The 144,179-nt window shown below is 40.3% G+C and overlaps 1 protein-coding gene across 3 annotated transcripts; it reads left to right on the top strand.

The window, feature by feature from the left end:
- Positions 1-50,380: 50,380 nt before the first annotated feature.
- On the top strand, positions 50,381-121,192 carry LOC18425966 (long-chain-fatty-acid--[acyl-carrier-protein] ligase AEE15, chloroplastic). Of its 3 annotated transcripts, XM_011622046.3 has the most exons (19): positions 50,381-50,813; positions 50,937-51,116; positions 54,895-55,089; positions 69,542-69,656; positions 80,401-80,488; positions 81,324-81,529; positions 87,981-88,099; positions 92,711-92,860; positions 93,334-93,401; positions 95,409-95,514; positions 95,932-96,090; positions 96,230-96,283; positions 96,368-96,448; positions 104,423-104,560; positions 104,798-104,957; positions 119,482-119,561; positions 119,723-119,868; positions 120,665-120,722; positions 120,807-121,192. In XM_011622046.3, the coding sequence occupies exons 1-19, from the start codon at positions 50,700-50,702 to the stop codon at positions 120,897-120,899; spliced, it is 2,310 nt and encodes a 769-aa protein (XP_011620348.2). In that variant the 5' UTR covers positions 50,381-50,699; the 3' UTR covers positions 120,900-121,192. The 3 variants fall into 3 exon arrangements, with proteins under 3 accessions (XP_011620348.2, XP_020517912.1, XP_088725968.1); XM_020662253.2 differs by lacking the exons at positions 93,334-93,401; positions 95,409-95,514 and having other exon boundaries at positions 50,421-50,813; XM_088869842.1 differs by lacking the exons at positions 93,334-93,401; positions 95,409-95,514 and having other exon boundaries at positions 50,724-51,116.
- Positions 121,193-144,179: the final 22,987 nt, after the last annotated feature.

Below are 144,179 nucleotides of genomic sequence, written 5' to 3'. Positions count from 1 at the left end.
GAGCACAAAGAGGACCAAGGTCACCCCTCCAACTGAGTTGCTTGACTCGGACCCGCCTGTGGCGGTCATGACAATGAGATAGGATAGAGGGGAGCTCGAAAACCCCACAGCCCACTTCGGGAATGTCCTGAACAACATCCTAGACAGACTCAAAGGTCTTAAGGACGTGTTGCCAACGCACTCCTCCCATCAAGAGACCAACTCTACCCCCAAACCGCCACTCGGGGAGGAGGAAAGACCTCAACCTCCCCCTCTAGATCCAGTGCCAAGATTTCCAGATCCTCTTCCCTCTTTTGAGGTCCAGCCCGACACAGCCCGTCAAGCGTTGTCGTCGACGTTCACACAAGAGGGCATGCAGCGCATGATCAATAGAAGCATCCAAGAGCTGCAGGTGTCAGAGACGCAGGACAGCGTCTCGTACCAAATGCCCTACCAGCCATCTATTGATTGGGTTCCATTTCCCGTTGAGTACCAAAAAGGGAGATTGTAAATCTTTGACAGCACGGGCTCGCCTCATCAGCATGTAGCCCACTTCATGTCTGCCTGCCAGGAGTCAGCCTCGGACCCCGGGCTGTTGCTCCGACAATTTGTGGAGACTCTAGTCGGGCCTGCCTTCAAGTGGTATGGCCAACTCGGTCCACTCTTGCCAAGAGATGGAACAACTCTTCTATAAACACTTCTATGGAGAAGAGTTGGATGTGTAGGCCATAGAGCTCCTCACCATGGCCCAAAACACGGATGAATCGGTGGGCCAGTACATTCAAAGGTGGAGGGACCTCGCTATGTGCCAAAGCAACCCCATGGGTGAGACTGAGGCTGTGCAAACATGCGTCAGAAAAATGAGGAGAGAAATCTCCTTACACGTCAAGGCCTCCAACCCCACCACCTTCTCTGAAATGATCACCAAAGCAGCAAAAATCGAAAGCCTGCTGAAGCATCATGGCGGAGACCCGGCCCAAACCTCAGAAGGAGTCCAACCGCGGGGTGGCAGGACTAACCCCCATTCTGGTCAGTCAAAGAAGCTGATCTGCGTGGCGGTTACCACCACCTCCCAGCCAGCATTCAATGTGGCACCCCTGCCAACATTGAACACTTCCCGGGGCTTACAGTTGCGAATTCAAGGGACAGTGTAGCAACAACTGCCCCAAAAACAAGACTATAGCAGGGTGCCTGTGCCACAAAGCTACCAACAAACTGAAGAGTTCAAGCGGAGGCTTAATCAGCAGTACAGGTACCAACCCTCCTACGAATGCTGATTGAGCAGGACATGATGGTCCTCCCTCTTAGTAGATGGTCAGATCACGTGGAATGGGTCGACCACCCTAACTACTGTGCCTTGCACCTGATGCTGGGACACCCTGTGGAGGCTTGTTTCCAGCTGAAAGACTACATCGAAGACCTTTCTAGACTACATCGAAGCCCTGATCTAGAAAGGTCAAATCAATTTGGAGGACCTCAAGAAGGCCTTCAAAAACTCCGAGGCTTGTCATATGGTCACGCTCCATGAGGAAGCAGACGACGATGTCCCCGCGATCGAGCTTTCACCCTGCTGGCGCCCGACTCTCTTTGACGTGTTAGTGTAGCACGAGATGATAGTGCCCTGCACTCCCAAGAGACAAGGGCAAGCCCCAACAAAAGCCAAGGTCCATAATGTCGCTATCTCTAGCGGATCAGTCACGACCTATCCCATTGTTGGGGGTTCCAAGATGTCCTTCAAGGGTACATCCAGGATGGATGGATAGCCCTCGTTGACAGACAGCCTTCGCTTTGGGACAGAACCCTCCATGAGTGTCATCACCCCCAACCTAGGACGGGACGAGTTCAGAGTCTTGTCACCAGCACCTCCAAGACTCCCACCAACCGCTCTTCGGTGCTGTGGGAAGTTTACCACAGCCGTGGAAGGGCGAGAAGCGCTAAGAGAAATGTAGCTCACCATGCAGATGCGACACCCACGCTCCAAGCGTAGGAGCCTCATCCGTCCAGGGCAGGAGGGCGCATCGAGAAAACTCAAGTGCACCAATTTGCAACTCTGAATCTCCTCGACATCTAGTCGAGGCAAGGGTCTTGCCCCCTTCTCCCACCTTGCAAGACTTCATCTCAAGGCAAGTCCTCTTTGCTGAAGGAGGTTGTTTTACCATCCTAAGAACCGCTCAGGGTCCATCCCATGCACTATCATCAGTCCCACGGGCGGAACTCTAAGCAAGCCTTACTATGGTCATGGGGCTATGACTCTAAAACTACGTCCTCTAAAAAGAGTATATAATACCCACGCATTAGCGGGAGTCACGAACAACTCTCGAGCGAGCGCCCACAATGACATTAGGAAGGCGAGAGGCAAAATTTCACATAAGAACGTAGAAGTAAAACCTCAGCGGATTGAGCATCAAGAATAAGAGAAGAAAAAGAAATACTCATCTTATTCGCATCGCAATAGGTTACAAAATCTTAACGAACTTCTGGACCCCGCAGACAAAATAAAGGCCTTAAAAAATGATCGAGCGCCTCACGTATCTTCAGCCTCCGCTCTCGCACCGCCTCTAAGGGGCCTCATGAATTCTAAGAAAAGTGAAGAACACCGCCCTCCCAATCTTCAACATCAGCCGCCACTGAGCCTCCATGCTCAATGAGTCTTCTTAGCTCGATCAGGCGGCCTTTGAGGTCCCTCAAATTTGTGAGGTTGGTCCAGTACTCTTACCGTCACTCGATCAGCTGGTCCGCATCTCCCGGTACCTACCAAGGCCACTGCCTCCCACGTCATCAGCTCGGCACACCTCCTACAGTATCTAAAGACCAAGGCGTTGAGCATTGTCAGCGAAGCCATTAACTCAGAGGTGCAGACCTCAATAGAAGAGGCGAGGAAAGAGTTCTGCTCACACATGAGCGAATTCGGCTTTTAGAGCTTTCAGTTGTGCACGCCTCTCCTCCAAAGGATATTGCATGGAAGTTTCTTTCCCTTGCGACATGAACAAAAGAGGAGAGGGATTAACACAGAAAAGAATGAACAGATATTTCGTCAAAGCCTTAGCATGAGAGCCTTGTCAGAAAAGGGCGTGTAGTTGGTGCTGACTTGTGCGGTTGGCAGAGTGCTGGCAACCGAAGAAAGCCCAACTCAAAAGGGGATGATGTATGTAAACACAGGCGTAAGCCTGGGCAGAAGTTAGGATTTTGACTCCGGATCAAAGCCCTGGTATAGAACAAGGACCTCACTTGTGCCTCCCTTGCTTTATAAAGCTGAAGAGAAGTGAAGTATGGCGTATCGCATAAGAGTTGATGGCAAGACATGTGTCCCAATCATGAGGAAATGTCGGCAACACTCATATCAAGACGTAAAAGGCGAGACAACGAAGCACCCCAGGCATGTAAATCAAAGCATCGAACAAGAGAAATGTCACATGGTTCACATGCTCGGTCCTGAGAGCATGCTAGAAGGAAGCACTTTTGAGACGGCACACATACCGTCGTTCAACATCGCTCAGGCACGCGACCTTGCCCCACTCGGCTCGCATAAAGCACGGGCCTACTCAAAGCATTTGGGGCTCACTTCTGCATTACTATACTCTGTGAGCAAGCGAACCATGTTCCTTGTCCCGCCCACATACACAAGATCTTCCACGGTCCTTAAAAAAAAAAAAAATTTGAGGTCTTACAAAAATCAGCAATGACGCATTCCCTAAGGGTTGGGATGAAAACCCGCAAGGGCATCTCAACCATCAAATAAAGGCAAGCGGTAGTAGTCCCACAGGCACGACGAGCACAACAGGCAACTTATCGGCCATCTCTTGCCCCCACTGTCAACCGAGGTGAGAATTGTGGTAGCTCAAGCAAAAGAGAGAGGAATGGGTAAACACTCAAGACAAGCGTGAAAGGCAACAACAAGCGGCTAAGCAAAAAAGGGAGATTTATTTCATGAATATGAAAGATTATAGAATTGTCGTTACAGTAAACAGTAGCTAACGAGGAAGTATGGCCATTCTGGAATGAGTCTCCCGCCTTTTGAGGGCGTGGGGCGGATGCCCCCTCTTAGTTCAATGAAGAAGGGAGAGAGCCAAGCACTGCTCGGTGGGGACAATACACGCGCTAAGCCTAGGCAGGGTGCCCCCACCAGCAGCAACAGCAGGGCCTCTGCGCCTTACATAAGGCCATGGGCCTCACGCCATGGGTCTCGCACAAACAGAGGGGGTTACAAGCCCACCCTTTGACATAGATCCATCGTCGCCTCCACACTGCTGAACACCTTTGTCAGCATGCCTAATGCTCAGACGCACCCCAGAAGCGGGCACCAGGCAACCAGACCCTGCAATGGACATGAATCCTTGGCTAAGTTTTCTCAAGAAAACAAAGTCTTCGTACTGTCTCCACCCCAAGGAGTATCAAGCAAGGAACTTTGCCAGAACATGGGGAAAAGCTGCCCTCACGTTCTCTTTCCTAGCTCCTTCGTTATAAAGGCCATAGGCTCATCAAAACTCACTGCTTCTTGAGCACCACGCTGCCCAACCACCCGGCCATGTGTCATCACAACAGTGCCTCAGTTGACTGCCATTTTTAAACCCTCTCATGCTTCGCCTTCCAGGCCTTACTCACGAAGCACCACAGTCAAATTTAGTGCCTTCCACTCCAACCCCCACGGGTTCCTTCCACTTCACACCCCCCGCGGGTTCCATTAATACTTCACCCCCTGTGGGTTCCACCAATACTTCACCCCCTACAAGCACCCAACATTTCACCACTCGCGGGTGTCTTCCACTTCACCTCCCGAGGGTGCCCAACACTACACCCCCCGCAGGTGTCTTCCCTTCATACCCCCCTGTGGGTGTCTTTCACTTTACCCCCCGTGGGTGCCCAACACTTCATCTCCTGTGGTTGTCTTCCACTCCACCCCCCCGCGGGTGTCTTTCACTCCATCCCCTCAGGGGTACCCAACACTTCAGCCCCCGTGGGTCCCTCAAATACTTCATCCCTCGTGGGTGCCTTCGACACTCCACCTCATCGCGGGTGTCGTCAGCAACAATTCCCGCAAACGCTGCCATCATTGACCTTGTGCAGGCACACCTTGCCCGGGTAGCAACAAAGCCACCCTCTTTGGGGCAACACCCAGTCTTGTGTGGTCACACCTGCCTCAACCACCTGCTGCTCTTTGAACGTATTTTTCAGCACCTTGGTCCCTAGTAGGAAGCAGGTCAATAAAGCCTACAAAACAGTGGAAATTACCAACAGTTTCATAATGGCCCCATAATTGGTCAAGATCTTCATCAGCACTTCAAAAGACCACCCGCCAAGTTTCAATGCAATCAGACATGTTTAAGGCACTGAACACAAAGAAACAATTTCAGCAAAATCGGCCTCTAGCACCTTGAAATGGACTTCGTAACTAGAGCTATATTTTTGGTACATCAAAAAGCTATGAGACCACTTCCATTAAATCCTTCACGGTTGAAAACCCCTATGAGTCAAGTTTCGACTTAATCGGGCACTCCAGGACAAAGTTATGGATAAAAGACTAAAAACGGGTAGGCCGCACACTATTCCCATGTGGCCTCACTGCACCAAAACTTCATTGAAGGTGGCTATTTTTATAGTCATGGACAGTTACTTTCGAGGCCTTACAATTTCGGGGCCCATATCTCACTCTTTTTGAGTGGGATCATGCTCAAATTTTGTGAGCGTGTTTATCTCGTCGAGACGAGCATTTCGATATGCGGTACACCTCGACATGATGTCCGAGCAGGGAGAAAAGCTAGAGAGAATTTGTCGATCCGTGAAGAAGTTGCAGAAAATTCAACTGCGACATGCCTCTCTTGATGGACCAAATCACAACGCTCACACAACGGATCGATGCGAAAATTCCATTGTGTGCGTAAGGTCCGACCGAACCCCATACATGATGGACGGTCAGATTTCATGCACGAAGCCGACGAAGTAACTGAAATTTCGACCGTCGAATTCCAAATTCCGACCAAAACTCAAAAGTTACGTAATCTTCGTTCGGGCTCGGCTCCAAATCGCATTCCTTTTGTTTCTACGCAATCGTGACGGTATGCTCAGTGTGATTCAATGAGGAAATCACGAAGAAACATCAAGGAATGAGCACACAATGGATCCAACGTTTTCAAGATTCATCCAATATTCAAGTCTCATGATCATGCCTAAAAAACATGCTTCATGGCTCGAAGTTGGTATCAAAATGATCGCCATGCTGAGCCCTACAAGAAGAAAATAATCTTTTGATCAAACGGGCATCAGAACAACCTCGCGTTAGCCACGGAAGATCACACAAGGTATCGGGCAGCAACAGGGACTGTTCTGAGATTTCACACATTGTTAGACAAGGGCAAAACAATCCTTTTGCACCAAATTTTAGAATTTATTTAAATTCAATTAAATTGTAATTACCATCAATTTTAGGTAGTTTTTGGGCGTCCACCCATGTTTGGGTCCAATTCTATATAAGCATCAAACCTAAATTATAAAGCACTCTAGGTTCATTCTCGAGATCATTCAATATAAATTTTCATTCTTGTTTGAGCCTGCGAGTATGTCTTGGAGAGAGAGAGAGGAGAGCGAAGAAGAGGGTCAGTATCCTTCTGGCAGGTAACTTTCTCTCCTCCCCTCTTTCTCTCTTCCCCTCTTTCTCTCTCCTCCTCTCATTTCTCTCTCTTTCCCCCATCACTATTGGTGCAAGCTTAACACCAGTTAGTTCTCCTCTCTCTCATTCTCAGTGCCAGTTGGTTCTCCTCTCTCTCATTCCTAGCATCGGGTGGGTTCTCTCTCCTCTTCCTTCATTCTCAATGTCGAGTGGGATTATCTCTCTCCTCTTCATCCCAACATCGAGTCGGGTTTCTCTCTCCTCTTCCTTCATTCTCAACATCGAGTGAGGTTTTCTCTCTCCTCTTTCTCCTTTATCTTAGCATCAAGTAGGGTTTTCCCTCTCCTCTCTTCCTTAACAGTCGGTGGACCCTAGTACTGGTTGGATTCCCTCTTCTCTCTCATCACAGCCAGCGCAGCCTAGCGTCGGTTGAATTTGTCTCTCTTCTGTTGCAGTCGGCGAAGCCTAGCACTGACTCGATCTCTCTCCCTTGATTCTCTCCAATTGCAACTGACATAAGCCTAGCGCCGGGTGGTTCTCTTCTCTTCCTCTCTTCTCATCTGATACAGTCGGTGAAGCCTAGCGCCTGCTGCTTTCTCTCTTCTCTTCTCTTCTGAAACAGTCGGCAATGTTTAGCACCGATTGTATCTTCCTTCCTTCTCTCTTTTATTCTCTCATTTATTCTCCCTCCCTTTGTTTGTTCCCTTCTTCTCTTACCTCATTCTTTCCCCTATAACCACCAGTCTGCTATTCTTTTGTTCGACTAAGAGGGATTGAGGTTAGCCTCTCAATGGGATTCATGTCGTCTAGCCGTAATGTTGGTGTGCTTGGATTACTTAGCCTGCTTTATTTCCACGACAGATTAACCATCATCCTTAGCTAGTCAGTATTAGTGATGATGTCACTTAGTGATCTCGTGAGCCGGTCTTGGTATCGAGTACGTTTTGCTACCACGTCAGGCCAATTACTCGCTAGCTTGATCCTCTCACTCAGTCGGACTCTTCTCTCCCCAGTCTTTCTTCTTTTTGAATGTGCATGCTTGTGTACATCCATCAAAGAGGAAAAGGGTGAGGTCTGACCCACCCATCTTACAACCTTTGCCATATATGTGTGTGATTGCAAAAAACAAGAAGAATACGAGCCAAAGGAGGTGATTCCGAACCAATTTCATTACTGGGGGGATTTCTTCGTGATCTAAGAGGGCACCCACGTGAGCCAAGCCGAATAAGTCCCAAACACACCTTTCAAATTTCTCTCTCACCAGTTAGTAACACATGCCCCCGTTCTTGAACAAGGTTCCCGAGAGAGCGATCTCAGAAGCATCTCGGGTCTTCCCTCGAAGCTAGAGACACGTGCCGCCAGATCATCCAGAATCCGGAGGGCGAGATCGAGGCACCCAACCAGCCGCTACATCAACTTGATGCAGAGCCACAACAATCAGGCTCCACTGTCAAGAGTCATTATACTAGTGACCTCCCCCCTCTCTCCTTAAGAAGCCGGGCACGATGGCAACCATCGCGAATAAAAGAAAAAGAGCTTTAAGCAGACATAGCCAACAAGGCTATAAGTAAAATCGCCTAAAAGAGAAAAAAATAAGGCATGATGAAAACCCGTATGGGCACCATGGGTAAAAATGACAGGCGGGCATGGCCATGAAGCCATGAGTAAAAGATTCATGGGAAAAATCTAGGCACAGTGAAAACCAACAAGGGTGCCATGAGTAAAAGCAGAAGCCAAAAGGGTGGACGTGACCTCGAAGTCATAGGTAAAAATGCCCCAGTAAAAGGATTTGGTGGAAACCACTCTGCTAGCACCATTTCCACTTGACTTGAGCGAAAAACCGTAAGGGCACTTGAATCAACTTCAATCTCCAGCCCCAGTGCCATTCAATAATCTCTGACCTTTATGCCTTCAAAAACCTCTGGCCCCAGTGCCATAAAAACAGTCTCCAGCCCTTGTGCCATCCAAAATTCTCTGGCCCCTATGCCTCAAAAAAAAAATCTCCGGCCTCAATACCATCCAAAAATCTCAAGCCCCAGTGCCATCCAAAAATCCCCGGCCCCTGTAACACTCAAAAAAATCTCTGGCCCAGTGCCGCATCCAACCTAGGCCTCAATGCCGCCATAAAAATGCCAACTTTGTCTTCTCAAAACAAATTCTAGCATCCAGGATGAAGTCTCCCAAAATGAGACAGCCTCAGATGCCCCCTCCCTATCACATCCGGGTAATTCGGGAGATCCCCAAATGGACCAGTAGGATGTGGACCAAAGAGGTATGTTGCCTACCCCCTTTCTTTCTTCTCAAAACAAACTTCAGCATCCAGGGTGAAGTCTCCTAAAATGAGACCGCCTCAGAAGCCCCCTCCCTATCACGTTTGGGTAATTCGGGAGATCCCCAACTAGACCATTAGGAGGTGGACCGAAGAGGTACCCTGCCTGCCCCCTTTCTTTCTTCTCAAAACAAACTTCAGCATCCAAGGTGAAGTCTCCTAAAATGAGACCGCCTAAGAAGCCCCCTACTTATCACATCCGGGTAATTCGAGAGATCCCCAACTGGACCAGTAGGATGTGGACTGAAGAGGTACCCTGCTTTCTCACCAATAACCTGGTGTTTCTGTTTGGATAAGGATAAAGCCCGCAAAAAGGCCCCCGTCAACTGGAACACCAAGACTTCCCCGGGTGGGATGGGATAAAGCCCACAAAAAGGGCCCCCACCGGCTGGGACATTAGGAGTTCTCGTTGAAACAAAAATCGTAAGCCCCCCCAAGGCAGACCATCAACATGATCTCCCAAAAAAGGGATTCTGATGAAACTCGGAGAACTCCCCTCAACAAGGAACCAGACTACTAGAAGCCACTTTGGTCACCCCCCGATCAAGAGAAAAGCTCAGCAAGGTCTACCCCTCTAGGACTGCGCCGAAGCTGGACATCAAGAAAAAAAATATATTTGAGAACACATCTTGGCGAGGATTCACTAGAGGAGCTACGATGTTAAAGTTTTTCGAATGTTGCACTTCTCGCTTCTCTCGAAGCGCAACATCTGTCAGGGCAAGTTGTTGTACATCATTTTTAGCGTACTTTTGAAGCTCACACAAATTAGGGGAGAGCCACCGACAGCTGGGTCCTGCAGGTTCACCAGACACCTGCGGACTAATGTTGTGTCAAAAAACAGAGCATGGGGCTGTGTGACTTGAGTGCGGTGCCATCGCACCAAAGAAGGCCCCTTCAACTATGCAAGTGGCTAAATAACTATACCAGACTGCCGCCATTGCACTCAGAATGTTGGAAAACCCTTGAGGACCAAATTTGGGCTCAATCAGACCTCTCTAAAGGGGTCAACGCTCATGCGGACTTGCAACTCATGGTTTCACACTAGTGCGGCGCGGCTTCACCAAACCAGTCCCCAAAAATGGGGACTGCGACGATGCTTTCCGGTGACGGCTTGCTAACCCATGAAACCTTCCTCTGAAGACAGAGAGAGCTCAAAATTTGATATGTTTTAGATCACGCCAGCCTCGTCATTTTGACCTACTACACACATTGTGGCATGACTCGGAACCACACTGCTCCGAGGAATAAAGTGCTCACAAAACCAAAGGAAGAACCAGCGTTCAAAGGGAAGAAGCATTGGATTCCGTGAAGCATAGCTCGACATCCAGACCTTGGATCACCGCGGAGGTCAGTTCAATGTAACCACCTCACGAAGAGCTACACACTGGTGCAACTCTTGCATTCAATCCAAGGTTCGATGAATGCAAGTCCCTAGGTCACCAAAGTAGTAAATCCTTCCGGTTGTCAGAATCCCTTTTTCCAGTAACCTCCCAAATTAGGAAAATGCACAAATCAAAACCAAATCAGCTCAAACTTGATGCAAAACAAGTGCGACAACCTCATCTCTGACTTGCAAACAGAGCCAGGAGCAAGAATAGCACAGCTCGAAGAAGCATTGACAAACAAAGTTCCCAAATTAGGTCGAACTTTCACCCCGACAGGAAAAACCACTACAGTGCGATTCAAGGGCATCAAAATACTCACAATCGAGAGGATATTGAAGATATGCTGCTAAAATAGTTGAACCATTGCCACAAGTTACAGAACGAGCTTCCAAGGTCTCACAATGGTGGAGCAACCTACATGCAAGGAGGGTTTCATCATTCGTGCAAAAGATCTCAGGGACATTTTTGTCATTTGTGCCTAATTTTAGGTTTACTTTTAATTTCTTAAACTCTAATTAAGCTTGGCTTTTGAGTGTTCACCCCAGTTTACTGAATCCCCTATATAAGAAAGCTTAACCCACTTGTACACTGACCCCCCCCCCCCTAAAGGCCTCTTTTTTTACCATGTTATGCTCCTTTTTTACCATGCTTAGGCCCCGCTTTTGGGCTCTCAATACCTCAAAGGCTGGGAAGAATCAAGGTTAGTTTACGCTCGATTCACTAGTTTGTTTCTTTTTTTTGAGAGCTTCCAATCCCCGCGAGAGAAGATAGAGGAAGATAGAAACCTTTGAGAGAGAGAAGATACCCTTGAGTGCACGATCCCATAGACATGCGGATCAAGTGGGTCATCTTCCCTCTCTCCTGAGCTGAGTCACCCCTTTTCTCTCTCTCTCTCTCACTCTCACCTTCGCGTGCGAGCCCATTCACGCGACAGTCTGCGTCCACCAGCAAGCCCATGAACGTGATTTAACGCACAGACCTTGACCCATGGGTTTCCTCACACCCCATTTAGTGGCCAGTCAGTTCCTTCGGGAGGGTAACCAAGGAGGAGGGACATTTGGATCCCGTTCCAATAGTTTAGAGAGAGGTCGAGAGCTTGAAGAGGGCCCCCAGAGGGCTTTGTAATTGCTTTAAGAGGGCTATCCGCCTGGACGTGTCCCCGAACCCCCCAAGCATTTTCAAGAGCGTTCGTAGTCCAGTCGCATAATCTCTCTCACTGTCTGCACCTATCGACAAGAAGGAAGGCCCGCATGCAATGCACGTGCCAGACCTTTGTGGTTGTTCGCAAGAGGTTTTCCACCTCCTAGCCTGAGGGAAACTAGGACCCCACCGACATCACTGTTGTGCTTGATGGAATGGTTTTGTGAACATCATTCATGAGATATGCAGATATGTGCACGCGGGGTCGATGTGGGGGTCGTTGCCCATGTGCTCATGGAAGCGTGGCTTTGATGCCACCCCGAGCTGAGTGAGAGAGATGCAACATGCTTGGTGAGGCAACCTTTGGGCTGCCCTTGTGTGTGGGGCTAAGTCCTAAGAGACCCAACTTGTCATAGTGAACCAGGGGAGTCATTGGGGCTACCTCGAGATCCAGACCTGGTGACTGAGCCGCTAGACTTTACAAGTGGGTGAGAGGGAGTGGCTTTGAAGCCTCCGTTTTGTGTCGAACCACCTGTAGTGGTGGCTCGAAGTGATTGAGAGTCGGGGGGGGGGGTGGCCGATGGCGACCCATAGAGGCAATGACAGTCACTCTATTAATTGCAAAAGATAGAGAGGTGGCCTTTCAACTACCCCAAGCAATGGTACCGATAAGTGATTTGCTGATAACTGGGTGAATGTTGTGAGGGGTGGTTATAGTACCAACGATGCAAGTGACACCAATGGGTGGGCCGTTGATGCCGATAGATGGGGAGTAGGGGACTCGAGAGGCCCTCCTTGCCCCAAGCTGAGTGAGAACCTGGGATCACGAAACTAGGTAGATGCTCAAGCGAAAAGCAGTGAATGATGTTTGTAGAACTTCATCCCCAGGGGATAGACTCATGAGCATAGGGATAATAAAATCCCCAACCCGGATGTAGGGATTAAATAATCTCGAAGACATGTATGTGTGTGTAAAGAGCAGAATGCTTGGCAAGCAAACTAAATCGATGATGGGGTAGCGATGTCCCCAGTGGAGTCACCAAGTAAGTTGAGCCCCGATCTCATCAAGTCAGATGACCGTGTAGGGACTCGGATTTGGGTCCGGCTCGATATCACTCTCTTGGGAACCGCGGTGTGTGAGGTGCACGTGCGGACAGGTACCAACTGATGGAAAGGATTATGGGGTGTGAGGTGGGACCTACCTCATAATGGGTTTGCGACATGCATGGGTGTTTACGGGCGCCCTCTTAGATCATGATGGAAGGCCCCCTAGCCTGAGGTTGGTTCGGCTTTAGCCCCCTTGCTCGCACTCTGTGGCTCATGAACACACACAAATAAGGTTGGTTAGAAGACCTTGACTTGCCATTAAAGAGATATATATGTAAAAATATGGGGTGATACGAGACTGTTTGCCACTTTGACAACCTTTCGGTGCCGCCTTGTCAAACGGTCTCATATAAGTAAACAAATAAATGAATAAATGGATAGATAAATATAACAATGATGTGGGTGAGATGATAGTATAAGAGATAGTGTGGGGTTTGAAAACAATAGTGAGTTAGGAAGAAAAGGAGGAATTTCATAAGAGATAGGAGGAAAGGGTTTTAATAGAGGAGGACAAGAGAAAGAGAGAGCGAGAGAGTGAAAATAAGGGAGAGAAAGAGAGAGAGATCGAGAAGAGGAGAGGGAGACATAAAATAAGAGAGAGAGAAAGCAAGAGAGAGAGATTGAGAGGATAGAGAGAAGATGAGGGAGAAAGCGAGAGAAAGAGAGAGAAGGAGACAGAGTGAGAGTGAAAGCGAGGGAGAGAGAGGGACAGTGAAAGCAAGAGAGAGAAAAACTGAGAGGAAGAACGAGAGAGATAATGAAAGTAAAGAAAGAGAGAGGAGAGAGAAATTGATAAGAAAAGAAAGCGAGAGTGAAAGCGAGAGAGAGAAAGTGAGGGAGACCAAGAAGAGGAGAGAGAGGGAGAGTGAAAGCAAAAGAGAGAAATTGGGAGATCGAGAAGAGGATAGAGTGAAAGAGAGAGAAATCTGATCAGGCACCTCAATCACGTATCCCGGGTCTGGTAGACCTGGTGGCACAGTCACGGGTTTACGAAGGACCGGGGACCTTTGGGACCGCTCTCTCAAGAACCTTGCAGGGAGGGCGTAAGAAGGAGCACCAACTGATCAAAGAGGAATTTAGGGTCATGAGGCAGGATTTACCTCATGTGGGTCCGTGATACGCTCGGGCTGGCTCGCACAGGCACTCTCTTAGATCATAAAGAAAGCCCCCCAAGTCTGAGACTGGTTCGGGCTCGCCTCCTCTGACCTCCTTCCTTCCTTCCTGTGACCACACACACACATAAGAATATCCAGACAAGTCGGTCAAGGGACCTCGGCTTTGTTCTGTGCGAGCGAGCGCATACACGCACGTCCATGGGGAAAAGTGCAGAGATGATAGAGGAGAATGGGAAGGTGTCACTAATTCCTTATCAATTCGGTGGCCTGACGGTGTCTTCTTAATAAAAAACTCTAGACAATTTGAAGGAGTGGAGAAAGAAGTAAAGAGAGATGAAGATGAGAAAGGAGAGAGGGAGAGAGAAGAAGAGAGGGAATACTAGAAAGGAAAGGTAGGAGAAAGAAGGCGAGGAAAGAGAAAGGAGATCAGGGATAGAGAGAGAATAAAGTAGTGAAGGAGGGATGTGGATGACGGCTTATGCTGTCGTCTGGGAAGACGATAGAAGAGGGGGAAGATGGAGGAGAGAAGCAGGTGGCAGCTTGTGCTATCGTCGAGAAGAATGATGAAAGAGAGAGAAGATTAGAAGAGATATGGATGGCGGCTTGTGCTGCCGTCCGAGAGGATGGTGTAGAGAGAGGGACAAAAGGAGATGGGATAAAGGGATATGTAGATGATGGTTTATACCGAGATGAAAGAAAGAGGAGAGAGAAAGAGGAAAGAGAGGAGGGAGAAAGAGAAGAGATGGAGAAGAGAGGGGAAGAGGGAAAGATGAGAAAGAAGAGAGGGAAAGAGAGGCGAGAAAGCAGAGAGGAAAGAGGGAAAGAGGGGAGTGGAGGGAGAAAGAGAGAAAATGGGGAGAAGAAAAGAGGGGAATGAGAAAGATATGTATGGCGGCTTATGATGTCATCCACAGAAGTGATGCAAGAAAGAGGAGAGGGAAAGAGAAGAGAGAAGAGAGAAAGAGAGGGGATGAAGAAGAGAAGGGAAGAGGGAGAGACGAGAGGGAAGAGAAGGGATGAAGAAGAGAGGAGAAGAGGGAAAGAGGAGATAGAAGAGAGAGAAAGAGAGGGGATGAAGAAGAGGGAGAAGAGGGAAAGAGGAGAGTGAAGAGAGAAAGAGAGGCGATGAAGAGGAGAGGAGAAGAGGGAGAGACGAGAGAGAAGAGAGAGAAAGATATGGGATGAAGAAGCGAGGAGAGGAGGGAAAGAGGAGAGAGAAGAGAGAGAAAGAGAGGGGATGGAGAAAGAAGGAAAGGAGAGAGACATGGTGGCTTATGTTGGCATTTGGAGAAATGATGCAAGAAAGAGGGGAGGGTAAGAAGAGAGTGAAGAAAACGAGGCGGCGGTTAAGACCCACCACTACAGGAAAAGGCTTAAACCGTCGTTCGAGGGAAAGAGAGAGAAGGCAAAGTGCTAGAGGGGATGAGAAGAGAAGGAAGGAAAGGGAGAAAGGGAGAAAAAGGGGGAGTGGGAAGTGAGAGAGAAGAAAGAGGAAAATGATAGAGTTGGCGGCCTAACAGCCAACCCCTTTCCCCGCACTTTGGAAGGGAGACGGTTACCTGATTGGTCTTGACTTGGTAGCTCAGACCAGGGGCAGTGGGCAAAAGTATTCTCTCTCCTCTCTCTCTCTCTAGAGAACAAACGAGATTAACTGCAAAGGGGCAACTCTTTCCTGAAAGCGATCGAAAAATCAAGAGTTACATCAAGTGATCAAGAGATCAACCTGAGATAAAAAAAAATTGATCCTTTAAGTTATTACATGCTGGATATTTATAGGCAACCATGGGAAACATGGGTGGATTCCCAAAAACTAACTAAATTACTAAAAAATACATTTTTTGCTTAATTAAATAAATGCTAAAGTGGGGCAAAATAACGATTTTGCCCATTGATTGTAATAAGCTGAGTAATTTTGGATGAGTCCCTGTCCTGGACATGAGTTCACATGAACCTCTTGTGGCTGTAATGGGGTGCTTCTGGTCTTTGTTCGGCCAAAATAGTATCAGTAACTTAGAAAGCTTGGTGAGAGGATCATTTTGATATAAGTTTTACACCATGAATCGAGGTCTTCGGCTACTAACTTCAAGTGGCAAAATAGTGAAGATCTTGAGGGTTTTGGATCTAAGATCTTCCTTGTTTTCTGATTGTTTCCTTGATTTCTTTGTTTTAGATTGACAAGCAAGTCGTCCTGAACACTTTGCAACAAGAATGGCTCAATTGGTTGCCCAATGATCTCTTTCTCAATTTGGGACTTTTGATCGGAACTTGGATTCCGGTGGCCGAAAACTGTCTCTTCTTGGACCCTAAAATATGATGAAATTGGTTGCATATCATGCGCGAGGTTCGACCTGAATGGAGTTTTCGACCTTGGGGTCATAATGTATCCAATCTTGGGCTGATTGGGTACGCAGGAGCCATGATCCATTCATTTGTTCAAAGGGACTTTCATCGTCAAATTGCTTGCAAATTTTACTTTTTCCATGGTGATCTTCTCTCTTCGATTTCTCTCGGCTCAGGCTACGCCATCGGGTGAGCCATATGTCGAAATAGTCGGGCTGACGAGACGAACATCCTCCCAAAGTTTGGGCTTATTCTGTCTCGTGATGAAGGGGATACGACCATGGAAAGTTCAGCCCAAAATTGGAAGCATAGTTTCCATAAGTGGAAGTTGTTTCTCCGAGGGATTGTGTCCGACCTACCCATTTTTGGCAAGTCGGCCGCAGGTTGCTCTAGGAGTGTCCAAATGACCTGAAATTTGACACTCGGGGGTTTTTGAACCTTCTGAATCCAACGGTCGTGATCTGGTGATCGTTTTAAGCTCAAGGAATAGGGTTGTAGTTGCAGGGTTTATTTTTAGTATGATAGAGACAGAATTCTGAAAACAAATTTGGCGTCTAATCCAACTTAATCTTGTCGAATTACGACAAGACTTAGTAGGCATTCTTAAGGGACACTTAGCCATGTTTTCAGTCATTTTGGGGTCATTTTGGGACCATTAGGAATTATACTCAGAATCAGGGGTTATCGGCCTATCACTTTCGTAGTCCACAAGCATCTTGGTGACTATGGTCTTAGGTCACAAACTGCTCTCTCCTTATGCGAGACGAGGATAAAAAATGCTGAAAAATGCACTTCAACAGCTTGCCCTGCCGGATGTTGCGCTTCGAGAGAAGCGAGAAGGGAAACATTCGAAAATCAAAATTTGTCTTTCGGCTTTCTCATTTCTTCCTGGCCACCGAATCGATGCGACCGCCAAAGGGACAATCGTGTGAAGCTGCTTCCCGGAGGGGTGAACATGGTGTTCTACGAAAGGAGGCCTTACTTAAGGGCTTGTAGACCTAGATCCGTGAGGCTTTGGGGAAGAAGAGACTTTGAGCTGCTGGTGGGGGCATTTCTTAAGGGCTTGTAGACCCACTTCAGCAGCTCATATTTTTTGTTCCGACAGCTGGGGGTCTTTCTTTAAGGCTTGTAGACCCAGTTGGTAAAAATCCGAGATTGTTTGGAAATCAAGGGCCTTGCTCAATGACTTTCTTCCCAATCAGTCAGATTTTGTTTGGGTCTTCTGGTGGAGGTCCATGTTTGAGACCATGTTTTGGATAGGCAGCTAAGGATCCCTTGGTGGGCGTTATTTGCTGATGTGCCAGGTTTTCTTTGATAAGAGGGGTACCTCATTAGGCCTCATCCTATCAGGTCCAGTTAGGGGCTTTTTGTTGACCTGTCGGAAAGGTCTGAGGCCGGTTGGCTAGGAAGGGGCTTTGGTTGACCTGCCCGAAAAGTCTGAGGCCTGTTGGCTAGGAAGGAGCTTTTTGTTGAACTGCCCGAAAAGTCTAGGGTCAAATCCTTAGATCAGATCCACCTCCTTCTTGGTCCTCTTTTGCCTCGAGGTTAGCAGCAGAGCGAAGACCGATGTAGCTTCACTTCATCTTTCTTTCTCGTTGTATACAGATGCTTGTACACAAACGTTGATAATAGAAATGAAACATCATTTTCCTTCGCTTTTGTTTATGCCTTGTGCTTCTTCTTACCTCCATCTTTCAAGGGACTGCAAGCTGTTAAGGGCCCTCCTTGTAGTTATGTTTTCGCGATCGTGCGACCTTTGACTTAGATGCCCTTTTGGGTTTGCATTTAAGTCCTTAAGGTACACGCCATTTCTGGTTTTCACGAAGCCCTGGAATGTTTTGGTGGCACTTTTGCCCGCGGCTTTTACACCACGTCGGCCATTTTCCTTTTTCTTTTTTTTATTTTTTACTCACGATGCCCTCTCGGGTTTTCATCATGCCCATTCTTTATTTTGACTATTTTTGTCCATGATAACTGATGGTGTTATCGTGCATCGTCATTTTTTTTTTGTTTTACGTTTTTACCCATGACAACCTTTCAGATTTTCGTCGTGTCAGTCTTTCTGAAGGGAGAGATGAGAAGAGGCAGAGTACCTGATTTCTTTCCTTGACTCATGCCGAGCAGCTACGGTCTCAATGACCTCGAAGGGACCGATTACTTCCATTTCGACGAGGGGGTCATACTTCATCCTCCTCATGATGTGATGAGCTTGCTAATTGTAGAGACTCCAATCGATGGAGAACTTGGCCTCCGGATGAGGGGACAACTTCGATGTCCCGAACCCATCATGACCCTTGGTCTCCACCACGAACCCTGCTAGAGGGGCCTCCTTCATCTTGGCCTTCCCTTTACAGATGGCCTCCAATTGGTTTTGAAGGCTTTGCACTTCCTTCTTTAGCTCAGCAAGGGCAGCCTGATCTTGATAAACAGGAGATGGGTCCTCATTTGGCCTCTCCTCCACTAAGGAGTTGAGCATGTGTAACACTCTTAGAGAGTCACATAGGTGGGTTAGCCCTTGAATCGGGTGAGAGCTTTCTTCCGTTTTCAGGGAGTCTGGAATGCAGAGGATTCGGAGGTCTGGTTTCTGTGAGACTTCCGCCTCGAGCAGCGGGATAGGGATGTGTAGGACTTTTCGATGGTCTTCCGTGTAGGTGACCCTTGGCGTCAAGGCGTCAATCCCCATGACTTCTTCATGTTCAGCAGACACTGGCTCAGCCACCGTTAGTGGTGGTTCTGGAGGTGAAGAAGTAGAAGGCGAAGCTTCCTCTTCACAACGGATGGGCGACGTCTCCGAAAGAGGATGAGGAGTGTTTGGTTCGATAGAGGTCAAAGGGAGGAGCTTGCCGCTCTTCTCTTCCTCCTTGAACATTCCCAATATTACCCGTCCTACATCCTCGACATCCTCATGAGGGAATATCTCCACCTTCTTCACGGATCTTTGATTGTAAACCTTCGGCTCTCATGGTGGCGCAAGGTCCATGAAGTAGTACTTCGCATCGGTATAATGCGTCTCGATGATAAGGAAAGGTCTTTTGTCGACATAGACCGTGGATTGCCTCCCATCCCGACTGTACTTAAAGCACTAGTGGAGTGTGGATGGAACCACCCCCTGGTCATGCATCCAAGGCCACCTGAGTAACACGTTATAAGAGTTGTCGGTGTTGATTACGTGAAATTGAGCGTAATCATTTAGCTCACCGATCTTGAGATGGAGGCGAATAATGCTGGCCAGCTTTTCTCTCGACTAGTTGAACCCATGATGCTTGTGGGCATGAGGTTATCAAATCCCAATCCTAGGTAGGTAAGAGTCCTCCTTGAAATAAGGTTTATCGTCGATCCCCCATCTAGCATGTTACGTCTGATGGGGTGTGAATGTAGTTCACCGGTCACGAAGAGGCGCCGATTGTGGAATTTTCCTGCCAATAGGAGGTCGTCATCAGAGAAGGTGATGGCCATGCAATTGTTCAGGATTGCAGGATCCACCTCAATGGGCTCCACTTCTGTCTCATATACCTCGAGGAAGGAGAGGGCTTGAATCAGGGCCATGCGGTAATCACTTGAGAGCATCAGGGCATCATAAACGCTGAGCAAGGTTGGGAGCTTCCTTAAGTGGCTGACCACGTCGTATTTGATTTTTCCATCGTCATCCTTTTGAGGTCCTAGGCCCATCACGGATTTTGGTGGTATAGCAAGTGATGGAATGGTTTTAGATGGTAGATGGCTGTTTCGGGGCGCCGGTTGACCTTGTTGTGCAACCGGGGTTGATTGGAGAGGCTAAGGGGCTGAGTAGGTGGAGATTGCGCAACCAGAGGTGGTGTAGGCAGGTTGGGCTGTGTAGTCAAGTCTAGTGTATACTGACTAGGCTAGATAATGGGTGGAGTGGAGGTTGATAAAGGCTGAGGTTTTGGAGGTGGATTGATGTATGGGATCAATGGCCATCCCTGGTATTTAAGGAGTGGCAGTAGATTATTTGGGGTATTTGGGTACGGGACGAGTGGTGGACTCGAAAACTATAGGATCTTTGGCCGCTGGGGCCTTTGCATGAGCGATGGTAACCTTTACCCAGACCTTAAGCTAATTTGAACAGCATGGACCATTCCTCCAGAAATCTGAACCATGTAACACGCTTCATGAGTGTTTTGCCTTTTTTATTCCCCCAACTATTGCTCAGGTGCTGGTGGTAATTGGGATTCTTTTAACTTGAGACCCCTATACTGCCTAATAAGCTCTTCTTCAGCATGAGGAAGCTTCTTATCAGCTCTAAACACCAAGGCATTGTCGACTGATAGGAATCCAGACGCTTTGGCCATCATCTTTCTAAGTCGTTTTCGATGCCGCTTGCTGATATTACAACTCTTTAGCTCGTGATCAAAAGCCTCAAAATTTGGGCACTCCAAGGTAAGACCTGTTGGAAAGGGGTTAGAAGAAGAAGGGTTTGAAGAATATGGGGTAGAAGAAGGGTGAGAGCTTTTAGGGTCATCACGTAGATTGGACCGAGCCAGGTGGCTTTTAACTTAATCACCTGGATTGGACGTGTGTAAGGTATCTTTTAGGTCTTTACCCTGCTTAGAATGTTGAGGGGTTCCTTTAGTGTTGTCACCCTTGTCGGATGATAGAACTCCTTCTTGACCAATTTGTAGGCCTCGATCAGCGACAGTGGCCAACTTGGGGATGAAGTCTTGCAATGTTAGTAGCAAAGGAACAGGCAAGGCGAATTCGACCTCAACTGAGGGCTGAGGGGTCTTCCATTTTTGAAGAGCAGCCCTTAGTGCTCATCTTCTCTTCCCACCTTCCTTAGTTAGCATAATCTTGCTGTGCTCATAAGGCTTGGGTGTTGGCTACTCTTGATGAATTGCTGCCCTTTTCATGGATTTCATTCGACTTCGTCCTCAATAGGTCTGCCATGGTTGAGAAGTGAAGGGCTCGTCCAATTCGGCAAAATCAGGCAGCACGTGACTACGAGGGGCTTGTGCCTGGGTGACCTCCTGGGTGTCGTTTCTAGAAATGGTGACTGGAGCTTCAACCGCGAGGTGCCCCTACGGACCTTTTCTTGCACTAAGGCCCGAAATGCGAAGCATTTAGTCAACTCATGGCCATGTACCTGGCGATAGGGGCATCAAAGGTGCTCAGTCCCTTGGGCGACGTGGCTAGGCTACCTTGATGGTCGCGGCATAATGACCATCTCCTGGATCATCATAGCGAACCTTGTCAGGAGGAGGTCCGGCGGCAGTTCATCAGAGTAATTTGTTTGCACCTCCTCATGGATTGTCACCATGTGGGACACCTCAACCGCCTCGAAAGCCTTTTTGAGCTCGTCCAGCTGAATTTGTCCCCTTTGGATCAAGGCCTTGATATGGTCATTTAGGGTGAAACATTCTTGACTAGAGTGTCCCAACATTCTATGATATGCACAATAATTTCCATGAGTGACAAGTTCAGCCTCTTCAGGCTTTCTTATGTTGGGCATGGCGATCATTTCCTGTTGCAGCAACATCCGAAGTAGAGAGGGGATCTACTCCTTATTGAAGCTGTAAACTTTGTTCCTCATTTCCTCCCAGTAGTCTTTTTGGTCAAGGTTCGAAGGTGCGACACTCTATCCCTCTTGCTTATCCCTCTATTATAGGAATTCTTCGGGTCTGAGATAGTGATGGCGGTAGTAACTATCCCTCTTGCTTATTACTCCAGGAATTAGGGCGGGAGTTGCCGAAATTTTGGTTGTTTCTGCCATCTGACGATTGCGTTTGAAACCCGCCATGACGCTTAAAGAGGCTCTCTATGCGGACTTATTTAGAGATCAGATCTGACATAAAGGTGGGATTCGAAGCTTCAACATGCAGGGAGATCTCCGGCCGCATGTTACACACGCTGGTTTGGACGACGTCGATCTCAAGCATAAAGTTGGTTTGGTATGCAGCTAGATCTCTCTCTCTCACAATGAATCTACTGGCTCTTCTGGCCCTTGGGTCATAGTGAGGAGCTCGATGGTTTGCTCCTCTCTTTCGACTTCATAAAAGTGCTTGTAAAACAAGTGTTCCATCTCTACCCAGGTTTGCACTATGTTTGGCAGAAGTCGGGCATACTATTGGAATGCCGGTCCATCGAAGGTCTCAACGAACTGACAGAGAAGGAGCCTCCCATCAGTAGCCATCTCATGACATGTGAAGGTGAAATGAGCGATGTGTAGATGGGAAAGGGAGCAAATCGATGTAAGAGGGGTAGGGCTTTTGATAAAGGGACGTCTCTCGAATCCCAAGGATCTACCTCCCTTGTAGGCTATGGCTAACCATAGCATCAATGTCATCCTATGTGACCTGGCACGAAGAAGAATGATCATGATAGTTAGGAGGAGGCGGCTACCTTGGAGGCTCTTCGAGTGGGTGGGTAAGCGACAGAGAATTAGCCCCATGGTGAGATGAATTCACAGGGGCCCAAACATTTTCCATTCACTCAACCTTCTCCATCATTCGGCTTATCATGTCCTCAAGCTGAGTCAGCCTTGTTTGAAGATATTTTTCAGCACCATGGGTTCCCGATGCGGAATAAAAGGGAGAAGCCGGTCAATAAACCCTAACAAACGGTAGAAATTTTGACTATCTCAGAATGGCCCCAGAATAGGCCAAGATCTTCATAAGGACTCTTAAAAGCCTCCTGTCACATTTTGTCACATTTCGACATGTCTAAGGTAGTGCAAACTAAGAAACAATTTCAGCAAAATAAGCTTATAGCACCCTGAAATGGAACCCTATAACTGGAGCCCTACTTTCGAAGCATAAAACAGTTGTGGGACCACCGCAATTGGATCCCAGCACGGTTGAAGAAGTTATGGGTAAAATACCAAAACAGGAGGAGCCGCATACTATTCCCATGCGGCCACCCTGCAACTAATCTCCATTAAAGGGGCAGTCACAAATAGTGACTTGTGATGCTCATATCTCATTCATCTAAGATCAGATCACACTCAAACTTGTTAGAGCATGTTAATCTCATCAAAACAAGCATTTTGATATGTGGCACGTCTGGTGACGATGACTGAATCGGGAGAAAAGTTAGAGAGAAGTTCACAATTCGAACCCGCACGTTGCAGAAAATACGCAGGACATCCACCCAATCGAGCGGCCAAATCATAGTACCCGTGGACCTAGTCGACATGGTACAAGTTGCATTACGTGCGTAAGATCTGTGGTTATCACTGAACCGAACCCCACGAGTGATGAACGGCCGGATTTCACATAAAAGCAAGTTGAAGTCACTACAGATTCTGGCCGTCAAAATCCTAAATTGTCAAAATTTCATTCAGGCACCAAATCACGTCCCGTTTGTTGCAATGCGATTGTGGTAACATGCTCAATGTAATTCAGTGAAGAAATCATAGAAAAACATCAAGACGAAGACACACTATCGATCGAAAGTTTTCAAGATCTACGAGAATTTTAAGTTATCATGCCTTTGGAGTGTAATTCATGGCTTAAAATTAATGTCAAAATGATCTTAGCATCAAGCTCTATGCAACGGCAATCATCTTTTGTTCATTTGAATGTCGAATCATCAACGGATCTTCCGAGAAGAATCAAGAACGTCCCTAGTTCTCAATAGGGACTTTTTTGGAATTTCATAAATTGTTAGGCAGGGGCAAATCAATCATTTTGCACCTTATTTTCTTATTTTTTTTAATTCAAATAAACCTTAGTTATCATCAATTAGGATTAGTTTTGGTCTTCCACTTATGTTTTAGCCCTAGTCTATATAAAGACGCTACCTATCATTGAAAGGGAGGCTGAACAAAATCATTGTAAAACACCACTTTCATTCTCTACATTGAGCAATAAACTTTCACATTCTTTCTTGAATTCATGGGTGTGTCTTAGAGAGAGAGAGAGGAGAGAGAAAGTTTAGAGCGGTATCCCTCCCACTCTTAAGGTATTTTCTCCCTCTTCCTTTCTTCTCTCTTTTCAGTTTTCTTTTCCTCTTCTTCTCTCTCTTCTTCTCTTTCTTTTTCCTCGTCTGAACCTTTCTCAGAGGCCATGCATGGTAGTAGTAGTGTCATGCATGCCTCTCTCTTTCTTTCTCCTCCTATAGCTTTGCAGGTCATGCATGGCGATGGCAGTGCCATGTGTGAGCTTCTTCCTCTCTCTCTTTGTTCGTCTCTCTTCCTCAACATAGTTCACACATGGCATTAGTCATCATTGTGCGAAACGCCATATGAAGGAGCACACGGCGAGCCGAGCCACGTTCAAACAATCGGTTGGGCTCCTGTTTTGGTTCTAGGATTGGGCGTCTCGAGCGACGATGTGCATTGCCGACCACAAACTATTTCTCTTTCCTCTCATGGGTCATAGACGGCGATACCTGTCGCCGCCCGTGAAGGGGTAGGGGCATGCCTATCACCGCCCACGGGGGTCTTGCCCTGCCTCGCGTCTCTTGCAGACGGCGATGCTTATCGTCGCCAGTGCGGGTCTCACCCTGCCTCGCGTCTCTTACAGACGGCAATGCCTATCGCTGCCCGTGGGGTCTCGCCTTACCTCGCGTTTCTTGCAGACGGTGATGCCTATCGCCACTTGCGGGGGTCTCACCCTGCCTCACGTCTCTTGTAGACGGCGATGCCTATCGCCGCCAGTTGGGGTCTCACCCATGCTTCGCGTCTCATGTACACGGCGATGACTATTGCCGCTCGCGAAGGGTCGTGGTAATGCCTTCCGCTGTCCACAAGCTTCGTTTGTGTGCTATATGCCTGCTGCAAATAGCAATACCCATCTCCGCTTGTGAAGGGTCACACTACCTTCTCGTGTTGCCGACGACTATGGCTAACACCATATGTAGTTCATTGCCCATCCCTTCGTCGCAAGTAGCAGTGTCCAGCACCGTCTAGGGGCCATGACACTGTTACTCGACAGTTGTGGACGGCGATGCCCAACCCGCCAGGACCTGTCTCCTTTTCCATCTCTTGCCTTCCTTTATTCTCCTTTTATTTTCATGCACCGCATTCCATGGCATCTGGGTTATTCAACCCCTTCATCCGAGTTGGGGATTTTCTCATCCCCGCACTCGTGACCGCCCTGGGGAAGCGAGCTTCTCAAGCCTCGTTGCCTACACTCCTCTTGAGTCGGGACTCATAGCCCGACTCGCAGGTTCTTTCCTGGGTTGGTATGAGAAGGGACTTGAAAGTCCCTAACTCCCCACTTTCTAATCCGGGTGGACCCTCCACCTAGGCCCTTCGCATTAGTAACACATTTGCTACCACCCACAGCATGCACCCTGCTACTGGCAAGTCCCTTGTCAGTCACAGTGCTGAGGTACGCCGAAAGGCTACCCTGTCTGCTTTCACGAAAGGCAAGCAGGTTGGGATTTCTCTTGAGGGTCGTTGCAAGGCCACCCCCCATACTCCTTTACCACACCAAATTTCTTTGTCTAGAGGCTCGACACACCAAGGCGGAGGTCCTGGGGCCTCCACCTCTCACACACATCTAAAGGCTCGTGGTCCGTCCACTCGAGCCATACCTTGGGGAAACCTTCATGCTGCCTTGAGCTCGCGTTCGAGGTTAGACCTTCTCGAGCTGAACCCTGCACGTGCCATGCATCTGCATTCCACAACTCGGGGCAGCGCCAGCTCGAGCACATGGGGTTCAACCACTTCGTCCTCCCTCTCAACACACATGGCTTCACCCTGTGAGCGATGGGCTACCACCCGATCTCTCACAAACACGAGCTCGTGGGTCTCGGCCTCCTAAGGTCAAACTAACATACAGAGCCCAGGCTGACCCCCAAGTCACCCGGAGGGCTGCCTCTAAAGGTACACACACACCAACTTCGCAGGTTCCCCCCCGATCCTGACTCAGGCGGAGTCGCTAGCTGGTTCCTTCTTCTGTCACCTTCCCTTTGCCAAGCCAACACCTCAAGACCTGATATTCAAATATTTTTCCCATAAGAGTACCATCTTGAGTCAGCCGCCTCAGGTCAGCCATGCACTCGGACCTCACAAGGGAACTCGAGGCAAACACTTGATGGAAGATATAAGCTTACAACCTCCAAGGCAGCAGCCTAGATTTCCCTCTATCCTTGGACCTCACTCTCTGCTCCAGCTGATGGATGCAGCCCTCTCATGCTTAAGAAAAATGGGGTAGTTCAAATCTCAGGCTCAATTCTGAATTGAAGTCTATTGCAGCCTCAAGATCAAGCAGAAGAGAGGCCCCTAAGGCAGTTGAGGTTACCACTCTCAATGACCTCTTGCCTCACAATCCCTTCTTCCCTCTTCGGCTTCCAGAACTTGAGCAAGAAGTCTAAGAATATTGCTTAGTGATTACCGTTATCGGAAAAGATCGAGCTGCCAAGAAATCACGGTCCCAAGACCGTCAAGAGCCGATCCTCACACGATCGGCGTACAAGACTCGAGTCCAGTCTGGGCATGCTGAGCACCTACAGATTGACTTGCCGTGCATGACTCGCCCACCTAGGCAGTCCACTACTCTACATGGCTCTAGCCCTCCAAAAGAAGTGGTTAGCATCATGGTGATTGACAAGCCAATTGACATCTAAGAAGAGCGGATGAACAGGCTCGAGGTGATGATGTAGTCCATTCTCGAAAAGATTGATCACTTGGAAGCCTCTAGGCCCCCTGTTTCCCCTCATCATGAGGCTTTGGGGGAGATGAGACTTTGAGCTACTGGTGGGGGCCTGGGACAAGGGCTTGTAGACCCACTTCAGCAGCTCATATTTTTTGTTTCGACAGCTGGGGGCCTTGCTTTAAGGCTTATAGACCCAATCGGTCAAAATCCAAGCTTGTTTGGCAATCGAAGGCCTTGCTCAAGGGCTTTCTTCCCAATTAGTCAGATTTTGTTTGGGTCTTTTGGTGGAGGTTCACGTTTAAGACCATGTTTTGGATAGGCATCCAAGGATCCCTTTGTGGGCGTTGTTTGCTGTTGTGCCAGGTTTGACAAGCGGGGTACCTCTTAGGGCCACATCCTACTGGGTCTAGTCGGGGGCTTTTTTTTGGCTTGGTTGAAAAGTTTGGGGCATGTCGGTCAGGGAGGGGCTTTGGCGAGGCAGCCTTGAAAGGGCTCTACCGCCAATTGTTGTTGGTAAGTTTTGACCTAGTTGCCAATTTCTTGCCGTTGGGGGCATCTTTGGCTTGCCTTCGTGGCTTTCTTGTTTTGTTTGACTTTTTGAGCATGGGGTCCTTTAGCATGGACCCCCATTTTTCCATCTAAGCAATTCTTCTGACTCCTGGGTCTTTTCATGAATGGACTCAGGCTGTTGAAGCTTTTCTTTGAGAGCTCTGTTTGGGTTCTAGTAGCAGACTACTTGATATCGGGGATTTTTCTTGGAATGCAGGCTGAAGCCGCCTATGGAGGCGAGCGCACCATCAGTCTGCTTATTGGTTTAGGCGCCCTTTCGTATTTTCACCTGAACAAGGGAAGTGGCGTTGCAGAGCGGTTTACACCAACTTCCTTCCTTTTTTTATTGGGCTCTTTTACCCATGACATGACAACCATGTCCACCCTTTTCCATTTTTGCTCACGGTGCCCTTTCGAGTCTTCATCGTGCCCGATTTTTTATTTACGGAATGCTCTTACTCATGGCTTTGTGGCCATGCCCGTCCATCATTTTTACTCATGGTGCCTTTTTGGTCTGCCCCATGCCCATTTGTTTTTGTTTTGTTAGGGTGTGTTTAAGGTCATACCACCGAGACCTGGGCAAAGGAGTTTAACGTCATGTGGTCAGGACGTGCACTATCGTTTAGGGTCATGTAGCTTGGACCATGGCTAAGCAGTTTTAGGGTCTTGCAGAAAGGACTGGTGTCACACAGTTTAAGGTCTTGCGATTTGGACCATTGTCCTGCAGTTTAAGGTCGTGCGTCCTGGACCATTGCCCTGCAGTTTAAGGTCGTGCGGCCTGTACCATTGCCCTGCAGTTTAAGGTCGTGCGGCGTGGACTATTACCCTGCAGTTTAAGAACGTGCGGCCAAGACCATTGCATAAATGAGAACACCTCGGCAGCCAGCACACAATATAAAAGGTGCTCACGGCGGTTAAGGCGAGGTAGTGCGCACATCTTCAGAAACTCGAGTGAACAAGTGTGCACTCGCACGCATGGTGGCAGAGGAGCGCGTTAAGTACACATGGTGGTTTGAGTGTGCACATGTAAGGGGCATGTGTAGGGGTTATGCTAGCGGAGGTCTGTGGAAGAGAGACTCATATGGCAGCTTGGTCACACATATGAAATGCAAGTGTGAAAGGGAGGCTCACAGATGGTGCCTAAAGCTCGTGGAAGTACACATACGGGGGAGTTGCTAGGGACTGCAAATGGCAAATGGCTGGGATGTGAGGTCCAGGCCCAAGTTCGAGCTCTAGGCCCGGTGTGACTCGGCCCACTGCAATTTAAAAGGACATCCCGGGCTTAGGTTCGGGTTTTGGTTCGACTCAACCTGATCCATATTGCTCGGAGTGTTACGAGCTCAAGTTCGAGTTTTTCACCCAACCCAGTCTTGCCTAGAGCCGTTTGCACTCCACCACACCTGGCTTCCAAAAACTGCCCTTGGCATTTTCAAAAATGACAGGGCGCCTCTCATTGCTTCGATGTCATTTCCCCTTTTGTGCAGGGTAGGTTTTAGGCAAGGTCATCTATAAGAAGGGTAAAAAACTTTTTACCCTAAGGCATTTTAACAGCGAGAGGTATAGAAGAAAGGGGGAAGCCTGAGTTTTTTTTTTTTTACCAAGGGTACTAGGCGTGAGCAGAAAGTTTCGACAAAGGTTTTAGCAGGGGTTTTATCGGGTTTCTACATAGGGTTATTCCAACGAGAGTGCAGTATTCTGGTGGGAACTTGAAGTGAGCACCAGAGGTTTCCAGGTGGGGCTCCGCTAGTAACACAGGCTCACTACAGTGAGCAGAAGGGTTCTCCGGCGTTGAGCGGGGGTTTTCCAGCAGTTCATCCGGTGAAGGAGGTTATGTCAAAAGCACAGGGAGGTCTCTGACGAAGGATCCGACAGCGAATGTGCCGATTAGGGAACTCCGACAGGAGTTGCAGGGTTAGTGCCCCAGGGAAGGGACTCTGGTGTGTAGTAGGCCAGAGGCGAGGGTGTTCCAGCACGAGAAGCCGGAGGGTCGCCGATGAGACGTAGGGTTAGAGGGCAACCGAAGAGTGGCAGACCATACACATGGGCGAGGACACATGTCGGGAGGCGAAGGTTCATCAGGATAGGCCGAGAGGCAAAGGGTCATCCTGCAAGAGTTGTACGGGGTGCACGGCAGTCGAGGGGTCACCTGTACATGGTGTTGAGTGCATACACGTGGGGTGTGCAACACACGTGTGAGAGACGCGTTGGATCGACGGCTCAGCCAAGAGGCACATCCAGTGGTTTAGAGAAGCACTTTCGGCAGTCTAGGGACGACAATTATCCTTGTGGGTGCATGGAGCATTAGCTGTTGGTGTCAAGCTTTAGCGACCGTTCTGTGGTGATCCGTAAAGCGCGAGGCTCGAGGGTTTTATCAAGGCAATTGAGGCAACAAAGATGGTTTGGCCTAGCTTGCAATGACTAGTGGATAGCTCGGCTCAGATTATAATGGCAGGCCTCCACTTGAACCTCCCATTTGCCTTCCTTGAAGGAGTTCAAGGAAGGGCAAGAGACCTTTTCATGAAGGTGAAAAAGGTTCTTACGGGAGGTGGTCTCTCGAGGAGGAGGCGTAGCTCTGGGGTCAAATCCTTGGATCAGACCCACCTCCTTCTTGCTCCTCTTTTGCCCCAAGGTTAGCAACAGAGCAAATACCAATGTAGCTTCACTTCACCTTTCTTTCTCGTTGTATACAGATGCACAAACCTTGATAATATAAATGAAACATCATTTTCCTTCACTTTTCGTATGCCTTGTGCTCCTTCTTTCAGGGGACTGCAAGCTGTTAAGGGGCCTCCTTGTAGTTATGTTTTCCCAAGAGAAGGAGAGAGAGAGAGACAGAAGAAAGAGGGGTGAACGTGAGGGGGCCGATGGCTTTACCATCGACGAGAGAGAGAGAGAGAGAGAGAGAGAGAGAGAGAGAAAGAGATAGATATAGAAGAAGACTGAGGGGGTGAAGGTAAGGAGACGATGACTTAGCCGTCGGTTCGAATGAGAGAGAGAGAGAGAGATAGATAGATATAGAAGAAGACTGAGGGGGTGAAGGTAAGGAGACGATGACTTAGCCATTGGTTCGAATGAGAGAGAGAGAGAGAGAGAGAGAGAGAGGAAACAGGGGGCTGAAGGTGAGGAATCGACGATTAACAAGAAAGATAGAGAAGAGAGAGAAAAAGAGAGGAAAAAGAAGAAGAAAAAGGAGGTGGGTCAGTAGCTAGGCTTAAGGAGAGAGAGAAAGAGAGATTGAGAGAGAGAAAAGAGAGAGTGAAATTGAGAGGGTGAGGGAAAATAGAGAAAGAAGGAGAGAGCGAGAGAGAAAGAGAAGAAGGAGGTTGGTCGGCGGGCTAGCCACCTGCCTGATTAGGATTAAGAAGAGAGAGAAAGAGAGAGAGAAAAAAAAGAGAGGAAAACCGAGAGGGTGAGGGTGAGGGAGAAAAGGGAGAGAAGGAGAGCGTGAGAGAGAAAGAGAAGAAGGAGGAGGTGGGTCAATGGGCTAGTTGCCATCCCGATTAGGTTTTAGGAGATAGAGAAAGAGAGATCGAGAGAGAGAAAAGAGAGGGAAATTGAGAGGGTGAGGGTGAAAGATAAAAGAGAGAGAAGGAGAGAGGGAGATAGAAAGAGAAGAAGGAGGTGTTTGAATACATTTTTCAACACCTAGGTCCCTGATGCAGAATATAAAGAGGAAGCAGATCAATAAAGCTTGAATATACAATGGAAATTTCAATAATCTCATAATGGCCCCAGAACTAGTCAAGATCTTCATAAGTGCTCCAAAAGGCCACCTGCCAAGTTTCGTCGCACTCCGACATGTCTAAGGAAGTGAATACCAAGAAACAATTTCAAAAAAATTGGCCTATTGCACCCTGAAACGGACCATGTAATTATAACTATATTTTCGGTGCACCTCCATTGGATCTAACATGGTAGAAAACTCATATAGGTCAAGTTTCAACTTAATCAGGCACTCTAGGACAAAGTTATAGGTAAAATACCAAAAAGGGGTAGGCCGCACACTATTTATGTGTGGCCACCCTGCACCAAAACACCATTAAAGGTGATGTTTTCACAGTCACAAGTAGTGACTTTCCTGGCCCATATCTCACTCGATCTGAGACGGATCGCACTCAAATTTTGTGCGCATGTTCGTCTCGTCATGACGAGCATTTCGATATATGGTACGCCCCGTGAAGATATCTGATCAAGGAGAAAAGCTAGAGAGAAGTTGTTGATTCGTGAAGAAGTTGCATAAAAATGAGCAGCAACATGTCTTGCTCAAGCGGTCAAATCACAGCTCTCGCACATCAGATCAATGCAAAACTAATTCCATCGTGTGCGAAAGGTCTAGAGCTACCATTGGTCCAAACCCCGTACATAATGAACGGTTGGATTTTGCACACGAAGGCGATGAACTGACTATAAATTTTGATCGTCGGATTTTAGATTCCGGACAAGACTCAAAAGTTGTGAAATCTTCGTTCGAGCTCCAAATCGTGTCCCATTTGTTGCCACGTGATAGTGACGACATGCTCAGTGTACTACGATGATGAAATCACGAAAAAAAATCATGAAAAGAGCACACTATTTATTTGAAATTTTCAAGATTCATCCAAATTTCAAGTTGCATGATTGTGACTTAAAAACACGATCCATGGCTCAAAGTTGGTATCAAATCGATAGTCATGCAGAGCCCTACAAGAAAACGATCATCTTTCGATCAAATGGGCATTAGAGCAATCCTAGATCAATCATAGAAGATCACGCTAGTTCTTGAGCAACGACATGGACTGTTCTGAAATTCCACACATTGCTAGGCAAGGGCAAAACAGTCCTTTTCAACCCACCTTTAGAATTTCTTTTAATTCAATTAAATTGTAATTATCATCAATTTAGGTAGTTTTTTGGGCGTACACCCATCTTTGGGCCCAATTCTTTATAAACATGCAAAGCCTAATTATAAAGGACCCCTTAGTTTATTCTTCAATCATTCAATAAAGATTTCAATTCTTGCTAAAGATTGTGGGTGTGTCTTGGAGAGAGAAGAAAATAACTGATACCCCTCGATAAGAAAACTTTCTCTCTTTTCCTTTTTTCTCTCTCATCTCTATCTATCTTTCTCTCTCCTCTTTTCTCTCTCATCTCTACCTTCCTTTCTCTCCCTTCTTTTCTCTCTCATCTCCATCTCTCTTTCTCTCTCTACTTTTCTCATATCTATCTCTCTTTCTCTTTCCTCTTTTCCCTCTCGTCTTTATCTCTTCTTTCTTTCTCCTTTTTCTACTCTTTGACCGTTTTTATCTCTCTCGTCTTTCTTTATCTCTCTTTTTCCCTCTCCTTCCCTCATCTCTATTACTCTCTCTTTTCATCCTTTGGTTTATCACTTTTTCCTTTCCCTGTACTTCTCTCTTTTCTCCATTCACACATGGTGAACTTATCGTCTGGTGCGATGTCTTCCTGCTTATGAAACATGAATAGTGAGTCGGGTCTTAGCTTGAGCGGTGGGCCAGGCCTCTATCAAAGTTCCCTGTTTTTCTTCTGTCACAACTGACGGAAACACATCGTTGCCTGTGTTCTTTCTCACTCCTCTCTTCTGAGATAGCCACCTGTGTCGCCTCTCTTTCCACTCATTTGTCACAACCGGCAGAAGCATATCACCGCGCGTGCTTTCTCTCTCTTTCCCCTCGTCTGTCTCAACCGACGGAAGCATATCGCCGCCTGTGCTTTCTCTCTCCTTCCTTTCTTCTGTAACAGTCGTCGGGAACACATCGCTTCTTGTGTTGTCTCTCACTCCTCTCTTACGTCACAACCGACGGAAGCACATCACTGCATGTGTCGTCTCTCTCTTCTCTTTTCTATCACAGTCGACAGAAGCCTATCACTACTTGCGTTCTTTATATCTCCTCTCTCTACTGTCACAACCCACGAAAACACATCACCACCTGTGTTCTCTCTCTCCTCTTCTTTCTCTCATAGACGGTGGAACTTAGCACTGCCTGTGTTTTCTCTTTTCTCTTCTATCACAGACGGTGGAAGCCCATTGTCGTTTGAGTTTTTAGCTTCCCATCTCATTGTCGTATGTGCCTTCTTTCCTCTTCCTTCTCTCTCTTACTTCTTATCCATGCTTTCCTCTCTTCTTCCTCTTCCTCTTTCTTTCCCCTTTATCCTCTCTCATGATCTCCTTCGTCTTTCTTTCTCTTTCCCTCTTTCCTTCTATTCTTCTCTTCTTCTTCTCTCACTACTTCTCTTCTCCATCTTCTCTTTTCTCTCTCTCTCTTTTTGTTCTCTTTTCTTTCTTTTACTCTTTCGTTTGATCAAGAGGGGTTGAGACTAGCATTCCATGGTAATTCTATTGTCTAACAATAATGTCGTTGTGCCAGTCAAAGTTATTGTGCCTGCTTTACTGTCACTGCAGACTAGGCATTTTGTCAAGCTAGTCGGTATTGGTATTGTCATCTAGTAGTAATTCTGTTGAGCCAATCTGAGTTACCGAGCCCGTTTTACTGTCACGTCGGGTCAATTACCCACTTGTCTAGTCATTGTGTCGGTCTCACCGCCTGGCCAAATTCTTCTCATCCCAATCTTAACTCTCTCATTCTTCTCTTATTCTTTTTGAATGTGCACGTCCGTGTATGTTCACCCAAAGACAAGGGGGGTCCCTTGACCAACTTGTCTTGTAACATTTTCCATGTGTGTGTGATTGCAGAAACAGGAGAATACAGGCCAAGGGAGGCGATTCCGAACCAGTTATGTGACTGTGGGGCTTTCTTCATGACCTAAGAGAGCGTCCACGCAAGCCAGCCCGAGTACCTCCCGAACCCACCTTAAATTCCTCTCTCATCGGTTGGTCTGCCTGTGCTTTTTTTTAAGCAAGGTTCTTGAGAGAGTGATCTCAAAAATCTCGAGTTCCCCTGAAACCTGAGATGAGTGCAGCCTGATCATCCAAATCTGGAGGGCGAGATCAAGGTACCTAACCAGCTTGACCACTCCACTGGGGACTTACTACCCCTTCGTCGAGTCGTACTTGTTTGGCTAGTTTCTCTTTTTATTTTATGTATTTCCACACCATATGGCTTCCGGGTTCTGTAACCCATGCATCTAGATCGAGGATTTTCTTATCCCTGCATTCGCGAGTGTCCCTAGGGAACAAGTTGCTCAAACTCCGTTCCCAACCTTCCTTTTGAGCAAAGACCCCATGTCTAGCTCCCAGGTCTTAACCTGGATTGGTGTGAGAAGGGACTTAAAAGTCCCTAACTCCCCCTGTCCTAGCTTTGGTGAAACTCTCGCCAAAGCCCCCTGCATTGGCAGCATGTATGTTGCAGTACACAGCATGCACCCTATCACCGGCAAGTCACTTGCCGATCATATTGCTGAGGTACGCCTGAAGGCTGCTCAGTCCCTTGCTGCAAAAGGCAACGAAGTTGTCATAGCCTCAGTGGGTAGCTGTAAGGCTACCCTTCAGATTCATGCACCACCACAAATCTCTACCCTTAGAGGCTCAGCACATCGAGGTGGAGACCCTAGGGCCTCCACCTCCCGCACACACCATAAGGCTCGTGGGTCATCCACTCGAGCCACACCTCGGGGCAACCCTTATGTTACCTCGGGTCAGCTTCCGTGATCAGACCTCTCAAGGCCAGGTCCCACTCACATTGTGCATATGCATACCACTGCTCGGGGCAACGCTATTGCTCCGTCAACCCGAGTACACGGAAGACGACCTCTTCGTCCTCCTACTCAACACACTAGCACACCCTGTCAGGGGCAGGCTTCCACCTGTTCTCTTACAGACACATGCTCGCAGTCTTCGACCTCCTAAGGCCAGACCACTTGCTCGAGCCCAGGCTGACCCCCAAGTCACTTGTGATCCTTCTTCATGGGGTGCACAAGCGTTGTCGTCACCTCAGGCGTCCTCATGAGTCAACCATTCTCTTGCCTACTCCTCCCTCTTCGAGCGAGCACCTCCAACCTTGGTATTCGAAGACCTTCTCCAATAGTACCATTTTAAACCAGCCTCGTCATCTCGATCATGTCTCTAAAGCCCATAAGAGAACTTGGGGCAAAGACCTCATGGAAGATCAAGTCTTTCATCCTCCTAGACCCAGGTTAACTCCAGTTTTTGGCCCTCATTGTTTGTCACACCTAATGGACATAGCTCTCTCTTGTGCAAGAAGAGCTAACCAGCCACAATCCCGATCACAGTTTTGGTGTGAGGTTCATCAAAAACTTAAGGCCAAACACGATAAGGGTCTGCAAATTCTGACCAGGGAAGCAACCAAGGGGGTCGAGGAAACCAGCTTTGATGACCCTCTTCACCTGAATCCCTTCTACCCTCTTCAGATGACAAAGCCTGAAGAAGAAGTCCATGAGCCATGCACTGTGGTTAGCGTTGTACAAGATGACCCAGCCACTTAGCAGCCACGGTCCCAAGACCGTTGAAAACCGGTCGTCACGTGATCAGCGTACAAGAGTCGAGTCTAGTCGAGGCATGCTGACCCCTTGCTGACCGATTGCCGTGTGTGACCCGTCAAGTTTGCAAGCTCTCAACTGCAATTAAGGCTGACCTCCCAGCGGAAACAGTCAGCGTAATGGTTGTAGATGAACCTTCACGACTCTCAGGAAGAGCGCATGAGTAAGTTCGAAGATATGGTGCTCATAATGATGGAGAAGATTAATCGCATGGACGTCGCACGATAATCAGCTAACCATGAAGTCGATTCCCATCACTCAGATGGTGCACCTCCGAGGCTGCCCCTCCCCTCTGCCTCACATGACAATTTTGTCCCTCACCCCGTCTCACAAGCAGATATTGATGCCACCGGTGACCCATAGCTTAAAGAACAGACAAATTTCGAGAATACAGGGTGCAACGCCTTATCAAAAGCCATACCCTTCTACATTGAACAGGAATCGTTTCCCTCAGATTACAAGAAAGGGAAGTTTCCCCTATTCAACGGAACCACGTCCCGAACCAGCATATTGCCACTTCCAAGCAGCGTGTCCAGAAAAAACGACTGATGGGAGACTCCTTCTCCATCAGTTTGTTGAAACCTTTCATGGCTGAGCCTTTCATATGCTCGGCATCCCCCAAACTCAGTACATTACTTAGGGGGAAATGGATAAATTGTTCAACCAGCGCTTCTACGAGGTCGAGAGAGAGGTTCAAATCATCAAGCTTCTCACCTTGACCCAAGACCCCGATGAGCCTGTGGACCAATTCATATCGAGATGGAGAAATTTAGCCGCTCGCCATCCCAATCCTATGCTCGAGAAGGAAGCAGTTCAAACTTGTGTGCGGAACATGTGACCTGAGATTGCTCTACATGTTGAGGCTTCCAATCAGACCTTCATGTCAGAGCTGATCTCTAAATCGATCCGCATAGAAAGCCTGTCATGCCACCACGGCGGGTCACGACAACAGTCTGTAAGCTCAGGGAACAACTGAGGCAATGGTAGCTCTCGGACTAGCACCCGGGGCAACCAATCAAAAGGAGTAATCAATGCAACTGTCACGGTCAGTGATCCAAAGAAAGCTCCCTCCCACACTTTGGACCTCTCCAAAGGGGTAAGCACAGTGAAAGCACCTCAGGCAGGCAAGCCACAGCCACAGACTCCACTGCTTATTCCCTAGTCTATGGGGATGAAGCAATTTTACCTCTTGAAATTCAAATCCCTTTATTACGTGTCGCTATACATCAAGGACTAACCAAAGATAAGAGAGTCAAACGTCGGTATCAAGAATTGGATGTACTCGATAAAAAGAGGATAGAGGCTCAGTAAAACCTCAAACTCAACCAGGAAGAGGGGTTTTGACAAGTCAGTCAACGTCCGCCCATTCGTCCGTAGGGATTTAGTTTTGGCCATCAAAAGGCCGATTGTTATGCATGGGCAGCGCAAAGGGAAGTTTGAACCCAAGTGGGAAGGTCCCTTTATAGTAAAAAAAGTCTCGCCAAACGGAGCTTGCATACTAGCACATCCTGATGGAGAGGAGGCAATGCCCCTTATCAATGGGCGATACTTAAAGAAATATTGTCCATGATGCATACTCAAGAAAAGAGACTCAATGCAAAGCAAGCAAGAAAGTCCAAGCAACCCTTTTTATTGCATTAAAAGGAGTTACAAGAGGATGGTTACAGGCCAAAAGAAGAAGCCAACTATTTCTGAGTCAGCTTCAATTCATCTGACGAGTATGTCAAACATACAAAGAAGACTTCTCTGGCAAGGAACTGGCTTATGACGGAGAGCATACCCTGTTCACAGTGAATGCCCTTCCATAGAATAACATGGACTTCATTGTTGTAGGACTTGGCTTCCAACGGGCATCATAACCTAGGCCTTACTATTGGTCCCCCACCCTTTGTGTACCCAAGATAGTGTCGTGCAAGACCATCGCTACGCGTGACTCATCGTTGTGCGCACCAATCCCCACATGCAACTCACTGTCGCACGTGAGCAACATTGTGCGCCTCATGATGTTGACCATACACTAATAAGCATCGTTTGAGGCCAGAGCTGACTGTGTCTTCTAAAGGTTAGCGCCGATTGTGCTGTTAACTCCCAACGCCAGGTGTCTTCCTTGAGGATCAGCACTGGCTGCGTATCCTAAGTCAGTGCCGACCATGCTGTGACTGTTCACCTCCTGGTGACTCTTTGTTTTTGTGTCTCCTCAGTTCTTGAGACCCCATCGTTTTCTAACCTAAGACTCTTCGCCTCCCCGATGATTGCACACTTTCCAAGAATGACCGTTTGTCTTCCCTGTGACGGTCCACCTCCAACGACGGTCCGTCTCCCTGCGCCCTTCGGGTTCCCAACGGAAACTCCCTTCCGCTGCCAGAAACCCTCTGCAACTGTTTCCCCAAGTCACCGAAAAACCACTTGCACCCACCAAAAAAATGTCAAAGACCAGCGGAAGACCTTGGGCAAGCCTCTGCTGCAACTTCTGCCCCCTTCTCCCTTCCTCAGAACCCTCAAAATCACGGTCGGAGTTCCCTGTTTTCCCGGTGAACTCCCTGTTTCTCTATAAACTCCTGCAACTCCGGTAAACCACGGCCTTCCTTGCAGGCGTTTTCTTCTTTCTTAGCTGAAACCTGCCCCTGCTTGCCGGCAAACTCTTGCTAATTTGGTCGGAATACCTTGCATGCTCACTCGAGATCTCACCTGAAATCTCTCCTTTTTACTGCTAAATTGTTTAACTTAAGTCGTTTTACCCTTCTTGAAACAATAAAAATGGGGGTTTACCCCTTTATATAGGTGAAAAATTCCTTCAAATATCTGTCACAAACCGGGAATGCCAGCCACTTCCTGGAAGGCCAAGCGACAATGGGCCGAACCAAGGGGAACTCAATTAAAATTTGAGCTCATGAGCCAAATCTCACTAATTGCTTTCACCTCTTTTTGAACTTAGGGTTAAGCACTCCTATGAAACAAGGGTGGATGCTCAAAACTAATCTAAATTGTAAAAAAGATACACTTTCTATGATTTAAATTTGAATCCCGTTTTTGGAGCAAAATGACCATTTACCCCTACCTACAATCTCGAAAATGGCAAGATGGTCCCAAAGAGGGGGTATAGGATATGGTGGTAATCTGGGGCCTGTTTCAGGCGTTTCTAGCAACCTTCTGATGAAAAGAATGCCACGAAACTGATGGTCTCGGCGAGGCGATCGTTCTGACACATCTTCTGACCTTCGAATCGAAGTGCTGAGCTCTTGGCAAAATCCATCAAAAGATGGGGACTTTGTGATCTAAGATATCAGATCTTGTCCATCTATTAGCATTTTAGTTCGATCTTTTCATCATGGAATGACGGGAAGTCGTTACAATCTCTTGGTGACAAGAATGGCTCGATTTGATGATTGGACTGCCACTTTCTGAATTAGGGAAGTTGTCGGAATATGGATTCCAGTCACCAGAAAATACCCTTTCTTGCAACCTCGAAATACAACCTTTTGGTTCATTTATCACATATGATGTTTACTTTGGATTGAAGCCCTTGACATCACGATCACAATAGACCCGCTTTCGAGTCGATTCGAGGCCGGGGCTTCGTGATATGACCGTTTGATTAAAGGGATCTCCTCTTTGTAAAAAATATGCAACACATGAGTTTTCTTAAGCGACTTCTCTCTAAGATTCTTTCGTCTCAAGTCGTGCCATGGGTCGTGCCACATATCAAAACATGCGTGTCGACGAGACAAAGATCCTCCTAAAATTTGAGCTTGATTGTGCTTAAGATGAAGAAGTTATGACCTTTCAAAGGTGATCCCGAAATCATATTTCACGGTTTCCATTAATGGAAACTAGTTCACTGACAGTACACCATAATAGTGTGCAAATTTTGGACATTTTGAATCAAATGAAGTGGTTTGGTGTTCATTTGAAGCTCTGGTGATAGGTATGTAGTTATAAGGTGCATTCTCAGCATGTTAGAGGTTGAATATGAAAACTAGTTTTGCCTCTAATCTACCTTAACGTCATCGGATCGCGACGAAACTTGACGGGTGTTCTTAGGGAGTCAATTTCTACTTCCACATGCTTTTTGAGACCCATCTATTACCTTTAAAAATTTTGCTTCAGATCAGGGTTATTTCAACAGTGCTTCCATGGTCCGATGCATTTTGGTACCCGTGAGCCTAAGTCACGATTGACTTCCTCCTTATTTGCATCGAGGATACAAGTGTCAAAAAATACCCTAAAACATAGTTTAGAGCTGGAAAGTTTGGAAAAGTCAGAGAGCCTATCTCAATGATCTTGTTGATTTCCTGGCTGGCACTCTTTTATGAAGCCTCAGCTTAGAAGAAGCTGCTTTAGCCACAAAACTCCGCGTAATTCTGTTGGGAATGATCAAGGCTAAAGAAGTCAATGGCAGATGAGTAGCGGATGCTTCCATGGCTTCTTCATGGGAGCTTGAGCTCTTCACCTTCTTCGAAGACCTCATCAAAGGTGATAACAACATAGCAGAATCAATCGGCTTCCTCTTCCCATGAGAGTAAGGATTAACACATTATAGTGCCTCCTGCATGATTGCTTCTTACACATTGGCCTTCTTTGCCAATGGGACAACATAATGGACTAGGTCCAGCCCATGATCTTTCATTTTTAGGATCATATCACGAGCCCCGCTGAGTTCTTTTAGACTGGTGGGAGAAGGAGAATGTCCCTTCCTTGTTTTTCTTGCCACCAAGCTTCATCTAGCTGAGGGCTCATCCCTTCTTCCTTTCTCTCTCTCTTTTCCCAGATGGGGGCTCGCTTGATGAAGCAGCTTTTTCTTTGTGTGACTTATCGCTTTTAAGCTCAACCACTAAAACAGGGGCTTGGCGGGGACTGTCAAATCATCTTATCTTTTCATAGTCCTGAGATTAATGAGAATGTCCCGAGGTTTTAGATTAGGAGCAAGAAAATCATCTAGATAATAATAGAATGAGGCTTGAGCCTCCCTAATCACTCCTTCTGGAACAATCTCACCGTTCAGATGGTCGACGCTTATCACATTCCATCCTTCGACCAAGCGCAATCCGGTTTCCTAGTTCAATGAAAGTCTATCGAATCTCATTTAGAAAGAGTTCGAGAGGATTCATCTTCTCGAAAATCAGGCATACCATCGATAGGTCCTTGAAAGAAGCTCCATTGATATTCCTGATACCAAATGCAGTAATGTGTAGGAATCCCATGCCAACTTCACATGAAGATTTGATTAAGACCCATGCCTGGTAAAGTCATTGAAGACAGGACAACCTTGGTCCATCCAATGTTGCCTCATGAAGCGATGACGGTTGTAGGGCTCAATCAACCTATGGTTGCCCACCCTCAAAGGAAGCAAAGATCCTCGGATGTTCATAAGGAACATGATTTCCCAGTCGGTACTTGGGGTCCTTTTATTAATCCTAAGAGTATATTCATCTATAAAGAGGCCCTCTCTGGTACTCCTAATAGGAAAGGGTTTGAACCGAAGGAAGTTGTCCTCTTAGAACAATCGTTGTGCTTGAACAGACAAATGAAAGACAGCCCTGCAGCCCATTAGGCGGAGCAAGAAGGGGAAGGTGTCAACATTAGAGTTTAAATAATACTTATAAGTGCCCAGAAAATAAGCACTGAGCCACTTGTAAACGTAGTGGATGGGGAAAGGAGTTCTAGAATCCCCCAAAACCTTCTCAGGATCCATTGCCGATGTTTTCCCATTGTAGATGCAACACAACATGGGCTGGGCTAAAGCATATCTATAGCATTAGGCCGGCCATATTGCAAGCAACATATAAGTCCTCCGGCCTGACCACATGGCCTTTGGAGTTCGGAAACGTGAAATAGCACAAGAATAAAGCAATATAGGATGCCAAGTAAATTGAACGGTCCTAAACATCAGGGCGATAAGGCATCCTCACAGTAAGAGTGGGAGGAGTTTCAAGACCATTAAAGAAGGGATTCTTTGGCTCTCCTTTGGCTTTCTCCATGTCAAAGAAATCATTAATCCATATTTGGAAGGGAATATCTTTGCTTCCACTCACGACAGCCAATTTCACGTATTCTTTGAATACGTTTTTTAAACAATTGGGCCTGTTAAGCTCATAATAGGAACCACCTCCGAATATAATTTCATTCTCAGGGGTGAATTCCTCATAGCACTCTCCAAGGAGAGAAAGGTCACAAATAAAGTGCAACTCCAAGAGGGACATGCCACTCTCACCATAACTAAAGAAATTGGTGTTGATTCAGCACACCAAGTTTATAGGAAGGCTCACATGACATTTGAACAACGATCATATGGGAATGCACATGTTTTAAGGTATTTTTCGACACTTGTATCCCCGATGCGAATACAGTGGAAGCCAATCACGACCTAGGCCCATGGGTATCAAAATGCCTACGGACCATAGAAGCATTGTTAAAATAATCTCTGATCTAAAATGAATTTTTGAAAGGCATTAGATGGGACCTAGAAAGCATGTGGGGGCAGCACTCGACTCCCTAAGAATAGCCGCCAAGTCTCATCACGATTTGACGACGTTAAGGTTGATCAGATGCAAAACCAGTTTTCAAGTTCGGCCCCTCACATGCTGAAAAGGCACATCATAACTACATTCCTATCGTTGGAGCCTCAGATGAGCACAAGACAACTTAGGTTGGATTCAGAAGGTACGAAAACCCCCAGATATCAAATTTCAGCTTATTCAGATGCTTTTGGACCATTTTGTGGCTAACTTACCTAAAAAGGGTAGGCTACACACTATTCTGGTGCACCATCGGTGAACCAGTTTTCATTTATGGAAACTGTGTAATATGATTTTGGGATCACCTTCAAAAGACCATAACTTCTTAATCTTAAGGCGAATCAAGCCCAGATTTCAAGAGGTTCTTCGTCTCGTCAACATGGATGATTTGATATATGGCACGACCCGTGACATGGCCCGAGACGGAAGAAATCCTAGAGAGAAGGTGCTCAAGAAAAGTCAATCGTTGCAGATTTTTGCAAGAGGGAGATCCCTTCAATCAAACGATCGTATCACAAAACCTCAACCTCCGATTGACTTGAAAATGGGTCCGCTGCGATTGTGACATTGATGGCCTCGATTCAAAGTAAATATCATATGTGATAAATGACTAAAAAGGCTGTATTTTGAGGTTGCAAGAAGGGGTATTTTCCAGCGACCGGAATCTATATCCCGGTGACTTCCCCAATTCAGAAAGTGGTAGTCCGGCCACCAAATCGAGCCATTATGTGACCAAACGATCATGGCGGCTTCCCCTTCATTTTACGATGGAATGAACAATCCAAAATGTCAAGGAATGGAAAAGATCTAAGATCTAAGATCCCATATTTCCCATCTTTTCCTTAATTTCGTCAAGATCTCAACATTTTGCGGTATTCTTTTCGCCGATATGTCAAAACATCAAGAGATCAAGAGATATGTCAAGAGATCAAGAGATAGGTCAAAATGATTGCCTCGCTAATACAATCAATTTTATGGTATTCTTTTCACCAAAGGGTTGCCGGAAAGGCCCGAAATGGGCCTGGATGACCACCATAGCCTATGGCCCCTTTTTGGGGACCATCTTACAATTTCCAAGATTGTGGGTAGGGGCAAACTGGTCATTTTTTCTCAAAAACGGGATTTAAATTTAAATCATGAAAAATGTATTTTTCAACAATTTAGGTTAGTTTTGAACATCCACCCTTGTTTCAAGGGGTTGCTACATAATCATTTGTAACCCTAAGTTCAAAAGGAGGAATGAAAACCTAATGAGACTCTTCCCATAAAATCAAAAATCAATGAAATTGGCTTGAGTTTCTCTTGGTTTGCAATATTCTTCTCTACCCCTTTCATCCAAAGAGAGGAGAGAAAAAACTTTTCCCCATAAATCACTACGCCAGAACTCCGCACTCCTCACTTGGAATCCCTCACTTCCCACTTGAACTCCTCACTTTCAACCTAGCCCCTTGTCCGGTTCAAAGACCTCACTAAGTAACCCCCTCACCTTTTCTCTCTCATCCCCTCGTCTCTTTCTCTCTTCCTCCCCCTTTTTCTCTCCTCCCCTCTTCTATTTCTCTCTCTTCCTCACCCTTTCTCTCCTCTCTCTCTCATTCTCCCTTGCCTAACCCGCCCGTCACTCCCTCTCGCTCTCTCTCTCCCTCTCCCCCTTTTCTTCTTCTCTCTCCTCCTCTCTTCCTTTCTCCTTCTCTCTTTTTCTCCTCCTCTTTCTCCCTCTCTTTTTCTCTCTCTCTCTCTCACCCAGTCGTCAACCCGATCCCTCTATCTTTTCTCTCTTTATTCCTCTCCCCCTTTCTTCTTCTCTCCCTCTCTTCTTCTCTCCCGTCTCTTCTCTCTTTCTTTTCCTTCTCTCTCTCATGCTCAACCGGGAGCCACCGACCCGACCCCCTTCTCTCTATTTATCTCTCTTTCCCTTTCTCTCTCTCCCTCTCCCCCTTTCTTGTTCTCTCTCTCTCTTTCTCTCTCTATCTCTCTTTCCCCCCTTTCCTACTCTCCTCTCTCCCTATCTCTTTCTCTTTCCTCCTTTTTTCTCTCTATTTCTCTTTCTCTCTCTCTCTCTCTCTTTTTCTCTCTCTCTTTCTTTCTCTCTCTCTTCATGGCTCGGACCGGGGGCTAAGCCGTCAGTCCTCTCCCTTACTCTCTTTCTCTTTCCTTTCCTCTTTTCTCTCTCCCTTTCTCTCCCTCGACTCAGATCGACCGCTAAGTTGTCGGTCTCCTCTCCTTCTTCCTCTTTCTCTCTCTTTTCTCTCCCTTTCCGGCTCACTCAGACCAGTGACTAAACCACCGTTCTCCTTCCCTTCTCTCTCTCTCTCTCTTTCCCTCTTTCTCACTCTCTCCCCCTCACTCGACTCGGACTGGCAAATAAGTTGTCAATCCCCATCTTCCCCCCTCTCTTTTCTCACTCTGTCTTTCCCTCCCCTTTTCTCTCTTATCACTCGGCTCGGACCAGTGGTTAAGCCACCAGTACCCTCTTCCCTCTCTCTTTTCTCTCTCTTCATTTCTTTCTCTCTTCTCTCTCTTTCTCTCTCCTTCCCTCTCTTCTCTCTTTCTCTCTCTTTCGCTCTCTCTCCTCTCTCTCTTACCTCTCTATCTTCCTCACCCTCCCTCGCTCTCTCTTTCTCACGCTCTCTCCCTCGCTCTCTCTTTCTCACGCTCTCTCCCTCGCTCTCTCTTCTCACGTTCTCTCCCTCGCTCTCTCTTCCTCGTTCTCTTCTCTCTCTTCATCGACCTCTTCCCTCTCTTCCTCACTCTTTTCCCTCTCTTTCTCTCTCTCTTCCCTCTCTTCCGCACTCTTCATTCTCACCCTCCATTCTTGCCCTCTCTTCATCTCTCTCTCTCTTTCTCTCTCACCCTCTCTCCCTCTTCCTCGTTTTCTCTCTCCCTCGCTTTCTCTCTCTCACTCTCTCATTCTCTCTCGCTCTCTCGCATACCCTCTATTCCTCATTCTCCCTCCCTCTCTCCCTTTGATCTCTCTCCCCCTTTCTCTCATTCTCTCTCTCCCCCTCTTCCTCATTTTCTCTCTCTTCCTTCCCCATTCTCTCTTCTTCCTTCTTTTTTCCTCACTTTCTCTCTCCTCTCTTCTTCTCTTTTATCTCCCTCATTCTCTTTTCTCCCTCTCTTTCTTAATGCTCTTTCTTTCATCTCTCATAAGCTCCTCCCTCTTTTCATCCTAACTCTCTACTTTCACGACGTTTTTTTCTATCTCCCCCATCATCATGATATCCCTCTCTATCACATGAGATTGTTTTTCGAGATGACCATGGAAGGCCGTCCAATTGACAAGTAGACACTTGACATCCTCACATCCCACCTTTCACATTTATTTAACGGCAAGTTAGGGTCTTTTGACCCACTTGTCTGGCAATCTTATGTGTGTGTGTTTGTGAGTTGTAGAATATGCGTAATGGACCTAGAGCCGAACCAGCCTTAGGCTAGGGGGCTTTCTATTGTGATCTAAGAGGGCGCTCGCAAACGAGCGTGTCATGAACCCACCGTGAGGTAGGTCCCACCTCACACCCTATAATCATCTCTCATTAGTAGGTACATGTGTGCATGTGCACGTCACACATTGCGGTTCCCGATACGATCTCAAGCAGGACTCAGAAATCCGGGTCCCCACGCGGTCATTCGATCCGACAAGATCGAGGCCCAACCAACACAGCCACAAGAAGCCTTGCTCTTTCAAGAGTGACGGAGCAACGCTCACATACATCTCGGGTCCAAGAATAGTAGCCCGAAATGAATCCGCTGCTGCCTTCGCATTGGACGCCCGCGTCTATCTAGGCAGCATTATAATCACGAATTTCATGGCCCAAGATTGGAAAAGTCCTGAGCGGAGTAATATTTACATGAGTGAAATGAAGCAGGAGATTCTGTTGGGGGAGACCATGAAAGGAGTTTGGTGTATATTCCTCGCACTTAACCTGGTCCACAAAAAAAGTTGATATCAGCAGGCCATGAGAGCTGTGATGGAAATTTTCCATCAAATCGCCATACAAGAAAGTTCCTTGTCACTAAGATGCTAGTCTATTTTTTTCTCCAGCTTTCATCTTCCTTGAGAAAAGGTATGGCACGCATGATGCCTAAAAAGAAGAAAGCAAAAAGGTCATATGACTGAAAGATTAAAAGAGACGACTCAAGGTTTTGAAGCCTATGATTGATGCCTTTATGGCTCAGAACAAGGTTCGACCCTTGGTCCCACTCATCTTACACAAGATACAACATTTTCAAACCTATGCTCAAGGCCTTCATGGCTCAGGATAAGGTCTGAACTCTTGAACTTAGAAGACAACTAACGCTCTTATCAGACCAACGAGCAGAGGTAACCCAAAAGTATCACAAGCACAGATCTAAGGCCTGATGACCAAATGCATTAAACATTTGACCTCAGGACCAGAGTCTTATCACCAGAAATAAAAAAGGACTCGATGGAAGTCCTTGACTCCAAAGCGAACACCTAAGGGAAGAATCAGCCCGACTCTAAAAGAACACCAAATGGAGTTAAATAGAGTCCGGAGAAATCGTTATAAGAAGTATTAAGAACCAAAGACATAGTCCCTTGAGACCCTATGTTCGAAGGTCGAGACCAGAATCATGCTCTTAGAAGCATCAAACCCAAATAAAAAAGGGAATTAATCTTGGAGTTACTGAATCTTCTTTTCGATATAACCATGTTCTTAGTTAAAAGAAGCATAGGCAGGATGGATAAAGTAAACAAGGATGAAAAGGCAAAGAAAAATCCCTAAAAGTAAGGAAGACTCACCCTAAATGATTTGAAGATCGAAATATTGTTTGAGTCAAAAGCCATAAACTTCTCAGGAAATTAAAGAGCAAAGCCTAAGAACTCTTTGGAAGTTGAAGGAAGATGTCGAAGGCTCTCCTTGAAGAAGATGCAGAGGGCTCTCCTCGAAGAAGACTCTCCCTAATGAAGAAGGTTCTTATTATCGTATTACCCAATTGCCCTTGGCATTATTTGAAACAAAAGGGTAAAAATTTGGATTTATGAAATCGAGCTCATCGTGCATCAAATAAGCAAGAGATAGGGGTGCAAACCGTCAGCATACGAAATGATATGCATATCCGGAAGATGTAGAGATGATGTAGAATGCAAAAAATACGCAGCACAGGGCACAGATTCAAACAAAAAAGGCTTCATTGATAACAAGAGGTGGAACTTAGCCCTTACATAACAAAAAAAAGAAAAAACAGCAAGAAGAAGGAGAAGCTCTGCCTGCCTATGCCTTAGGGCATTATTCCCCAAAGTGGATCATCTTGTTGATTTTAGACAGCCCAAATGCTCCTTTACCCATTCAACCTCTCCCCGACAAAAATCGGACATATATTTGATGGTGCTTCACCTCTCGTCGGAGACGAACCACCATTTGCCTCAGGCTTGCAATCTCCCTAGACTTTGGGTCCAGCATAAGCACGACTTCGAGGACCTCCTTGGCAGACATGGAGATAATCTCAGCAGCAATGGCCTCCTCTGAAGAAGAGACCAAGTCCTCAACAACAAAGGCTACTATTTATAAAACTTATACCTCTCTCTCTAAAACTTAAACTATGAGATAGATTCTCACTCTACAATTTTGACATAGTTTCTCTCTCTAAAAAGTTTTTTGTAGTTTATCTCTCTAAAATTTAATATGGTTTCTCTCTCTAGATTTTAAGATACTTTCACTCTCAAAAACTTAAAATTTGAGAAAATTTCTCTCGTAAAATTTCAAATATAGTCTCTTTAAAAAATTTCAAGTTCTTGCTCTCTAAAACTTAAAATTTGAGATAGTTTTTCGCTTTAAAAATTTTGAGATAATTTCTCTATCTAAAACTTTTAAAATAAGTTATTCTCTCTAAAATTTTCAGATATTGGCTCTCTCTAAACTTCATATGGTTTCTCTCTCTAAAATTTGATATAATTCCTCTCTCTAAGTTGTTAAGCTGCTTTCACTCTCTAAATCTTAAAATTTTAGATAATTTTTCTCCAGAAAAATTTAGAGATAATTTCTCTCTAAAAAAATCCAAGTACTCTCTCTCTCTAAAGCTTAAAATTTGATATAGCTCCATAAAAATTTTAAAATAGTTTCTCTATCTAAAATTTTGAGATATTTTCTCTCTAAAAGTTTTCAGATACTTACTCTCTCTAAAACTTAAAAGCTAGATAATTTCTCTCTCTAAAATTTGATATAATTTTTCTCTCTCTAAAATTTTATATAAGTTCTCTTTCTGAATTTTTAAGATATTTCTCTCTTTAAAACTTAAAATTTTAGATAGTGTCTCTCTCTAAAAATTTTGACATAGTTTCTAACTATAAAATTTTTTGGGTACTTTTTCTCTTTAAAACTTAAAATTTGAGATAGTTCTCTCTACAAATTTTGAATTAGTTTCCTTCTCTAAAAGTTTTGAGGTAGTTTCTCTCTCTAAGACTTAAAATTTGCGATAATTTTCCTCTTTAAATATTTTGAGATAGATTCTATCTCTAAATTTTTGAGGTACTTTCTTTCTCTAAAATTTAAGGTTCTCTCTCTCTACAAATTTTGAGAGAGCTTATCTCTCTAAAACTAAAAATTTGATATAGTTTCTCAACCTAAAACTTTAGAGATAGTTTCTCTCCCTAAAAATTTACAATACCTTCTCTCTCTCTTTCAAACTTACAATTTGAGTTGTTTTCTCTCTTTAAAAATTTGAGATAGTTTCTCTTTTTAAAACTTAAAATTTGAGATAGTTCTGTCTTTAAATATTTGAATTAGTTTCTCTAAAAAAAATTAGGTACTTTTTGTCTCTAAAAATTAAAATATGAGATGGTTTTTGTCTCTTAACCTAAAGTTTGAGATAGTTGCTCTCTCTAAAAATTTTGAGATAGTCTCTCTCTAATAATTTTCAGGTACTTTCTCTTTATAAAATTTAAAATTTGTGATAGTTTTTTCCTCTAAGAATTTTTAGGTACTTTCTTTTTATAAGATTTAAAAGTTGAAGAGTTTATCTCTCTAACAATTTTGAGATAGTTTCTCTCATTAAAATTTAAAATTTAGGATAGCTTCTCTGTAAAAAATTTGGGAGTTTGTCTCCCTAAAATTTTGAGATATTTTCTCTTTTGAAACCTAAAATTTGAGATAGTTTCTCTCTCTAAAATTTTTTTAATTACTTATCTCTCTAAAATTTGATATAGTTTCTTTCTTTAAAATTTTATTATATTTTCTCTATTTAAAACTTAAAATTTGAAATAGTTTCTATGTAAAGATTGAGATAGTTTCTCTCTCTATAAAATTTAGGTAGCTTTTCTCTTAAAAATTTTAAGATACTTTATCTCTCTAAAATTTATACTTTGAGATAGTTTCTCTCTCATTTTGGCAGATTAATTGTATTTTATAAAGTGGGTGTTTCCATTACAGAGAAATTTGGCTGAAATCAATTTTTTAAAATAACGACAAGGATATTAATTTTTTTATTTTTTGCTTGAAATGAGGAAAACAATTTCCATCTCAAAAATTTGATCAGATAGTATAAATGTGCTATCTCCTCATAAAAGTATTTCTGGAAATGTATTTCTAGGTATCCAAATAGCCCCTAAAACATCTTCTGATTTGTGTTTGATAAAACCAATTCTTTAGTATAGGAATTGCTCTAAAACAATTTAAATAATAATTTAAAAAATAATAAAAAATTAAAATAGATGGGAACTATGTTATTTCTAGGTTCCTGACAAACTCACGTGTTCTTTGATAGAAACAAACGTGTCTTAGATCAATTCCTAGTTCTGACTATAATTTCTTATCCCGATCGCCAAATTGCCATTTGGCACTAATCCTTTAATGTGGACAAATCATAGCAATTTTCCGTTTAAAACATGATGTTTTAAAAAAAATCTCTCAATTTTTTAAATTAGTTAAGAATTCCGAGTTTTTCAAATGATATTAAAAAAATTACTTTTTTTTAATGGAACCGATATAAATTTGTATTTTATATTTTTTCAAAAAATCATTTCAAAAATAATTTTAATACTGGAAAAAGAGTTATAATTTTAATAATAAAACTAAAACACATTTTCAAATAGTGTCGAAAAATGTAGTTTAATACTGAAAATTCTGTAATAGCCTTAAAATATATTTTCATGTTTAATTATAAAATTTAAAGTTTAAAAAATAATATAGATCGAGTAGATCTATTAAAATTTGAAAAATCTAAAAAATTGACCGTCCAAAAATCTGTTATAAGATGCACTATTTTTAAAACTTAAATTTACTTTTTTTTCCATGTCGATGCATCTTGATGTTGAGATGATTAATTTGAGGATATTTGATCATCCAAATAGCCTCTTATAAATTTTTTTGAAGTGGGCTCTGATTTGATTGTTCAGAGCCTCGGCTCCGTATAAACTTTTTTCCTAATATTATTCCTGACAGATGGTACCAATTACTCCACGAATTTAGTTTGATCTCCCTATCCAGAAGTTTCAAAGTCTCTAAAACAGGTTTTCACAGTTAACAAATAATATTGGCCATTGCAAACCACGATTTGTTCGACGCGGTCAGCAATTAGATGTTTTAGGTGCGGTTCTTACTAAGAGGAATTAACTTCTCTCATCCAATAAAATAACAGGGAATTGCCCTCCATCGCTTAGAATAAAATAATGGAAAATAATGTACTGGTCGTGCAACAGTTGCAGTTCAAAGAGCCTCAGTGCGCCGTTCCAACAACCCAAAGTCCGGATTTTTTCCAATTAGATAAACTAGAACTTGCTTCGGTAACTTCGCTTATCTGATACTCCGATGGTTCAAAATTAGATGAAGGAATCTCCTCATCTAAAATTCAGAATTCTCAATCGCCGTTACCTTGCGCATCTCACTCTAATCTCAAACTGTGCCAGATGGTATCTATGGCGATGCCACTTCAATTGAAGGCGCCCTCAATCAGTGGAGATTGCGGAGATCTTTTCAAATTGCCTACTTCTCGATGTCTTGATAAAGCGTCGAGTGTTTCGATCAGGAGTTACTCTGGGAGATGTTTTCATCATGTTCGGAGATTTGAGGTTTTCTGTGAAGCTCAGGTGAGGTTTACTGGGATGATTCTTTTTTAAGGGGAGCTTTGCGTCTATCTGTGAAATTTTATCTTTGTGCTCTTTGATCAGTATGCAATCTTAGTAGAGAATGGAGCACTGTTTGTGGTTGTGATTTTTTTTCTTTGTGTCTTTTGATTAACCTGCAAGCCACGAAAACCTTCTTTCTTTTATTCGTTAGAAAAATTTTGCATTACAACTAGTGAACTTTCGTGCATTCACCTTCAATTTATTTATATATACAACTTGACCAAAATATAACAGAGGAAAATTATGTGTATATAGAGTCTAGGAATGCATACTTTCTTCCCGTTGATTTTAATTGTTTGAACTTTTAAATATACCTAAATTAGTTGCTCGAGTTTTTCAGTCCCGGACTTATTATCTAAACTCAATCTGATTGCTCTCTCGAGTTTAACTCGTCTTGTTCTGGAATTCTAGTTGTGCGGAATTAAGAGAAGTTTTGACCACATGAGAATCATGAAAGCAAGTGAAGTTCTTCCATAATTTTGTCAAAGACATTTCATTTTGTAAGACTTTTTACCCGTTTACTAATTGATGTGCATTTGTTTTTTGATTTTATGGTACCAAACTAGCAACATTATGATCCTTCAGCTTTGAGGAAATGACAGTCTCAAGACGAGAATGTGGGGCAGCTGTAAGACTAGCCATGCTGAATAGGACATGGGTGGTCAAGAAACAACATATCTATAGGATGAGTGTATCTTTGATGAGGATGTTGAGATGGATGAGTGGCAAGACAAGAAACGATAGCATTCGGAATGAAGACACACGAGAGAACTTAGGGCTGGCTCTAATAGGCGATAAGATGCAGGAAAATAAACTTAGATGGGCTGGTCATATGCAGTGTAAACTTAATACAATACTAGGTAATTTGGTTCAAGTGGAAGGCTCTAAAAAGGAAAGGTCAAAAGGACATGGATGGAAGTAGTGAGAAGAGATATGATATCTTATGGTCTGACCGAGGTATGGCCCTTGATAGAGCAGAACGACGAAATGTGATTCTTGTAGCTGATCCAAAATAGTTGGTATAAGGCTCTGATGATGATGTATCAAGACGTGAGGATTGAGATGGAATTTTTAAAGGGTGATAAGGAAGAATTACTAATAATATGTTTGATAAAACTGAGTCGAACGACACAATAGAAGAGTGGATTATGGAAAGTGAATTAGCGGCCTAGGATGGACTAGAGCAACTTGCAAGATACTGTTCTTAACAATAACTATATGATGAACTGTTCTTAATGATACTATATAATAACACTAGAAAAAGTCCCCTTCCATTATCAAGGCCTTGAGAAGAAGCAAAATAAACATCGGGAACTTGTCAAAACTTTTGACTCCAATATTTGTAGCATTGCAGCTATCTAAAAGCCTCACAAACTTCTAAGGTTATGATGCGAATGTTCTCTCTAGCTAGCCCCCCTGACCTAAATTGTCCAAGGTAACTGCCATTAAAATTGAGTATGAAACCCTTAAGCAACTTTGCTTCATGCCTCCAATTTCCAGCCACAAGCCAGCTCCATGTGCACCAAAAGTAGATGAACTTTCTGTGATTGAGGGCCCATCTAATTACTGAATCCATATTGTGTATTCTCAATCTCGAATAGTCCATATTGGTTCTCTTGAGTATCATGGTTTTCCTTGACCTTAAAAATCACCCAAGGGACATCTTCTGAAGTAAGTGAATTGGACAATGAAAGGCTGAATGGACTTGGGAGTTGCACTAAGGCCATGGTACTTTTTTGGGTGTGGGTCTTTTTGCCATCCCACAGGCTTGTGCATGAGCCTAGCCTGTGAGTTGAGCATCAAGAGCCCTAATGGGCTATCCCACATTTACAGCTCAACCTGGAAATCCAAAGTCAACTTTTTATTGATCCGTCAGTTAAGAGATTGAAGCTGATGTTTAATGCACAAGAATGTTAGATGTTTGAATGTAGTACCACGGTCCTTCTGGAATCCTAAGAAGAATTCTCTATCTATATTATTCTCGAAATCAATATCTATTGTGATCCCTGCCTTTACATTTCTAGACTTCAAATCTAGTTTTCGAAGCATCACAACCGCACTGTCGAGCATTGGGCCTTCCCTTATAAAAGCCCTTGTGTCCCAGCCACCATATTAGGATAAACTCACTGGTTTGAACATACTTTGTCTATTGTGTCTTTTCATCCTTTGAGCTTAAATTGGTTCCCAATAATATCCCTTTTTCTCATCACCTTATTTCTTCGATAAAAGGATACAGAAGTAAGCCATGTGATCCCTTCCTCCAGAGTTTTTGGATCAATGCTGAAAGCACGTCTGGTATGACAAGTTTGTTCCTTGGAGTGCTAGTGATAACAATATGCATCTATTCTCAAACTAGTCATATCTGCAGTTTGAAGAACCTCTTATAATTTATTGAACTCGTAGATAACCTTTCATTGTCTGGTTTGCTATTCTAGAATTCTCGAACCGGTAGTGCACTTAATGTTGATAAAAGCATATGAAACTTCCTCTAGTTATCAACCTCAATGATTCTCTTACGGTATTTGTCATCCTTTCCATTTTGCAGTTTGTTTCTTCTTTTTGTCTCCTTTTCATTCCGAAAAACAAAGCATTGGGACATTTTTATTGATCTGTTTTGTGTCCCCATGTGAACTTTCGCCGAAGATAAGGCATAGAGTTTTAGGTCGAGCGACATAAATAACATATAAGTCGCGGCTGCGAAGGCCACTACTCATTCTTATCGATGTAATAGAATGTATTGTTGATAGCGGTGGGGTCCAAAGAGTCGGTCTTGTATGTTCTTTTTTGCGTCGGGACCACTTCTATCTCATATCTTACATGGAACATATTACTCCATTCCAAATTACAGGATCATTCATTAGTCATTATATTAATAAGAGACTTATTGATATCCATTTAAAACATTTGAAGGTCTCTTTTATTAACTTTATTAGCAATCGATAGGAGAGGCCAGCTTTCTCTCTCGAATCAGTGCATCAGCTATAGATGCTGGTCTGGCCACAAAAACTTCTCCAGAGCTCAAACAAGAATGGAACACTCATCTGAAATGTTTGATGCTTCTTGGGGCTTCTTTGGCGACCGTTCAGTCACCGGATGATTTGCCGAGTAGCTGATCCAGATGCTGTGGTTGCTCTGCGGCGATACGGACTCAACCCGCTTTTTCTTGCAAGAAGCAACGGCTCGCGCGAAAGCCATTGTGCTGACACACATCTGGGTATTCATCAGTTTCTGCAGATGGGGCTAGGGGAAGGATTTGGTTATTGAGTTATGGGTGTGACTGGGGGACCTCCTACTATCCTATGGGCATATGATTACAAGTTTTGCATGGGCATGTTTACTGCATATTACCGACAGGATTCAATGCAATTATTGCTGGTATTAGTGCATCTATGGAGTAATAATTAACCTTCCACATAAAACTATATCATCCTTTGCATACTTTTTATATTTTATCTCTATATATATGGGAATTCTATATTCTGTGAGGTATGAACAACTGAATTTTCTGCCAATCATATTTTTTGAAAGCAATAATTGCTTTACACTTCTGTGCTAGGTTCCACTTGAGCTGACACTGCTGGATACATAGTGGCATTGTACTTGACTTTTATAGTTATCTACCCCACATGGAACTTACTTCTTTGGAATGTTCTGTTGATGTTTCCAATGGAATTTCCTGTGCCCATTATTATCTCTTATATGTATTTTTCATTAATACTATGGAACATTGCTTTTATAGCCTGAAATCAAGGTACTGCATGTCAAGAAGTGTTCTCCACTGCTTGAAAGCACACTGCTATCAGGTAGCAACTTTCTGACACCGACATGGAAGGCAGTTCCAGATATCTGGAAGTCATCAGCTGATAAATATGGTGATCAGGTTGCTTTGGTAGATCCATATCATGATCCACCTTCAAAGATGACCTACAAACAAGTAAGTTTTATTTTCTTGGCTGGCTCGTTGTCAGTTGTCATAATATTTATATTTTATTATTATTTTTTATAACATGATTGCTTTGTATAGAATAATACGAAAGGGACCCACAAGTAACATGAATACTAAAATAAGTTCTACTCAGTCAGACTTCCAAATTAAAATTGGGTGAGAGACAATGAAATTGTAAAACTTGGTGTAAAATTGGATAAAGAATAGATCTTTTCGTGAACTCAAAAGAAATGCCCACAAATAAGCACTGCAGTCCTCTATGCTAAATGTAGCAATTTCTTACATCAGGGATATATTTCTTAGATGATTAATTAAATATTTCCGAAGTACACTAGCAGGGAATATCTGGCAGAGGTATTGAATCTCTGCTGCTCAGGGTACAGCTTGCTGGTTGCATGGTTGATGCTAGCTAGGTTTTCAATTTAAAAAAAACTTTCAACATCTTTTATTGATTTCCCCTATCACGCACAAAACCTTACATGTACAACCTCTTTTCTCATCTAATAAATACAAAAAAGAGAAAAAAAAAAGAAGCAAAAGGAGAGTAAAATCTTAGAATAGCTTTCCTGCCATATTCAAGAACAAGCTAAGAAAGTAGACAAAGGATCAATGTTTATACAGGGTCAAATTCAGCGGAAAACAGCAGACACCTTCCAATAAAACATCCATATCTCCCAAAGTATCCGTGGGATATCTCTAAGATTTTACAGGGAGAAAGTAGACTAAAAGACAAGGAAATAGACACATCTTGCCCCGGGGACAGTTATTGGAGAGTGAAGAACCATGGGCTTCAACACAACTGCTTTCTGCAGTCAAAAACAGCAAATAGGTTTTTTCTGCCTAAGGTCACTCCAGGACTTCTTACCCTTTCTGTTTCCCTAGACCAATGGCACACCCAGTTTGAAGGCAAAGATCTAATCAAGGTTTCATCTCTCTCAAAAATTTCATCATAGAGAAAACCCTCTCTATCTTTGCACTCTTTTCGTTCTACCATCTTTTCCAAGGTGTTCTCCAATTCTCCATGCACCTCCCTATCCCTTCTTGGTTGAAAAGATAAGATTATTAAATAGGAGAGAGGGCATGTACTTGTACAGACGTGTTTAAGGGTGCTTAGGTAATAAAGTTATTTGCCTACTACTTGAAGTGGGAGATCTAAAGGGTGAGAGAGATTAAATCTTAACCATCAACCTTAGATCAACTATCATGATCCAAGGGCTGGAATCACACCCTTATCCCTAGTAGGAACATTCATAGCAATTTTTCAATTCGATTAGGATTGCATCTTCCTAGAAACCTATGTAACCTAGGAGTTCTAGTCCAATTGGATCTTGTCCTAACTAAACAAATTCTTTTAGAAAATAATTCATAGTCTCCTAGAATCTTTGGAATCCATGGAGATCTAGAATCCATCTCAATCTTTGAAATCTCATAATTCAAAACAAATTAGGAAGCCAAAAAGAGGGAGTGTGCCACGCATGGGCCACACACGTGGGCTCCATTTGACATCAGTTGGAGTGGGGGCTGAAAGCTCTAACCATTAGAATGGCTATAGTGTACAATTTAAAACTTTTCATGCAACAACCTCATGCAAGCACGTGTATACGTCGCACATAATGCAAATTAGAGCAATACACCAATGGAACAAGACTCAAAACCACTACAAATGTGGCTGATAGAAGGCCCAAAACACGCCTCTTACTTCCCCCACTTTATTTTCCATTCACAAACACAATTAGGATTGCTATAAATAAAACAATTTACATTTAGGACAAATTCTGCACAATTATAACAAAACTAGTGCATACAACTTTCAAAAACTTCTATATGAGCACTTAGAATGCGAGCACGTAGAATACAATCTCAATTTACATTCACATAAACTCATATGACGTTGAAGTCACAAGTTTCAAAGAAACAGGAGAAAGTTGTGCAAGATTACCTCAAGGGACTAGTACACTCGATGCCAAATTTTTTGTCTTTGATAGCTCCAGAATCTGAGGCCCACCATGCTTGCTTTGGGAAGCCGAATAAGCTATCCAACTCTCACCAAAAGGATGGGAATGGCGACTAATATTAGACTTGAGGGGCTGCTGTAAATCAGTGGGTAATAATGCTCCAAGGTTGCCTACACCATCAACAATTCGTGAGGCAACATGCCGGGCTCAATATAGATGCCTATGGAGCTTCAAAGGTTATGGAAGGTGACTGAAAATGGGCTTAGAGGTTGCTGGTTGCAGTCACAAAGAGGTTCATTGGAGACTCAAAAGAACATGGAAGAGTGGTATGATGGTGTGAGGGGTGTTGACTCCTACGTAGCATACACCATGGAGCACAAATCAATGAACAATGGCTATGGCTTTCACAGGGGTAAACGCTATGGAGTGGGGTGTGGGAGACTGTTCTCTCAAGAACATTTGGGCTCAATGAGCTTGATAGAAAATGAGTCCCACATTCAATTATGGGAAAAGTCAATCTTGGAATTGAGATTTATTGGAATTGACATTTCTTGGAATCTGGTGTATGCTGTTTGGATCGCATATGGGAGAAATCAAGAAAATGCAAATTCCTTGTTTAGATTGCCTGGAATTTCTTTTTCTTGGAAATGCAAATCCTTTCTCTCTCAAAATTTTCAGATAGTTTATCTCTCAAACTTTTCTCTAAAATTTTGATATATTATCTTTCAAAAACTTAAAATTTGAAATAGTCTATCTCTGTTAAATTTTGAGATAGTTTCTCTCTCTAAATTTTTTATATATTTTCTCTCTCTAAAATTTGATATAGTTTCTCTCTCTAAAATTTAGAGATGCTTTCTCTCTCTAAAACTTAAAATTTGAGATAGTTTCTCTCTATAAAATGTTTGAGATAGTTTCTCTCTATAAAGTGTTTGAGATAGTTTCTCTCTATAAAAATTTTGAGATAGTTTCTCTCTCTAAACAATTTCAGGTAGTTTCTCTCTCTAAAATATGATATAGTTTCTCTCTCTAAATTTTAAGGTACTTTCTTTGTCTAAAACTTTAAATTTGAAATATCTTCTTTCTTAAAAAATTTAAGATAGTTTCTCTCTCTAAACAACTTTAGGCACTTTCTCAATCTAAAATTTGATAAAGTTACTCTCTCTAAAATTTTGAGATTCTTTCTATAAAACTTAAATTTTGAAATCGTTTCTCTCTAAAATTTTAATATACTTTCTCTCTCTAAAACATAAATTTTGAGATAGTTTCTCTATCTAAATTTTTTTAAATAGTTTGTCTCTCTAAAAATTTCAGGTACTTTCTTTATCTAACCTTTGATATACTTTCTCTCTATAAAGATTTAAGATATTTTTTCTCTAAAACCTAAAATTTGAGATAGTTTCTCTCTCTAAATTCAAGAAGTTTCTTTCTCTAAAATTTTAATTTTCTCTCTAAAACTTAAAATTTGAGATAGTTTATCTATCGGCAAATTTTTAAATATTTTCTCTCTCTAAAAATTTTAGGTACTTTCTCCATTTAAAATTTGATATAGTTTATCTCTCTAAAGTTTTAAGACATCTTCTCTCTCTAAAACTTAAAATTTTAAATAGTTTCTCTCTCAAAATTTTTTTAGGTAGTTTCTCTATCTAAAATTTGATATGATTTCTAATCTTTGAAATTTTAATATGCTATCTCTAAAACTTAAAATTTGAGATAATTTCTCTCTAAAGTTTTGAGATACTTCTCTCTAAAAAATTTTAAGTAGTTCCTCTCTCTAAAATTTAACGTAGTTTCTCTCTCTAAAATTTTGAGATACTTTCTTTCTAAAACTTAAGATTTGAGATAGTTTCTCTCTTTAAAATTTTAATATGGTCTCCGTAAAACTTTAAATTTGAGGTAGTTTCTCTCTCTAAAAATTTGAGATAGTTTATCTCTAAAAAATTCGTATATTTTCTCTCTAAAATGTTTTGTATGTTTTCTCTCTCTACAACTTGATATAGTTTCCCTCTCTAAAATTTTAATATGTTTTCTCTCTAAAATTTGATATAATTTCTCTCTTTAAAATTTTATTATTTGTTTGTTCTTCAGCATCAAAATGGGTCATTTCCATGAAATGTCAATTCCACCTATTTTAGTGGAATTGAGATTTCTAAAATTTAGGCTTAAAATGAGCATTCAGGAATCCCACAGAAATCTCAATTTCAACAGAAATGTCAATTCCAACCGAACCAAACACGATTGGCCCAGCTTTTTCAGGAGAAGTGACTACTAGAAATTTGAATCCAAGGAACCAAACGGGCCCAAAGGGAATTAGGCGCCTTGGTTTTGGAATTACAGAACTAGGGCTCTCTAATCGGGCTTGCCTGAAACCCTCTACCATTTCCCAAAAATCGACTCAATGGGACCTATGACCCTCAGTCTCTAGCATCGGCTCATGATTGGCCCATCAATTGCTCAACAATAGATAGTGGGATTCCGGGATTTAGTGGACTACTGGTGCACCCCAAGGAGTACACTGAGCACCACACATAATGGTTCGGAGGTCCCTCTCTGTGGACGCGTGCACGTCCTTCACTAGACGCTCTCCCAGGACAACAACTTCCCCATATACTATCATCATCATGAAATCATTTTCCCAACAATGCTTGTTCCGTCTCTAGGTCAGTCTAATTGGGGTTGGCTAGCTTCCCCATATAACGCAGCTGTTATATACACATGCTGAAAATGGAACTGTATAGAGGGTTTGGCCTTTGTCCTCACAGGCGGCCTCTTATCCGTGGGAACACTTTGTCCCGGCTCCACCATGGGCACACACCAACTTCATATGAGGGATTACCCTTGAACCCTTATAGTAATAATCTGGGTGCCATTGTCCAATCCCTGTGTTAAAGGGTTTATGTGACTCAAAGGTTTCTCACTCGGACACCAGATTGCCTATGCGCAGTGAGTCACAAGCATAAGTGAGCCACCTAATTGTCATCTTTCGGAGCCTGAGCTCCCACTAGAGCCAACAAATCAATAAAAGGTATGAGTTAACAAAGTTCTTAGGCCTTGAAAGGCCACACAAGCCCAGCAGACCTAATGTGACCCCACGTAGCCCATGCATGGCCATACATGTGATGATTACAATCTTGCCCTCCTTTTCTTTTGTAATTTCCAAGTATGGTCCAAAAACAAAACATTATTTCTATAAGTTCCTTTCATTAGAACAAATTTGTATGTAACAGATTTCTTTTCATATTAAAGAATGGATAATACAAGATTGACTAAAAATGTTTTTCTTTCTCTCAGAAACTTGAAAGAAAAATCTAGGAACGATCTCATTGGTAGATTGAGCATGCTTTAGGGGAAAATAATTGCTTTTCCACTAGCCACTCCTACATAACACTTGCGGTCACTACCTGCCTTTAAACTAACCCAATGAACCCATAATCCATAAGTACCCACATAAGAGGGGCTCATGATTGGCCATCAAAGCCAGCCAAGGAGTAGATAAGCAAGTTCACTTAGGATTGTAGGTGTGTCCTTCACGGACAAGTCATATTTAGCAATTAATTTTGGCAACAATGACTTTTGCCCATAGTTGCTAGGATTTCCCCATCTAGGTGGCAAGCCGCTCTGGAATCTCAAACCCGTTTTTCAAGAAAGGGATCTTCAAAGGATCTTGATTTTTAAATTTTGGGATCTCGATCCCCACCTTAAAGACCAGGACAAAGATCAAAATGATGATTTTCAAGTCAGCTACCAATGCAAGTATGCTTTCAATGTAGTTGCATTGCTTGCTTGCTATAAACAAAGTAATCCTTACTTTGAATAGTATATATTGTCTTAGACTATATTGTTTAAGTTTAGGGACAATATTCCTAAAAAGGTTTGGATCATGAAAGCTCGGGATCGAGATCCCTAAAATTTACAGATCGAGATCCCTAACATATGCATTGTAGGGACAACACTCTCAACCATAGGGATCTTCTACCCTTTCACAACCTCCTTGGCTTCCTCATCCCTATGCTGCTCTGAATTTGCTCCCAATCCCAATAATTATGATCTAAAAAATTGACAAATGTATAATCCACTTCTCAATGTCATTTACATGCCTGCATAATGAGAACCCTATGGCCCGAAAATATCCCATAAAAATTGAGATTAAAGGGCCATGATAAAAATAGAGGCTAGGAAACGCGTATGATCTTACATTGGACTAGATGAAACAAGGCGATTCTCTATAATGAGAAGCACCCATTTCTGGACAACCCTGGCAATTCCGCAATTAGGGACCACCCAAGGCCAGGGAGCTACCCTGGTTGGAGCTGACTCGAGCAATCTTGAGTCGGTTTACTAGTTTGCAACTAATCATGTAGGCCACAACCATGCGAATGGAAACAAAAATCGTGTACAAGTCATCATTAGCTAGAAGAATGCCAAAAAGCAAAAAAATAGCACAAAATCAAAGATGTTGGGCCCAAAGAATTAAGCTCCCTTTTAGTCTAGGATTGAGATCCTCATACAGTAGGGAATGAGCTCTTATGCTTTGGTCCCAAGATTGTCGAAGCGAGATTCTAGTGGAGCGAACCATTCTTTCCCCCCAACACAACAAAAAAAAAAAAAAAAGCTTCTCGCATTTATGCCACAACCAGCAAATGCATCTTGGGATCAATACTCAAATTAGTCCTGATTAGACTCCTCACGCTTTAGCTCTAGACTGCAGAAGTAAGGCTAGAGTCGCAGAGTGCGCTAACACTCTCTACTAGCCTGCTCTAAATCTCATAAGGCTGTTGACCAAGCCATTTCATCATGATAAGTCCTAAAGCGCTCTAACCAAGGTTATCAAATGTGGGATGCGAACTCGAAGCGGTCAGAGTCCAATGCAAGATCCGGCTCGTGCGGTCCCGAGGTTGGTGCATCACATGCGATGTGGTTAATAAATTAAAAAAAAATAAGAAACATAAAAATTTAAGACTCCATGGAAAAATTGTAATTTATGATTTATGTGAAGTAGAAATTTTAATTTTGTACTTTTCTCTGATATTTTAGCTTTTTGAGACCCTTAATAGCTTGATAATTTGATGAAGTGCTACAAAGTTTGTTGTCTTATTTGTAATATAAAGTAAGTAATTCTATGCCAAAAGTGACGACAATTAACAATTTAACATAACATCCACTGACATAAAATATTTGACAATCACAAGTTCACAATCACAACCTCATAGTGACAATCTAAACATAACTTTCAAACTGCATAGACCAAATTCTCAAAACATAAAAAATATAAAAGATGGTAAATAAACTCATACTCAACGAGTTAATGTGCCAACTCTCAACTCTCAAGTCCTAATTAGATGAGTCTCAATTCTCAACTCCCAAAGAACTCTCAAGTCCCTACTCCCAAATTGAAAGAAAATTCATTTTCTGGGATTTAATCTCCTAAGCCTTGAATCCTTCAAATACATGTTGAATCTTCACCATGAAACCTTCAAATGAATCCCAAAACAATAGTAAGTAATCCACCAAAGATTCAAGAATAAAACAATAGTAAGTAATCCACCAAAGATTCAAGAATAAAACAATAGTAAGTAATCCACCAAAGATTCAAGAATAAATCCCAATTTTTTTCACAAGTTGTGGAAGTATAATCTCTCTCTCTCTCTCTCTTTTCATTTTTTATTTTTCAAACTTTATAGAACTATTGAATTATGGTTCTAAGGTTTTTCTGCAGGTTATATTCCCCCTCCCATCTTCATGGAGAAAATTACAATTTTTCCTTGCTTGAGGGCAAAATTTCTTTCTTGATGCAATGCGGTCAATGTGCCACATATAATGTCGCATCACAAATTCCCCAATTTGCAAGTGGGGGTGATGGCCCAGGTCGACATAATGCACTATGCGGATAACAATGTCTCTAAGACAGCCCAATACTCCCACTAAAACTAGGAATATTGTGAGAACTTGAGTACTCAGAAATAACCTTAGTACACAAAGCAACTAGGAGCTAAAGGCCTTTAAATGGCCTACAAAACGCAACACAACTCTCTTATGTTTTTATTTTCTGTAGAGTGCCTGAGGCCACCATATAGCATGTGCTTTGGCCATCACAACCATTCTTGAACTCACAAGTTGTATTCTGCCTTATTTTCTCATGTCCTTGGGTATTGTTTTGAGATTACTTCTTGAAGAATGTTTGGCGTCTATGTGTGACTTATTAATTATATAGACTTAATTTGAAGCTTTGATATGTTTGTAGCTCTAACGTTAATGAGAACACATTAAACCAATGTTATCATATTTGCTTCGCTTGGGTGAATCAGCCCAAGTCTTTGGGTTAGGGTACTCAACTAAATTGAAGCAAAGAAAATATGGATATTGTCAAAATATCACCAGATGTATCAATATACCTTTGACTTGTATCATAAATAATATACAATTAAATGCCATGTGTACTATATAACTAAAATTATTGTGACATTCAATCTGCATTGTATAACTAAAAATAATGTTACATGCCATGTGTATTATTTAACTAGCCACACGTACTTATAGATATTTTAGGTGAGAGAGGACCATGCAAAGGGAGGGGCTGAAAGTTGGACCATGTGATCAAGCACAGTGTATATAAATTAAAATTTTTCTTATTCTTTCATCAGCAAGACCACTCACAATGTTCAATTGCAAATAAATAACTCTTGAAACAAATAAATAAAAGAAAAGAAACATGATTTTTACTCGCTACCACTATTGATACAATTCCTTAAATCAAAACCTTGACTCATTGCTTTATTGGAATAAAAAAACTCAACACATGAAAAAATAAAATTTAAAGAAGTAAAATTGTAGGAGATTACCTCAACCGAGCTTAGTACGGCCCATGCCGAGTGTCTTCCTTTCAATGGTACTAGGGATCAATGATCGGTCTCTTGATATTCTCCCAATTGTAGCAAAACCCTCTCAAAGGCATATGGATCTCGATCTAGAACCAACTACATAAGGCCTCAATGCCTTATTCAAGTCCCTTTACTTGATCTTTAGAGAGATAAGAGCTTAGAAACAGTGTTTCAAAAAGCGCTAGGCAGCACTGAGGCAGCCACGGGGGTCCATGCCGCCCAGCGCCTAAGGGTTAAGGCCTAGCTGAAAAAAAAAAAAATTGATGACTAATAATGATTAATCCATAAGAATTTTGATAATCCATAAGACCATGATCCTAGTTAAAAAAAAAAAAGATAGAAGTCGGGAAGAGAAATTTGAATTTTTGATAATCCATATTTTCATACAATACTAAAACAGTAAAACCATACATGCATACACTGATAGTTTGATACAGTGTAGACTGTACACACAAAAATTAGATAGTAGAACTAGAAACTAGAAAGTAGAAAAATGAAAAATAAGAAAGATAAAATATACAGAAATTCAGAAAATATACAGTCTATGAGACTATGGCACATTGGTCAACAGTCAACGCAACAGTCAACACTCAACACAACAGTCAACACTCAACACTAAGATTCTTCAGTCATTATCATCATTAGAAGGAATAGGGTAAGCTTCACCATATGCATCAGAATCGAGGCCATCATCATCAGATTCATCTCCCTCTTCAAAATAATACTCGTCCTCCTTTGTTTCTTTTGAATCTGCCTCTTCCTCCTCTTCTACCTCCCCCTTACTAATATGTGCAGATGAGGTCTTAGGAGTCTTGACTGCTCTACCATTTTCTATCTTTTTGTGCTTCCCTGAACTCAAATATTGTATAATTTTCTCCTTGGTAGCGTCAGGAATATTTTTACACGGGGCAACATCCCCCTTAATACCGGCAAGGTGGTTTTTAAACCGGTAAATGCCGCCATTAGTATCATTTCCACAATAATTAAATTTAATACTACTTTTATTCGAATTTGGGTTATAACAATCCTTCCAACCCGACTCATCACTTCTAGAAGAACGTGAAGAAGATATTTTCTTAGAACAAGGTTCATTTTCATCATTTTCTAGTTCTTTAAATTTCAAAAGTTGTCTAATCTCATCCCGAATAGCTTCAGGAGCTGTTTTACAAGAAGCAACATTCCCTTTAATGCCAGCAAGGTGTTTCTTGAATCGGTTAATACCCCTATTGGTATCTTTTTCACAAAAATTACACCTTATACAATTTTTATCATTTGGTTTTGGGTTATAACCATACTTCCAACTTGGATTACTTCTTCTAAAAGTAGCATAAATAGATCTATTCAAATGACAAGGATTTTGTTCCCGTTTTTGTTTTACAAAACTCATTTATTGCTTAATCTCCTCTCTGATAGCTTTAGGAACATTTTTACAAGGGGCAACATTCTCCTCAATACCGACAAGATGTTTCTTAAACCGGTTTATGTCCCTTTTGTATCTTTTTCACAAAAATTTCATCTAATGCAATTTTTGTCATTTGAATTCGGGTTATATCCATATTTTCAACCCGGATCTCCATTTCGATTAGATTCTGAAGAAGACATCTCAAAATAAAACAAGCAATCTAAAAAATAAAGTTTTGCACTTACTTTGATTGCTTGAACTCCAAACTCCCACCTCTTAGATGTTTTCTGGTGCTAAATAATAAAAGACACCCTCTAATAGGATTATAAAACTCCAAAACTAAATCAAATATACCTGGGTGATGTTTGGATCCATTTTCTATAACTTTGAGAAACACTTCAATCTAGCTTCGATCCAATGAAAGTCAGAAAATGATATTTTCTTGAGGTTTCTTTATCTCTAAAATGGGTTCTTGTGGGTTTATGTTTCAAATGAACTTAAAACCTATCCTCTGAAACCCTTTATATTTAAAAAAAAATCAATAGAAACGAAAAAAAAAAGTTCCGTCCATAGGCGGGGTGCAGGCCTTAGGAGGGTTGCGTACCGCCCAGGCTTGGGCAATGCGCCCAAGCTGGGCGGTCCGCTTTTTTGAACACTGCTTAGAAATCAAAGAGAGAGGGAGAGATCTACTAGCTAGGGGATACTTCTCTTTGCTACTCACAAAAAGATAGCGACAACCTAGCTTGGGTGCGCCTCTTTTGGAACCCACATAGGAGAGATATAAAAAGAAGCTAGGTTGGGGCATGCCCTTTTTACCAATTAAGGAGAGAAAGATAGAAAGATTGGGGCGTGCCCCTTTTTGAGATCTTAGAGAGAGAGAGAGAGAGAGAGAGAGAGAGAGAGAGAAAACTCTTAGAGAAAGAAGAGACAAGAGGTGTAGAGATTTGGTAAAAGGGAGAGTCCCTATTTATAGGTTTTTTATACCTTAGGATTTACCACCTTTAGTGAGATCAAATCTTGAGTGTCAATCTAAGAAGACTTGTGGGGTGAGAGACTTGAGCCATCCATTCCTTTGATCCACCATCAAGATTCAAAGGAAGGTACTAGAACCTTATCCTTCATTTCTTAAACGTATTCCCATTAAATATTTAAAGAAAAAAAATATTACTCCTTATTTAATAAATATTTGTTCCTTATTTTTTCAATCAAGCAATCTTGATATACAAGACATTTCATTCTTGTTTCAATCAAAATCTCTACAAAACATTCCATAAATTTTCAGTTTAATTGATTGCCTTGATTCACAAGATTATAAAATAAGAAAGTACCACGACTAAGTGGGGTATGCCACCCATGGGGCCCTTATGTGGGCCCCACACACATTACAATGGTGGACTTGGTGGGCCCCCATGGAACCTCTCAAATATTTATGAATTAAAATGATTATTAGAAATAAGCTTTTATTTGCCTTTGATTATTTAAAACATTGAAAATCGATTCTCTTATTTTATAAATCAAAATGATAAAAATAAAATATCAAGAGAATCACAAAAACTCAAATAAACGTTTTAAAAATCATATAACATAAAATTAATTAAAACTAATTAATTTTGATGGGCATCGGATCAGTCTAGGTATTTATCAATGCATTGGAGCACTCCACATTTAACTGTGGACCACAATCCAATAAATCAAAATGATAAAAATAAAATATCAAGAGAATCACAAAAATTCAAATAAACATTTTAAAAATCATATAACATAAAATTAATGAAAACTAATTAATTTTGATGGGAATCGGATTCATCTAGGTCTAAGAATTTATCAATGCATTGGAGCACTCACATTCAACTGTGGACCACGATCCACACTAGCTTTCTCAAATTGACACAGCAGTTCTCATGACCCACAGCCCATTGCAGGATTCATGATTGGACCGCCAAAGTTAGCCAATAGGCTAGGGGACACAGTCCCAGTCTGTGCATTTCAGGTTTTCCCCTTGAGACAAAATCATGGTCCCCCAGACCATGATACAGCCACAACTTTATGGTGCGTAGGGATAATCTCTCGCACATGTACACGCTTCGCCCTCAATTGTGGATCGCTATCTCAATAGGACTATCTATGTACATGCCATGTGATGATGCAACAATGAAGTTTTAGCCCTATCTTTAAAGGCTATTCATCACACACAATGGTCACACAGTCCCTGGCTCTCATCCGAGCATACTCTGACTCATCAAGGGCTAACCCATTAAACCCTTATCGGTTTTATCTCTATGCCCAGGTACCTTGGGTATTTCCAACTCGACTGGCTTAGCATGTCGAGTATAGGTAAATCACATTTGCCTAGTATGGTCCACACGAGGACCACACTCCCATTGAGTTTATGTTTCACTATATACAATGCTTATACAAGCTCCCATAAGGCCTTTAAAGGCCACAAAAACCCAACAGGGGTATGCATGAGGGAGAGGGAAGATCTTGCATATGGCGGGACAGAGGAAGACAATCTCTTTCTCTCTTTATCCATCTCTATCTCTCTCTTAATGAGAGAGAGGTATCACCTGACTTATTTAAAATATTGATATTATCAAAATATCACCTGAATTATTTAAAATACCTTTGACTTGTATCATAATGTGACATGCCATGTGTACTATTTAACTGGCCACATGTGTTCTTATAAATACTTTCAGTGAGAGGATCATGAAAGGAGAGGAGCAAGCATAATGAAAGAGGGAGGATTGTGCATATGGCCATAGGGGGTGGAATACAATCTCTCTCTCTCTCTCTCTGAATGAATTAAAGGACAATAACTGAACTTAAAAAATAAAATTGCCTAGGAGAATTTGTTTGACTTTTTTAGAAGTTTACAAAATGTTTTCACTAAAGTGACAATTTTCCTTTAATAATTTGTTATAATATTATCTTTGTTATTTGAAAATTTATTATTTTTATATTTTACAATATATATGAAGACTTCCCCAAATTGGCCGAAGTGCTTCTGTTTTTGTGCCAAAATGCTTCTGTTTTTGTGCCAAAATGCGGAGGCCTCCAAAGCGAATTTGAAAACATATCTGGCACTATATTAAACATTGCTCATAACATTTAGTCAAAGTTGTCAAATCACAAACATATATGTGGGGTTGTCCTTAAAGGTTCTAGTAGCTATTTCACTATATCTAGAAAACTTTTATGAAGTAGAACTAATAATGTCTTGATCCTCAATTTAAGTTATCGAGTGTCCCCTGTACACTATAATTTTCCCTTCCCTTAATTCCCTTTCTTCATTTCTCTATTCTCTTCATACCTATGTCCCTCTGGTGTCCCATGTCCTTATGGTCGTTGTGCGTCTCTACTTTCCAAAGCTAGGTTGGTTGAAAGTTTGAGTTGTTAGTGGACCATGATTAACAAATCTTTAGTCGAATTAACATCTGTGAGCATGCTAGAGTTAAACCAACCAATATGTTTTATTTACATTATTTGTGACAAAGGAAAGCTCCATTTTGCGCAGCAAGCCCCAAATTCAATTTCGTCTTGCTTAAGATTTTCCCACACAAGAGAGGCAAATTCTTATTTTATATCTTGCTTATGCACACCAAAGAACATAGCCTTTCATTTACCTGCTTGCATAACCAAGTTGGCTTCCTCTTCGATGACTTTGTGAAGATTGGCTTCTCCACAAGTGGTAAAGAGATGGCTGACCGTCGAAGTTAAGTATTGTGCCATCTCCTTTTTCACTCAAAAGTTACCAAACTCTGGCATTTGAAGCTCATTCAAAGGGTTTAGCATTTGCAACTTGGAATTACCGGTGTTGGAAGCTTAATTTACATTTTTGTGTATTACTTATTTGAGCTTAAAATTCCTTCACCCTTTTGCATAACCCTCTTCTTGTCTTCCAAAATATTTCTATATAGTCTAATCTTATGGAGAAAAGAAGCATTTTCCACGTTTGAGTGAAATGTAACTTTTGGATGTTGACAATGAAAACATCTATTTTTTCTAGGTTAACAAAAGTAATAAACATATTCATTGGTTTTCACTCCTTGGAGCTTTATTAAAGTTCAAAACTAGATGTTTTAAGATGTATTCTGCATTAGTGGGTATCTTAAAATGGTTCCCCACCAAATAAGAATATTATAACTTATTTATTCTTGTCTTTTGATGAACACATCTGAAAATGATTTACTGTGTCTGAGTGGCAGCTGGAGCAAGAAATTTTGAACTTTGCTGAAGGATTGAGAGTTGCTGGAATTTTCCCAGATGAAAAAATTGCACTTTTTGCAGACAATTCATGCCGATGGCTAGTTGCTGACCAGGGTTTGTTGTCATTATCTCTCTTGCCCACTTTGTTCCTGATTTCATTGATACGTTTCTTTCAGAAGATCCTATTCACTTGCAATTTGAAGTTTATGAAACTTGAAACAAAATTCACAGTTTCGTATTTATATAGTATCGAGATGATCCCTATTTTCTTTGGTGTTGCATTAAAGAAGGAAAGGTTCGTGCTGTTAGGGATGGTGGTATTTGAAAATGTTAACTTGGGTTTCATCTTTTGGAACATGTGATACTTCAGTTTGTATAAAAGGATGAAATATCTGAGAGTTATATGTCATAATGGAAGGGTCAGAGAAACTTGTTGGAGACATTTGTTTATATGTGAATAAAGTTTATAATTCCTCAGGTTTGAAGAATATTCTAGGACAAGATCCATAGATGTGGGCCTCTACTTTAAGCATTTAAAACTTAGTGGCAGCTTGCAGATAGTTTTATAATCTTTTCACTACTATGGCGATTTTTCTCAAAACTATCTACTTCCTATTTCACGCTTTCTGTGCAGAGTGAAACTAAAATCAGATGGTTTAAGTGTTAATATTTCTATCAGTAATATTTACTCTGTCTACATGTTTGATTAGATTGTAAACTTCATGCCTGGTCAATTGTTTGTACAAATTCTTATAACTTGAAAGTTCCGGTTTGCGATTCATAAATGCAACTCAACAAAGGGTCCATTTTGATAATGAAAGGGATTTATAAAGTGCCGTTAAGATCACACATGCAACCTTGTGCCATATAACATATCATAGATATATCTTTAGTTACAAACAATTTGTTCTGTTCTTTTCTAATTTTGCTTATTTATATTAGAAGGCAATACCTAAATTCCAATTGCCCTTTGATAGTTATAGGAATGTTAGCTGTTGTGACTTTATAGACATTTTAACTGGATATTGAGTTTGCCGAATGACAAAAAAGAGGAACCCTAATTGTTAGGATAGGGTACAACATTAGCTATGAGGCACATAACAGGAGCTTCTTTGAGAGGGGAGGTGTGAGAAACCCAAAAACTTGGTGGAAAGACCATTTTGGGGATTCCGGGTGAAAAGCTTTCATTATTTGTTAAATAGGGACCTGTACTACCAATAATACAACACTTATTTCTCAACTAATGGAGCGCAAAATTATACTTATTTTTAATTTCTATTCAATTATGAGGGATTTATATTTTGATTTTAGTTTTAGAATTTATTTTTAGGATTTTATGTTTTTTTTTTGGGCTCTAGGGTTTTCTTATATTTTCTTTCTTTGCTATTCACAAGTAGTATTCATGGTACTTTTCACCGTTACTTTCCACGTGTTACTGTTCATGTATTACTGTTCACAAAGGTGTTTTTGAAATTTTAGTATTGTTTTAGAGCTATTTTAGAGTTTTAAATATTTACTTGGATCTCAAGTTAAATTAATGTTTCATAGGCTTATAAAAGGCTGGATGGCACATTTTGGGAGGCATATGATATTGGAATAAGTCTTATTTTATGACAAAATAATGTTTTCTTCTATTGGCTTAATTTACAGCCACATTCTTTTTCCATTAGTGTTGATTTTACTTGTTTAAGGTTTAAGAAAAAGGTGGATTCAATTTCCTACTTTTCCTTCCTGCATCAAGTCGTATCAGAGCATAGTTCGACGACGGTTGGAGATGGCGATGGCTTGTCATGGAGGTCTTTGCCGTAGGGATGCCAATCTGATTCAACTTCACAAGGAAATCAACAACTTGAAGGAGAGGGTTACAGAGCTATCGCTGCAGAAGTGGGGCCAGAGTCCAAATTGTGAGAGTTTTTATGGAGAACGGCATGAGAGGGTCACAAAGGAATTTCTAGGGATAGATCCAATTATGAGAGTTTTTATGGAGAATGACGCGAATCAGAGTCCGACTCTAAACTGGAGCTAAATGATGAAGCTGCCTTCAACCAACTGTTCTAAGCACGTGCTCCGCGTTAGGAGCCGCATGCTCAGGATAATAGATCATGGGATTTAGTTAATCTACATGATTTAAAGGAGAATGAGGTTGATTTTGGCGTAGATCTTATTGAAAATCAGCAGGTTGTGGATTGAGATTTACCGTCAATTTTCGATACATACTTAGATGATGAACAAGATCTTGTAAGAAATCCAATCAATGATGATTATCAAGATTTTCATAAGTGAACCTGTCTTTAATGAAGAAAAAGATGAAGATCTTAAGGATATCTAAGAGGTGGAACATTTCAGAGATTTATGGCATTGGTAAAAGAGTAGTGCAGTAGAAGCATGGTCGACTCAGAATCTTCAAATTGTGGCCGTGGTTTCAGAGAGTAATGAGATAAGATGTCGAGAAAGCCTCTAAAGTATACAAAATTGGGATTAAATTTTCCTACATGATTTTCATTGGGAGCTGAATAGCTGAATTTGATAAATTTGCATCGATTCCTCAATATATATATCAAGATCCTTGAGAAATTATTTTTACCACAATAGTATTTGAGCTAACACAGAGGAAGATGTTGAAGAATGCAATTTTGATGTTGAATTCATCTTAGCACATTTTAAGACTCGAGGACGAGTTTTCTCCAACCAGGGAGAATGATGAAGAGCAAAATTATACTTATTTTTTATTTCTATTCAATTTTAAAGGGTGTGGTTTCTATAAGGTTGCAACTTTAAACAATCCAATTAAAGCGTAGCTCCAAATTTTATCATAAGATGTAATTTTGGTGTAAAAAATTCTTAGGATTATCTTAAAATCTATTTTCATCTCTAATTATAAAATTTTAAACTCAAAAAATGCTTAAAATTAAGTAGATCTATAAATGTATGAAAATCTTGAAAATGAATATGCACTATTTTGAGGACTCAAAATCTTTTTTTTGTTTATATTCGTGCATCTCGATGTGGAGATGATCAATTAGAGGGTTTTTCATCATTAAAACAACCTTGTCCGATAGATTTTTGAGGCATTTTAAGGTTGTAACCTTATATAAACTTTTTCCAATTTTAAATGATATATATTTTGATTTTAGTTTTAGGATTTATTTTTAGGATTTTATGTTTTTTGGGGATTCTAGGGTTTCCTTTATTTAGTATTCACATTACTATTCGTGGTATTGTTCTTAGTTATTGTTCACATGGGTATTTTTAGAATTTTAATATTATTTTACAATTTTAGAGTTTTATATATTTACTTGGATCTCAAGTTAAATTAGGGTTTCATAGGCTTATAAAATGTTGGATGTCATATTTTGGGAGGCATATGTTATTCGAATAATTTTATTTTATGAAATAATGGAGTTTTCTTCTATTGTCTTGATTTACAACCATGTTCTTTCTCCATTATTGTCTCTTTTACTTGTTTAAAATTAAAGACAAGAATGAATTCAATTTCCCACCTTTCCTTCTTGCATTAAGTCGTATCAGAGCATGGATCGAGGATGGTTAGATATTGCGATGGCTTGGCGTGGAGGTCTTAGCCGTAGGGGTGCCAATCTGATTCAACTTCACTAGGAAATCAACAACTTGACGGAGAGGGTTATAGAGCTATTGCTGCAAAAGCGGGGCCAGCAACAACGTGCCTTAAATAAAAAGGAATCTACGAGGATAGATCCAAATTGTGAGAATGTTTATGGAGAATGGTGCGAATCAGAGTCCGACGCAGAATTGGAGTTAAGTGATGAAGCTGCTTTCAACCACCCGTTCTATGCACGTGCTCCACGTTGGACCCTCATGTTCAACATAATGGATCATGGGACTTAGTTGAAGAAAAAGATGAAGATCTTTAGGATATCAGAGTGGTGGAACATTTAAGAGATTTAGGGCATTGGAATCAAAGTAGTGCACTGGAAGCATGGTCGATTGAGAATCTTCAAATTGTGGCTCTGGTTTCAGAGACTAATGAGATAGATGTCGAGAAAGCTTCTAAAGTATAGAAAAATGGGTTTGAAGTTTCCTACACAATTGTCAATAGGAGGTATTCAGCTGAATTTGATTAATTTGCATCTATTCCTCAAGATATATTAGGATCCGAATCTTGAGAATTATTTTGACCACAAATAGTATTTGAGCCAATAAAGAAGAAGAACGTTGAAGAATGCAGTTTTGATACTGAATTCATCTTAGCACATTTCAAACTCGAGCGTGAGTTTTCTCCAATCAGGGGAGAATGATGGAGGGTAAAATTATACTTATTTTTAATTTCTATTCAATTTTAAATGTTGTATATTTTGATTTTAGTTTTAGGATTTTAAGTTTTTTTGGGATTATAGGGTTTTTTATATATTTTTATTTACTATTCAGAAGTATTATTCATGATATTGTTCATGCATTATTATTCACATGGGTATTGTTTGGAATTTTAAGTATTGTTTTAGGGGTATTTTAGAGTCATAAATGTTTACTTAGATCTCAAGTTAAATTAGGGTTTCATAGGCTTATAAAAGGTTGGATGTGTTTTGGGAGGCATATGCTATTGGAATAAATTTTAATTTGTGAAAGAGGAAAGTTTTCTTCTTCTCGTGGCTTAATTTACAGCCCTGTGCTTTCTACATTATTGCTAATTTTACTTGTATAATGTTCAGGAAAAGGGTGGATCCAATTTTCCACCTTTCATTCTTGCATCATCAACTATTAAAGAAAATATGACATATTTTTGTGGTTTCTTTTGACTTTTGATATACATGTCATTTGTTTGTTTTAATTCATCATAAATATAAGGATGATACTGTCATCTTATACTCCGTGAGTTTGCTAACTGTTTTTAGTAATGAGAAGCTACTCTTTGGTTCTTGCATCTAGCATATCCTTTAGGTTCTCTCGCCGGATTCCTTGTTTAGTATATCACTTTCTACTTGTGGTATTTATATATTAATCTTGTAATATCTAGGATTGCGTAAAATTATCTTTTTTATAATATGAGATGATGAGAATTCTCTCATTATAGAGATATTAACTAGCAACCACCCTTACAAGAAAGAACGAATTACAATGCTTCCCATGCACATGTGCATGTGAATATGTAAAGACCACATATGACACTCAACTTGGATGAGGACTATCCAGAAGAGATAATGTTTCCCAAGAAACATGTACATAATTGATGACTTGTCTCAAGTGTCAACATCAGCCCCATAAACTACTAGTTAACCTCCACATGCTATATTTGTTCATGAAATATAAGATTACGAGCAATCTGGATGGTTCTTGTTATATCTCCCCAGAAAGTTGGAGTGTGTATGAGTACGTCAACGTCTTGACTTCGATTTCAAAGCCAAACAATCCCACCATATGTTGTTATCATAACCTTGTCTTTGTTTTTGTGTTGAATATTCCACCAATTTTGGGGTTTGTGGCCTTTAAAAACCTATACACTTGGTCTTTGATCAAAGCTCTGTTTCGTTTTCCCATTTGTCCTCATACTTTATGTTTGTAGATTACTCTCAGTTTGTGAGGGAATGTCTAGAACAGGCCACGAATTGGGAGCGGGGACGTAGTGGGCTGCATGATACACTCCTTGCCATGCAACTGGGCCTTGGCTAGATGCGTGAACCCTCCTGCTGGTCTGGTTTTGTTTTTTCCCATGATGTGCATTTTCGAAGAGGGTCAACGGTACCTGTCATGGTCGGCTGCAGCCAGGGTGGATTTGTTTTGGTTGGCTAGGACATGTAAGAGGCTTCTGTGATGTAGGATGATTAGGGGCTTGTGTGGAAATGTGCTCATAAACCTTGACAATGGAAATCCTACACATGTCTTGGATCTATGTGATCGTAGTGTTCAGTTGGATCTGTGTGACAGTTAGCATGCATGTGCCTCAGAGCACTTCCTTGAACAAGGAGGAAACTTGGGAACTCTCGTTTTAATTATTTTTGGTCGGTGCATTCCTAAACTTGTCTTGTGGAGAGCTCCTGAAATCTGTGGCTCTTTTCAGACCCGTGCACTTTTATGCCGACTAGCCACGATAGGTCAATCATGAGCCCGATGCATGGGAGACATGTGGGTCATGAGTCTATTGGGATGGTTTGAGGTCTAGAAGTGGTCTTAGGGTAATCATGGAGCACCTTATAAAAGGATTTGGTTTCTGTGCTAACATGCTCATCCAGTTGTTTTCTTGAGGTTTTCCAAAGGTCTTTTTTAGGAAACTAAAATGTTCTTATTTTCTATATTTAGCCACTTGAATATTGTCTAGTGAATTTTTTATTTGATCAAAGGATCTTTTTGGATTAAAATATTTGTTTCAAATTAAGGGTATACTTGGTATTATTATTTGTTGCATGGGAACTAGTATGGAGCATATTATACATTGGTATATGGTTCACTCACTGTGAAACACAATTTTTTGCATATTTATTGGGATCACCCGATTGGTGGCATCCCCATGATCTCACGCTCCTGGAGGTAGACCTTCGGTGGGTCTCGCTCCCATATTGCAAGAACATGATCCCAACAATCCCTTAGGGAGCCGCCGATATAAATCCCAATCATGTTATATTAATCTTTTATAAAGAAATAAGTCTTAAATGTATATCCAATAAAAAAAAAATTATGTTACAAAATCATGTTCTATGTATTTTTCAAAGAGGAAAGAGATGCTTTTACCAGATGGGTCTTGAACATGTAGAATTTACCTTGCTATCCTGAAAAGCTTGTGATCCAGCTCCCCACATATTGGGATTGAGATCCCTAAAATTTATGGTGTGCGAAAAACGATCCCAACCATAGGGAGCTTCTAGCTTATCACGGTGCCATGATCTTGATTCCACTCCATCTCCCAATCCCCATAACTATGGTTTATTGTCCATGTGGGTCACACGGCTTTGAACGTTTGACCAATGTGATCCCTCAGTAGCCATGGGTTCCACGTGGCAATCAAAAGGTCAAAGGGGGTGCTCTATGTGTCCTAGGGTTGTGTGGGGCTCTATGTGGTGTCTAGTGTTTCTAGATGCCAAGAAATCCTTGGTGGAAAGAAAATATTTTGGAATATCTTTTGGTGGTTAAAAAATATTAGGAATTTTAGAGGGAATTAAAAATCTAATTGGAGTTCCTAATGAAATCCAATTAGAAGGATGGAAGTTAGGAAGATTCTATTTCATTCCGAATAAAATTGGAAGAGTAGGTCTAAGAAGGGTGAGGACCTTAAACTTTCTCTTAACCCGTCCCATACCCGAGTAAAGGTGTTGGGTTGTATTAGGTAGGCAGCTAATATAAAACTTTGCTGAAACTTATCATAAATTTGGAATAGTATAAGAACTAGGAATCCTTGTAGAGGTAATGATTCATTAACGACCCCTGAATCATGATAGAGATGGGCAAAGGATGAATGATTAAGATTAGCCCTCTCATACCATTTATCTCCTATTAGAATTGGATGACAAGTTCCCTTTATATCCACTTTACTCCTAAACTGCTCTATAAATAGGCGAACCTATACATATTTAATACAAGTTATTCATATTCATCTCTCTCTAGGGCATCCTGTAGAGGGCCTTGGGGCTGGCCCACAGAATCTGACGTCAAAAGATAGAGGTAGACAACCATTTAGGGCAAGGGGGTGAGTGAGAAGAAAGAGAGTAAAACAGGGAGGTGCATGAGGGTGAGAGTGGCCTAGGGTTTGTTCAAAGCTACCTGTTGAGAGATTCCAAGAGAGAGGTAGGGCATGTGCAACATGTAACTCCATGATTGTTTTCTTCACTCAAAACAGAGAGAGATGGCTTTTTCCCAGAGGGTTTTAGTCAGAGAAAAAGAGATAAGAGAATGCATGCGTATGAGGGTTGGGTAAGGCAGTGACTGTTCTTCCCATTAGAAATCTACAGGGCAAGAAGGCCAGGCAACCTATAATGCCTCACTGCAAGATTTTGAAAACCAAGTGGAAGGTTACTTGCATTCTAGAAGGTGTGCCATTGGTTCGGGGAGATTGCATGGGCAGTGTAAAGTCCTAGAAATGACCCTAGGCAAATTCTAATTTGCTGACTTTTCTTCCATTTGAACTGTTTCTGGAGCACCATCTTGTTACATGAACAATTTTTTCTTTTAAGATATGCTATTTTTCTTTGGTTTGCTAGAAATTTTAGAAAGTAGCACTCTTCTATGTCCTATGTCAAGATTGTCACAACCAGTATACAACCAGTATGCAATGCTTTTACACTTACCAGAAGTGAATGATGAGTCAAGGAATATGTAAAGTTGTGGATCTTCAAGGGTTCGGACAACCAAACCAATTTGAATGAGAATAAGCTGAGCTCCATTGATGACTAAGGTGTTACATGATGACTTCTGTAATGATATGTGGGTGTTTGGGCATGTTTAAGAACCCCTTGTGCTAAACCCATAAGTGGTTTCTGGTTGTCAAGAACTAACTGTCAACATGGATAATGTGCTTGATATCTTCTCTTTTATTTCCACAAGGTCCATCCAGAAAATATCGGTGACAAGTGTGAGAGAACATGATGTCTAACAGTTCTTCACATTTGGCTCAAGTGGGGTATTTTTACTATCTCACTGTCTTTGAGATAAGCTCTTATAAAAGGGTCATTTCCATAATTTTTTTTAGGAAAATTGAGAACTAAGAACCTGGCATAACTTTCATATGAAAGCAATGTTCTAACAGCTACTTTAGTGTCTAACATATAGTTTGGTTTTCATTTAGCATTGAAACATGAATATTCCAACAAATTAACGGAATGATATATCAGAACATTTCTTTTACCTACAACTGTGGCAAGATGACCATCAACTATTCATCCAAGAAAAAAAGAAAAAAGCAATCAACTAATGAGATTTTGGCATTTTATGAGATTTTGGAATGTCATTTGAGAAAAGATGATATTACCCCTGACATATGATTGGAAACTCCAGAAACAGAAATCCAAGTCGTGAAATTGGAAACAGATTTCTTAGCATGAATGATAGAGTAAATGTGTAATTACTTTGAAGAATGCACGGCTTATTCTAGGATGCCCTAACTTGTTGGTTTTGACCAATCAACTCCTATAAGAAATCCTGAGCAACTTGAGGACTTTCTTTGTGTCCTCTTTTACTTGTGTCAGCAGCATAATATTCTATGAATGATATGGAGGATTTGTTTCCTTTTTCATTCCAACTTTAATTAATAACATGCTCCAGTTTTTGGCAATTAGTGGTTAGATGTTTCTTCATGCCACCTAGTTTTTCTTTCTTGTAATTCCTAACATCTATAGTGGATATTGTTGACTTGGAGAAGAAGATAGGTCTCCTCAAGATACTGGAGAGCTGGAAAGAAAATCATCTCATTAATTTGGAGAAAATTGATCACTCTACAATTCTAGAGAGCTGAAAGAAAATGATCTCAGTAATAACTCTAGCAGTGTACAACAACTTGTTTATACAACACAGAATGAAGGACTAAAATACACCTGACGAGGGGAATAGCCTAGTTTACCTTCGAACAATATACAATAAGACAATAAGAATACCCTATGACATATATGAGCATTATGACCTAAGGTTACTAAAGAAAACTTAGCTTAGATGAAAAAGAAATTGAGAAAATAGGCTGAAAAATGTCAGCTTCCTGAGACAGAGACTTTGATAATATTTCGAATGCGATCAAAATTCAGGATCATGTTTATAAAGTGATACATACATTTTAGAGATATCCGATGTTTTTGCATTTCATAGAGCACACAAGGAGAAATTTAAAGTTCCCCACAGATTTCAGTTGAAAGGGATATGGTTAAATCTTGTTCATGAAGAATAAGAAAATTCTCTTAGAATATTTGAAAAGTGGAGATGAAGTGGACCCTGAATTTCATCTCAGACAAAAATCGCTAAATGGAGCGCTGCATGTGATCCTCAAATGCATACAGCTGAGGAGTCTGCTGTATGCTGCTTAATTTCTTGCTTTTCTTCTTCATCACCATCTTCCAATTTTTGCTTTACTTCAGCTTCTACTTTTTCCTTCGTTTGGTTTTACTCAATCCTTGATTTTTTTGTTCATTTTCTTTCTTTCTTCTTCTTATTCCTTTTCTTCCCCTATTTCCTCTACTGGGTTCACAAGGAGAACTAGTCTGATACTTTCAAGGCTATAATGATGAGCCATGAATCATTTGGTGGTATTGGTTTCCTGTTAGCGTTTAAGGATTACAAGAAATGGATGTATATACGACAATTACTACCATTTTTATTTCCACAGGTTCCTTTATGATACATCAGAAGATATACACTTATCCTTCCAACTTTCAAACATGCGAATAAATTTATAGAATGATATGATGTTCTTCCATAGGTGTTATATTTGTCATTTACAGGTACATGTCATATAATTTTCATTCAAATAACTTCAGCATGTATCCTTTCTGGATTGACCTTTTTTAGTGCATTTTCTTGTGAATACTGCTATGATGTTTAAAGATGAAATTTGGAATCATCTCCTTCTTGTTATTTAATGCCTTTTGATTGTTGTTTGATGGAAGAACTATGCACTTGTGAAGGGAAATTAAGATACATTTTTATACAAATAGCTTCACCATGCATCTCTTTATCTCTTATTTTTTAGTTTAGTATAATAAAGGCTGCAGGTTCCCTAATGCACTTGTAAGTTGGTTGTGATATTTTTTAATTATTACTAATGTATTTTCTTGGATTATTTTGATGTTATAAACACTCACATTAAATTCTTACATTCTGCACTACATTATTATCAAATCTATCCACATTATACCTTACTTTGTTAATTGGCGACTGTATGAGTATTGGTGCATGTGCATGGCTTATCTTGTAGGCACTATGGCAACTGGTGCAATAAATGTGGTTCGAGGATCAAGGTCATCTGTGGAAGAGTTGTTACAAATATATACCCACTCTGAGAGGTTAGTTTTCTGGTTTTGTTTCTGTATCCGCCCTTCTATTTTGTAGTTCTTTGAACAAGGAATTGAAATTCTCTTTAAGTTTTGTTCATCTTTTATGTATGTTTCTAATGGATCAACATGGACAGGATTGTCCCTTATTGTATTTTTATCTATTTCATTTATGATGATACTTTGAATTTCTGCCATTAACCTAAAAGCAGCCTTGCAATCACATCTAACATAGTGGATGATGGTTATTTTGTATCGCACAGTGTGTATATCCCATATGAGAAAGCCTTGCATGTGTAATGAAGCAAAAGCATTTATGCTCCATCCTTTGGAACATACTTGGATTTTCTCTATCTATCACTCATTAGATTTAAGGTTTTCTTTATTTGACATGCCTTTTGGGACATATAGTGTCAGCCCAAGGAGTAAAAGTTAGTCAAAGATGATTGAGAGCTTAACAGTAGTGGCTTTTCCATGATTATCAAAGTCATTTTCAACTTGTAGAATGTGTAATCAGTATTATCGGGTATTTCACTTGCAGACATGTAACATAGATCAAATAGAAGTCAGTCTAAAGAATAAATCTCTATGCCCTTGTTATTCTTGTGAGTGTTAGAGATTGGGAGCCATTGTCCAAATTTTAATAAATGTTCCCTTCATTTGTATAGAAGCTGGTTTTCTGTAGCTCTACTATGATTGTTTCCTTCCCAGATATACTCAATTTTGCAGGACTCTGCATAACAGGGCAATATGTTATTTTGTTTATGTGATTTGATTTTTCTTCTATAGAAGTGGATTAAAGCTATTTTACTGATGCTTCTCCTTTTCTCTTGTTTTATATTTGCAGTGTTGCACTTATTGTTGACAACCCAGATTTGTTCAACAAGATTGCAAGAACTCTTAGTTCAAGGGCAATGATGAGATTTGTTGTCCTATTGTGGGGTGAAAAATCTAGTTGTGATAGTCAATTAATGGATGGAATGCAACTTTACAGTTACAAGGAGATCATCAATTTGGGACAAAAAAGTCGTGGTTTGCTCGCTTCCTACAAAGGTGACAGCTCGCATTTTTCTATATCGCATCACAGACTTTATCTAGGGAAAGTAACTAAAGTTTGAATGGTTATACTGTCTATAGTTTTTTCTACTTGGCTGATTTTTTTTCTTGCTATGAGAATTTTTGTTTCTCAAACCTAAAACTGAAGGGTTGAGAGTAGGACTACTAGCAACCAAGCCTGTCATCATTTACTACAGAACCTCCCATTTTTCTGACAAGTAAAACTTTTTCGATGTGATAAGTAAAACCTGTTGAACGTCAAAGCCTATTGTTATTTTTTTTGTATTTAAGTCCTTGAGGACTTGCTCATCCTGTTCCCATACTTAAGGCCATTTTTCTACCTTCTATAGTTTGTCATTATGAATAAGATTGGGAGGGGTATTTGGGTGATGTAGGAACTAATGTGCGACACCTTCTCTCTGCACAACACAGCTCTCACTCTTGTATCTCTAAATCTCTTCTCCTCTCTCTCTATACTTTCTCCTTTGTCCTTGTTTCTGCATTTTTAACTTGGTATCAGGTCAACAGACTTGGGCATAGGTTTTTGAAACCCTAATGATGTGATCTGATTGCACAAGTATCTTCATTAGCTATTTGGTTAGAAACCCTAAGTCTAAAAATAAGTACCATATGTAAAGCCTTGATTGCATAGTTACTTTCTATTTTTTCCCCAAGTTTTGATGTTGGGTTAGAGTCCTAGATCTGGTTGAGATGATTCGGTGGCTTCATAATCAGTTGTTGCACCACTTAAACATGTCGTCCCCTTGTTTTTTAGTTGTGAGACTCATTTATTGATTGCAAGACAGTTATTCTAATTTTAACTTTTTAATTAATTTCATAGGACTTATAATCTGATTGATGGCATAGCCCTTGATAGAGCAATATGGCGGAACAAGATTCGTGTAGCCGACCCTAAATAGTTGGAATAAGGCTCGGATGATGATGATGATGATGATGATTTTCAAAGGATATAGATTTTAATATTAATTTTAGGGTCTTTAATGTTTTATGGAATTCTTGGGTTTTTTATATTTTTAGAATTTTTAGGACCTGTTTAAAAACGTACTTAAGAGTGTTTGTAGAATATTTTGTTTTGTGAAGGGTGAAATTGTCATTGTAAGTTTTATTTTAAGTTAGGATTGTTTTAGCGATTTTATTTTTTCTTAGGAGAATTATTGACTTTATAATTAAAATATTGAATAAAAGAGAAGTGCGTAGATCCCTATGGAGAGATTCACGTGATTTGTTTCAGAGAAACATAAAGAAAAGTTCCAGGCTTTTGAAGCCCTTAGTAGGGTTTTAAGTAGAAACCCTAGGGTTCTTCCACTAGCTGTTGTGTTTGGCCTCTATCATTGGTGTTGAATTCTGTTTGCCTTCAATATTCCTATATCAATTTGTTATTAGAGCTCAGGTTTCTTCAACAACAAGGCTTGGAGTCTAGGGTTTACTGATTTTCCATCAGGTTCTTCCAAATTCAGCCTAGATCTGGCTGGTTCACCAATGTGTTGTCGATTCTTTGCCTAGAGTTTGTGATTTTGGCGAGCCCATGGTAGCGAGAAGAGGCCATGGAAGGGGAGGCATTTTTAGCCCTACTTCCTGATCCCAAAGATGAGGCAATTGAAGGCCCTTTGAAGGTAAATTCAGCAGCTTGCACAACAGCTCACAGAGATCACTCATGGGCAAGAGGGTGATCTTTCTGCCCATGAAAGTGTTGAATTTAATGCTTTTCACTATCGTGGTACACATGAAGAGTTGAGTGAAGAGGACAGTTATAGAAGACTTAGACATGGGGGACATTCTTGATTTTGACATCACTCCAGGTTTTCAATTTGAAGGAGTTTCTTGATTTTGACATAGGTTGTATCCAAAATCAGCTAGTTCTAGATTGGGATTTGCCACCAATCTTGGAGACATGCTCAAATGAACAATAAGATCTCTTAGGGCATCTGATCTATGATAAGGATCAAGATGAAGATGAAGATATTTAGGAAGAGGGTCTTTGCTCATGAAGAAAATGGAGGGAAGGCAGCAGGGGGATTGATCAAAATCATAACCTTTGAAGATCTAAAGGTTATTATAAAGATTGAGCATTCAAGAGATTCAGCGTATTGGAATTAGAGTAGTGTAGGGGTCGTGTGGTTGACTCATAAACCACTATTTGTGGCCTTGGATTTAGAGAGTACTGAAAGAGATGTCGAGAAATCTTTTAAATGTCAGAAAATTGGGTTTGAGGTTTCCTACTCAACATTCAAAGCAATTTTAGGGATTGTCGAATTTGGTAAGTTTATATTAATTCCTTACAATAAATACAAACATTTGTTTCTCGAGGATTTATTCTTACCATGAATAGTTATTGAGCCAACAAAGAACAAGGTGGAAGAATGTGGTTTTGATGTTGGATTCATCTTAGCCTGCTTCAAAACTTTAAGGACAAGTTTTTTCCAACCAAGGGAGATTGATGTAGGACCAAAATTATTCTTTTTTTTTTTTTTTATTCAATTTCAAGAGATGTATATTTTAATTTTAATTTTACGATTTTAAGGGATTTTTATATTTCTAGGATCTTTAGGAGTTGTGTAGAAAAGTACTTGGAGTGTGTATGGAATAATTTGTTTATTAGAGATAAAATTGTCATTACGACTTTTAAGTTAGGATTGTTTTAGTCATTTTATTTGTGGTTAGGGGCATTATTAAATTTGTAATTAAAGTGTTGAATAAAAGAGAGGTTCACAGGTCCCTATGGGGAGATTCATGTAATTTGTTTCTTCGAGTTTCCCACATCATTTATTCTCGGGATTTCTTTTATGGATGTTCTCGGATGCCTATGGGATGTTGATTTGAGTTGCTTCATCAATGTGGTTTTTTGGTGTGTATGAGTTGTGTTCTCGTTGGCATGTCTTATAGTAGACATTCCAACAACTCTTCTACCATCTCTAGCACTCCAAGTGTAATTTCTCATATGGGTATTCATGGAGAAAATCCTGGATTGCAGATTACAGTTGTCAAACTTGATGGGACATATCACAATCTGCTAGAATGTTCATTTGTAGAAGTGTGGATATCAGAAATTTGGAAAAGGGGTCCAAGTAAAGGAGATACAATTAGGTTGATATATGGTCATTGTAGAAGAAATGACCATGCTGAAGAAACTTGCTAGGATCTAGTTGGTAGGCCAGCCAAATTTATTTTTCCTGGACATTTTAATGCTTCCTCCACTGGAAGTCCAACAATTGGTAGTATTGATGAACCATTGCCGAATGCTGCCCAACTTCCACCTTCTGCTATGAATTAGATGATATTAGTTCTTAAAGATGAGATTGAGCCTTCGCCGGCTGTTTGCCCAATTAGATGGCTCATCAGTACTTGTACTTTATCTTTTACTCACTTAGGTATTCATGCTTATGCTCATCATGTCTCTCTTTATCCATCTGGACATTCTTGATTTATTAATTTTGGAGCCTTAGATCATATGACCGGTATGTCTTCCTTGTATTCCTCGTATTCCCTTTATACCAATAAAGTCAAAGTTAAGATTATTGATTGGTCATTCTCTTCTATCGCTAGAAAAGGAACTGTAAATATTTCTCCTCATTTGTCGTTGTCATTAGTTCTTCATGTTCCCAGCTTTGCTATGTACTTAATGTTTGTTGGTAGCATTACTTAAAATCTAAATTTTAGTGTGATCTCTTTTCCTTTCCACTGTGTTTTTAGTACCTCAATATGAGGAAGACATTTGGTAGTGGTGATGAAGCTAGTAGTCTCTAGATAGTACTAGATTTGCGTACTACTACTTCTCAAGTATCCAGTCTAGCACAAGTGCTAATAATGATTGGATTTGTTTGTGCCATCTTTTGACTTGTTCATTTGTCCTTTCGGTCCTTGAAAGCTTTGTTTCTTGAGTTTTTCATTTCTACTAGTATGTGAGAATTTCAATGTGAGGTGTGTCAAAACATTTTGGTGACTCTTTTTTACATAGTAATAACAAAAGCATTGATCCTTTTACTATTGTCAATTCTGATATGTGGGGTCCCTGTCCTATTACATCTATTTGCCGCTATTGATATTTTGTTTATTTTGTGGTTGATTACTCTTAATGTACCTTGATCTCCCTTATTTGGACCGAAGATTAAATTCCTAATATCTTCATGGTCTTTCATTCACACTCTATTTGAAAATAAAACCAAGCTGTTTAGATCTGATCGAGGTCGAAAGTACTGTGATGGTGAGCTGCTATCCTATTTGGAAGAACAGGAATAGAACATAAATATTCTTGCTCATACACACCATGACAACGTGGTGGCTGAAAGGAAGAAGATACATCTTTTGGAGGTTGGTCATGCTCTTCTCTTGAGAATGAATGTTACCAAGAAATTCTAGTCCGAAGTTGTGCTCATTCCATCTTATCTTCCCAATTGTATGTTGTCTCATAGTCTAGGCTACAAATCTTCATATAAACTTGTCCACCATGATCGTCCATTTTAGTGTTCCTCCTAAAGTATTCAGTTGTGTTTGCTTCGGTCATGTCCTTTGTTTGTACCATACAATGTTGGATTCCCAAGTCTGTAAAATGTATTTTTAGCATTTGTTCATTCTCTCAAAAAGGTTATAGTTGTTATGATCCAATCTCAGAGAAGAAGGTTTTTTTAATGGATGTCACCTTCTTTGAGTCGAGTCCTTCTTTCCTACCTCTCTTTAGGGGGAGCATAGTGTGGAAGAGAGGTCTTATGATTCTCTTCCTATTCCTATTTTTCCTGATTCTAGAGCTGAGAAGGACAGTGGAGGGCAATCTTATGATGTTGAAAAAGGAAAAAATTGATAGTCTATGCTTGACAACAACAAAAAGAAGTAGAGCCCACCAAAGCTGAGAGGCTTCAAAGCCAATTACATACCTTTGATCCAAACAATTCTTTGTGTGATGACTTGGATCTGCCCATTGTTGTAAAAAAGTGTTGACCAAGTTGTATTGCATGCCTAATTAACAATTTTGTTTCTTATCTTTGTTTTCGATTACTATTCCTTCTAGTGTTACAGAAGCTTTAGTTCATCCAAAGAAGAATGAGGCTATGTCCAAGGAGGTGAAGCATTAATCGAGAATGGTACTTGGGAACTGGTAGATCCTCGTAAATTGAAGAACTCAGTTCCATCAGTTCTTACATGCTCCACAAATATTCATATTGAGGCCTGTAAGAGTTCGTAGATATCTGAAATAATCACCAGGTAGAGGACTGCAATTTACAAATCATGGCCACTTGCAAGCTGAAGGTTATTGCTCAACTCTGCTACCTTTATTGGTTGCCCCTCGCTTAGATGCTGATTAGATCTACATCAGGTTACTGTACTCTGGTTGGAGGTAATCTTGTAACTTGGAGGGGTAAGAAATAGTCATTTGTATCCAGATCAAGTGCAGAAGCAGATTGCAGATCCAAACTGGTTGCATATTTGAAATTGTAACTGAGCTGGATAAGTTTGAAAGAGATCATTACTATTGTCTGTGTCTTGCCAGTTAGACATCCAGGCCCAAGAAAAGACATAACATATGACATGATATCCATTTCCAATGCAATGTACTCATTGCCATAAAAGCGGCCTCTACAGAGCTCATTTAGCAGATCTGATAATTCTAGTAATACAAAATGGACTTCTCATGGAAACAACATCAGTGCCATCAATATAGCCATTAAACTTTCTTCCATGACTTGGCCAAACCCATCGAGGTGGATTGCAATATCATCAGAGAGATTCATTGATTGTGTCATGAATTTTACAGTCATTACTTCAAAGTAAAAGTTTCTAGATTTGCTTTCTAAGTCATTAACTAGGGATCTACATATATATTGGCACTATCCCTCATATCCAACTGATGCTCTAGAATTGTGATGCAACAAATATTCCTCCTTTATATTTTCCCTCTAGGAATTTATGACTTCACCTATTGAGAACTAAGAGATGTATGGCCTACCGCATGAATATTGGGAGTGGGAGTTGTGATGTGCGAATAGATGTTTTCTCTGAGGAATTGCAATGCATTTGCCTTGGAGCATTCAATTGGGTGTGGGACTTCTACTCAAATGTAAGCTTCCTTCAGTTGAAGGATATTTGTAGTTGCGATCCATAATTATTGAAAGTAAGATCCTTGCCTTTTTCATTAAATATATCATATCAGTAGGGATTAATAAATTTATCCTATATTCTGTACTATGTTGTTGAATGGTGAATATTTCTTGTAAGTTCTCAGTAATTATACTCGTACTATGTTGTTGAATGGTGAATATTTCTGTTAAGTTCTTCTCAGTAATTATACTCATCAAAATTGCTTATTGTCTATTCAATGGATGTGAAGTTGAATGTCGGGATGGCATTCTCCTTGAATTGTTTGTCTTTGAACCTCTTCTATTGCATTAGAATTGTTAGAGTAGCTAAACTTCTATGATTCCCTGTTTTTTTGCAGGTCACTCTCATGGATATGTAGCTATTAACCCAAAAGATATTGCAACCCTTGTTTATACTAGTGGAACAACGGGCGTTCCAAAAGGTGTCATGCTTACACATCAAAATCTCTTGCATCAGGTTTGAGTGATGCTTATTTTATAATCTTTCTTTCAAAATAGTACCGTTTTGTAACCTTTTATCAGACACTGTTACATCCTTTACTGCAGATGCTCATACTCTAGATGTGAAACTAGTCAATTGCCTAGCAGAAGGGCAAAAAAAAAAAGAAAATCTAGTAAATTGATTAAGAGAGATTAATCCTTTTGTAAAATTATCCTTTATGCTAAGTATACAATTGATAAAACTCTTGGGATGAGTAATGGATTAGTCCTTGTGCATAATTTCTCTCCAATTAGGGTGTTTGTGGCCTCATTGGCATCCATAGTACAGAGCAAAGGAGATGTCTAATGGTCTATGGTTCCAATAGTATTTTTATATTGTCCAACATTCAACGGCCTATTGTCTTGCTCATAAACACATTCATGGCCTGCTGCCCAGAACTTCTAGCGATTTAGTGGAACTCTCAAGGAAATCAAGCTCCATAAGTTAGTCACATATCTTCAATAGCTCAGAATCTCTTAATAGACATTATGCATAATTAGATTACATCTGCTCTAATACAGAACTGATTCATCTCACTGCTTCCACATTTGATCACTCCAGATATGCTACATTCTCAAATAATTTTGTTTAGATATTCGACAGAGGTAAATTGACAAATTCTAGGGTTAACTGGGTTACTTTCATACACCTTAGAATACAAAGCTAGAGGATCCAGCTGTTCCTTTCCTAGAATTTCTCTGTCTGATCTTGTAAGAATCCTGATAAAGTTTGAGAACATATATACATGCAGGTACAAGTACTCGTTATGCATGCTTTTCTTTTTTTTTCCCCCCTCTATGTTTGCTAGGGGGCACCCACTCGTTTTATTAATGTGTGAACTAGGGAAAAAGGAAATGTACCAGATCAGATTAAAACATATAGTGCTCTCCACTAACTCACAACATACAATTGTCCACACTACAGCCTACCAAAATACACAATTATAGCTCTCAGTGTGAGGAGCACAAATCCCATCTCTTGTAAATAAGAAGCTTAAGATCATTCCTCCAAGAAGATATGTGGGAATCAGGGATGCCACCACAGATTTTTCATGTAACTTCTTTCACTGGTATGCTTTGATGGATTGATTGATTATGGATCTCTTTCATTCCCACATTGTGGTAGGGAGATAGACCTTCCATAATTTGTCAAAAACTTTGATTGAGAGTTTATTTTGGAACCAATGTGCTATTAGGCTCTATATTGACCTTGTTACATTTTGCACACCATGGTTTACCAAAGGTGGTGGGCGAAACTACATGAGCTGAACAACTGGTCATAGATCTCTCTTTCAATTTGGTATAAATAGCATATGTTTTCCAAGAGGTCCCATCTTTGGAGTATGTCATTTGTGAGTAGTCTCTCTTCGTGTATATTAGCCAAGTACACTAGGAGGCATTAGGGTAGATCAGTCTTTTCCATCGATGTTTTTAGTGCTCATTTCAATTTTCATGCTCTCCGATCATCTCGTGGGTATTCTTGAGAGAGAAGTATCCATCTTGAGAGGGAGCCCAATCGATTTCTTCAACTCCATCATTGTGCACTAATAATATGAATGCTCTTTGCTGATGGAGAGCACCATGTAGTGTGCATGGTTAATTTTATATCGTGCAGTTTACCCAACATTATGACTTTACAATATCGACAATATATTATTTTTACCCAACAATATGACTTTACAAGATTGACAATATAGTCTTTTTATTGTTTTAATTTTAGATTTCAAGATCACATTTTCTCATTCATATGTCAATATTTGAATGAGAGTCCTGAGAAAAAAAAACTAAGGTGATAGATCTCTTATAAATCTGAGTCTCACTATGCCAGTGCAGATGAAATGTAAAATTTAACATTCTGTGATTTATACAAAATTATTTTCATACCTTTGAATTCTCCTCAGTGCGCAATCTTTTCAAAAAGTCATGATCTCATATTACAAAATTTAAAAAATACATAGAGATAAATTCCAGCAACTTATGTTTCATGGTGAAAATCTGAAACCATTATCAATTATTATTGCTGCATTTTTACATGTAAGGCTTAGATTCAAAACTATATTAATTGATCTTAATACAATCCCGCTTTAAATTCATGAAGACAATCAAATTACAAGCTTATCTAATTCTCAGGATTTGAATATGAAAATAGAAAAGAACTATACAAATGGAGTGCCTAACAGATCACAACATTCTCTTTTAATTTTTATTGTCTACTTGTTTAAATCCAATTTCGAATCCACAGATAAAAGAATTATTGTCTTCTACCAACTGGGGTTTGGCACATGAGCCCTAGGGCTTGTTTTGGTACTAGTAACCAACTAACCATTTACTATATGTAGTGAATGTGATTTTGAACTGTGTAAATAGAAAGCCAGCAAGCTAAAGAACTTCAAAGTAAATAGCTGGATTGATGATGTTCAAGTTTGTATTCGTGAGAATTTGGACTTGTGCGTGAAGAGCGTGGGTTTTGGTCTTATTTCAGATCTGCAAATGTAGCAGTTGGGGTTTGGCTCACCTCCTTTTTCCTCTTTCTGATGTCTCTAACTCACATCAGAGCGTAAACATAAGGACCGAAGTGCCCCTGGTCTCTTGAGAAAAGATAGACCTACCTGAAAATAAGTCTCCATCTGATGTCTTAAGTCTTGCTCAATCAAGGTCCAACATCAGTTGCAAGATCTTGTTAGATTCACTATATAATATCATGGCAGCCTGCAGCTGTCGTCCTACGATTGTACCTCGCCCCTACCCTTAGCAATCCCACAAAACATAAGGATGTTCCTAAATGCATAAGTTTATCTCACAATCTGATCTTTCCCCCCAAACATTATTTACACAGCTTCCTGAGCTAACTCAGAAAAACACACCATACCCAACAATAGTCCCTAGAAACGCTAGAACAACTAAACACCAAACTTCCCTGTATATCAAGGAACTGTGAAAATAAAATTCCACAACAATAGCGATAGTTGGAGAAAATAATTCGTAGAAATTCTATACTAATTTGGCACTATGGTAAATTACCAAATACCTTTTTGTATTAAACCATGTTTTTGAAACATGTTAGGTTTTCAATATGGATATAACTAACTTGACAGTTTCTGCAAACCATTGTAAAAACTCTAGGGCTTAGATGGACCAACATGCATATTCTTTCACACTATAAGGACATGTAACACATGCTTGTTTTCAGAGCATCCATGTTATCCATCCAAGCCAATGGTGTCATGTCTGATATGGTCTCAATTTAATCCCAAATAGATGGACCGACATGTGTGTTCCTTCCTACTATAAAGACATATTACTCATGCCAGTTTTCAGACCATGGACATTATCCATAAAACAGATGGCATCATGTCTGCTCTAGTCTCAATCTAGTGAATCCCAACAGACGAGGCTCACCATTACCCAACTCCCACCTTTCTTGCACGATGCAATCTGTGAGCTTAATGCATTGAATTGACGTAGTAGTTCATCCTTTCTGCTAGACACCCAGACCTAGGGTCCTAAGCTTGTAACCATAGCGTCAGGAATTGGTGACTGCACATACCCACTTTGCCATGCTATTTAGGATAGTGGTCCCCCACTATAGCCCAAGGTCACATCTGTCCGCTCGAGTGAGTAGCACACATTTTGCCATTGAGTCCCAGACTCATGGTGAGGTATTCACCTATGCCTCTTCAAGGAACCAAATTGCATCAAGGGTCGACCATTGAAAGCTGTTAACCACAGTATCCCCAGCAGTATGAGGTAAGCATGATAAACATGATGTATATTGGTCAATCCCTGCGGCCCACTCCTTATACAATTACTAGGTCCAGCACCAGCTATTAATAATCATGAGAATAAAGAATTCACGTCATAAATGCAAGTGTGCATGCGTAGCAAGGATTACAAAAATGAAAATAGTTTTTTATCATAATCAATTTTGACTGGTTCAAATCCTGAGTACATACGAGAAGATAAAAGGAAAAACCAACTGTGAATACATTTGAAGGCCACAAACTACCCACAAACTTCCTACGTGTTTGTAGTTGATCAACTTCTCTTTCAGATGCAGGTGAAATAGCAGCGAGTAATTTTCTCGTAACATGCATGAATGGCCATGCCTTGTATCTAACGCATGGGTGGCCCATCCTCCTTTCTTCAATAAATTATTCTGCACTGAACACCAAATGTGGCTGGTTCTTGCCATCTTCTTTATCATTGTTAGATGTTGAATCCCACCTGCATATTCTAATCATTTCAGTTCTCAATCCAGCAATGATTTCTCACTCTAATTCTTGGAATTTGAGCATCCTCCTTGTAATTTCAAGGCTTTGGAATACTTTTGGTTACTGCCTATTCTAGACTCTCTAGTGATCAATTTTCCTGCTTATATGGTATGCACTTTGCAGTTCTAGTTGTTTAATTTGGCATTAAATATCATCTTGATACTAGTTACTTTCATGGACTTCACAAGGGCAACTGTACTTGAACCTTGATTGACATCTCTTTTATTTATGGCATGTGTTGCTCTATATCTGGATGGAATTTTTCATTTAATGACCTGTTGTTAACTTCTTGATACATTATTATTGTTCTCCTCTAGATAAAGAACTTGTGGGATATCGTTCCTACGATACCTGGCGATAGGTTCTTGAGTATGCTTCCACCTTGGCATGTATATGAGAGAGCGGCTGAGTATTTCATATTCACTTGTGGAATCGAGCAAGTTTACACTACTGTTAAAAACCTCAAGGTACTATTCAGCAAATTTTCCCAACCTTATTTAAAAAGGTGCATTTTCATTATGTTACATTAGCTAGTGTTGCAATCATTTCCGAAATACTAGTCTCTTCAATCAATATGTGCATTAACCATGTTTCATTTGGTATTTGGGCATGAACTTTCCTTAATCGTCTCTTCAATTAAAGGGTGTGTTGACCATGTTTCATTTGTTGAAGTATATCTATGCACGAATTTTTCTCAGGTGCTTGATTGTGGAAGCTAAGCTTTAGCTATTTTGCTCAATACTATATATGTATCATAATTTGTATATTAGTTAGGATGCTCGCACCATTTCTCTGTCTTTGATTTCGGAAACTGCCTAATTTTATCCTGCTTTATGTATCCATATATGTCTCCTTATCATATCTGCATATCTTAGTTCCTCATACTTATGTTTCTCCTTTTGATTGGTCTGTGACTTGTTATCAATACAAATATTTCTAGGAGGACTTACAGCGGTATCAGCCCCACTACCTGATTTCTGTACCACTTGTATACGAAACATTATACGGGTATGTTTTGAGGGAAAATGAATCGATGTTTACTATTGGTTGAACTTCTTGAAGCGACCTTCTGTTTTTCTTTTTTTTTTTTTTTTTCTTGAGTCATTATGAGCTTATCGTGATTACATTGTGTTTTATATTACTTTGATTTATGTTCTCATTCATTGATAATCGGTAGCCAATTATTCTGCCACTTTTCAAATTGGTATTGGATGGCATTAGATCGAATTCGTTCACCTTAACATACTGATTAAAAAACTTTTGTTTTTACTCATTTGATCTCTTTGCAATTCACATAACTTATCCTATTTTGCCTGTCCTTGACTTTGTTAAGGATTCAAGGTTTTGTCTATCTTTGAAAGCTAAGTACGCTTTTGAAGGGGAACAGGAAATTGAAGGTCATGCTGTTTTGAGTGCTATGCAATTTTTTGCTCTGCTGATTGGGTTGTAAATTAGGTGCCCCAAATTTGATGCACAAACAAAGAGGCACGTTTATGCAGAGCTTTGATAGTTAGTGCCTGGATCATCTGAACTTGTCATATCAGCATTTCGCAAGTACAATCCTCTACTTTGTTATATTATGGGTCCATCGCAATATAGTGGGCCATGCAAATGGACCGGTAAAATTAGATTATTGGAATATGCTAACATTTACAATGATAACAAGAGAAATACACCTAGGATCAAGGAAGTTGATTGGAATGTTGAAAGAGAAAGCCCTTACAGGAAAAAATTAGGTAGAATTCTTACGAATAGCAACCTCGCCATGAGATCATGAAATAGAATTAATGGGGCAGTTATTTGTGTCTTTTAGTATGATAGACTTTTGTTGCTTGTGGCTCCATGGCTCACATCCGTTCTTGCAAAAGGACATACGTGGATGGAAACCTCCTGTTACATTTTTGTTTTGTTTACTCCCATAGCTAGAAAGTTATTGGATCACCATAAGGACCACGAAAAACCATCAAATTCAATACTTTGTCAGCCATATGGTGATTTAATCCACTGTAAATGTGAGCAGCTTTCTCAAACTTAGGTTTCAAATCAATTGATAATGTAAATCTCAATTTGGATTCAATTTTCTTCAACTCAATTTATCCGGATGATCTCTTAAACTAAACATTGGTGTTGTTCGCACATCCAGTATTATGTGCTGTTAATTAACCATGATACACCAAATTCTTGATTCTCATAGGATCCATGCCACAGCTAAATATATGGCCACCAGATTTGAGGCGATGAGGATATAGCCTGATGATATTGGTTTCAACGTATAAGATTATGAATGGCACATTTCCAATGTTGTATTGCCTTAATTCAAATATTTTTCCTTCAAGCGGAAAATCTTATCTGCTACCCAACGCTTCCAAATATTTCGCATTTGAATGTTATGTTCATGTAGGAAACTAAATGTATTCTATAAGTATTTATGTAAACTACATAAGGCTTTTGTTCTACTTTGTTCTTTTGGATATAAGGTATTATTGTCCTTATATGCCCTTCTACTTATAACTTATATATCTTGTATGCTTTGAGGCTCATACTTCTTTTCTCTCTCATTCTTCACCTTTCCTTCTTCAGTAATATATTTCACGAACTCTAGTGTTTTTGATTTTTCCACATCAATCCAAAGCCATCATCTTCATTGTATATGCAGAATGAATTATATCTTTAATGATTGATTCTTAGGAATTTGACATGAATCCATATGTTTCTTTACTTTATATTTGAGGTGACATTTATGATTTTCTCAGTCATGCTATCTATTTCAATAAAATTTTTGAAGTAGATTAAGACCAATCAGAAATTTGTAGGTTTTTACAGGTTAGATTGCAATAATAAATGAAACACTTATCTTTGTAATTTTTATATTTGATTATTTTATTAGGCATTTTTTTCCATTTTTGTCTTAGTTGATATCTTTATAGTCACATATAGATTCATTTGGAATTTTCAAAATTAGATTTACCGGGTGTAGTACAAGTGTGAATGTCTTATGCTGCACTTTTGCTGTAGTGGAATCCAGAAGCAAATATCTGTCAGTTCAAGGGCTAGAAAGACTGTTGCCTATGCTTTAATTAATATCAGTTTGACATTCATGGAGTTCAAGAGGATTTATGAGGTGTGGAAGTCAAAACCTTCAGTTCTATTTATTGAAATCTGTTTCTCTCTCTGTTTTCTTTTTTAGCCTAATAAACTAGTGGCAATTATACTAATATCTGATAATGTGAATTAAGGATAATGCTTGGGCTTTTGATTCATTAGTTGTTGATGATTTCAACACTAGGTTGCAAGTTTGATTCCTACTGCTGAACTACCAAAATAATGGAAACAAAAATGTGAATGAAGAAGTTTGTATGTAAACGATGCTTATGAAATTTTATCTTATTTTCGTTGCATGAATCTTCTCATCATTCAGAGTCTCAAGTATATGCTTTGTCAATATCTCCTGCTCGTCACTCTCGAGGGCAGCTACATCTAATAAAATCATTTCCATTTCCATGTAGCATATTGAAAAAAATTTGTTCTTGTTTTGAAGGGAAAGGCCTTATCTCAAGTTCATATTCAACATTCAGCATTGGTTTCCTTCTTTGACTGGCTATGGGCTAGAACAGTGGCAGCTTTTTTGTGGCCTTTGCATTTGTTAGCCGTCACGCTTGTATACAGTAAAATTCACTCTTCAATTGGAATTTCAAAGGTCTGATACACTACTTAACTTTCCTACTTGGTTAACTTGTATACTTTAGCTGACATTCATGAGTAAGTCAGGGAAATCAATGCGCAATCTTGTCAAGTAATGGTGAAACTTTTTATTTTATTTTTTTGATGTACTGCAGGCTGGTATAAGTGGTGGTGGAAGCATGCCTTTGCATGTTGACAAGTTTTTTGAGGTTAGCTGTTTGTGAATGCTCTATAATTATTCTGATGAATATTTATTTTGTACATTGTATTTCATTATACGTTTATTTTTGCAGGCCATTGGCATAAACTTGCAGAATGGTTATGGTTTGACAGAGTCATCTCCTGTAGTAGCAGCAAGGCTACCTGACTGTAATGTAAGTTCATGCTCGCTGCTTTGTGAACCTTAAACTATATACTTCTTTCCATAGAATTTAAGTCCCTTGGGATTTATTTCTATTTTGACTCATCATTGTACAATAGTAAAATATAGCATATATGTACGTGTATATATATATATATATATATATATATATATATATATATATATATATATATATAAGAGAGGATGTGTGAGTAAATTGATCTCAGTGTGGCTCTCTCTCTTTAAAGCTTTTCCTTTCTCTCTCCAAATATTCTCCTTCATTCTTCTTCTTCTCTTTCTACTCTATATTTTGCATGTCTGTCTCTTTAAACCAGCCTAAAGGAAGATGGGCACAATTACTAGAAATTTGTAGAACAAAATCGTAGCGGTGAGTTCTTGGCTAGATTGGTTTCAAATATTCAATTGAGATGAGCTTCCATCACTGGCCATGTGCAGCATGGACCTAATACAACAACTGTTAGGAACTGCGATTTGGTTCAAATAGAAGACTTTAAAAGGGCAAGAGGAAGGGTCCAAAAGGACATGGATAGAAGTAGTGAGAAAAGAATATGATGACTTTTGGTCTTATTGGGGACATGGCCCTTGATAGAGAGGAATGAAGGAGCAAGATTCATGTAGCCGACCCAAACTAATTGGGATAAGGGTTCGTTGATGATGATGATGATCTTCCATCCCTCAACCAAATATATTCCTTTATGCAAAGTAAAGAAAATAAAAAGAGTGCTATGCTGCTAAACAAGTAATGGATCTTTCTGCTTAGACTCAGCCATATTACCTCCTAAGAGCAATAAGGGGTCGATCTTGGAAATTTGAAAAGGGGGGTTCCAATCAAGGAGAAAAAGTAAGATGAGTGTGATCATTGTAGTGGAATGGTCATATAGACGTGATCATTGTAGTGGAATGGTCATATAGACTAAATTGTTCAGATTTAGTTGGTCAGCTAGCAAAATTCAATTGCCCTAGGCAGTTTAATGCACATAACATTGTATCCACTGGGAGTTCAACATTTATTAATATAGATCAGGCGCTACTTGATGTAACTCAACCCTCACCTACCCTAAGGAGATGATATTAGTTCCTAAACAGGAAATTGAGAGCTTACACCTTTTGTTCACTTAGATGATCCATCCACTACTTCTACTTCGTCTTTTGCTTACTTATCCTACTTCTATTAATCATGTCTCTCTTTATCCATTTGGACAATTCCGGATCATTGGTTTTGGAGCATTGCAACATATAACCGATATATCTCCCTTCTTATTCCCTTTGTTCTACTAGAGACAAAGTTAGGATTGTTGATGGATCTTTTTCTTCCATTACTGGAAAAGAAACTGTATATATTTCCTCTCAATTATCTTTGTCATCAATTCTTCATGTTCCTAACTATGCTACAAACTTGATGTCTGTCTAGATTGTAGTGACCTTTCCATTGTTTATTGAGGACCTTGACACGAGGAAAACAATTGGTAGTAGTCATGAGGCTGGTGTTCTTTGCATACTAGACTTGCCTAATAGTGCTCCACAAGCTCTTCACTCTAGCAATAGTGTTAGTCAAGATTGGATTTGGCAATGGCATCTTTAACTTGGTCATTTGTCTCTATCTAGTTATTGAAAATTTTATTTCCTAAGTTGTTTGCTTCAACTAGTGTGTCACAACTTCAATGAGAGGTCTGCAAAGTTTTAAAACATTGTATAAGCTCTTTTTGACCAAGTAATAAATAAAAGTACTACTTTTGGTATTGTCCTTTCTAGTTTGTGTGGTCTGCCATGTTACTGCTACTTTTGGCCATTGGTATTTTGTTTATTTTGTGGAGGATTACTCTCTATTTATATGGATCTATCTTATGAAAACAAAAAATGGGGCTCCTATTATTTCAAGGTCTTCCATAAGGTGCGTTGTTTTGATCAAGAAGAGGAGTTTTGCAAAGGTGAGTTGTTGTCCGATTTGGAAGAACATGGAATAGAACATCAAAATTCTTCCTCATACCCCCCACAACAAAATGGGGTTGCTGAAACAAAGAATGGACACCTCCTTGAAATTAGCCATGCCATTCTCTTGAGTATGAATATACCCAAGGAGTACTAGTCAGAAGCTGCGCTCACTACATCCTATCTTATGGATCAAATTCCTTCTCATGCTTTAGACTGCAAATCTCCCAGTAAATTTCTTCATTCTAATCGTCACTATTTAGCGTTCCTCCTAAAGTATTTGCTTGTGTTTGGTTCACTCATTTCCTTGGTCTGCACCATAAAAATTTGGATACTAATTCCATAAAATGTATTTTTCTTAGCTATCCATCCTCTCAAAAGGGTTGTAAATGTTATAATCCAATGTCAGGAAGAAACTTGTTTCGATGGATGTAAGTTTAAGTCAACTCCTTTTTTTTTTACCTCTGTTTAGAGGGGGCATATTGTGGAAGAGAGGTCTTGCAATCCCCTTCATACCCCAATGTTTCCTGAATCTAGAGCTCGAGAACAGTGAGGAGTAATCCTATGAAATTGAAAAGAAAGAACTAAAAGTCTACACTTGTGGGAAACAAAAAGAAGTGGGGATCACCATAGCTTACATTGCCTTCAAGCCAATTACCTACGTCTGGTCCAGGTAATCCCATCAATTCTCAATGTGATGATTTGGATCTACCCATTGCCATGCAAAAAGGTAGACATAGTTGCATTGCTCAACCAATTAATAATTTTGTGTCTCTTGAGTCCTTATCCCGTTCCTATCATTCTTTTGTGTCCTCTTTGTCTTATGTTTCTCTTCCTTCCCTTGTTATAGAACCTTTAGCTCTTGTGGCTAAGATGAACTCCGTTGGGTTCTTTTGACTTTAGTAGCTAACTTAGGTGGTCATTGCACTAATTGGATTGCAAGAATGTATTTCTTCATCGAGAATTTCAGGTAACAGTGTACATGGTACCTCCACTTGGATTTCAGACCCCTATATATAAGGTAAAAGTTTGTAGACTGAGAAAGGTCATCTATGGACTAAGTTATCTCCTTCAGCTTTGCAAGGAATTGGGTATAGACTTATCCATGTTGACCATACCATATTTATCAAACAAATGAAGCTATGTCCTTGAACTTCTTTGATTGTGACTCCAAATTCAGCTAGACTGTTAGATCATGGTTATTCTTACCATTATGTGAGGCTGGAACATTTACTTTGACAACAAAACATTTCATGTGATTTTCCTTGTACAAAAAAGTGACTCCAAATCCTAGATCGACCTTTTTAGCACTATTCACAACCTGTTTTTATTGTTCACATTCCATAAATGTTAGAAACCTAGCACCCCAGGTCCTTTTATTACATTATGACAAAAAAAGACCAAACCTACCCCCACTTTAGTTAAAACATTATAAAAATACCCTATAAGTCGCTTCACTTAAATTAAAATATAAAAGATCCCTAAATTGCCTCTAGCTTTAATTAAAACACTAGAAATAACTAGAAAACTGTAAAAGCAGCAATAAACTAAAAACAAATTCCTTAAAAAAGTCGGCCTTCTCCTTCTGAATCTCCTTGCAACCTTAGGATGTGGATTATCATGAAGGGGGTCATAAAAGGATGGATTGATTAAGTCAAAAGGCTCATGGAAACTGCACATGTCATGGACTGATTTGGGGTGTGCCATTTTCTTATCACTGTCACCTTGCTCTCATCCACCTTAATTGCCTCAACGGAAACCACGAAACCCAAGAGAAGTAAACTGCTAGTCATGAATTCACACTACTTCAAATTTGCATATAGTTGTTCCCCTCATATGAACTCCAACACAAACCTTAGATGGTCCATATGCTGCCTTTCACTAGTGTTGTATATAAGGGTATCATCAAAGTATAGTACCATAAACTTTCCTATATATGGCTTAAAGACTTGATTCATGAGCCTCATAAAGATGCTAGGTCCATTTGATAACCCGAATGGCATAACCAACCACTCATGCAATCGCTCTCGCGTCTTAAAAGTTACCTTCCATTTATCACCTGGCATGATTTTATTTGATGGTAACCACTTCTCAAGTCTTTTTTAGAGAAAATTGTAGTCCCTACCAAAATATTATCTAGGCGCGGCATCGGAAAGTGGTATTTTATGGTAATTTTATTAATTGCCCTACTATCCACACACATGCACCAGTAACCATCTTTCTTGGTTGTCAACCATGTTGGCACTACACATGGGCTCATACACTCCATGATAAACCCATTTCGCACTCTAAAACTTGCCTCTGTAACTACTCATGCTCCTTAGGGCTAATTCTATGGGCTGCTTTATTTGGGAGGCTAGAACCAGGGATGAGGTCGATGTGAAGTTGGATGTCTCCCATCGGAGGTAATCCCTCATGAAGATCATCCAGTATGACATGATTGAACTCCCTCGTCAATGGCATTAGCTTAGGAAGAATCGAACTAATGGGATATTCTTCAACTTGCGCCATAGCATACAACGCACCTGACTCACCCAAATCGCTCTTGAGACTCTGTCAAAGATAAAATGAGTAGTGCTTCCCTCTTCTGAATTTGAAGCACTTTCCATCTTATAGGGTCCCAGAATCACCTTAACTCCATCGGGTCCCCTAACAACAAATGGCAGGTGTCCATAGGCACTACATCTCCCCATATTTCATCTTTGTATTTTTTTCAATAGAAAAAATAAAAAAACAAGACATCGTTTAGAAACAATTATGTCAGTAACCTTCTTGAACCATGCAATTTTATAAGGCTTGGATGGTTTTCCATCTTGAGCTTAATTGTCAACCACCTTTTGAGAAACTATATTTTCTCAACCCCCTCCATCAATGATTAATACACACTTTCCCATATGCATTACAACATGTATGAAATATGTTTGTTCGCAACCAATCATTTTCCTCCACGACTCGAAGCGTAGTCATGCTACGTTGGATCACCAATGCCTCTGCACGATCACAATAAATCACTTTTGGGTCGTCTCCATGAACCAGCTCATCTTCAATGGGATCTCCTTCAGAAGAATACTTCTTGTCCTCATCATAAAACTCCTCAGAAAGGTTTAACAAACTTTTGATTTGGGCACTGATCTGACATGCCCAATCTCGAACACTTGTAGAAACAAACACATCGTTTAGACAGAATTTCGTCAACAACCTTCTTGAACCATGCAATTTTATAAGGCTTGGATGGTTTTCCAACTTGAGCTTATGCTTGTCAACCATTTCTTGAGAAACTATATTTTCTCAACGGCCTCCATCAATGGTTACTATACACTTGTAGTACAACGTGTATGAAATATGTTTGTGCGCAACCAGTCATTTTCCTCCACGCCCCGAGGCGTAGTCATGCTGCGTTGGATCGCCAATGCCTCCACACGATCACTATAAGTCACTTTTGAGTCGTCTCCATGAACCAGCTCATCTTAGATGGGATCAACTTCAGAATAATATTTTTTGTCCTCATCATAAAACTCCTCAGAAAGGTTTAACAAACTTGTGATTTGGGCACTGATGAGATATGCCCAATCCTGAACACTTGTAGCACTTGATGTTGCTACTAGCAGGCCTTTGAGGTCACTCGACTGCCGAAACAACCTGTTTTTGGTCCAAGGCAACTTGCTGGTTGGTCGTTCCAGCAGTACTAGATGTCGAACAAGCACCCGTCATGCTACCTTTTCTTCCAAAATCACCACCTCAGGCTGCTACCCTATTTCCCCCATCACTCGCACTTGCACCACACCAGTTTGAGGGTTGTTACTGCTGAGCTTCAACGCTCTTAGCAAGGCTATAGACCTCATCAAGGGTCTAATACCGCTGCAAAACTACATCTTGAATTGTTTGGCACAGTTCATTCACATACTTGGCAATGAACTGCTCCTCCCACTCGATCACATAACTAGGGGCAGTCAAAAGGTGAAACTCATCATCCACAGACCTATCTCCTACGTGCAACACATGCATTTTTTCATATAAAGACTGTTAATAAGTTTACAGCTTCAAAAAAAGAAAGACTGTAAGTAATTTTCAGGTGGGTACTTTTCCCTTAATTTCTTTTTCATCCTCTCCCGAATATTAATTTTGGGCCTTTCCATTTTCTCTCGCCTTGCTCGCAGCTGTTCCCACCATACCAATGCACCTTTATTTAATTTAATGCCAATAATCTCCACCTTTTTATTCTGTGGCACATCCTTGTAATCAATGACCCTCTCTACTATGTTTAACCTGTCTATAAAGTCATCGGGCTGTGACTTTCCTTCAAAATCAGGAATATCTACTTTTAGATCTATGGATTTTGAGTTCCACCCATACCTCTGATCATATTCCTCACTTGACTCATCATCCCACAAAGCACGATTGTAAAAAAGGTTGTACTCAACATCATCTTGGACGGACAAAACTTCATCTCGCCCACGATCAATGCCTGCAAGCTGCCTTGTAAGTTCTTGAACTTGTTGTCTCATATACTCTACCTCCTGATCCCGCTCATTACGAGGTGGATCCATATGATACCCCTGCCTTGACCTCTTCTTGCTACCATAGGTTCATTAAAATCGCAAACACTAGGCAGATAATCAACATAACTTAGTGGAAATCAACAAGTTCTTGGCTGATTTGGAAAAACTTAGTTTAAAATCTGCAAATCTTAGACTTAGTTGTAGACTCCCAATTTTGTTGTTGAAGAAAACCTAGGCTTTGATACCAATTTTATGCAGGAAAATATATAGAAAATAAACAAAAGAGTTCAATAAGCAATCGAAACATAACAAATTTAAGTGGATCTGGTTTCAGCGCACAAAAAGTGGCTCAAAACCTAGATAGGGCTTGCTGGGACTATTCACAGCATATTTTATTATTCACGCCCCAAAGGTGTTAGAAACCCTAGCACCCTAGGTCGTTTTATTACATTATTATAAAAAATAAACCAAAACTATCTCCACTTAAGTTAAAACACTATATAAATAACTCATAAGTTTCTTCACTGAAATTAAAATATGAAAATCCCTAATTGCCCCTTACTTCAATTAAAAAACTAGAAATAACTAGAAAATTATAAAAATGACAATAAACTAAAAATAATTTCCTTCAAAAAGTCAGCCTCTCCTCCTGGATCTCCTTACAACCTTGGGATGTGGATCATTATAAAGGAGGTCATCAAAGGATGAATTGATTGGGTGAAAAGCCTCATGGGAACTTTCTTTACTACTTGAAAAACTGCCCGGTGCATCAAGTAGCAATATCTTTTTTTGGGTGAATGTGGAGTAGCGATATCATTGAAGAAATATTATACCTTACCTGCAACATAACAACTTCCATAGTCCACAAAGGAAGAGAAGTTGATGAGGGGATGGACCAGCTTGCAAATAAGGGGATCTCGAGAACCCCTCCTCTAGTATCCCTTGTAAAGAGAATGAGTTTTCAGAATCTAAGAGCCAATTTTGTGTAAAGGAAATTACACTTGTAAATTTTGATTATATGGATGAATTTAATTTTGAAAAAATACACTATAGTACTTATAGTTAATGACCTCAGGTTATGTTTATGAAATGCTCGTTTCATTAACTCCTTAGAAATTAAATGCAGAAAATCATATGTTCACATAAGTTGAAGCTGGAGTGTTATGTTGATAACTGTTCTATACATCCCCTCCAATTGAAGAGCAGTCCATCCTATGTGAATTCACTGGGCTGGCTAGTCATATTCGTCATCTTTTTGTTGTTAATAATATTGGCAATGTCATCTTTCTAAAGTGGTTGATCTTTGGCAACTTCATGGCTTGCATTCCATGTTCAGGAAGTATATGCTCTGGTGGTCTCTAATGTGGCATGTTGTTCATGGTATGGATTGGGATAATTTTTTTTATTTTAGGAATAATTACTCCATTATGTACTGTGCTGTGATCTTTTATGTTTTTATTCAAATGATTACTATTAACATTAGAGAAAGAATAAAGTATCTTTAATTATTCCATTTCATAGATGTATAACTTTTGAAGGTCCTTGGCACGGTTGGGCCCCCGCTTCCCTATACAGAGATTAAAGTTGTAGACCCAGAAACTGATGTTGCTCTTCCAGATGGGTCGAAGGGCATCGTTAAAGTTCGTGGACCACAAGTAATGAAGGGTTATTATAAGGTAATATTTTGTCCCTTTTTTTGTACAAGTCTTTTAAGGATTAAAAGAATTATAAACTGCAGGTCTTATAAACTACTGCTTTGAATACATGTTTTAAGCTATGTTTCTTTTGTTAAAGATGAGTGGCATATCAGACCTCTACATAATATTAATCAGAGATGTATATTCTTTTATTCAATTTGATTGCCACTTTTGTGAACTTGGTTATTTACTTGACATTTTCTCTGTCTGCTAAAGAACCCTACTTCGACGAGAGAAGTCTTGGATGATGAGAGCTGGCTGAACACAGGTGATATAGGTTGGATTGCACCTAGAAATTCAACTGGACGGAGTCGCCGTTGTGGGGGACTGCTTATTCTTGAAGGCCGTGCTAAGGATACAATTGTTCTTACAACAGGTAAATTGTGAAACATCACCTTTTTATAAATTACAAAATGGAACTTTTTTGGGAAGTATATGCACCTGGCCTTCCCGACTATTTTATCCAACTTTGTTTTTCTTATTTTCTTTTAAAAATTGTGAACCATTCAACTGAAGAAAATAACAATAGTTTATGTTATCTTTTGTTTTTCTGTTTTTTTTCTCCGAGTATGAAATATGGTTGCGTATGTAATGCAGTATATATTAAATTTGGAGAAAGTTATGGTAAGATAAATATTTAGTAGGGTTAGTTCGTCCCTTACATCCAAATGGACGTACAATTTTTGGAGGTTATGTTTATTGGGTGAATGATTTTTAACTTATTTTGATATACCAATTGTAAGCATGACATTGTCATCTCATCAACTATAAGGGCATTTTATGTCCACGTAGAACACAAGATATAATGTCAAATGTTGCTGGAAAATATAGAGAATAAGAGAGGAAAGCGGCACACACTATTCTCCATAAAACAAACACGAGGGAAGTGCCCTAATTCTTGTATTATAATATATACAATGTTATATCTTGAGTAAGGACAAATTTGTGCTTATACATTACAGCTAATGACTTTACAAATTTGTGCTTATACATTACAGCTAATGACTTTACAATATATAAACCACTTAAAATACATAACTGCCCTTCATTGCATTCTAACACTCCCCCTCAAGTTGTACATCATGTTTGAACATATACAACTTATTCTTTACAAACTCATGTCTATCTTTTGCAATTTTGTTTGTGAAGATATCAGGTATTTGATATTCTAACCCAATAAAACGAGCATCTATCTCCACAGCTTCAATTTTCTCACGAATAAAATGGTATTCTCTCTGAATGTGTTTAGTGCGATCATGAAATATTAGATTTTCTGAATATGCCAAAGCTGTCTTTTTTTCACAGTAAATTGTTGTTGTATAGTTTTGATCCAAGAAAAAAACAATATTTTGTATCCATGAAATCTCAAAAGTTATACCTGCAAGTACTCGATACTCACCTCAGAACTAGCTCTTTGATGTAGGGAACTTTAAGAAACAATAAAAATCTGCAAGAAAATAGCCAGACATGCAATTTTGGAAAAACCTAAGGTTTCCTACCACCTAGGACTCAAGCCTTAGACTTTTTTATCTAAAAACCTTTTTTTCCCCTAAAAAGAGGTATACGCGATTCTTCTCCAACCCATCCATGCACCTATTTTATATTAAATATTTATTATTTTGTACAATATTTGTCCATACAATTAACTTTGGACCAAAAGGTCCTAACTTAAGTAAAACTTGAAATTAATCTCCTTAACTATAATTAAATTGTCTAAAAGCCCATACTGTCTATACAATTAACTTTGGACCAAAAGGTCCTAACTTAAGTATAACTTGAATTTAATCTCCTTAACTATAATTAAATTGCCTAAAAAGTCCCTAACTAGTCCAACGATGAAATAAATAAATAAAAATATTTGAAATAGCCCCAAAACAACTAAAAAAACTATTCAAACTATTTCTTGCTCTTCTTAGAAGCCCTCCTAGGGTTTACATCCTCTAAATGTGAGTGAGAATTAAGAGGACTCTATCACTCCCAAAAAAGATATTCATGGCTACTCGATGTGCTCTGCTCATCATCATTCTCCCTGGGCTGAGGAGAACTCGCCCTCGAGTTCGCATCTTCTTCTTCATATACCTTCAGACTGCGATACTTGGACAAATCAGCAATATTGAAGATGTTTGAAATTTCCATATGTGAAGGCAAAGTGACCTTGTAAGCGTTGTTGTCCATCTTAAAATCTTGAACGGTGATCATTAGCTTGCTCTACATTCTGACTAGATGTCATTCCTTCCTGAGATACACCATTACACAGTCTCCCACATCAAACTCCTTAAAACAACGATGATTCTCTGCTACTTCCTTGTGTTTGGTTGTATTGGCTTCTAGACTAGCACATACTTGCTCATGCACTCCTTTCATCTGTTCAACCCAGTTGTCAATAGTAGCATGACCCTCCCCATTGGCCTCGACAGGAACCAAGTTAAGCAAATGAATAAAATTCTTCCAGTATACCATCTCGAACAGGCTCTTACTAGTAGACCTGTTGTGAACATTGTTATAGGCAACTCGGCTTTGAGGCAGTGCTAGCTCCCATTGTTTCTTCGTTTTCCCCACAATAATTCTCAAAAGATTGTGAAGAGGACAATTTACCACTTCAATCTGACATTCCGACCATCTGTTTGCAGATGATGCGCGCTAAGAAAATTGTAACTGAGTGCCCAATGTTTTTCACAAAGTTCCCAAAAATAGCTAAGAAACTTTGTATCCTGATCTGAAGTTATTGTCTTTGAAATACCATGCAACCTCATGACCTCCTTGAAGTACAAGTTAGCAACATGTGTAGCATCCAAGGTCTTTTTGTAAAGTATAAGATGAGCCATCATTGAAAATCTATCCACCACCGCGAATATAGAATTCATACTTCTTTGAGTCCGCGAAAGTCCCATCACGAATCTATGCTAACATCCTTCCAAGGTGCATTAGCAATAGGAAGTGGAGAATAAAGCCTGATGTTCTGTCATTGCCCCTTAGCCAGCTAACACATACGACACGTTTCAACAAACCGCACATCTTTCTTCAATTTTGGCCAGTAGTACTTAGACTCTACCAATACTATGGTTTTGTCTCGACCAAAATGTCTACCAAGACCTCCCCTATGAAGCTCTAATATTAGGTTTCTTTAAGGGAACCTGTAGGAATGCAAAGACGGTTTCCTTTAAACAGAAATCCATCTTGAATAAGAAAATTCCCAATGACTCCACGGCAACACTGGTCCCATATCTCCCTGAAGTCGTCATCATCTGTATAAAGGTCCTTCATAAAGTCGAACCCAGTAGCAATTGTCATGGTAGTCAATGGAGCCGACCTTCTGCTCAAGGCAACTGCACTCTATTCTAATTGCATGCTTTATGCCGAATAACAAAAGTAAACTCTTGCAAATAGGCTACCCATCGAGCATTTCGTTGATTTAGTTTATGTTGCCCATTAATATATTGTTATGCTTCATGATCTAAAAACAAAATAAATTCCTTTTGAATCAGGTAATTCCACCAATGCCTTAAGGCTTGAATAATAGCATAAAACTCCACATGTGAAGCATCACAATCCAACTCGAAGACTTTATCAAAGTCTTGAAGAGCTAACACAAGCACCTAAGTCATCTTCAGCTCCACCAATTGAAAATTTTTCTTGGCTTCATCAGTCCATACAAATCTCCCCTTCTTCAAACAATTTGTGATAGGTGTTATGATCAAACTTAAGCCCCTAATAAACCTCTTATAGAAGTAGCCAACCTAAGAAAACTGTTAACATCATGCACTTTAGTAGGAGTAGGCCAATCCCTGATAACTGCTGCCTTCTTTGGTTAATCCCCTCAGCTCAAATAACATAACCAAGAACAATTAGGCAGGAATTCACACTTTTTAAGGTTCAGATACAGTTGTTGTTCTCATAACAAGTCAAACACTAATCGTAAGTGCCCTTTATGCGCCTACTCCCCAATGTTGTATACTAGAATATCATCGAAGTATACCACCACGAATTTGCCAATAAAAGGCTTGAACACTTGATTCATCACCCTCATAAAAATATTAGACGCATTGGAGAAGCCAAATGGCATCACCCCCACTCATAAGAGCCCTCTCTGGTTTTGAATGTAGTCTTCTTCTACTCATCTCCAGGTTGAATGTGGATCTCATGATACTGACTTCTCAAATCTATCTTCAAAAACACAGTAACACCAGCCAACATCTCTAACATCTTATCAAGGCATGGAATTAGGAAGTTGTACTTGATCATGATCATGTTAATGGTTCTACTATCCACTCACATGCCCCAAGTCCCATCCTTTTTGGGTGTCAACAAGACCGTGACAGTGCAAAGACTCATGCTCTCTTTGATGAACCCCTTCTGTAGAAGCTTTGTGACCTATCTCTGCAACTCATCATGCTCCTTTGAGCTCATTCTATATGCGGCATTGTTCGATGATGTAGGAAAATAGAGGAAAGAGGCCAAAATTAATTCAATAACCATCAAACATGCTATATTTGAGTGGATCTGGCTTTCCTTATGCAAAAACGTTACTCCAAAACCCTAGATAGGGCTTGCTAGCATATTCACAATCTATTTTTACTGTTCACGCCCAGAAGTGTTAGAAACTCTAACACCCCAGATCCTTTTATTACATTATGATAAAAAAGGCCAAAACTATCTTTTAGGATGTGTTTCTTAGCTAGGTGTTTAACAAGGTTCTTAAGAAAAATGTTATATATGAGGACTTGTTGTCTTTTATGTAATGAGAGACACAGATGAGCTTTAAGTGGGCTTTAATGACGTTTAAATGGTATCTGAGTGAGATTTGGGGTATCCAAATCGAGTCATTAAATAGTTATATGTTGCTATCGCGTGTGTACACATCCGTTTACTGTATACGTGCATGAGCATGCTCGCGGTAGAAAGCCATAGTTTTGAAGACTGCGCTACCAGCTCTCGTTCCCCCACTTAAAGTTAAAATATTATAAAAACACCCATAAGTCCCTTCACTTAAATTAAAACATAAAATATTCCTAAACTGCCCCTAGCTTTAATTAAAACACTAGAAATTACTCAAAACAGTAAAAAGAGCAATAAACTTAAAAACAAAATTCCTTCAAAACGTCATTCTTCTCATCCTGAATCTCCTTGCAACCATCGAATGTGGATCATCATAAAGGGGTCGTCAAAGGATGGATTGATTGGGTCACAAGGCTCATGGGAACTTTCTTAACTAGTCGACGAAGTGCCCATTGCATCAGTAACACTAGGCAAAGGTTTACTAACTCCCAATTTTATTTATCAGTTTTATTTTTAGTTATTGATTTTTAGAATTCCTAATTGTATCAGGAGTGCTATTTAGTAATTGTATCAGGAGTGCTATTTAGATTAGTATTTCTACTTGGACTAGGAACTGCTACTTGGATTAGAATTCCTAATTATTTTGGATCAATGTTCAAAAAAGCAAACCGCCCAGTGCCTAAGCGGTCCAGAAGGCCTAGGCGTATCGCCCAGGCGTATGCAGCCAAGCTAGGCGGCAGTCCCCTGCCTTGGGTGGCTTGCACCCCTCCGAGGGGTGGAAAATTTATTTATTTTTCCGTTGTAATGATTTTTTTTTAAATATAAAGGGTTTGAATGATGGGTTTTAGGTTTATTTCAAACTCAAACCCACAAGAACCCATTTTAGAGAGAAAAAAACCTCAAGAACACTAAATTTTATGACTTTCATTTGATCAAAGTGTTTCTCGAAGTTACGGTAAGCGGATCAAAACATCACCCAGGTAGATTTGATTTAGTTTTGAAGTTCTATAATCCTATTAGAGGGTGTTCTTTATTATTTTAGCACCAGAAAGCATCTCAGAGGTGGGAGTTCGGAGTTCGAGCAATCAAAGTAAGTGCAAAAATTTACTTTTTAGATTGCTTGTTTTATTTTGAGATGTCTTCTTCGGGATCTAGTCGAAATGGAGATCCGGGTTGGAAATATGGATATAACTTGAATCCAAATGACAAAAATTGCATTAGATGCAATTTTGTGAAAAAAATACGAAAGGGGGCATCAAACGGTTTAAGAAACATCTTGGCGGTATTAAGGGGTATATTGCCCCTTATAAAACTGTTCTTGATGCTATCAAAGAGGAGATTAAGCAATATATGAGTTCTGTAAAACGAAAACAAGTATAAAATCCTTGTCACTTGAATAGGTCTATTTCTGCTACTTCTAGAAGAACTGATCCAGGTTGGAAGAATGGTTATAACCCAAAACCAAATGATAAAAATTATATAAGATATAATTTATGTGAAAAAGATACCAATGGGGGTATTAACCGATTCAAGAAACATCTTGCCGGTATTAAGGGGAATGTTGCTTCTTGTAAAAAGGATCATACAGCTATTCGGGATGAGATTAAACAACTTCTGAATTTAAAAGAACCAAAAAATGATGAAAATGAACCTTGTTCTGTAGAAATATCTTCTCCAAGTTCTTCTAGAAGTGGTGATCCGGGTTGGAAGTATGATTATAAACCGAATCCAAATGACAAAAATTGTATTAAATGTAATTATTGTGGAAATGATACTAATGGAGGCATTTACCGGTTTAAAAAACACCTTACCGGTATTAAGGGGGATGTTGCCCCGTGTAAAAATGTTCCTGAGACTATTAGGGAGGAAATTATACAATATTTGAGTTTAAAAAAGCACAAAAAGATAGAAAGTGTAGAGCTGCCAAGACTCTTAGGGTCTCATCTGCACATACTAGTAAGAGGGAGGTAGAAAAAAAGGAGGAGGAAGACGTTGATTAAGAAGAAACAGAGGAGGACGAGCGCTATATTGAAGAGGAAGATGACTCAAATGACGATGGCCTCGATTCTGAAGCATATGATGAAGCTTACCCTATTTCTTCTGATGATGATGATGATTGAATAGTGAAGACTCTTGGTGTTAACTGTTGAGTGTTGACTATAGTATCCTAGACTGTATATTTTTTGAATTTCTTTATATTTTTTTTTTCTTATTTTTAGTTTCTAGATCTACTTTCTAGTTTCTAGTTCTACTATCTAACGTTTGTGTGTACACTCTACAGTGTATCAGACTATCAGTGTATGCTTGTATGGTTTTACTGTTTTAGCATTGTATGAAAATATGGATTATGGTCTTATGGATTATCAAAATTCTCTTCTTGACTTATGGTCCTATGGATTATCAAAATTCTTATGGATTAATCATTATTAGTCATCATTCGTCAGTTTTTTTTTAATCAATTGGGCCGCCCAGGTTTTGGGCGGCCACCTAGGTGCTAAGCGGCCTAACGCTTTTTGAAACACTGTTTTGGATTCATATTGCAAGTTTGTATTCAGAATTATGAATATACTTTTGTTTGGCAATAAAAGTCAAAGATCATATATTATATAATAGGTTTAATTTTCTAGTTATACATTGTATTGTGGCACTTGTGAGTAGAAATTCCAATTATTAATAAAGAAAAACCGCACCTTTCAATATCTTGAGTAATGATAGATTTGCAAATGACTCTACAATATATAAACCACTTAAAATACCGACAAATTATAAACTTTTTTTCATCACATTACCATCCTAATTTAGGGTTTCATATTGATGGATCTAGAAACACTAATAAATCATGTGGTGCCTTTCTCGGAAGTTCTCTTTTTTAACATGACCCAAAGTAGGAATCAAACCGTAGCCACCATGAGAAAAGCTAACAAGGTTCTACCATGTAAACCCTGATTGACCAAAAAGAACAGAACAAGAAAATGAGTTAAACACGGAAGGTCTAAATGTTCCAAACAAAGTAGCACAACCAAAGCATGCTTGGTTATCCCCATCTATTTTCTTCCAATTGAGCATGCCAAGGGTATGAACTCGTGAACTTTTGATGCATAAGTCTCTTGGCATCTCTAGAGTTAAGCTAGTTGGTCCCCTTCTATAATTTGTTACTTGTTTCTTCCAGAATTTGATCTCAATTGGCTAACTCTTGCGATTGTTATTCTTCTATGCTGCTTCTTCCAACGTATTTTGTTTGGAATTAGTTGAGCTGATGAGAGAGGACTAAATTACCACAAGTCTTACCTTTTTTTATTACTCCCTACCAACTACAGGATATCCTATTAAAATTCGTCTACTGTATGCTATCTAAGATGTTTAGCATACACTCATTGGTCATTTAAATGATAGAAAACTTGATTGAAAAGAAATTTATTGAGTCCTATATGTCATTAGTAGAGGAGATTAGTTTATGAGCTACAAATTAAAGCAGAATGATTTGTAGCTGATACGGAATGTTTGATTGTGCCTTTCCTTGCTTCCTTCTCTTTAGAGGCACATCGTGTAGAATATTTGAACCATCTCTCAAAACTGTACCATAGAGACTAGCATATGCATGCATAGGAGAACAAGGCTTGACTTGGAGAATACTTGATCACTGGCTAGTGCAGTTTTATGGTATGGTTGTGGACATTGCCATGTCATCTCTATATAGGCACTATCACTAGGTTTTGGTGCAGACAGGCGGGGTCCTCCTTCTGACTGACTACTAAGTCTAAGTTTGAGTTTGATATAAACATAGTGAACAATGTCTAGTAGTCTTTTGACGTGCTTCCTTTTGTCTTGTGGGGGTACTCGTGGCATTTGGAGAATTAGCTCTTCACGATTTGATTGACTAGCAAATCTCTGTTTCCTATTTTGCATCTTCAGTTACCTGTGTAGAATGATATGTGCTTCTAACATAAAGCCAAATAACAAGATCACAAGAAGAACTAAAGCTACTTATTGGGAACATCGAAAGATGGGGCCCCTCACACAAAAGATTACATCCAATTCAATCAATGCATCAATGGGCTTCTCTCTACCCTTTAACTTATAGTTGTTGGACATATCTGTGATTCCGAATCTTTTCTGGAATCGGAATCGTGTGTATCAGAAGTTTCAGAATCTAAGAATCGTTGTCCGTACGATTCGGATTTGAGAAAAATGATTCTCACTATTTCGGAATCGTGATTCAAAAAATTAGGAATCGTGTTTCCTATTTGCAAGAATCGATGTTCTTTCATGTTGGAATCGCGTTTCATACCTATATGGAATCACACATGACCCCTCTTGTTTCGGTGGTTGCTGGAATCGTGATTCCTAAAATTCTAGAATCGTTGTCCCCATCAACTTGGAATCAGCATTCTCACCATTCCGGAATCGTGATTCTCCCCATATTGGAATCGAGATTCTCCCGTTACTAGATTTACGAACCAATTTCCTCCGGTATATGAGAAAAGTATTCAGAAACTATATAAATTTACCCATTACTACAACATCGAATTTTGGTATGTATATACTCAGTCCAAGACTCCAAGTACTGATGTCAACCTTTATGATATCTTTGTGGACAATCCCATACAATGGACTCGGTCTACCAATAACCCTATTATGTCTACAAGGTCTGGAGCTAGTCTACGGCATACAAGGAGTGAGAACAAGGGTAAGCTCCCTTTATCACCTTTCCTTGAATTATAAAATAAGTACATGACATAGTAATTCTTCTCAGTCATTGAATGCCTTTGAGGCTTTTATGGTTTTGGGCCCAAGGGATCACCAAAGCATTGATGCGGTTGATTAGGGTATTGGGGTTGGCCTCCATGCCCTTGTATATTCTCACATTTCTCTCTGTCCAAAGCATAGTTAGCAAGTCGGGGACTATCAATAAATCGGCTCACCATAAAATTGGAAACAAATCGTTTTTATTTTAAAAAATCAGATGAAAAAATCGGATAAAAAATACGGATCGGAAAAAATACTTCCTATAAAGATATCGCTAATATATCGGATTAGGATCAAAAAATCAGAGTAAAAAAATCAGATAAATTTATAATATTAGAAATTTTGAAATTCTAAGAAATAAAAGTTATGTCAAAGCCATCAATTACTAAGTCATCTATAAAAATTTTACTAGACTGATATAATTAAGTCAATTAATTTAGATGTCTCGTGACGCTCATCCAATCATCCAATATTAAATATATAATTAATTAGTATATGCCAAAAAAAGTACCATATAAATCTACCCATTCAATACTTTAAGAAACATCACACCTACTTATTACATACAAAAACAATTTATTCATTAAATACTTAAACATAACTCCTACTTAACAGGTACCAAAAAATAAATACACGATTTTTGTTTCTCATTACAATAATTTAACTATGGTGTGGTGACTATGGTCACTCCATAACTATGGTTAAAGTTTTACAAATTTCTTTAGTTGAAAAGAAGTTTGTAGACATTTGGATTTTACATCTGTGTTTCCTATGTAGAGAGAGAAGGAAGAACGACGAAGGTAGAAGGAAGAAGAGAAGAAGAGAGAAGAAGGAAGAAGGAAGAGAAGAAAATAGGGTCCGCTCATAGCTATTAGGGTTTATAGAGAGAAGAAGGAAGAAGAAAATGGTTTTCACAAACCCTAATGGAAAGGGCCCTAATTGATTTTTATAGAGAGAAGGAAGAACCCTAATGGAAGAGGCCCTAACTGATTTTTAGAGAGAAAAGGAAGATGGGATGCTGATTTAGGAAGATGGGATGCTGATTTGGGATAGTTTGAGGAGGGCTTTTCTCTCTGATTTGGGATAGTTTGAAGAGGGCATTCATTTTCTTGAGGAAACAGAGCTGAAGGATTAAGTTTGGGGAACTAATCCTACATGTACAATTGCTTGCTCCTATAAGTTTACAGTTTACACAATCAACAAAATATTGATTACTCGGTCCTGTAGTCACACTCTCTGCTTCTCATTCATCAGTACAAAATTATGCTTTGAGCTTTAATTTGTGCCATTAACATTATTTTCATAAAAACAATTATCACAAATAATCACAGCGATCTGCCTGTATATGATTTCTTTACACAATGATTTACTTTACAAAATGATTTGCTATAAACATTATTTCATTTACACAATGATTTTCCAGAAATACAACTGAAATTTCCATCTATTTGATTAAGTTTTAAAAAAAATTCATACTATCAATCTGCAACTCTGGCTTTGAAGAGCACATTGGGGATAAAAGCTTCTATTTCAGTTTTTTTTTTTGAAGTAATTTTTTTTTTTTTAAACATGAAAGTAGCAATGGCTGCAATAGACAAAATAGAAAAAAAAATATTTTTCAAAAAAAAATATAGGTAAAAACGAATACGATTTTTGTCCCTGATTTAAATCGTATTTTGAAAAAAATCCGTTTTAAACGGGTTTATGAAAATTACGCGATTTTTTGCCGACCTTTTCAAAAAGTCGCCGTTTAAAACTGTTTCCATAAAAACACCGAATTTTTGAAAAAATCGCCGATTAAACGGCGATTTGCTAACTATGGTCCAATGAGTCCAAATGATAGCTGCCTATTGACACGCATCACACAAAAATGCTTGCTGCCGGTGATCCCAGGGAAAAAGGAGTGGCACATATTAGCAACCTAACTCTGACTGTGATTCCAAGTTCTTGAGTCACTTTTGGAGAACAATGTTGAAGAAATTGGGTGCCAAATTTCAAATAGAGCTTATTAACCCAAAATTGATGGGCAAACTGAAGCTGTAAATTGTACGTTGGACAACATGTAACGACATCTTGCAAGTGAAAGGCCTACATAGTGGGACTTAGCTATCCGTATGCTGAATTTTCTTAGGACGGTTTGGTGAACAGAATTATGAGAGCTTGTGTATGGGTGAATCCAACACCTGTTGTTCATTCACAGCCACTACACTTCCATGTTAAAATAATTGATGATGCGGAAGCAATGGGTGATATATTTGGGACATTCAAGCAAAGGTGCAAGATCAGTTACGAACTAAGAATGCTAAGTCTGAAGCTATAGTGATTGAGTATTGAAGAGGAAACATATTTCAAGAATGTGATCTTGTTATGTTATATTTGTTGATCTTGTTATGTTATATTTGTTACGAAAGCTGCTTCCAATCGACACTTACAACAAACTCAAGCAACATAAGATGTGCTTATCAAGCACTCTAGTGCATTAACAATACGCTTATGAGATAGAGTTGCGTAGTCTCTTGATATATAGCACACCAGAGTTCAATGTTTTTTTTTTGAGAATACACACCAGAGTTCAATGTTGCTGATCTCTTTGAGAACCATGCGACTGATGATAGCCCAGTCCCACAGATTGCTGAATTGGAGAAACAAATAGCCAAAAAATATGGTGCCAGAAGTTCAACAGGTATTTGAAGTGCAAACTATCAAGACATGCCGAGGCTCCTATAATCAATATCTAGCTCAATCGAAAGATTTCCCAACCTTGGGACTTAGCTCTTCTTCATACTGAATTTTCTTAGAACAGTTTGGTGAACTGGACGTTAGGAAGTTGGCCATTTTACGTGGCATATGGGTGAAATCCAACACATGTTGTAGATTCAGTGCCACTACACTTCCATGCCAAATAATTGATGATGCAGAAGCAATGGCTGATATATTTGGGACATTCGAGCACAGGTGCAAGACCATTTACAAACTAAGAATGCCAAGTGTGAAACTAAAGTGAATGAGTATTCAGGAAGAAACATATTTCAAGAATATGATCTTGTTATGGTGTATTTGTTACATGGGCTGCTTCCAATTGGTACTTATAACAAACTCAAGCAACATAATGTCAGCCCTTACTAAGCATTCCAGTGCATTAATAGTATGCTTATGAGATAGAGTTGCCTAGTCTCTTGATATATATCACACCCCTCTCCTCTGGATATTCAATAATCCCACCACCGCCATTTATGGATCTGGATCACCTTAAGTGATGGATTGTGAAAGCCCTTCCGTTTCCCCATTTTTCCTTGTCTTTGCCGACCAGTCGATTTCTCTCTATCTTCAGCTGAACGTCGCCACTCATGGAAGCCTACTCGCCATGGGACTGATGATAGCCCAGTCGAACAGTTTGCTGAAATGGAGAGACAAATAGCCAAGAAAAATGGTGCCAGAAGTTCAACAAATAGTCGAAGTGCGAACTATCAAGACATGTCGAAGCAACTATAAATGATATCTAGGCCAATCGAAAGATTTACCAACCTTGGTAGTACGTGGATTTCTAATGAGGAATTATGCGAATAAGTGGGGATGACTACCAGAAATTGATCAATAACTCGCCAATGTCAAGTTCTTTTCAAGAGGGGGAGGATGATGCAGCCCAATTTAAAGTCGATCTTTGTCAAAGAGGTGACCATCCAGATGGTCAGCCCAAGGCCTTAATTTGATTATTCTCATCATATGGATCAGTTTTTCCCATAGTTACACAATCTCTCACCGAAAGTCGCATTTTCAATTGAAAGCCCTGATCCAGCGATGCCGATTAGGAATCTTCATGGATCTCGTTTCCATGAAGTCTGGAATCTCGATTCCAACACTTAGTAGAATTATGTTTTCAATATTCACTGATTCTCGATTCCGCAATTGGTGAATCGCGATGCTACATTTGTTGAAATTGGTTTCTACATTTACCAGAATTCTACCACTTCACCACCCCCCCAAACCCCCCAACCCCTCTCTTTTTTTCTCTTTTTTCTAGAGATGTGATATTTAAAAGTTTTCAAAACATCAAACTACTCGAGCTAGACACCCAATCTCAAGCTACAAGACGTAATTGATCTTTTTTGGCATGAAATGACTAATAGAAACCAAAGTGGTGGTCCACGTTCTCTACTTAATTTTTTAAGTATTTATTGTATTGATCCAATGGAGAGATTGCAACTCCACGATATTAGAGATAATGTAATACAAATAATATTAGAAACAATGTAATAAAAATAATGTAAATGTGCATGTATGGCATGTTGGTCAATGAATGGCATTGAGATATGTGTTGTGTCCCTCTCAGTTCTCTCTCGTTTCCAAAGAAATCAGAATCTCGATTTTATAAATGAAAGAATCTTGATTCCATATTGGTCAATTTCAATTAGGTTGGAAAATTGATTTCAAAGCGCTAGAATCTCGATTCCATCTATGTAGAGATCTCGATTCTATGTTGGTCGAATCTCAATTCTTGAAAATAGGAACATCGCCCCACACGATTCCTCTTGTACGGACGTCGATTCCGAAAATAGGAATCTTCCAGCTGGCAGCGATTCCGCTTTTCCGATTCCTAAATTGATTCGGTTTCTGAAACGCTTATGGTAACTATCGTGTTTTCTTCTAAGAGAACACTATCATATCAAGGAGGCTTAATTTGACCCATTGTAGGCACAATTGGAAGTAACTGAGCTATCAAGGCCACTTAGGTGGTATAGCATCTCGAACTATTCCTTTAGCTTATTCAATTTATTGGAGATGTAGTTTATAGTGATGCTAGGGTAGTTTGCTTTCCATTGCATGATATTTAACAGTTATGTGCAAAATATATCATCTATGAAGCCTACACCGAGTAATCAATGACAAAGAAGATACATGTTCTGATCTGAAATTTGTTTTGCACAATACATGGAGAAAGTAGGAATAACCTTAAAGAAAACAATTCCCTTGGAGTCAAGGTGTATACATGACGTAACATGGCAACACCAAGTGGCTTCACCTGTATTTGTACTCTAGAAATATAGGAAAGAGTGTCACTTATGATGTATGTGGATATGCCAGGGAGGTAACTTGTTGATGGTGGCCTTCAACTTATAAGAATTGACACAAGCATGATCAAATAAATTTCTTTCATTCTTTTTAATTGAATTTTTCCCTGCAACCAACACATCAGCAACTTTCATATCGCCATTCATACTTAGTGTATCATAAAACCATGACCGTTGCATTCTGGAAGTGTTAATCTTCTGAAATCAGAACACTTTCCACTATATTGTGCTTTTTTACATGCTGTATACGCTCCATGGCTTTGAAACTTTATGAGAGACCAGAAACCCATAACTAGATCAAATACTCAGGTGAAAATGTTGAACCATCAGTAATCGAGGAAGCCGCACTGCAAAGTTCTCTGATTCATCAAATTGTGGTCATTGGCCAGGTAATGACAGAACATTTTTTTATCCCGAAAGTTTTACTGTGAAAATTTACATAAGATATTTATTTCCTTAGAAATTTGAATTTAATTATCTAAGAACCACTTACTGAAAATTTCTTTGTCCCGGGGAAAATAATATTTTTCAGTTCTGGTTTGTCCTGCAGGATCAGAGACGGCTCGGTGCTCTAATTGTTCCAAACAAGGATGAGCTTCTATTGGTTGCGAGGAAGCTGTTGAAATCAAATGACCCAGATGTAGGACCTAGTAAAGAGTTATTGAACAGCGTGATACGGGATGAATTGAAACACTGGTATGCCCTGTGCAGTATCTATGGCTTAATCTGTAAAAAATGCTTGAATTATTATACCTCACCAGGAGTAGATCTTTTATCACAATTTTCAGGGAAATAAGCCTCTTAGTTCCTTTCGCATAAAATGGCATGATCATCTCAATGACATTTAGAATGTATAATATAGTTATTGGAGAAAGTATGTCTATTGTGATGCCAGAATCAGTGGTTTGGCGCTAGAGATGCTCTTGATCTTTACATTCGATGTAATACACTTCGCTGAATAACGTGGGTAGTTTTATTGATTCTTAAACCTGTTAAGGACTCGTTAACAATAGCGCCTTTTCGTTGTTACATAGGGAAGGTGTAGTTCCCTGCTTCGGTATCTATATTTTCTGCCAATCCAGTCCCAGTCAATTTAAGCTAAAATCCTTAGAACTCAAAAGGAATGATGTTCTTGGGATTCCATGCCCATGAGCTGGGCGTGCAACTTTGTGCTTCATGCACTCTGGTGTCTAGCATTGTATATATGTTAAACTTCTTTAAAGATTTTAAAAGTACAACAATATCCAACATACCATGGAAAAACCATAGTCCATTGGCTTATCACTGTCCAAATCAGATATACAGTGATGGAGAGTGGGATGCACATCTGGGCCAATTTCATGCTCTCTCTTCCATCACTATCCATCCATCTGCGGGACACTCAACAGAACCATTGGATTATAGTGTGCATTTCGTATTGTTGTAAGGTCTCTTGAATTATGGGAGATACCTTTTCTTGGATTGTGTATGATGTCCTTGTGTCCACATGCAGGACTTCAGATTGTTCATTCCAGATTGGGCCATTCTTGCTACTGGAGGAGCCATTGACGGTATTTTACAGAACCATTAGCAGCAGTATGTATATTCCTTCTTTGTCTCATTCTTGGGATTTGATATAGCATCTTTGACTGCAGATAGATAGCGGCTTATTGACCCCGACCATGAAAATACGTAGAGACAAGGTTATGGATCGGTTCAGAGATGAGATCTCAAAGCTTTACCGGTAAATCTTCAGGCTCAAGCTCTTCATCCTTGCGATCACATGGAGAATAGATTACTAAAGCTGTATATCCGTGTGTGTAAACCAAATTGACCTAAGCAAGATCTTGGAGGAAGTTGAAAGTACTGTCTTATTTAGTTTGGAAAGAGTTTCATCCAAATTAGTGTAATGTCGAAAAAGTTACAAGCAGTACAAGGCAGATCAAGCCAGCTGCTTCTGTTAAATTTGTAAAAATTATTTTCCTCATTGTGAGGGTATTTGAGAATAGATATATATCCCATAACTGTGTTATTTCCCCTACGTTTTGTTTGTTTCCATCCCATCATTCTTGGTCACCATGAACATACCATCTATTCGTGCATTGCATTTTTCTTCTAACTTAACCCTCATGTATATGGGCACTCTACGCATGAAGGATGGAACTGTTCCACCCCCAATATCTGTGACAAATTTTCAGTCCATGATCCAATAGAAGTATAACATGACAAATTTCAGGCAAATGATCATGTGTAGTTTAGACATGCATTGGACTTGATCTGTTAAGGGCCTCTGGATGTAAGATAGCTTTCCTCTGGATATTTGTTGAGGTGTTCACTGGCTAACCTGCTAGCCAGGTCAACCGGCTACTACTGAAACAGGTTGTCTGATATTGACTTTCGAAAATGTTGCATAACCCGAACCCAATGTTTTTAACCAGATTCACCCTCCTCTCCTCCACAAAAGCTTACAACATTTTCATATTTTACATCCCCTTACGATATTAAACTACATGATCCCTATCATCATGACGAAAATGGTTGTCCGTAAAATACTTGCAAAAGGCAGTTTCCTGCATATAAATCATGTAGAGATACTGGATAGGATGCTACGTCCAAAATAAAACTGGCATTCGCTTCCCATTCAAACGGATCGTAGACTGTTATACTATGGAGAGAAGACGAGATAAAATTTAAGAGAGAGAGTGTGTGTGCGCCGGTTTACCATATAAAAAGAAGAACGAGGAGATAATAGAAGAAGCATGCAACTGAAAAAATTGTAATAATAACACGAGACAATATTTCCCGGAACGCAGTTGTTTGGCCCTGTACGAGTTCTTTGCAATGAGCTTTGGCATTTGTGGCCTCCTCTTGTAGCTTCTCCTTTTCTTCTCGCTGCTCAAATGCGCGGTGCTCGTGAACCCTTCCATTAGATTCTCTGTGTCCGACCTCGGCCAGGCTAACTGCATCTTGTTTAATTTGAAGTTTACCCTTGAAATTGGCAAGCTCATGTTCTAAAGCTGCAATTCTTGTTCAAACTGATACTCTGTTCAATACAGTGTTGAGAACAAAGAAAATATCAAACAAAAAGAGGAAAATGTGGTAACTATTTTTAAGTACAAAGCAAACATAGAATTGTATGAACTATCGAGGGATTAAATTTATAAGGCATACTCTGAAGCTACGGAAGAAGAGCAGTTGGGCAATGAATGAGGCGTGAAATAAGTGTATCAAGAAATCAGTTCAGTTTTATGCAATGAAGGTCAACTATCGAAGCAAGTGTATCAAAAATTTAGTTCGGTTTTATACAAGAAAGGTTAGCTATTGAAGTCATTTTCCTACTTAGGCAATTGATTGAGAAGATTAGGGTGAAGTGTAAAGACCTCCAAATGGTCTTTATTAATTTAGAGAAAGCATACAATAGATAGAGTACTTAGACATTTAATTTGGTGGGAGAAAAGAGTCACCAGAGGCTATATCGATATAGTGATAAATATGTACGAAGGTGCGCTAACTAGTGTGCGAACTATTATTAGAGAGACAAGTGAGTTCTCTTACTAGAGAGACAAGTGAGTTCTCAGTAACCATATACCTACATTAGGGATCAACGATGAGCCCATATCTCTTTGTTTTCGTTATGGAGGAGTCAACCAAACACCTATAAGATGAGGTATTGTGATGCATGTTGTTGGCGGATGACATAATTTTGATCGACAAGACTAGAGGTGGTGCCAATGCAAAGTTAGAACATTAGAGGAATGCTCTAGAATCTAAAGGTCTTAAAATTAGCCGGACTAAGACAAAATATATGGAATGCACATTTAATAATAATAGGAGTAGAAACGATGAAGTAGTTAAGCTTAATGATCAAGAAATACCTAAAAGAGACTACTTATGATATCTAGGGTAGATAATACAGAACAATATAGATATTGAGGAACATATCACAAATAGAATTAGAGTTAAGTGGGCGAAGTAGAGATTTGCATCCAAAATTTAATATGAATGCCACATACCATTGAGACTAAAGGGGAAGTTCTATAGGACGGTTGTAAAACTAGTCATATTTTGTGTGATAAACTATTGGGTAGTCAAGAAACAACATATCCATAGGATAAGCATAATTGAAATGATGATATTGAGATGGATGAGTAGCAAGATAAGAAAGGATAGAATTCGAAATAAATACGAGGGAGCTTAAGTGTGGTTTCAATAAGTGATAAGATAAGGGAAAGTAGAATTAGGTGGACTAGCCATGGGTAGCGTAGATCTAATACGGCAACAATTAGGAGGATCGATTTGGTTCAAGTAGAAGGCTCAGTAGTAAGAAAATATATGGTGACTTTTGGTCTTATTAAAGGTATGGCCCTTGATATAGAAGAGTGGAATAACGGGATTCACATAGCTAACCCCAAATAATTGGGAAGAGGCTTGGATGATAATGATGATGATGAGTAAATGGACAATATACTCCCAATGGAGTATAATATGTTTTGGCTTTTTAAAATCAGAGAAAAAAATTATAACCCAAGAATAGACTTCCTATGCAACTTAGCCCCACAAAACTTTTTTTTCACTTTTTACCCCAAAATATATCGTTCTAGCAAATACCCCCTAAGTAAAAAAAGGTTCATTTTTTTGACGAAATGCCCTTTGTCGTACATAAAAATTTAATTTTGGCCGGACATTCATGTGGGCTTATGCACAGTACCAAAAGTTACATAGGCTGCCAGACCGCCATGTACCAATTGTCAAACCCCGTACTAAAAAAAGTGTCGGACCGCTCTTTGACATTGCCCTACCGCACTTTGGACCTGTTGCTGGACCGCAGGGGTCTGTTGCTGGACCGCTCTCTAGCAGTGCCAGACTGCATGGCCTATTGCCGAACCGTTTTTTGTCAGTGCCAGACCGCTTTAGGATATTGTCGGACCGCTTGTTTATATTGTCAGACCGCCTTTTTGTGTCTTATGGAAAAAGGTAAGTAGTCGGTGTTAGAAAGGAGAGGTCATTTTGGTCCTAAAAACTATAGCTTTGTGACTGGGGCAGGATTTGCTAGAATAGTTTGTTTATTTTCCATCTCTGAATCTTATTCGATCCATATTTTTCCTCATATAGGGGTTTGTGGTAATTGTAGTAGTCCAATGAATGAGGGTTATATGACAATTTAATATTAATAATAAAAAAAGTGATAAATTTTAAGTAAAATTATGGATACCCATTGGGATGTACTTTGTGGACATCCAATCCTTCAATATTTTTCATATCACACCTTTAACCCAATTATTGTTTTTCCTTGGTTTTACCCCTCGCTTTCAATCTTCTCTCTCTCTCTCTCTCTCTCTCTCTCTCTCTCTCTCTCTCTCTCTCTCTCTCTCTCTTTGTGTGTGTGCCGAGAATGGAAAAGTGCGGCTTAGCACAAAAGTGTGTTGGACCAGTAGTGAAGCATCAGGAATTTGAAGCTAGAGTCTGATTCGGTACACTTTTGTGTCTAACTGCTTTTTTTCATTGTTTTTTCCAAAGTCCTGCAAGAAATGTGCCAGACCGAAAGAACTAGGCAAAAAATACGGTATGGCAGAAAATGTGTCGAACATGCTTGTAGCTAGGAGGAAGAAGCCAGTTTGACACATTTTCTTCCGAGCCATATTTTTTTCCATGTTCTTCAGGTCCGGCACATTTCTTGCTAAACCATGGCAAAAACAATAAAAAAAAATAATGAACTTCAAATTCCAGAAGCCTCATTACCAGTCCGTCATACTTTTGTGTCGGACCGCACTTTCCCATTTTAGACGGAGAGAGAGAGAGAGAGAGAGAGAGAGAGAGATTGGGTGGGAGAGGGAGAGGGAGAGAGAGAGAGATTGGGTGGGAAAAGGAGAGAGAGAGGATTGAAAGGGTAATTTAATATTTAACATATTAATTTTTTTACTGGGGGTAAAAGCAAGAAAAAATAGTAATTGTATTAAGAATGAGATATAAAAAGTATTGAGGGTTGGCTATCTACAAAGTACATTCCAAGGGGTATCTATAATTTTCTCTAAATTTTAATCATCAAACAAATGGCAATTTAATATTATTTATAGATATAACACCGAGGGATCTTTTCCCTGAACATGCTAAGATCAAGGTAAATACACAAGCATTGCCTAAATAACTAGGATGACGTTTCTATAAGGCCTAGGCTTTATGAAAACAAAATAAAGCATCATGTCAAATCTATTTGAAGATTTATGTCTTGTATTTTGAGGAAATAGATCTGCCAAGGTGGAGTCAAAAAGACAACTTTGAAACTCGATATGTATTGTTGCGATTGGGGGTTCATCTAGGGTTAAGGGAAAAAATGAAGATTGCTATGTAATCAGAGAGGCGTGAGCCTTTTGTAACCTTATTCTCCATTGCCAGTAAAGAAGTTTTCATCTCCCGTGGACGTCTGCCCGTGGACGTCGACACGTTACCGAACCACGTATATCATTACGTTGTGGTTAGTTGTATCTTTCTTTTGTGTTTGTTTATTCTTTCTAGTTTTCGTGGATTGTTTTTCGTTTTTACAAAATCCTCATCCAGAAAGTACTTTCGCTGACAGAACTCTCTATGATGGCTCTAAAAGCAACTTTCAATACCAACAATAACCTTTGAAACTCTAAAATTGGTACATATCTTGTGGATCTATGAACTCTTATTTTTACAACAAAATGGACAGTTTAGATAATTTGTTATGATATACACCATTTTTAGAGCTTGAAAACCTTTTTTTTTTTTTTTTTTTCACAACCATAATGTCCAAGTTGAGATGATCGATATAGAGGTTTTTCAATGCTTGACTTGCAATTTTTGATGAGTTATGATGTGAGGATTTATTTATTTTAATTGGACTACATCCCTATCAAACTATTTTTAAAATAAACTATTGTGCATCAGACTTTTTAACGATAAAATTTATATAAAGGTGAGGCCCTAAATAATCAAATTAAGGGGCACCTCAAAAATTCACTAGAAGAGGTTATTTCGATGCTAAAAAATCCTCAATTAGATCATCTCGACCTCTAGATGTATCGACATGAGAAAAAATAGATTTCAAGTTTTGGAAATAATACATCTTATAATATATAATCTAGATCGTCAATTTTCAAGATTTTCAAGTATTTATAAATCTGCTCTATCTACACTATTTTTTAATATTTAAATTTTCAAGATTTTCAAGTACTTTCAAGATGAAAACAAATTTTAAGGCCATCAAAAATATTTCTAATACTTAAACAACATATTCCAGCACTATTGGGATTTCTCACCATTATTTATTTAGGAAAACTTCACAAACCGTTTATTACTTTTGTTATTATCAAGTGGGTAAAGTTTTTATTGAGCCTAGGCTCTAAACAATCAAATTAGAGCCTACCTTCAAATAATTTCAAGAAACGTGGTTTCAATACTGAAAAATGTTTGTGATAGCTTTAAAATATATTTTTATCTTTATTTATAAAGTTCAAAGCTTCAAAAATATTATAGATCAACATATCTATGAAAACTAGGAAATCTTGAAAATTAACGGTCCAAAAATGCGTTACAAAATACACTATTTCTAAAACTTGAAATCCATGTTTTTTTTCATGCCCATGCATCTTGATGTTGAGGTGATCAATTTGAAGATATTTGGGCATCAAAACAATCTCTTCTAGTGAAATTTTTTAGGTAGGCTTTAATGTGACTGTTTAAATCCCCTGCTCTATATAAACTTTTTCCCTATCAAATTGACAAGGACTCCTCACTATTTCCGAACCCCTCAAAGCACGTAGTATTTATCGCGTGAAATGGATAGCATCTATATTCCCTGCAACTATTTAAAGGAAAAAATCTAATGATAATATAGAGACGCTCCTGTTTTACGTTTGAAAACAGTGTTTTAGAACTTGAAATTGTAGGTTTTGTATCGACCAGCTACAGTACTGACAGGATGGCTTACATTGGCAACCTGGATGGGCCGAATTGTTCGAAAATAAATTAAAAAAAAAAAAAAACAAAGGGATATAGAGGGGCTTGGGTTACCCACACATTCAATATGATCCGGATCAATGATTCTGGATCCATATCCTTGGCTTGTTTGAAAATAAGTCATGCATTTGAACCATAGTTATCAAACGCATGCAAGAATACTTGGTTCATCTGGTTGGGCTGCAAATTGGTGCCTTGTCCAGTCTATTCAAAGGCAAAAACCGAGTTTGGTTGAAAACCAATCTAAACCGATCTTTCTTAAAAAGTATTTTTTATTATATAAGTTTTTATATAATAAAAAATTATATAATTTACATTTTAAAAAGTATTTTTTCTTTATTTCTTAAAAAATTATTCCAACTAGTTCAATAAACAATGACTTTGATATGAATGGCGAAATGGCATGGTTTGCATAAGGTGACAGCATTAAACAATCAAGTTAAGGTGTACCTCCAAACTTTGTCATGAGATGCAATTTTAGTGTAAAAAATTCTTAGAATGGTGCTAGAATTTGTTTTCATATCTCACTATAAAATTTTAAACTTCAAAAATACTTCAAATCAAGCAGATCTATAAACATACAAAAATTTTGAAAATAAGTTGTCAAAATAATGTGTTATAAGATGTATTACTTTTAATAATTGAAATCTCTCTTTATGACTATATTTATAAATCTCCATGTACAGATGATCAATTAGATATTTTTACTTTTAAGACTTGAAATCTCTCTTTATCACCATATTTATAAATCTCGATGTCTGGATGATCAATTAGATATTTTTTCAATACCAAAACTATCTTTTTCAATATATTTTGGAGGTTCACCTTAATTCTACATTGGTTTTTCCACGTGGAAAAGCCACGTTAAAGTCGTGCTATGATTTGCTATTTTAAATTATTTGTCCTTTATTTTGTCTTGCGGGGGAAGATGAGTGGGCAAGGAAATGGGTGGCCACAAAAAACAAATAAAACGTACCTCCGTCCGCCCTTACGACAAGCAGAGTAGGGAAAGCAATAATTAGAGTAAGATCGAATTGGTTCGTAAATAAATCATGTATCTTCTTTATTGTATACGCCTTTCCATTACTGTACGCAAAACTAGCCGGATGCCCCGGACCTGGTCAGGTTACCTGAAACCGGCCACTTGTTGTGGCCGGTTAGGACGGTCAAGCCAAGAATAAGAAAAATTTAAAATTTAAAATTTTAAAAAATAAAAAATTTATTTGTAATGTAGGTTTTTAATGTTGGAAAAATTGCTAAAAACTTTAATAAATATACTTTCTAGACGCTCTACTCCCACCCTAAACTTTCCTCACTTCTTTTTTAAAAAAATCATATTTTCTAACTAATACCCCCCAACTCAAAAACTGATATCTTTTTTGACGAAAATACCCCTTCCCGTACCTTCACTGTACGAACAAATCATTTGGACGGACCCCAATAATACTTTCGCCGGACCGCGGTTGTTATTTGCCGGACTTACGACAAATGCCGAACTGTATTTCTACAATGCCGGACCGTAGACTATTAACGCCAGACCACCCTACGCATGTATCTAAAATGCCGGACCAAGACCATGAAAAGTCTGTCTTACATCTCCAGTAGTAAAATCACCGGAGTGAAGTTCTGTAACGTAGAACCGCGAGTAAGATATTGCCAGACTGCATCATCCCAGGGCCGGATAGATCGACCATATTGCCGGAGCAAAGCTGTGAAATGCCAGACTTCACATCATTCCAGAAACACATGCCGGACCGCACATTGTAAATGCCGGACTGACCCCATTCCAATAAGCAAATTGCCGGAGCACTACTTCAAATGGATGGACTGCCCACATTACTGGTTACGTGCCTCGATCTCGTCCTCCGGATCTACGTGATCTAGTGGCACGTGTCTCGGGTTTCAAGGGAACCCGAGACTTGAGATCGCTCTCTCGGGAACCTTGCTCAAGAACAATGGCAAGTATACTAACCAATGAGAGAGGAATTTAAGGTGGGTTCGGGACTTACTCAGGCTGGCTCACGTGGGCGCCCTCTTAGATCACGAAGAAAGCCCTCCAGTCCTACAACTGGTACGAAATCGCCTCCCTTGGCATGTACTCTCATGTTTCTGCAATCACACACACATGGCTAAGGTTACTAGACAAGTGGGCCAAAGGACCCCACCTTGTCTTTGGGCGAATGTACACAAGCGCCCACATCCAAAAGAAGAAGGGAAGAATGAGAGAATAGAGATTGGGATGAAAAGAATTTGACCAAGCAGTTAAACTGACACGGTGGCTAGACTAGTAGGTGATTGACCCGACGTGGTAGCAAGATGAGCTCGGTAACTCAGACCGGCATAACGACATTACTACTAGACGGCAGCACCAATACCTACTAGCCTAGCATGATGGCTAGTATATGGTGGCAGTAAGACAGGCATGGTAACTCTGACAGGCACAACGACATTATGGCTAGATGACAGGAATATCATGACAGTGCTAGTCTCAACCTCCCTTGGTCAAACGAGAGAGGAAGAAAAAAAAAGGGAGAACAAAAAGATAGGGAAAAGAGAATAGAAAAAGAGAGAAGGGGAAGAAAAGAGAAGAGAGAGCAAGGAGAGAGAGAGAGAGAGGGAGAGAGAGAAGAATGAGAGACGAAGAAGAGAAGAATAGAATGGCAGAAGGGAGAAGAAAAAGAGAAAAGAGAAAGAAGAAAAACGGAGAAAGATAGAGAGAGAAGGAAGAGGAAGAAAGAAGAAAGAGAAACATGTATGACGATGGACTTTTGCCGTCCATGACAGAGGAGAGAGAAAATATGGACGACGATGAACTTCTGCTGTCCATGACAAACAGAGAGAAAGGACAAAGAGAAACACAGACGGCGATGAGCCTTCGCCGCCCATGAAGGAAGAAGGAGAGAGGATGAGAACATGGACGGTGATGAGCTTCCACGATCCATGAGGGAGAGATGATGAGAGAGAAAACATGAATAGCGATGAACCTCCGCCGTCCATGATAGAGGCAAGAGAAAACATCGACGGCAATGAGCCTCCGCTGTCCATGACAAAAGAGAGAGAAGAGAGAAAACATGGACGGCAATGAGCTTCCGCAGTCCATGACAAGGAAAGAGGAGAGAAAACACGGACGGCGATGAACTTCCGTCGTCCATGATAAAGGAGAGAGGAGGGAGAAAACATGAACGACGATGAACTTTCACCGTCTATGATAAGAAAAGAGGAGAGAGAAAACACGGATAGCGATGAACTTTTGCCATCCATGACAAGGGAGGAGACTCAGATAGTGGCCCGACCCTCCACTCACGTTAAGGCCCAGCCCATTTTATGTGTCTCAGAGGAAGTCATCATGCTCAGCGACAGACCTCACTACGCATGAATGGAGAAGAAAGGGAGCAGGGAGAAAGAAGGAAGAAGAAGATAAAAGACACACACAACAATTGTCCTCTGCCATGCATGTTGGAGAAGAGAGAGAAAGAAAGAAAGAGAGATAAAGATCCAAGGAGGTTAGAGAAAGAGAGAGATAAGAGGAGGAGAGAGAAAGAGATGAGAGGAGGAGAGAGAAAGAGAGGATGAGATGAAGGGAGAGAAAGAGATAGAGATGAGAGGAAGAGAGAGAATGAGAGAGATGAGAGGAAGAGAGAGAAAGAGAGATGAGAGGAGGAGAGGATGAGAGAGAAAATTACCTTATCGAAGGGTATCAGTCCTTTTCTTCTCTCTCCTCTCTCTCTCTCCAAGACGCACCCACGAACGCAGAGTAAAAACTCAAATTTTATTGATGAGCGTGAAGAATGAAAGGGGGTCCCTTTACAATTAGGTTTAGCACGTATTTATAAAATTGGGCTCAAACATGGGTAGATGTCCAAAAACTAGCCTAATTGATTATAATTACAATTATTCTTAATTAAAGAAAAATCTAAAAATGAGGTGAAAAATGACTGTTTTGTCTCTGCCCAACAATACATAGAATTCCAAAACAAACCTTGCTATTGCCCTAGAATGTGTGTGATCTTCCATGGTGATCCGGGGTTGCTCCGACGCTCGTTCGTTAAAAAAATGATTGCTTTCTTGTTAGACTTGGCATGGCGATGGATTTGATACCAATTTTGAACCACAGCTTGTGTTTTTAGCCCACGATCACGTGACTCAAAATTTGGATGAATCTTTAAAACTTTGGAACAATAATGTGCTCGTTTCTTGATGATTTTCTTCGATTTTTTTGCTGAATCGGAATGAGCATGCCGTCACGATTGTTTCTCTACAAACGCAGCTCGATTTCGTGCCCGAACAAAGATTTCACAACTTTTGGGTTTGGCAGGATTTTGAATTCTGACGGCCAGAATTTACAGCAACTTCGACACCTTCGTTTGTAAAATCCAATCAGTCATCACGCGCGGGATTTAGATCAAAGATAGCCCTAGACCTTACACACGAGATGGAACTGGTCTCGTGTCGATCCGATGTGCAAGCGTCGTGATTTTGCCGCTCGAGAGAGACATGTCGCTGCTGATTTTCCTGCAACTTTCTTTACAGAACGGTAATTTCTCTCTAGCTTTTCTTCCTGCTCAAGTGTCGTCATGGTGCATGCCACATATCAAAACGCTCGTCTTGACGAGATGAACACACTCACAAAATTTGAACACGATCCGACTTGGGACGCATGAGATACTGGTCTTCAAATTTGCTGCTCGTGATTGTGAAAATAGTCACCATTAATGGTGACTTCGTGCAGGGAGGGCACACGGGAATAGTATGCAGCCTACCCCTTCTCGATATTTTACCCATAACTTTGTCTTGGAAAGCCTGATTAAGTCGAAACTTGACCCATAAGGGTTTTCGACCATACCAGATCCAATGGCGGTGGTCCCACAATAATTTGATGCACCAAAAATATAGTTTTAGTTACGGGGTCCATTTCAGAGTGCTAGAGGCTAATTTTTTCAAAACATTTTCTTTGTCTACACTGCCGTAGACATGTCGGATTGCGACAAAACTTGGAAGGTGGCCTTTTGGAGTCCTTAAGAAGATATTTTATCTATTCTGGGGTAATTCTGAGACTGTCAAAAATTCCACTGTATGCTTAGGCTTTATTGAACGGCTTCCTCTTTTATTCCGCATCAAGAACCCAAGGTGCTGAAAAGTACGTTCAAACAGCTTGTCCCATCGAATGTTGTGCTTCGAGAGAAGTGAGAAGGATAACATTCGAAAAATTTCCTTCGGCGTTATTACTTTTCTCTTCCTAACCATAAGACTACGTGAATGCCGAGGAGATCCACGTAATGCTACAACTAGGATGCTTAGACCTTTGGATGCAATGTGCAGGTCCATCCGTGGAGACAATAGGGGGAGAAGAGACATTTTTTAGGGATCCTATTGAAGTCTTCACCCTCAAGGGACTATTTGTGATTCTGACAGCTGAGGATTTTGTACGGACCTCGTTGGTTAGAATCAGCCCCTTCTGGCAGTCGAGTGTCATGCTGAAGGGCATTTTTCCCATTTAGTCTGGGTTTTGTATCCTCTGGTTTTGGTCCACGTTTTGAGGATTTTGTTTTGTTATTTGTTTTGGATGGTATGTTGAAAGGCCTTCTGTCAGCGTTATGCACCAGATATTCCTTGGGGAGCAGGGTACCTAAGTTTATCGAGGTGATTGGCTTTGTGTATAACCCCTGCCTACTGCTAGCAGTTTCAACAATCAAGATACCTCTCTTCTTCGTCTGAGGTGATCCCTGAGGATTCAATCCTAATTGCTGCATAACAAGTCCAAAGCCATGGCTTCCTTAGCTTTCTTGGGGCGTCTTCAGCATCTTGGAGTGCATTACTGACCTCCTGAGAATGATGCTCTTTTCATGAAACTTGTATTGCCTTCTTGGTGAGTCTTCTGTCCTTTGAGTCCTTTCTATAAATGAACTCAGGCTATCAGAATCTTTCCTTGATGTTCGTCTTTCTAGATCCTAGTATTGTGACACCAGGGATTTTTCTATTGAATCCAGACTGATGCCACCTATTGAGACAAACGTTACATCAACCTGCTTATTTGGGGCTCTTTTACCCATGACCTTTCGACAATGTCTGCCCTTATTCTTCCATTTTTACTCACGGTGCCCTTTCAAGTTTTCACCGTGCCCAGGTCTTTTATTTTCACGGAACTCTTTTACTCATAGTTTCCTGACCATGCTCGTCCGTCATTTTTACTCATGGCATTCCCTTGTCCAAGTATATGCTTAGGTGCCTCCATCTCACCCTCCGGCTCTAGATGATCGGGCAGCATGTGTCTCGGGTTTCAGGGGAACCCAAGACTTAAGATCGCTCTCTCGGGAACCTTGCTCAAAAACAAGGGCAAGTAGACCAACCAATGAGAGAGGAATTTAAGGTAGGTTTAGGACTTACTCGGGCTGGCTCGCGTGGTTTCCCTCTTAGATCACGAAGAAAGCCCCTCAGTAGTAAAACTGGTTCGGAATCGCCTCCCTTGGCCTGTATTCTTCTATTTCTGCAATCACACACATATGGTAAATGTTACAAGACAAGTGGGTCAAGGGAGCCCACCTTGCCTTTGGGGAGCGTACACGGACGTGCACATTCAAAAAGAGGAAGAGAAGAATGAGAGAGTTAAGATTGGGATGAGAAGAATTTGATCAGGCGGTCAGACCGATATAGTGACTAAACTAGTAAGTAATTAACTTAACGTGGCAGTAAAATGGGCTTCGTAACTCAGACCGGCTCAACAGAATTACTACTAGACGACAGTATCAATACTGACTAGTTAGAAACAATGGCCAGTCTATCGTGGCGATAAAGCAGGTACAGTAACTCTGACTGACACAACGACATTACGGCTAAACGACAGGACTATCATAGAAGGCTAGTCTCGACCCCTCTTAATCAAACGAAAGAATAAAAGAAAGAATAGAGATCGGAGAGAGAGAGAAAAGAAGAAGGATAAGAGAAGAAGAAGAAGAGAATAGAAAGAAGGGGAGAAAGAGAAGGTAAAGAGAAGAACTTGAGAGAGGATAGAGGGAAAATAAAGGTAAAGACAGACACAGACGGTAATGAGAGAAGGAGAGAGAAGACTCAAACGGCGATGGTCCTCCGCTGGCTATGACATAAAAGGAGAAGAGAGAAAAAGAATGCAAGCAGCGATGCGCTTCTGTCGTATTTGACAGAAGAGAAGAAAGAGAGAGAAAGCACAGGCGGCGATAGGATTGCGTCATCTGTGATAGAACAGAAGAAAGAGAGAGAAAGCACAAGTGACGATAAGCTTGTGCCGTCTGTGACAGAAAAGAAGAAAAAGAGAGAACGCACAAGCGACGATAGGTTTGCACCGTCTGTGACAGAGGAGAAAGAGAATTTTGACAAGGGCCCGGCCTGTCATCCAGGTTAAGGCCAGGCTTATTGTTCATGTCTCACGAACAGGAAAGCATCATACCAGTCGATAGGTTCGCCATGCATGAATGGAGAAAGAAAGAGGAGTAGGGAAAGAGAGACATGATAGACCAAAGGAGGAAGAGAGAGAAAGGGATAAAGATGAAAGCAGGAAAGAGAAAGGGAGAGACGAGAGATAAAAGAAGAGGAAGAAAGAAAGAGATAGATATGAGAGAAAAGAGGAAGAAGAAAGATAGAAATAAAGATGAGAGAGAAAAAAGGAGAGAGAAAGAGAGATAGAAATGAGAGAGAAAGGAGGAAGAAGAAAGAGAGTTAGAGATGAGAAAGAAAAGAGGAGGACAGAAAAAATTACCTTATCGAGGGGTACTGGCCCTTTTCTTCTCTGTCCTCTCTTCTCTCCAAGATACACCCACGAACTTAAGCAAGAATTGGAATCTTTATTGAATGATTGAAGAATTAACTAAAGGTCTTTACAATTAGGTTTTACATGTTTATATATAATTGGGCCCAAACATGGGTGGATACCAAAAAACTAGCCTAATTGATGATAATTACAATTATTTTGAATTAAAGAAAATTAAGAAAATAGGGTGCAAAAGAACTGTTTTGGCCCTGCCTAACAATAGATGAAATTCCAGAACAGTCCCTGCTGCTGCCCGAGAACTTGCGTGATCTTTCATGACTGATCTGGGGTTACTTTTATGCTTGTTCGAACGAAAGATGATCGTTTTCTTGTAGGGCTCGGCGTGGCAATCAATTTGATACCAACTTCGAGTCATGGATCGTGTTTTTAGGCCACGATCATGAGACTTGAAATTTAGATGAATCTTGAAAACTTTAGATCAATAGTGTGCTTGTTCCTTGATGTTTTTCTTTGGTTTCTTTGTTGTAGTGCACTAAGCTTGACGTCATGATCATGTGGCAACAAACAGGATACAATTTGGAGCCCGAATGAAGATTTCACAACTTTTAGGTTTCGACCGAAATCTAGAATTCGACGGCCAAAATTTACAGTCACTTCTCGCCTTCGTGTGAAAAATCCAAATTTCATCATGTACGGGGTTCAGACCAATGACAGCCTTGGACCTTATGCACACGATGGAATTGGTTTTGCGTCGATCCGATGCACGAGCGTCATGATTTGGCCGTTCGAGCAAGTCGTGTCGCTGTTGAATTTTCTGTAACTTTTTCACGGATCAGAAACTTCTCTCTAGCTTTTCTCCCTGCTCGAGCGTCATCACGAGTTGTACCATATATCGAAACACTCGTCTTGATGAGACGAACACGCTCACAAAATTTGAGTGCGATCCGACTAGGGACGGGTGAGATATGGGCCTCGAAAGTCACTGCCCGTGACTATGAAAATAGTTCACCTTTAATGGTGTTTTGATGCAGGGTGGCCACATGGGAATAGTTTGAGGCCTACTCCTTTTTAATGTTTTGCTCATAATTTTATCCTAGAGTGTCTATTAAGCCGAAACTTGACCCCATAAGGGTCTTCAACCGTGTCGAATTTAATGGTAGTGGTCCCACAGCAATTTGACGAACCAAAAATATAGTTCTAGTTATAAGGTCTATTTCAAGAAGCTAGAGACCATTTTTCCTAAATTATTTCTTTGTGTTCACTGCCTTTCACAAGTCAAAATACGACGAAACTTAGCAAGTGGCCTTTTTGAGTGTTTACGAAGATTTTGACCAGTTTTGGGGCCATTCTGAGACTATTGAGAATTCCACTATTTTGATCAGGCTTTTATTGACCGGCTTCCTCTTTATTCCGCATCAGGGACCAAGGTGATGAAAAATATGTTCAATTAGCTTGCCCAGTCTGCTTCTAGGGTAGCGAGAAGGACAACATTCAGAAAATTTCATTCGGCTTTATTACTTTTTTCTTTCTAGCCACAGGACCACGTGAACGCTTGGAGATTCACACAATGCTGCAACTTGGATGCTCAGACGTTGGGATGCATTATTCGCAGGTCCGTCTATGGAGACTTTAGGGGGAGGAGAAACCTTTTTTAGGGATCTGATCGAAGCCCTCACCCTCAAGGGACTAGTTGTGATTCTGACAGCTGAGGATTTTGTACGGACCTCGTTGATCATAATCAAGCCCATCTGACAGTTGAGTGTCATGTCCAAGGTCATTGTTCCCATTTGATCTGGGTTTGTTTGTATCCTCTGGTGTTGAGCCACGCTTCGAGGATTTTGTGAATGGTGTGCTGAAGGGCCTTTTGTTGGCACCGTCTGCTTTGTGCAATAGTTAATCCTTAGCGAGTAGGGTACCTCAGTTTATCAAGGTGACCAGCTTTGGGTATAACCCCTACCCATTGTTGTGCCGCTCCGACAATCAAGATACCTAGCGATCCTGATTACCGCACCAAAGTCATGGCTGACATAGCTTTCTTAGGGCATCTTCAATATTTTGGAATGTGTTGGTAACCTCCTGGAAATGATGCTCTTTTTCATGAGACTTGTCTTGCTTTCTTGGCAAAAGAAAGGACTTGCTTTCTTTTGCTCATCAAGTCCTTTCTGTAAATGGACTCAGGCTGTTGGAATCTTTCTTTAAAGCTCGTATTTTTTAGTCCTAGTATTGTGACACCAAGGATTTTTCTCTTGGAATGCGGGCTGAAAGCACCTGTGGAGGCAAGTGTTGCATCAACTTGCTTATTAGTCCAAGTATCCTTTGCGGATTTTCACTTGGACTTGGGAAGCGGCACCGTAGAGACGGTTTTCACAACTTTCTTTTATTGTGGGCTCTTTTACCCATGACATTTTTGGCCATGTTCACCCTTTCCTTCCATTTTTTCTCACGCTGCCCTTTCGGGTTTTCACCATGCCCAGGTTTTTTATTTTCACGGAACTCTTTTACTCGTGGCTTCGTGACCATGCCCGTCCGTCATTTTTACTCATGGCGTTCCCTTGTCCAGGTGTACACCAAGCCCGTTATTTTTTCTTTTTTTTTGCGAAGGCGTGTTTAGGGTCATGCCTTCGGGACCTGTGCGAGGCAGTTTAACGTCATGAGGTCAGGACGTACACTACAATTTAAGGTCATACAACTGGACCATGGTGTGGATGCATGGCAGTCTATGAAGACCATGGAGTGAGTATCGTGGTGGCTTGACTCACTTTGGGGAGATGGCATGAGGCTACCTATGAAAGATGGGTAATGTATGAAAGGAAGTTGGAAAGTGGTGACTTGCTAACTGACGACGAGTATGAATGGAAAAATGGCTCGCCATTCTGTGAGCATAGGCGAGACTCACTGAGGAACAATGGATGATGGCAATGAAGAAAGGTGGACTCACAGGGGAGTCGGTGACGATGGTGCGCACACAAATGGGTCGGTTAGGAAAGGCGTGCGTGAAGATGCATGTAAAGGGCATGTGCACGTATGTAGGGCGTATTTAAGGTCATGCCTCCTAGACCTGTGCTAAGCAGTTTAACGTCATGCGACCAAGACGTACACTATGGTTTTAGGTCATATAGAATGACCATGGCTATGCGGTTTAGAGTCCTGCAGCTTAGACCGTGCAGTTTAAGGTCATGCAACTAGACCTCTACTACAGTTTAAAGTCATATAGTTCAAACCAAGGTGCTGAGCCTTTTAACGTCATGTGGCTAGGACGTGTACTATAGTTGAGGGTCATATAGATTGGACCTATGCAATTTAAGGTCGTGCAGCTAGACCTCCGCCACAGTTTATGATAATATAGTTTGGACCATGCAGTTTAGGGTCGTGCACTTAGATTGAGGCTGTGTAGTTTAAGGTCATGCAGTGCGAACCGAGGCTGAGTTACCATGTGGGTGAAGCTGCATGGAGAATAAGTCTGTAGATGGGAATCCGACTCCCTGAGGATTAAATGGTTAAGGCCAACAAGGGGTTCAGATGGGAAGACGGACTTTATTGGGGATAATGGGAACAAGTATGGGTCCCTTATAGGTGAAAAATGGTGCTCGACTCCTTGAGGACAGGATAACTAGGTATGAGGCAGACCCACTAGAGGTTGCAGTGGTAAAAATGACCCTAACTCCACTTGAGATAATGGGTTGCAGTAATGGTATGACTCCTATTGGGGATGAGAAGTCATGGCCTGAGTTGGACGACCTGGGTATCACTCTGCTAGGGATAATAGGTCATGGTCAGGGTGCTACTCTACTAAGGATGAGAATTATATGACACGCACGGCTTTAGCATGGGGCGTGCGGCAATGATCATTTCTTGAACACTCAGTCGGTGCTGAGGTCGGCCAATATTATTTCTTAAATACCTAGATGGTGTTGGGTTTAAAAAATGTAGCCGACGCTGAGGGCAGTCGTGCTAGCTCTTGAACACAGCCGGCGCTGAGTTGTTGAGAAAACTGGTGCTGGGAGGCTTGAAAACGTAGCTGGTGCTAGCAGTTTTGATCACATAGCTGGTGCTAGGTGTGGGTGAGCGTTCGAGCCCTGACCCGAGCCCGACCCTATCATGGTCTTTATTGCATGGGATTTCATAGGCAACAGTAAAACTTCACTCGGGCCTCTGGTCAGAGCCCGACCCGGTCCGGCCCATTGACTTTTGGCCTTCTTTGGACATGGCTGGGATTCCCAGTTTGCGAAGAGCATTTGAGGAAAGCATCGGCTATATAAAGGGGGTAACCCTCATTTTCACTATTTCACCGAAGGGTAAAAATACTTAGGGTGAAAATTTCAGCAAGGGTGAGGTTTTTCGGTGAGAGCTTCAGCAAACACATAGGGTATTCCAGTAAGGGTAATAGGAGGTTGTCGTTAAACAAGGGAAGTTTCGGCTGAGCAAGGAGATGCCAGCAGGAAAAGAGGTGGGATTAGTTGGAGTTGCAGGAGTTTCCCGGCCATCGCAGGGGGTTTTCGGGGGAAACAGGGAACTCCGATCATGATTTTGAAGGTTCTGGCGAAGGGAAGAAGGGGAAGAAATTGTAGCAGTGGGCTGCCTAGGGCTCTCCGATGATTTTTAACAGTTTTTCGGTGGGTGCGAGTGGTTTCTGGTGACTTGGAGGAAGGTTGCAGAGGGGTTTTGGCTGTAGAAGGGAAATTCCAGCAGAACTTGAAGGGCACAGGAGACAAACCGTCACTGGAAGTAGATAGCTGCAGGAAGGCGAACGGTCATGATTCCACACGTATGAGACGTGTGTCAGGCCAGGACATGGCAACGGTTGTCAGGCGGTGTAATAGGGCTCGAGGTGCCACATGTCGAATCTGTAGCACGCATGCGAGATTTGAACGCGAGCGGCAATTGTCCTTTGAAAACACAGTCGGTGCTAGTCGTTGGCAAACACAGTCAGTGTTAAGTATTGACAAACATAGCCGGCACCAGGTGTTGGTAAACACAACCGGCACTAAGCGTTAGCAAACACAGTCGGCGTTTGCCTTAGATGGTGCTTATTAGTGCACTGTGGGCATCATGTCGTACACGATGTTGCTCGCATGTGGCAGTGAGTCGCATGTGGGAATTGTTGCGCACGGCGCTGACTTGGGTAGGCATAGGGTGGTGACTAGTGATAAGGCCCGACTTATGATGCCCATTGGAAGCCAAGTCCTCCAGCACAACAATGAAGTCCATGTTGTTCTGTGGAAGGGCCTCCACTGTGAACAGCGTATGCTCTCCATCATAGGCCAGTTCCTTGCTAGAGATGTCTGCTTTGTATGTTTGATATACTCGTCAGATGATTGAAGCTGGCTCAGAAATGGTTGGCTTCTTCTTTTGTCCTGTAACCGTCCTCTTTGAAGACACTCGCCAGATGAATTGAAGCTGACTCTCCAAGTGGTTTTACTGCTTCTTCATGAGGAGGGCACTTCTTTGGTGGTTTTGTTTCTTCTTCATAAGGAGAGCATTTCTTTGGTGGTTTTGCTTCTTTTTCAGGAGGAGAGCATTTCTTTTTGGCCAGTAACCGTCCTTTTATCCTCATATGCAAGAGAAATGTTGCGGGTGTCAACTGTTCTCTTTTCCTCATATGCAAGAGATTTGTAACCTCCCTAATAATGGGCTCTTTGGCTTGTAACTTGTAACCCCTTTTTACTGCAATAAAAATAGCTAACTTTGTTTTTGGACAGTCTTGTTCATTTTCTTTTTACCCTCCTTTTTAACTCTTTTGTTGTTGTGCATCAAGTCTTTTTTAGTATGCATCATGGGTAGTATTTCTTTAGGTATCACCCATTGATAGGGGCCATTGCCTCATCTCCATCAGGATGTGTTAATATGTAAGCTCCATTTGGAGTGACCTTTTTTACTATAAAGAGACCTTCCTTCCCTTTACGCCGGCCATGCATAACAATCGACCTCTTGATGGCCAGAACTACATCCCCACGGGCAAATGAGCGGACCTTGACTGACTTGTCAAAAGCCCTCTTCATTCTCCCCTGGTTGAGTTCAAGATTATGCTGAGCTTCTAGCCTATTTTCATCGAGCGAATCTAATTCTTGATATAGAAGTTTGACTCTCTCATCTTCAGTTAGTCCTTGATGTATAACAACATGCAACAAAGGGATTTGAATTTCAAGAGGTAAAACTACTTCACCCCCATATACTAGGGAGTAAGGAGTGGAACCGGTGGCATTTCGTGTGGTAGTGCAATAGGCCCACAAGGCTTTAGGAAGCTTCTCATGCCAGTTCATCTTTGTCTATGATACTGATTTCCTTAAAACGTTGCACAGTGTCTTATTGATCGCTTCAGCCAATCCATTGGCTCAAGGGTGGTACATAGTTGAGTACCTCCACTCGATACTGAACTAGTTAACCAAGCAATCAACGTGATGACTTCTGAACTAAGGGCCATTATCCTATATAATCTAGTAAGGAAATCCAAACCGATATATGATGGGATGTCGCACAAAGTTAGCCATTGTTGTCCCAAGAACTTGCTTAAGGGGCACCGCTTCAGCCCACTTAGAGAAATAATCTCTTGCAGGTAGTATAAAGACATGACCCATTACCGAAGGAGGCTCAATACGCCCTACAATGTCCATACCCCATTGTGAGAAGGACCATGATGCCACTGTAGGGTGTAGGTGTCACGACCCCCCCCCCCCCCCCCGACCACTGTCATCCCATACTGGAGGGCAACAGAGCGCATGATCACTATCACAGAGGTCACATACGTCACTCAGGTGGGAGTGGCATCAACACATTTTAAAAGTACGAAATCAAAGCAAACCACGAGAAATAAAATAAGTATATTCCACCAAGCACTGAAAACTGAATAAATTATAACCATTTCATATCCATATACAGTATCCAAGGTCATAAACAATACCCAGAATATTACAATTCATCCGAGGTACCAAAGCCTAACAATAAAAATACAAAGCCTTACAAACAACATAGTACAGCCGACAGCCAGTAAACACCTACAAAAACAAGGAGATCTTCTAGTCTAGCGCGGGCCTTCAGTCCACCAAACATGATCACCGCCCGCCTGTCTTCGACCTACAGCCGTCAATCTACAAGGGTGGAAGTAAAGGAATGAGCTAAAAATCCTAGTAAGTATATCACAATACCATGTTTCCTTGCCTATGAATATTATCACACAACACTGATCAAGGTTCTAGGCCATGTTCATAAAACAGGAGTCATGCGTTACAATTATGTCACAATTATAAGATGATGCTTTCCATGGTATAGCAGACACAATATAAGATGTCAGGTATCATATACACTAGCAATCTATCAGATTCAACAGATCAACACAAACAAGAGAGCATAATAAATATCAACAGACACAACCCACTCTCTAGCCCTATCTATCAAGCCAATCCCATATCTTGCAAATCGATCATATAACTCAGGTAAATCATATATCTCAGGTCAATTTCATAACTCAGGTCAATCACACATCTCGAGTCAATTACATAACTCAGGCGACTACCCATCTCGGGCGATGCAATTGCACAAAGCATTGTTGGAAAGTCACATATCACCTCATGCGCACCTCACTGGTGTCAATCATGGCCATGCGATACGCTCAAAGCATGCTAAGTAAACACATAATAGTCACAATATCACAATATCCAACTACCAAAAGGTGACCCATTATGTAGTGCCATATAGATCTTGGGGGCACGACCCTCCCAAATATTTACATTCACATCCTGACTCCCACCCTATCATAGGGAGTTAGGGAAAGATCTTAGCTGCTAGAACCATCATTCACACAGTAGGTGCCCATTCGCATAACACATAAGTAGTATGGTACCATTATTCACACAGTAAGTACCCATTTACATAACACATAAGCAACACGATACCATCATTCACACAGTAGGTACCAATTTACATAACACATGAGTAACACGATACCATCATTCACACAGTAGGTACCCATTCACGTAATACATAAGCAGCACAGTACCATCATTCACACAGTAGGTACCCATTCACCTAACACATAAGAACACGGTACTATCATTCACACACTAGGTACCCATTCACATAACACATAAACAGCACGGTACCATCATTCACACAGTAGGTACTTATTCACATAACACATAAACACAATGGTACCATCACTCACACAATAGGTATCCATTCACATAACACAAAAGCAGCACAGTACCATCATTCACACAGTAGGTACCCATTCACGTAACACATAAGAAGCATAGTATCACATTGGGACGATATCAGTATCCCATCATGATAGCAAAAATATCACATTTTTGTAGTGGCACATCATCACATTTTAACAGTGTCACAATGACAGTACCATAATAACAGTAACATTATTTTAGTTAAGCCTTGCTGCTCAGTTCCTGCAATCAAGGACATTGACGTGAGCTTACTATTAGGGTCTTAATCCTTGGACCATTTAGAGTTTTAAGATGGTTCCAAAACCAATGTTTATAATAAACTCACCTATCCTTCAAATCGGGGTGATTTGAAAACAATTAGACCTTGCTTGGCCCCTCAAACGTTCAAAAGAATGGAGATATTTCATCTGAAATCTGCTGTGCAGTGAAGGCAGCGACATATCTTTAAAGTTTACTCCATAACTCACAATCAAGAAGAAATTCCGAAAAGTGCTCAACATGTGAATTTAAGCTTGCTCATGAACCGTTAAAAAGGCAATGGTTAGGAAGAAAATGGATCCTTTTGTCAGTCAAAATTCATGGCGACAGAGGCATAAATTCTGCATTTTATAAAAGTTGTCCACGGTGACATATTATTACAATTAATCATATAACTTTCAAATTAGGGAGAATTTTGAAATGTGCTAAACATGTGATATCAAGTATACTAAAAAATAGTTAAAGCAGCAGTGGTTTGGAAGAAAACGGAACTCATTTGGTTGGTCAAAATCCTTGACATCGAGACATCAGTTATGTGTTTTTACCAAAACTGTCTACAGTGATCTACTGGCATGTTTCAAAGTATAAATTTACAGAAATAAAGAATCAGAGCATGATGTGAACATGAACATTAAAATATACTCATAAATATTTCCGATGGCAGTGATTTGTGTCATTTGGACTCCAATTTCTTAGTCAAACTCTCAATACAACAAAAGTAACATTCGTAGAAATTATCATTGTTTGCTAACTGTGATATACATGCATAAAACGAGCCGTATCTTCCAAACTATCAATAATTTCTGCTAGTTATAAACACCAAACTCAAATTAGACTTATAGACCTTTCAAATGGTGGTAATTTGAGGCCAATTG

This window comes from Amborella trichopoda, chromosome 6 (assembly GCF_054954075.1).
Source record: "Amborella trichopoda isolate Santa Cruz 75 chromosome 6, AtrichopodaSantaCruz75HAP2 v2.0, whole genome shotgun sequence".
NCBI classification, from domain to species: domain Eukaryota; kingdom Viridiplantae; phylum Streptophyta; class Magnoliopsida; order Amborellales; family Amborellaceae; genus Amborella; species Amborella trichopoda.
This window is presented reverse-complemented; position numbering and strand designations above follow the sequence as displayed.

Coding starts and splice junctions, on each gene's coding strand:
- LOC18425966 (XM_011622046.3), top strand. CDS start 50,700: ATGGAAAATAATGTACTGGTCGTGCAACAGTTGCAGTTCAAAGAGCCT. Junction 51,117..54,894: donor AGGTTTTCTGTGAAGCTCAG/GTGAGGTTTACT, acceptor TTGCTTTTATAG/CCTGAAATCAAGGTACTGCA. Junction 96,091..96,229: donor CTTCAATTGGAATTTCAAAG/GTCTGATACACT, acceptor GATGTACTGCAG/GCTGGTATAAGTGGTGGTGG.